Here is a 123,000-nt window from a genome sequence, read left to right as displayed (position 1 = left end):
ATGGACAGAATTGGAGTCATTTCTTGGCATTTCTAACAAAGCGAACACATCCTTAATCAACCTTTTTAATTTAGTTGCATTTTCATGCTATGGGAAAAGATAGATTACTTTATAGCACGTGAATACATGAAAATGGGCAGCTGGAATCTCTCTTACTGAACAAGTAGTAGTACTCGTATTATAAAGTACTATGGTGGGTCCCAGCTTAAATAATTAACCTTGTTTAGTTACAACTTAGCTATCAAAACAACTCATTCTAAAAAAATGAAAACAAAGTATTTAGATAAAATAAAAACACTTTGCTATCAAAATAGATGCAATTTTAATCTTATCGGTCATAATTACTTCACTTTCTCAATTTGTTCTTTCCTGCTTAAACAAATGAATGCATTTAATCAGTTGTCACCAAATGTTAGTACTGTTTCACCTCCTATTTAAAAAACAAGTGGAATCTCACTTTAAGTAGATGGTATTTCCTTAGTCTTGCTAAAAATAAATTATTTTTTGGCATAAAATTTTACAGAAAATTTTCATTTTTAATGGACAACTTAAAAAAAATATATTAATTTTTAATAGAATAAACGGAATATATTAGTATTTAATTTAGTGAATTTGAATTGAACTAAGTCATGTTTAAATTTAATAGAATTAGAGACTATCCTAATACTCCAAGAGTCCAAGTAGTTCCTATATTAAAAATCGTGCATGTGAGTTGACCAACACCAATTATGAGGTTAATGTTTGATGTCAAAGGTTTTAGGTTCGAATCCTTTGTAACTATGAATGATCTTTAAATTTAATTCCCCCATATATATTAAGCTAGTTTTTTGTCTTTTATTTTATTGTTTTGTTCGTTCCTCCTCCCGATCAATTTATTATCCATCCAATATGTGAGTCACATAAATCATAATGAATAAACTAGAAGATTTGTATTGGTGCCTCGGTCGAATGATGGTAATTGCAAGCAACACAATATCTAGAATCACAAATCAATTCATTTTTCAACTTTAAATTTGAAGGGACTATGTTCGTTTTCTTCTCTCTTCTGATTTGTGGAGCTACAGGTAAAGTTGGTAGTACAATTACTATTTGATTAAAAATGTAATTTCTGAAAAGTAGTACAAATTAAAGCCCAATCCATTTAATTATTGGAGGCCCAACAAAAGACTTATGAGTCAGAATGTGAAGGCCCAACAAACTACTTCTTCTTCTTATCTAGAGGAGTAATAATAGTATCAGCTCAAACAAAAATTGAGAAACCGGGTGAAACATAAGCTAAAAAAAATAGGCGACGGCCACTTAATCACCGCCGTTTATTCCTTGGTCAGTTAATCCGTCCAATATCAGTTTACACATTTGTTAATTTTGCAGTAAAACCCTTTAATTCACTTTGTCATTCTTTTTCCTATAAACTCATTAGTTAATTCCCAATTCAATGGTACAGGAGTAGATATTTTCCGTTGTGTAAAGTTGGAGAAAACAAGAAATGGCTGACCACTCCGACGATTTAGACGAACTTCTTGACAGTAAGAGGAAGAACCCCTTTTATTTGTTCTCTTTGATTTTGTATTTATTTTGATGAATATGGAGAGGGGCAGAACACCAGCCAGTTGATTTTGTGTTACTTTTTCAAACAATTTTCAGCCGCTTTGGATGATTTTCAGAGCCTTAATCTCGCATCTTCTGCTCAAAGGTACAAACTTTATCTATTTTATGTGATTGGATTGTAGAGAAACAATTGGATTGAGCTTTAAGTTTTTGTTCTGGCTTGTGATTGATTAAGGATTACTATTATTATTTATCTATTTTGCTTCTGGATTTCTTTCATAGAGATAGGTATACTGATATTTCTTTTGTGGGATTATAGATGTGTAGATGATGGAGGGAACAAGGTAGAGGGTTGTACATTGACTAGTGGGAATGTTCAAGGGTTAGGAATGGGGTTGCCTGATTTGAAGACCAAGAAAAAGGGTAAACAAAAGGTACCACTACCACCGACAAAGCAAGAATCACACATCACGGATGCACTTGATCAGTTGAGGGAGCAAACTAGGGAGGCGGTGAAAGGCTTGGAATCGGTGTCTGGGCCTCGGCCCCCGTTGGCTGGAGATGGCTTTGGTGCAGACCCAATGATGGAGGATTGGGTCAAGCAGTTTGAGGAGCTTGCAGGCACACAGGTTAGTGTGGCTTGCTAAATTTGATCTAGTTTATGGTTTTTTGTTGATGCACTTTGCCGTTTCATAAGTGGAGTTTTTTTTATTTTTTGGGGTTCTGTTTAGTGACCATTCTCGAGCTGAATTTTGCTGCAGCCTGCTAATGGTTTATTGTGATAGAAAGAACTTAGTCCTTCACTGGAGTTGCATTGAAACTAACATTTTTATTGTTAAAATCAGGATATGTGTAGGTATTAGTTCTTACGTAATTTCAAACTTTTCATATTTCCTACCATCAAAGCTCCCAACCTTTTTGGTAACATTTGTATCTCCTTCACTATAATTGGAAAATGCTGTAAGTTGGCACATTTATGGTTCACACCTTGCCAGGCTTTTACTTGTAATAATGTCAATAATTTGGCAAAAGCATGTTGTTAACTTAATAACTTCAACTAGGACTGATGGTGTGAACATATTTGATGAATTCAATCTTTTATGGTTTTTATCTCCCTGTTAGACATGGATATCGACTGTACAAGATGTGAATGTTTGTGAGTCACTATGACCTTGTGATCGGAACTGTTGTTCCTAAGGTCAATGACTCAATGGATGGGCTTGGGCAATATGCTTGATTGTGTAATTCTTACATCTAGTATGCATAATTAATTGGGTAAATCTAATCATGTATACTTGGTATTCTTTGGTATGTTGGGGTATACTATCTAGGGAGGATCTTTTGATGTTCCTTTTCCCATCAATTAGAGAATTCTATTGTTGACTTACATAAACATCATGGGAAAAAACCCCAACCCAACTTAAGAGTTTTGCAGGGCTGGCTAGTTGTAATCTTGTTGTGTTTTGTGTTGATACGATAACGGCACAAACACAATAAAGATGGTGTTCTCGTCAGCAGTACAACAGTTTTTTAATTAAATAATTAAAATAAACTCAAGTACATGGCAATATATTTTAACAGCCTCCAAAGTGATAAAATATACAAATATTTAATTGAAAAATAATTCAAATTTACTATCGTGGAGAACGATAGTGACACATGCACAATAAGCCTAAGCACTAACACATTAATTTTGTGCCTTTCGGAGTTGTAGTATAAGTGTATTATACTGTGTTAAGATGTGACTTCTAGAGTAGTAGAGTGACAGGGTATTGATTTTACCTGTATGGTTAAAAGCACCACACATGTCAATGGATGAATGCAATCACGCATAGCATGTAGATAAGGTATCAACTACATGTTTTAAGTAGAACATGAAGTGTGTCCCTCAGTGTCCATTGCCACAAACTTCCGATATATCTTGTTGTAACATTGACTCAATATTTATGCATATGATACGAATCGGGCGTCTTATACTGATATGGTCATTTCCTGCATAAGTTGCATTTGTTCAGTAGTTTGTTATGATTTTATTAATTATTAATTGTTAGTTTTTTATTTTGTCAATGAGTCTATTAGTTTAATAAGATAAGTACTCCTTCCGTCCCACTCAAGATGGCCACTTGTATAAATACTTGATATTTCTTTTTAAATTTTCCTTCTCATTTATGTTTTAGTTCATCTAAGAGTGATACACGTGTACTCTGGCCTCTTATTTGCAGGATATGGAGTCAATTGTAGAAACCATGATGCAACAGCTCCTATCCAAGGAAATCCTTTACGAACCTATGAAAGAAATTGGTGAACGCTACCCAACATGGTTGGAAAAGAATAAATCTGAACTGACACATGAAGAGTACACCCGATATTCGAATCAATACCAGTTTATTAAAGATCTGAATCAAGTGTATGAAGCCGAGCCTGAAAACTTCAACAAGATTGTTGAGCTTATGCAGAAAATGCAAGACTGTGGTCAACCACCCAATGATATCGTGCAAGAGCTTGCCCCAGACTTTGATCTATCGAATCTCGGACAATTGTAAGCATATATTAATTTCCTGTTTCTATTCTAAATATTTTTAGGAGGAATTCATTAGTTTAGTGTAGCACATCAAGAACATGGCATTTCCGTTTCCATACTAATAATGTTGTAGTTTGAGTTAGGATTCTAGCTTTAATTTTGGGAAAAAAATGTTGAAGCGAATGCATTGGTATGTACCAAAAAGCATATCATAGTGCTGGAGAGTAGAGATTTGAGACGACATGTTCGAGCAAATTCAACTGCTCATAATCTGCGTAGTTGTTGCAATTAATTCTTAAACAGATAAAGGAAAATTAGGTGTTCAAATCCTTGTGTACATTTTAGCTTGTGGATAACAGTAGTGAATGCACGGGATTGTTGGTCCATACGTCTGATGAACCTATTTCGTAGTTCCTGAATAATTTTAAATTTTTGCTTGTATCTAGTTTTTGGCTGTTGTAAACTTCTTTTCCTTCACTTGGCAAATGTTTCTTGATTTTACTTAGGTGATTGAGTTATTGTGTTTTGGTGTTGCAGGTCGCCAGAAATGTTCGAGTCTCAACAGAATTGCCGTATCATGTGAGAGAAGATACAAGTGTTGAGAAGTTGAAAATTATGAAATATAGGCATGTCCTCAGATTAATGTTCTTTTACATTAGTTTTCAGCTATGTTTGAATATTTTCAGCATACTGAGTTACCGGAGAGGATCACGAGCTACTCATGGTTTTTCATTGCGAGAAAGGTATATTGTCCGAGCAAGAAAATGGTGCTGCCTTAAATATATTAAAAAGCGAAAGGGTTATTGCTATTTCCTAGACCTTATTTTCTTATCTTTTCATAGGTTCACTTCATCACTCATCAAGATTTGCTCAATATTGCAACACAGTATTGCTTTTTTGGCACCCGAATGCAATCTAGAATTTGTTCATAAGAACAGACTGATTCACTTCCCCAGCAAGTTTTATTTTAATTAACGTCAATTGGAATTTTTTAGTAATTGTGCGAGTGGGATACTTGTTTTTGACCAAAAGTTGTCTCATCACACTGCAAACTTAGAGCAATCTAAATGCCTTGGACTGACAAATCACATCGAGTCACCTGAGTTTCTTGTAAAGTTAAAAATGAAAAGTTTCTTGTAACGGTTGTCGTCACTTGGGCCAAGTGGAGTTTCTGTCGAAACTCACTCAACCGAAGTGAGGTTCTCTGTATGGATAACAGGATAGGACCGAGTGGAGCTTGGATACAAACTCACTTGACTAGAATGGTGAATGTCAGCTAGAATAAGGTCGAGTGGGTCTAGAAGTCAAATACCACTAGACCAAGTGAGAATCGCTGGATCTTACCAAATGTCCGTTCTTTCGTCCTTTTTGCTCGTTTTGACCCACTATCTCTCACACAATTTCAACAAACTCGTCAAATTCATTTACTGCGTAATCGGTTGGGAACTTGGAATCTCATGTTTCGAGTTATAAAACCTTACAATGTGCACATCAAACAACATAAATTCTATAAAATTACAAATTCATTCCTACAACATTATTGACTAATAATGGCTTGCTAAATTATTAGCCGGCCCAAATAGCCCGCTAAATTTACATGGTTAGGGCTGAAAATTTCTAGCCCGTTAAAATTACAGTCCGATTAGCCCGCACCCGATTAACCCGCAACCCGTTAGGGCCAGACTCAAAAACCCAATGGGCTGGCCCGGAAATCAGATAAAATTTCTATCGTTCTATTTGTTTGACTCTAATTCGACACTTCATCAGTTATTTTATAATATAGATTACTTAAAGAATAACTTTCAATTTTATATATTAAATATATAAATTATATATTAAATTTTTATTAACATAATAATAGATATATAAATTAGAAACTTCAAATTCACTAAAAAAATATATTTAAATTTTAAAACATGCTTTAAAATTTCTTGATGTTTATGTTTTATTTTGCATAAATCTCAAATATTAGTATTTGATCATGTTTATGTTTGAGTTTAAGCATATATCTCAAATTTATCATAATTAAATATTTTACATTTTATAAACATAACTAATTTTCACCATTATTTATTGGATTGATCGCACGTTAATTTTATCGGTAGCAACCCGATTAGCCCGTTAGGCTAGCCCGAAACCTGAGCTTTTAGGGTTAGGCCGTTAGGGTTGAACTTTTATAACCCGAAAAAATCACAGCCCGATTAGCCCGCACCCGATTGACCCGCAATCCGAATAGGGTTGGCCCGAAACCCGATGGGCTGACCCAATTGACATCCCTACTACAAAGTGATTGACAAAGAATTAAATAACACGTATCAAATTTAATTTCCAAATGGCCAAATCCATTAATCCAATCGGGGTGTGTCGTTATGGTAAATCGTACCAAAAAGATCATACCATATACTATATCAAAAATTCGATATGATAAAAACCATACCTTTCCTTCATTAAAATTTTTGGTATATCGAATTTTTCAATATAGTCAAATTCAATCCTGTACCGCTTATTTTTGGTTTGTCATACTGAAATTCAGTATATTGGAATTTTATGGCTTACTGAATTTCGATACTATATATTGCACTGTCGTTACACCAAGTATAAATATATTCGTTATTCATGCTATATAGCATTTTTACGGTATATATTGATGGGGTGCACTATGGTGACACCATAGTTAAAATGACAACCTAAGCAAACTATTTGTGATATATATGCAAGCAACTCGGCATATGGTTCAAAGCAATCTGCGATATGAAATCGGAGCACTATTGTGACACCATAGTTAAAATGACAACTTAGGCAAGCAATATGCTATACATAGGCAAACAATCCGCTATACATAGACAAACAACTCGTCATATGGTTCCAAGCAATCTGTAATACGAAATAATCAAGCAATCTGCAATACATAGACAAACAAGCCTGCCACGTGACATGCTAAGGTTGAATCTGCTCATAAATCTAATGGCTTCATTGGTGGTAGGTTATCATTTTAATTTGAGTTGTCATTTTAGTATAACCCTATATTGATATCAACATATATACGGTATATCTTAAATTAAGGGGTATATACCAAAATTTCAGTATGCCGTGATATACCTTGGTATATGAAAAGTCATAAAATTACCATACCTAAATCTTTTGGTACACTATCATACCGTACCGAAAATCAAGGTATACATATTTTTCTTTACGCAAAGTTTGATATATATTAGTAGTATTTTGGTATTTTTTTGCCCTTCCCTACTCTTGCTTATACTCTATGTTTTGTACAAATCACGCCATAGGGTAGTGATAAAATGCAAACTCATATATTGTACTAACTCCAAACTTTTCAACACAATATCAACACAATATAAAATTTTAAGATTATGATGTCAACACAACATCAATCATTGGACCACTGGCGTATCCAGTGTAGTACAAAAATACGATTTTGTATTATATATTGTACCATTTGTTAAAAAGCTTCAGTGGCGCAGCGGTAGAACGCGCCTCTTTCCTTCTCTGTGACGTGATTTCGATTCCAGGCGGCCTCATTTTTATTCTTGTATTATGTCCTTTATTTTGGAGTTATATTGTACTCCTACATTTTATTATTGTATTATGTCCTTTATTTTGGAGTTGTACTGTACTCCTACATGAAACTTGAGAGTATTTTTGCTGTAATTTATTCTTTTCTTCTTCTATTTTATAGTGATTATATTTTTATTTATATGGAGACTTTCAAGTGTTTTTATCTATAGATTACTATGTTTATGTATATTTTTTCAATATAATATCAATAGTTTACTTAGAGTATTTTTTTATTTTCAAAAAGATTTACTTTTCAAAAAGATTTATATGGAGTATATAATTACTATTATATTTATATTTTTATATTCACAATTAATGAAATGAACGAAAAAGGAGCAATAATTCCTCTATATCAAAGTAAATATCGCACTCCCGAATCAAAAATCCTGCATATGCCAGACATTGTGTTGACATTGTTTGTTGCTATTATTTTATCAACTGTTGATATTTTCTAATACTCCAGATAATAGTTTGGAGTTTGTACAATATTTAGAGTTTGCATTTGATCACATTCCTCACACCATAAGGCCATGTTTGGTTGGCGGAAAAGTAAAGTTGGCAAGGAAAATGATTCCTGGGAAAATGAATCCCGGGAATATGATTCCTAGTAACTTTACTTTCCTGTGTTTGGAAAATATCAAGATTTTAAATTTATATTTAATTTAAACACCAAACTAAAATATAATTATTATTATTTATTTATAAAAAAAGAATAATATTGTAATTTTTTTTAATAAATTATAAATACAAAAAATATATTATTATATTTATTATTACGATGTATAGTTTAAACATGGATTATTCATTATAATATATAATAATGTAATTATAATTATAGTTACATGGAGTATTATAATGATTTATTATATAAATAAATATAATAATTATTATATTATAATTATAATATTTACGGATATTATAATTGAATAAATTTTATAAATTAAAATTGCACTATGACTTTATTGATTAATTTTTAATTTATAAAATATAATAATAATTATTTTTTATACAATTTTATATTATATAAATATATTTTAATTATTAATTATTAATAAATTATTAATTACTATTATGAATTATTATAAAATATAGTTATAATTATGATAATTTTAATTATAGTTATTTATTATAGTGAAATTAAGTATTATTTATAATTTTAAATTATTTTTAAAACATTGTAATTAATAATAATAACAATAACAATAACAACAACAACAACAACAACAACAACAACAACAATAATAATAATAATAATAATAATAAAACTATACTACTATATTGCTTAAATATGTAAGAATCCTAAAACTGAAAAAAAGAATACTTAAGAAAAGTTAGAATTCAGAATCATGAAAAGTTGTAGTAACTTTCCTTATTCTCGGATTCTGATTACTTTCCCAGTTTGATTAAAAATCGAAATAAACACAAGAATCTAAAATTTAAAGAATCAGTTACTTTCCCTGACAGAATCCTGACAACCAAACATGGCATAAGCGTATGTGTTCTTATGGAATTTGAGTATGCTAACACTTTTCTTATTTGTTGCTAGGCTTAATTTAATTAATTCTCTCTCCGTCCACAAAGAGTGAACTATTTCTTTTCTCGTTCGTCCCTAAAGAGTATGAACTTTCTAATTTTGAAAAATTCAAACAAACATACTACCCCTACAAATCATTTTATTTACAACTTGTACCATTACCATTAACACTTCTACCATTATAATAATATAGACCCACTCTAACATTATTTCCACTACCCTACCTCTCTCTCTTTACTTTACCCCTCATTTATTAAAATCCGTGCCGAACCCAAAGTTCATACTCTTTGGGGACGGAAGGAGTACTAATTAATTATATATAATTATATATGCTTTATATATTTGATAGAAACTAATAATTCTATTTTATATAAAACTACAATAGATTTATCTATTTTTATTCGTATATATTTTATTCAAATATAACATTTTTATGTATATGTTAAGTACACGTGTGTTTATGTTGATGAAATTGTAACCACATATTGCTCATCTATATACACCCTATTAATAAGTAGATATTCTCAAAGCATACAATATTTTACACCTTATCCTTCCTAAATAAAATAAAGTGTGCCCTTGAAGTTGAACAGCATCAAATTGCTCATACCAAATCATCTACTTTTCACTTTCCCATCTTGCCCCTCCAAATGCACAGTGAGGAAAAAGAACTTTTTAAAAAAAATTCACCCTCACCTCTGCCGCCATATATTCTGCATTGCTTATCACATCTTGTTTATCCCAGTGATGGCCGATTCATCTCAATTAGTAAACTGTGCAAGGTTTGGCGGAAATCGGGGGAATAAATGCTGCCTGCAACGAGTAGAGGTGTCATGGCCGGTTTCCAGCTCATTGTTCGTTGGTAACGCTTCCTGTTAGAGAGCTTTTATTGAAGACGAAAATGGTGAGAGGCACAGAGAGAGGTCGGAGGGATTGGAATTTGTTGGAAGATTTTGGTACACAGGGGCAATTATGTCATTTAGTGGGGTGCTTGATCTGGCTTAATCAATTATTTGCAGTTACATGAAGACGAGAGAGAAACCGATACAACATTATTTTTCTTGTTGCTTCGGGTATGTTCTTCCTCTGTTTTTTCTTTGATAACTATTCGATATTCACGATTTTTTAATCAATGCTCGGTATTTGTGTTCAATTTTGTGGTTTATTGATGTTTCTCTTCATTCAGAGGAGTGAAAATGGGAAGAGCTCCGTTTTTGACGCAGTGTGATTCTGTGTTGTTAGACAGCTCCTGTGATCTTGTATAACTAGCGGGAATTGTTGCTAGATTCATCTTTAAGTAACGGACTTAGAGTGAATTTAACTTCTGATTACTTGTTTATCGTTATTGAATTGCTGCGGAGAGTGTTTTAGTACTCGATTTTTGAGTCTCGTTAAATATGGCAGCAAAAGCCTCTCAAAAGGAAAAATGTCTGGAAAATGAAATTGGATGAATTGAATGTATGTCTATTGAAATAGAATAGTGGGATGATAGTATCTTCTTAAACGTCAGGAGTCTGCTCTCTGCAAGAGCTGCTTAAGTGGATGCTTATAGAATTGGGTGAAAAGTAGTTGAGCTATGGCATCTTATATTGGTGCTTCAGTCCATTCCAGGTAAGAATGCATGATAATGGCTCAGTTTGAAGTTAGTAGCATGTTTTCTTGCATGGGATGCTGAATACTTGTTTTTTTTATGCCAGTTACTTAAGCTACCTTTTTCTTGGGGAGCCAAATGGAACTCGAATATCTAAAGGTTCTGCTTCTCCGGCTGCTGTTATGAGAAACAGTGCCAAAAGCAAGGAATCAGGACCTGGAAATCCAAAAACAATGGCTTCCTGTCTGACACTTGCAAAAAAAAATCAAATTTTGAAACTTAGGAGCTCCTTAAGACATTTTGCTATCACATACCCGGACAATGTAAATGTTGATAGGGAATATTTTAAAATTCCTGGGACAAGGAAGTCTATGGGTGCAAGAACCAATAAAATGTTGAGTTTATGCAGGTGCATTTTCTTTTCATTCCCTGTGCTACAGTATATGCTTTTACTTCCCGATTTCTCTTTAAGTGCATTCTCCTTCATATAGTCTGAAAAGAAAGAGATGTTAAAATAGTAATAGTGATCAACATAATTGGGGTGGTGCCTGATGTATTGGGAACAATGGCACATCATGGCAGGAATATTGTGGTTGGTTGTAAGTGTTGAAAAGCATTTTAGCCCACAAGTCCTTAAGTGACGTTTACTAATAATTGGAGTATACAAGTTTATTATCATGGAACCCATAAGGACAAGACTAGAAAGTTATGTTGAACAGCATAGAAAATTATGTTGAACCGCATAGAAAATAGGTCTCATAGAAGACTGCCAAGTTTATATCTAAACTGTGAACATAAAGGAGTACCAAATATGGAAATGAACATAAAAATACTTAACTGTACTGTGAGCTCTAGTATGGAAATCTAGTTCCTCACTTTGAAATGTTAAAATTGGCCAGGCTATGCATGGTTGGTTTTCACCAGATAAAGTCTTACAAGTTTCTTTTAACAATACGATCAAGCACAATGAGTTGTTAGCAACACTTTCTTTCTTTTACTCACATCTTCTATTATGCTTAGTAAATGTTTCAAAGAACTCTTGCAAGTACTGCAAAGCCATCCAACATTTCCCCTATAAACTACTCCCTCCGTCCGCGAATAGGAGTCCCGTTTTTCCATTTTAGTCCGTCCGCGAATAAGAGTCCCGGTTCACTTTTTCCATAAATGTCAATAGGGCCCCACCTTCCACTAACTCATTCCACTCACATTTCATTTAAAACTAATATATATAAGTGGGACCCTTATTCCCCTAACTTTTTTCCACCCACTTTTCTTAACATTTCTTAAAACCCGTGCTGCCCATGAATGGGACTCCTAATGGCGGACGGAGGGAGTACATGTTTACAACAAAGGGTGGTCTTGGATTTTTTCTGGTTGGGATATTATCTCTCCTTAAACTCATTGTCTAATCATCTTCGTGGAAAGGAAACCCCTTTCCTAGAATTTGATTCATTCCTCTTAATTTCTCATCCTATGTGTACATTGTTTAAAGGGGTGTACATATGAATTTTGGATGTTGCATACTGTTATGAACAATTCTCTTTGTTGTGACAGGCAACATTACTCCTCAACTGAGAAATGCTATATGCAAACTTGTGGGCTTTGTTTTTAAAATTCTTGTTTCACTGTCAAAATCACGATCTATTGTTCTTAAAAGGTTGTTGCAACATCTTTATATGATTATATCATTTAATGCAAGACTTCGTAATAACTTTGAAGGTGCTGGAGGATTTGTAGTTTTTATTAAAAATCTGAAATCCGCCTTTCTTAGCAGCTTTCTCATTGTCACTTCCTTGCAAAGAAGCATTTTAATTTCAAGACCTTACTGTGAATTCTGAAAGTGGCTAATCTGTATAGAGTCATTTCATTAACTGTAGGTCTTACATTGATTTGTAGTGAAATTGTTTTGTCCATTGTGTTTTCATCATGTGTGGTATGGAATAAGTCACTGATTAATAAGCCTTTTGTAGTTGTAATTGGAGTATTCAGTGTCCAAGCATAAAAAATTGTCTTACAACTGCTTGCTTTTCTAGAGTTTCTTTCTTTTGCTTTCTTTTTGGTTTTGGTCGCTTGTTAACCGACCCTTCGTAATGATATCATATATGAATTATGAGTCTATAATTATGCTGCCTATTATGTAGACAGATGGTCTATCACCTCAGTTAACTACTTAACTAACCTGACTCCTAAAACTTATTTCTTTTCGTTATTAAAACTTGAGGGCTTTTGCATCCAGATATTCTATTTATCTAAAAAATAATTAGCCAAAAAATGTTTGTACATGTTCAGCTAGTTAAATATAATTGTGTTCTAAATTCTATGTTAACCTGCTTTTATCATGTAAAGGAATGTCAAAATGCTACTTCAAAGTAAGTTAGAATTTCTTTTGTCCCATGACAACAGTTTTTCTCACACGAGAAATCTGTCTTCTCTTATTTTCTGATCACTTGATGGAGTTACTAATCTACAAGTTGTAACAGCATTCTTAGCTTGTTTTTGTTTCTTTATCTTAACTCAACTATCTACGCCACTCTTACTTGTTTATAACTGCAGTAGAAACCCTACATTTTATTGCAAAGCAACCACCTCTGGAGATTTTTCCAGCAATACTCCTAGTCAAATGAGCCAATATGAGAAAATAATTGAAACATTGACGACTCTGTTTCCAGTATGGGTATGTCCACACCATTTTGTTGCAGCTAGCAGATGTGATTCTGCTGCTTGTGTTTGTAATATATCTTCAGAAGTAAATAATGTTTCTGAAAAAAATGTTCACATCTCTGAATTCATTGCAGGTTATTTTAGGTACCATTATTGGCATCTACAAGCCTTCGATGGTATGTTTTTTTGGTTAAGATGGATGCAATTGGAAAAGTAATTAACTGAGTATTCAACTTTGCAGGTTACTTGGTTGGAAACAGACCTTTTCACTATTGGATTGGGTTTTCTCATGCTTTCAATGGGGCTGACTCTGACATTTGAGGACTTCAGGCGATGCTTACGTAATCCATGGACAGTAAGTACTACTTCATTTTTGAACCTTAAGAACTGTTTATTAGAAGGAGATAACGTCTTACTACTTTTATCAACTTCTGTAGAATTAACATTCTCTTTTCAGGTAGGCATAGGATTTTTGGCTCAATACATCATCAAGCCAATGTTGGGCTTTTTAATTGCAATGGTACGTCTTGTTTTCTTACATGTTCTTATTTAACTCTATTATGTTTGTTTTTACTGGTAAGTTGTAACAGGAATTCGAGACAGAAATTTCTCTTAATAACAATATTGTAGCTATGTTTGTTACACTTATGTCTGTACTTGTCATAATTGGCCACAAGATGTGGTGTTATTGTAACCCAGTTGCAATACATTATGGGGAACTTGATTGTGAATCATGATTTTCCTTCACCAACTGATGCTTATCCAATTAATAATGTTATACAGACGCTGAAATTGTCTGCTCCTCTGGCAACTGGACTTATTTTGGTTTCTTGCTGCCCTGGAGGCCAGGCATCGAATGTTGCTACATACATATCTAAGGGCAACGTTGCACTCTCAGTTCTCATGACAACGTAAGCTCTAATTATGATTCTTCTACATTTTCCTATCACAATGCCATTAGGATGCCCTTTAGCTGCTTATCATGAAATCCATATACGACCGCATTAGTTGCTTTGTGATTAGTTATGCATCTCGAGTTCATTATGTGTTTGTGCATACATATAGGGTAATACTACCACGACCCTAGTGCATAACAAACAGCACTTAATATCCATCATATCCATCAGTGGTCAAGATTTGATCTCCTGTATGTCAATAGAAGCCATCTAGAATAGCAATATAAGTGTAATTTAGTTAACACGAAATAGTTAGTTAAAATTAACCACTTTCTCTCTCCTAAAAATATCTAAAACTTTGAACTTCACATAACTCTCTCAATTGAAATTATATTTTCACAAAACATATATTATCAAATTAAAGGTAATTTTATAAGGATTATAATGACATTCTTATTATATGTTTGGATGAATAAATTTGATATGTCATTAGTTTTCTCATAAAGTTACCTTTAATTTTATAGTACTTTGTAATTTTTAAAAAAAATAGAGAGTTATGTTAATTTAAAATCCATGAACACAAGAGATGAATAAACACATAAAATCTATGAACAACCAGATTAGTTGATTTGTGATTGTGTATGTGTTACATTTGTTCATTTATCTCGAGTTCATGCATTTTATGTGTTTGTTCGTAAATTTTGTGTATTTATGCTTGTAGTCTCATTTTCCAGTCTAATTTCATTCTAACAATTGCCATATTCCTATTTCCTATACGCCCAGACCCAGTCACAATGTTGGACATTGTCCAAGAATCAATTCTAGCTTAAAAAATAATTTTGAACACTGTTAAGCTGGGTGGCGTTTGTTGTATGATGGCATCTAAAGGTAAAAAGTGAAGCTATATCCAGATTAAACACAGTTTTGTTTTGGCATTGCAGCTGTTCAACCATTGGTGCTATTATCATGACTCCACTATTGACGAAGCTTCTGGCTGGTCAACTTGTGCCAGTCGATGCAGCTGTAAGCTTCCCTATCTTGGTGATTACATCTAGAAAATCCTACTATCCGGCTTATGAAACAACTTCTATCAGATCTGCTAGTCTATGACAAAAGTAAGATTGTTAGAGTAACCATACATATGATAAAGTAATTGGTCGTGGATTTGCAGCTTCATCCTGTTTATGATTTTATAATGTTAGTTGATGAAAAATTGTGATCCAAACGCCATATGATGCATTTGAATGAAACTTACTCTGCCTGCTTAATTTTTGTTAATCTAACCATGCAGGGCCTAGCTATCAGCACTTTTCAGGTTGTGCTAGTACCAACTGTTATTGGGGGTAATCTGCTTATGTTAAAATATTCAGCATCATTATACGGCAAAATCTGCTTGATCTCTTCACCATTCTAGATTTCCGCAAAGGTAGATGTTTTTTAAAATTGAATGAAACTTGTTCTCTGTTTTGCAGTTCTAGCAAACGAGTTTTTTCCAAAGTTCACCTCGAAAATAGTTACTGTTACACCTTTAATTGGAGTTATCTTGACCACCCTTCTCTGTGCAAGCCCGGTAAGTTCACAAGTTAAAAACCAATGATAAGACTCTCATATTACTTGATAAACAATCCTTTTGAAACCCCTTGTTACTGCACTCTTTTATTAGCTTCCCTCTTCTTTTACGTGTATCTTTCGTTTTCTTAGTGTGCAATAACTATTTCTTTTGTCAGATCGGGCAAGTTGCAGAAGTCCTGAAAAGTCAGGGAGCCCAATTATTATTGCCAGTGGCCTTCTTGCATGCTGCAGCATTTTTCCTTGGTTATTTGGTGTCAAAAATATCATTTGGTGAATCAACTTCCAGGACCATTTCTATAGAATGTGGAATGCAGGTATGCGTACATTCAATACGTACATATCTCTGTAAAGTAGTGGCAACCTTTTTTGTACGGGGGTGAACTTGAATAATATTTTGGTCTAAAAATGAAGCTAAAGATACCATATTCCTCTAACATGGTCTTGATCATACAAACAGAGTTCTGCACTTGGATTTCTATTGGCCCAGAAGCACTTTACGAACCCCCTCGTTGCCGTTCCTTCAGCCGTGAGCGTTGTTTGCATGGCGGTGGGTCTTGCATCAACCACCTACACTATTTTGGCCGTCAAGTGTGTGTTTTAACAGAGCTTGTGTTTTTTGCATATTACAGTTAGGTGGGAGTGCTCTTGCAGTGTATTGGAGGAACCAGCCAATTCCAGTTGATGACAAAGACGATTTCAAGGAATAGCCAATCATGATTTGTATCATTCAATTAGGAACTGCAAACGCGTTTTCCTTTTTTTATGATCATCATATTCATCCCACTTCATTTTTCTTAATTGGATGCTCCAATTTTGGCCTAATTGCTTCCTTGCTCTACTTTTATTGTCTTCTTAAATTTTAGTGGTATATACTATTTACTTTTGGGCTGATGCAGTTTTGACATGCTTTAGTGGTTAGTTTTGTGTCAGTTTGGTGATATTATCCTTCAACTACATAATCAAAAGTGAACTAAAAAGGCTCAAATCATGTGTTTCTAAATGTAAATAAGTAACTCAATCATAGATTTTTCTTAGTCTGTATCATTGCATTGTGATTGGTACTATCTTTTAGTAAGAACTTGACTGCCCCTCTGACTTGTCAAAGATTAATTGGGTGGCAATTCTCACGCAGAAGATGCATGCCAACATTTTCATTTCTTTAGACTTCAATCATGTATCTTTTTGATGTCTCCTTCAGTCACGTTCCTCCCCTTACCTTTAACTAGAGGGTGTAATGGTTCCATGTCGGAGTCTTCGTATTATTCAACATTTACCCCGACAACTTAAATGGATTGTTGTTGACCTTGTTTACAGATAGTAACACTTACCCCAACAACTTAAATGAATTGTCGTTGACATAAAATCATCCCAAAATTTGACACAACTCATTTTTCACTTGCCACGTCAGCATTTTAAATTTTAGCTCCAACACATACAATAGTGTCAGCCCTAAAATCGCCACAACTTATTCCACTATTTTTCATATTTTGTTATTTTATTTTTTTATTTAGAAAACAAGTAACATAGATTAATTTTACTACTCCTACAATAATACAAGAAGAATGAAGATATTTATACATAGAATAATGTATTAAAAAAAATTTGTAAAAAAAATTCCGCCCGGCAGAAACCGTCTGCAATAGCGCCTCGGAATCCGTCGATCGCTGGGTGGACCGCCGCATGCGCCCAACGCCCCCTTGTCTACCCACTTGTATACCCCTCCTCCATCCTATAAAAATAAAGAAATTTGCGACGACACAATTATAATGTATAATTGGTAAAATCGTATTTATTAGTTATGGAGGTCGAATGTTATTTCATTAAAAAAAAAAAAAAAACAAGTCGGGATCTCTCCCAGTCTAATTCTCATTCAAAGCAATCACCAACCTCTTGGCCTCCATTACTCTTCCTTTTATGAACCAATGGGAAATGTTGCGGTCCTATTGAGATAATAAAATTGTTACTTTTCCTTTTTTTAACCAATGAGATGGAGGGAATGTTCGGATTGAGATGACATTGGGAGTTATTGCAATCCTTTTTGAGATAATAAAATTGGAATAATCCTTTCGCGTGAAGCTTGGTGAGTATATTAGTACTCATTTAAAGTCACACATTTTTTTTTGACATATTTCAGCAACTTCAAGGGGAAAAAGTAAATAAAAATGGTATATAATGTTTATACCTTATCAAAAAGTGTAATATACCTTTCTAAAATTTAATCAACTCAAGGATGAAAGATATATAGAAAAGTATATCATTTAAAAAAAATAAAATAATAGTACAAAAGCATTAAAAAAACATAAAGTGTAATACCTTCTCAAATACCTTCCCCCTTAGAGAATGATTTTTTATGAAAAGAAGATAAATATGGTTGTTATATGATTTTACCTCTCCATCAATGGAGAGGTAAAAATACCTCTTCAAAATGGAAAAAGGTATAAAACCTTCTCAAATAATTTTCTCTTGGAGAATGATTTTTCATAAAGAAAAGATAAATATGATAGTTATATTAGTTTACATCTCCATTTACCTCCATTCTTGGAGATGGAGACGCTCTTACAGTCACATATTTGTAAAAGTGGAAACACCATTATCCGATTTGACTATGAAATGTGATTAATGGTTCCGAATTGATATAAAATGCGGCAAAAAAATTGAACATCATTATTTTAGCACAAAAATTAGTTATACTGTCGAAATTGAAGCCAATATAATCTCTGTGGTACCTAGGAGGGCTAACTCGGAATAGATGGAATGAACCGGTGGGTTGGCTTCAGGTGCCACTATTGTCTATTATTAGTCTTTGTTTGGGAACCGATTCAATACTTAATGATAATTTTAATAAAATGAATGACTACATAATTTGTTGTATGGATATGTTGATGGCAACTGATTGAACAGTTTTAGAGTATATGTTCCCTCCGATACATTTCAAAGTAGAGCAATTCTTATACAGCACGTAACTTTATGCAGAATTATTTTGTAAGTTGAGTAGAGAATGAATAAAGTAAATGAGTGAAAAATTAGAGAAGTGTTGTTTTTATTTAAAGAATAAGTCATTTAGATTGGGACATAAGAAAAAGGGAATTGACACCTAATATCATGGAACTTTAAAAAAGTTCAGTTTTTCCCATGAATTTTGAAATTGACAAATAATATCACGAACTTTATCCCGAGTTTGTTATTTCCCACCAAATGGAAAAATTCTAGCAAATAATATCATTTTTTTCGTAATTATTGTACAACAACTTCGAGAGTTTCAAGATTTTCAATCTTTGAGAATAGTTTTTCTTGAAGCACACCCTCCAAATTTGTTCTTCAATCTATTAATATAGCTGGAATTTTTTCATTGGTGGAAAATAACAAACTCAGGATAAAGTTCGTGATATTATTTGTCAATTTTAAAATTTATGAAAAATAAATCTAACTTTTTAAAAATTCCACGATATTAGGTGTCAATATCTAAAAAAAAAATTGTGTCTAGGTGGGATGGAGAAGTGGAGTATTTAGTTTGCTATATTCAGTTAAATTATTTTAGAAATATGTTGTGGTCCGACTTATAGTAATTCGGCCCATTAATAATGGATCGAGGCCCTACAGCTACAGCCCCCTACCATTTAGATTGATTGCTTCCTACTCTCTCCGACCGACTGGCAAGTCAGCTTCCCGCCGCTGCCGCCGTCGACTGTGCCCGCCGCCCTCTTTATCAAGTTAACTTCTCGTTCTTCTTTTACTTCTTTCCATTCTTATTTGTTTTGACATCTGCAAATTTGTTAACTTTTTTCAAATTGGAATTCAATTTAAAAATTGGGAGAGTAAGATTTGTGAGATGTTGATTTTGAATGTCAAACTGTTTGATTTTTTATACTGATTAATGGATGTTTCGTGATGTACAGAATTTGATTAGAATGAACCTATGCTTGTCTATAGCGAAAAAAGGTATATACTCCAGCTGTTTGGTAAAATGTCTCAACCAAAACTGACTTCATACTTGATATGTCTCAATCAAAGCTGTACAGTATTCATTTCTGTTCTTTGCAATTTTTTATTTTTCGTTTTAATGCCTAAATGAAAAAGATATAGTATATCACAAAATGAATTTATTTCTATGGACGGGTTATTGTCTTCCCGTAGGCCTTAGCAATGAATAATTTTTAATAAAGGCTGAGCTAAGCTAAGAATTTTTTTTTTCACATTTTTGAAGTGTCTTTTACATTATTGCTTGAATTACAACTTGCATTTCACTTATTATTTACTTATTTTTGTTTAGGGTTTAGGGTTGCAGGAATCAGATCAAAGCATCCGTGCTGCCAATCGAGATAATGTTTATTAGAGGGGTTTCATGGAATAAATTCAGATGCAGTTCTCTGCTGCTCCACCGTTCCTATCTGGTTTTTGCATCTCAGTATTCGACAGAGCAACTTGTTGTAAATACCACAAAAATTAATAGTTCTACCAGCAGTGAATGTCGTATACTGAACCAGCTTTGTGATATTTTCCCCATATCAATCCGCAGTCCTAGTGATGTAGATTCATCTTGCAATCAGTTGGATGTTAGAGCTGCCGATGATTTTTCAATCCGCAGCCCTAGTGAAGTGGATTCATCTTGCAGTCAATTGGGTATTAGGGCTGCCGATGATTTTCTGCCGCCTGAAGATAAGCTGCGGGGAGTTTTCCTGCAGAAACTCCCCAGCAAAGTTGCAATTCATAGCGCATTGAGTGGGGTTGGTGTAGAATTAAATGATGAAGTATTTTCTAAAGTAGTGAACATGGGAGACTTAAGTGGTGAGGCAATGTTAGTGTTTTTCAATTGGGCAATTGAGCAGCCAAATTTGTCAAAAGGTGTTGGTGCCTTCCATATAGTGCTTAAAGCATTGGGTAGGAGGAAATCATTTGTGCATATGATGGAAATCGTGAAAGATATGGGGAACAGAGGGGTAACCGTGAATTCTGAGACCCTTTTCATTGTTATGGATAGTTATCTTCGCGCTCACCGTGTTTCTAAAGCTACAACAATTTTTGGGGAATTGGAGAAGTATGGGTTAGAATGCAATATGGAAACTCTGCGTGTTGCATTGAGTTGCTTGTCACAGCGATCACATGTAGGAACAGCATGTTTGTTGTTTAATAGAATGAGAGAGAAGGTGCAGTGTGATGGTTCGATGTATAATATTATCATAGGAGGATGGTCAAAGCTTGGTAAAGTTACTGAAGTTGAGAAGTTTTTGAAGTTGATGGTGGATGATGGAGTTGAGCCTAACTGTGTTACTCATAGCTATGTCATTGAGGGATTTGGCAGAGCTGGTAGATTCGATGATGCGATCAGAATTTTCAACTTCTTGGAGGAGAAAGGGAGTAGACTGAGTAGTGAGGTTTACGATGCTATGATCTTCAACTGTATTGCTAATCACGACATCAGTGGGGCGTTGAAATTCCACGAGGGGATGGTGCACGATGGTTTTGAGCCAAGCGTGGATACTTATGTCAGGATAATACTGTATTTCCTCAAAAGAAGAAGAGTTTCAGATGCCATCGAATTGCTCGATGTGATGCTTGGTCGAGGCGTGATTCCTTCAACAGGGGCTTTGACCGAGATCTTGAAACCTTTGTGTAGCTACGGTCCGCCATATGCTGCATTGATGGTGTACAACAAGGCAAGGAAAGCAGGGTGTAGAGTATCGATGACGGGATATAAGCTGCTACTGATGAGGCTATCTAGGTTTGGAAAGTGTGGAATGCTGCTGAAAATGTGGGAGGAAATGCAAGAAAGTGGGTATGGTTGTGATATGCAGGTTTATGAGTATCTCATAAATGGTCTGTGTAACACAGGGAGGCTTGAATCTGCAGTGCTGGTTATGGAGGAATGTATTAGCAAGGGATTATTCCCTAGCAAAATCATTTCTAGCAAATTATATAATAGGTTGATGGATTCAAATAAAGTGGATGTGGCTTACAAGCTATTTCTCAAGTTGAGAAATGCTCGGCTAAATGAAAATGCCCAAAGGTATTGGAGAGCTAAAGGTTGGCATTTTTAATTTATTGTTGTGTAATCTTTTGGATTTGATTGTTCAAAGGTAAATAGGATGAAGTCAAAGCTTTGTAATGCCATATTTAGGAATTATTCTCAATCACATTAGTTCTATATTTCATACTAGCTCCTCTGAAGCATAATTTACACATTAGAGATGCTCTCAACTAACAATGAAGACAGCTCTCTCACAACCCATTCCATTGTTGGTCTACTTAGTGGATCATCATTGGTGCAATCCAAAGCCAATTTTGTGAGCCCAGCGCCCTCACTTTCACTATACTTCCCCTCAAGTTTCATGTCCATCAGCTCTCCCACGTTCCCGGATTCTGCTGCCGCTCTCACGGCCGTGGAGAGGACTGTCTTGCCGGAGAGCACCTGGAGGATGATGACACCGTAGGCATAGACGTCGCTCTTCTCTGTGAACCGCCCCGTGCTTATGTACTCTGGCGCCATGTACCCCAGCGCCGCACTCACTTTCAGCGCCGAGTAGACCACGTCGTCGGCCAGCAGTTTCAGAAGGCCGCAGTCCACAATCAAAGGCCTCATCTGCTCGTCCAACACCACTTTCTCCACTGATATGTTTTGGTGGATGATTCCACCCTTGTTCCACTCATTTCTATGCAAATACTCCATACCTGAAATACAAATTTTAAGGTTAAAAACAATGAGTAAAATTTTTATTATGTATGGTAGATCAAATCTTGAATATCTTTTCCTTTTAGTATGTGGACCAACATCTCATCAATGCTACATTTATAGTAACCATTATGATGGTGTGGTGCCCCTCCTCCCAAGCAAGATATGCAATAATCTAACAACTTTCTTGAGTATCAAACATTAAGATATGCGGTAACAGTATACAATTAGTTACCTTTTGCAATGCCATGGATGATTGAGACTCTTGTTGGCCAATCAAGGATGGCATGATCATCTTCCCCATCAAGATAGTGAGACAGGTTCCCTCCCGGCACGAATTCATATATCAAGAAGCATTCCCCTCTAGCCTTGGAAGAGCAATAGCCCTTCAACTTGACAACATTCTCATGGTTAAGAGAGCTGAGCAAGCTCATCCCCTTGAAGAACTCGTCCTCATCCGTCTTGCAGCTCGACTTGCTGATGCTCTTGATCGCCACAACCACTCCATCCTTGAGCGTTCCCCTGTAGACCGCGGAGAACTTGCTCCTCCCCAGCAGATTCGCCTCCGAGAAATGATGTGTAGCTGATTCCACCTCTTCAAGATTGAACTTGCTACAAGGAGATGCCTCCTCATGGCCATATTCTCGAGGCGAGGGATGGCTCATAACCTTGTGCAACTGATCTTCGGAGGTCTCTGATTTGTGGCTGACTTTCTGCTTTGCACGACGATATTTCACAGCGCAGAGCAATGCCACCACGGTTAAGGCGAGGGTCACTGCAATGGCTCCTCCAACAATGCCTATCTGTGGGAGACGCGACGAGGAGCCAGAGCAGTGCGAGCAGTTCAACGGGAGAGGCGCTGACCGCGGTATGCTCGCTGCAGGGACCGTGCTCGCCTGGTTCGCGTTGTCCCAAGCAGTGCAAGCTCGAAGAGAAGGGAAACCCGAGCCGCACAAGCCAGGATTGTTTTCGAAACGAAATTCTTCATTCAAATGTCTCAGAGCTTCATAAATTGCAAAAAGAAATTAACAAACAAGAAAAAGAAATTGGGAATTGAAACAGAGCAGCTCATTCTCACCAAGAGGGACAGCTCCAGAGAGAGTGTTGTTTCGAACATCAAGCACTTGTAACGAAACGAGATTCGCTAATGGGATCGGGACTGGGCCGGAGAGACGATTGGAGTTCAAATACAATCTCTTCAACATCCCCAAATTTCCCAAGCTGGAAGGGATCTGCCCTGTGATTCCGTTATTCTCCAGCGCAAGCACGCTTAACTTTTTCAACAGCCCCATCTCCGCGGGTATGTTTCCGGTCAGATTGTTGCAGCACAGCTGCACCACTGCAAAGTCACCAAAACCTCGTGATGAAATTAATTCGAAAAAACACAAAATTCAAAACTAAAATTTGTCCAACCTTGAAGAGAAGCCATGCTTCCGATCTGAGGCGGAATTTGGCCAGTTAAGTGATTGACGTTGAGATAGAGATCGGTGAGCTCGGTGAGGTTAGCAATCTCCGGCGGAATTTGGCCGGTGAGGGAATTGTAATGGAGGTAGAGACCGGACAAGCACTTGAGCTCCGACAGAGCCGCCGGCACCTTTCCGGCGAGGCCTTTCCCCTGAAGAGAGATGTTGGCGACCTTGCGGTGCTCGTTGCAGGCGACTCCCTCGAATGCGCCGCCGCAAGGGTCGCCGTCGGCCGTCCACGACGACAACCGCTTGTTTCCTGGATCCAATGAGGCCTTTATCTCCATCAGCGCTCTCAGCTCTGCATTTCCAGTAACGGAAAGAGAGGAGCTGCTGAGAAGAAGAAGGAGAATGAAGAGCATGTGCATTTTTTTGGGGGGGGTTGATTTTTTTGGTTTGATGAAGAAAATGATAGGCTATTTTGAGAGAGTGGGGAAAGGGAGAAAGAGAGAGATTTGGACTTTTGGAGTGTATTCACACATGCATGCACATTCTACACTACAGTTGTATTTTTGAAATACTACCATAGAGCTTTTTTCTGCATTTGTCTTTATTTCTATATTTTCTAATCTCTTTTGACATCTAAACGTATGGACCCAATTTTATCTTTTCTTTTTTTAGATGCGCTTATAGTAAGACAAATATTGATTTTGAAGGAAGACACCAAGTAAATTTAATGAGATTAGGAAATATAATATGATCTGCGACTGAATTCTTTGACCAATTTAGACCTAACTTCAACAATTTAATATGAGTATTACCTCTGTCTCATGATAGAAGTCACATTTGGTGTGGACACGAGTTTTAAAATATATAAAGAAAAATGAGTTGAATAAGTTAATGAACTATAGAGCCTACTTACCACTTATATATTTTATAATAAAATGTGAGTGTGATAAGATGGTCGAATATAAAATCTACTTATTATTTATGATAAAAGTGAAATGTGATTCTTATTGTGGGACAGACTGAAATGGTAAAATGTGACTCTTATTGTCCATTTGTCCCACGTAATTAAGACAAATTAAGACACTTCTTTTAAAAAAATGTCTTAATTATGTGGGACAAACAAAGAACCGTTTTAATTACGTGGGACAAAGGGAGGATGCGTTTAAGAAATTAAATAGTTTTTAACGTTTTTTCAACTGGAAATTCGTATATCCTCCTTAGCAAGAAATAAATTAATTTCGAAATCTTTAGCTATGAAATCCTTTTTATTAAACTAAATTTTAATCGAGTTAAATAAATACGTCCGCACTATCCTTATTATTAATTAACTAAAATTTGTGTGCATGTTTACATGTTAACATGTCCTAATTTTACACGATCATGTGTCTATGCAGCAATATTGTAAATATAAGTCACAGAGGGCAGAGTGTGTTGGGGAACAAAAGAAAGAAAAAGGAAGTCATGGAAAAAAAAGAGGAAATTTTTTTCCGCACGAAGTCTTTGCGTTAAGTCCTAGTTGGTTATCATGAAGAAAAGTAAACTTTATATTTTTTTCTTCTAAGATATAGTTCTCAAATATACTAATTACGAGAAGTAAACTTTATATTTTTTCTTCTAAGATATAGTTCTCAAATATACTAATTACGAAGGGGAGTGATCAACTGCTAACTCATCCCTTAGTTGCTAACTACAACTAATTTAATACCTTAAGATTTTAGAATCTTGTGGTCTACAATTTGCCATGCGTAATTTCATTTTTTATTTTTTAATATTAAAAAGATAATAGCAATTATCAAATTTAGGGTTTAGAAATACAATGTCAATACAGTGTATGATATACATCAACACGAAGACATAATAATGTCAACACAATTTCATATTGACATTTTACAAGCATAATATTGACATATTATGTAAGGTGTATTGACATAAATCTGTTCGTCAAAAATACGAAAAATTCAAAAAAAAAAATTCAAATTTTTTTTTCAAATTTTGGCGTCGGAACATATGCATGTAGTATATCGTTGGAATCCTTATAAAATTATCTTTAATTTGATATATGTTATATGAATTTAAAGTTTTGGGATTTTTTTAAAAGTTAGTTATAACTAACTTGACATTAATACCCCTATTGATTTTTATTGGAATTAATCCTATAGCCTTATTAACGTTTTTTGTTGATCGTATTGACATTTCGTGGTTGATGATCTAGGCCTTTAATTTGAATATCTAATGGCTATTATTGAGTTGTAGTTAGCAATTAAGCATTGAGTTAGCAATATAACACTCCCCCTAAATACGGAGTATAAGTTTTAATATAAAATTTACAAACTATCTTCTATACATGGGAGTGATCAATTGATAACTCATCATTTAATTGCTAACTACAACTAATTTAAAGTCATAAGATTTTAGAAAACATATGGTCTACAATTTGCCACGTGTAATTTTTATTTTTATTAATTAAATTGAAAAATATTAAAAAAAACTCCAAATTAGGATTTTGGATGAAAATGTCAATATAGTGTTCCGAAAATATCAACACAATGCTTTGAGAATGTTAACACAATGTTTTAAGAATGTTAACACATATTATATTGACATTCTACATGTATTATATCGACATATTTTATATAGTATGTTGACATTTCTATTGCATTTAAACAAATTAAAAATTTTCAATTTTTTTTTCAAATTTTGACGTCGGAACATATACATGTTGGATATCGTTGGAATCCTTATAAAATTATCTTTAATTTGATATATGTTATATGAATTTAAAGTTTTGGGATTTCTTTTAAAAGTTTGTTATAACTAATTTTGTAGTTAATTGACATTAATACCCCTATTGATATTTTTTGTAATTAATTCTATGGCCTTTATTGACGTTTTTTGTTGATCGTATTGACATTTCAGGGTTGATGATCTATGCCTTTAATTTGAATATCTAATGGATATTATTTAGTTGTAGTTAACAATTAAGTATTGAGTTAGCAATATAACACTCCCCCTTCTATACAGAGTCCTATTAACCATAAATCCACTCTTAAAGACTGAACTAGGGACCAAATTAGGGCCATCCATTTTCTTAATCTTGTGGTTCGGATTAATATACAATTAATTTAATATTTTATTTAATAAAAACTTTTTAATTTTAATTTTAATTTATTTTTTTATTTTTTAAATTTTTTAAATTTTTATTTTTTTTATTTTTATTAAAAAAAATAAAAAAAAATAAAAAAATAAAAAAAATATTTTTATTTAATAAAATATTAAATTAATTATAAATTAATCAGAACAATAAGATTAAGAAAAATGAGTGGCTCAAATTTAGTCACTAGTTCGGTCTTTAAGAAGGGTTCGATATTAATCACAACTCTCTATACATATTCATCTATGATAGAAGGGAATATCAATTAACCCAATTTAGTAAAATTAGCGATCGTATATTGACAAAGTTCAGAGGAGAAACTCGCTTCGATATTAATCACAATACATATTCATCTATGATCGAAGGGAATATCACAACTCTCTATACATATTCATCTATGATCGAAGGGAATATCAGAACCATAAGATTAAGAAAAATGAGTGGCTCAAATTTAGTCTCTAGTTCGGTTTTTAAGAAGGGTTCGATATTAATCACAACTCTCTATACATATTCATCTATGATAGAATGGAATATCAATTAACCCAATTTAGTAAAATTAGCGATCGTATATTGACAAAGTTCAGAGGAGAAACTCGCTTCGAATTGACTTTTTTTAAATGGCACATAGGATTTCTAAATATTTTTTAATTGCTAAAAATGAAATATTACCACATTTGGAGAGATATGGGCATCAAATTCTACGACTCCCACTTTTCCAAGTAATTAAAAAGTACTCCGTATACATTGAAGTATGATATGCTACAGTAATTACGTAGTGGGGATGTAAGCAACTAAATTAAAAAGTGCATTTTCATTCTGCAGCTTTAAATTGAACTCCCATAATGCATAAGTGGAGACCAAGAAAGGGACCTTTTGTATAAAGTCAAATAAAATAATCAATTCTTCTTCACATAGGTTTGATCATTTCAAGGGCCATCCCATGCCTTTATGTGACATCTGCTCCCTCCATCCACAAAAATAGATAAAGTTATAAATGATACAGATTTTAATGTGCAATTGTAAAATAAAAGAGACGATGAAAAAATATAATAGAAATAGTGTTAGAAGATTGTGGGATCCATATTTAGAATAATGTATAGGGTTAGTATTGATTTAAAATGTTCAACTTTTAGAATTAGTCCAATTTTAATGAACGATTCAAAATGATAAAACTACTATTTTTTTGTATTTTATATTTATATTCAATTTTCAATAATTTTTTGTGTATACGCTTCTAGAAAATGACCGTATTCAATATCCTTTACCGACGAAAATAGAGATATATATATGTGATGCATTTAGGATCAAAACATCTTCTTCGCGTGTATGCTCATAATATATTAGGATCAAACGATCTCCATTACAACCTTAAAAGGTACTTTTGTCAAATTCCAAAACCATATTTCATTTAGTTTTGGATATTATAATAATCTAGGCAACAAATCAGCCCACTATCTAGTTACTGCATTACACATACGAGGTCTCGTTAGATAGCTAACTTTCTTAAATTGATAATTGACAATTATGTCAACAACTTACGTTATAGATGTCAACACGAAGATATTTGTATGTCAACTACATTGACATCTATATTTGCATGTCAACAGAAGACTTACGTATGTCAACTACATTTAGTTGACATGCAAATGTCTTCGTGTTAACATCAAGGTTATTGACATAGTTGTCAGTTATCAATATAAGAAAGTTATCAATTGATCATATCGCATACATATGATTAATAAGTTCACAGAAAATAGTAAAGGTAAAACACAACCAAAAAAAAAAATACACATAAAACATAAAAAGAGAAACGTTAAAAAATGCATTACAATTAAAGGCCAACAATAGTAGAACTCACACCCAATTAATGTCGAGACTAGCAGCATGATTTGAACTTGGTTGTTCGATATCAAATGCCACGTCGACTCTACAACCCGTGGATTGATTGGGGCCAAAGGACGATGGAAGAGAGATTGGAGTGCAGATCGAGCATTGGGGCCAAAACTGAGAGCCAAAGGGTGTCACTCGGCCGAGTGACACTTAGGGCATTTCCCACTTGGCCAAGTGGGAACAGTGACTCATTCTAGAGGGCTCTACTCAACCGAGTCGTAAAGGGACATATTCCTACTCAGCCGAGAGGACTCCAGAGATCTCTACTGAGTCGAGTGGCAATTGGCCAAAACACCACTAGGTCGAGTGCCTTTCCGGGATTTGTGACTTTTTTATCCATTTTATTTTAAATTTTCATATGTTTTTAGAACTAAGTATAAATATCTCTCATAGCTAATTGTATAAGTACTTAGTTGAATGTTGAATTTTATAAAGACTTTTATAAGCAAACTCATCTAAGATTTTATCCAATTCCGCAAATTGCTTGTTTAATTAAGTAAATGTATATTTTCATAGTTTATTGTAACTATAATTATGGAGCCAACGTGAAAGTAGCCTAGGATTAACATCTTCTTTTAGCTTGAGGATACCCTACTTTTTACACCTTTTCCATCTCTTTTCTTTTATCTAAATCCTTTTAATCTAATTTCCGTTGGCTAGATCCTATCCCTTTTTGGTGTCAATTGAGTTGGATCATACTAGTGCAATGGGAAACAAAAAATATGAATCTACTTATGATGATTAATATCATTGAAATAAACAGAAGAATTATATAAATTAAGAAGTGACTTGGAAAAAATAAATTAAAATATAATTTGTATTAACTAAATATTAAAATAATGAGATAGGAATTGTGTGCGAGACAACGTCGCTTGTTACTTAAGAGAGTGGAGAAACACAAAAAATATTGTTTGGTAATGCTCCTACTCGAAATCGCAAAAAAATTAAATTAAATTATCAGTATTATGCAATTAATTTGCCGCATATTGTGCGAGAGAAACCCTATCGTCAGAATGACATGAGCATTAACCCAATGATTTCTCAAATCCCATAAATATAACCATTTTCATCGTGATGTATTGCTATGCCTATTATCGAAAGATTTGACTAAAATTACATTACATATCTCCATTTTAATCATTATGGGCACTTTTGAGCTATGATTATTGCTGCAAAAGTAGGCTAGAAAAAGCAACATTCAAATTGATATATGACCTTTTTCAAAGAATCACACTTACCGCACATTTGAATATTTATAATGGGATACTGCTATTTCCCTCACATTTTCGCATTCCACACCTATCTTACGCAAATTATGCACCATCTCCGACCTCCAATAGATGCCATATATTTTATTAATATTATATTTAAAAAAAATGATTTGATTAATTTATGAAAGAAAATGAATGAAAAAAATTACTTATTGTATTATTTTATAATAATTGTGAGGATAACAAGTTAGTGAAATATGTGATCCATTATTAAAATAATAACTGAATAAGATATTTATTGATATCTACTCAAATAAGGACATTTATGAATTTTTTTTTTTAATATACTATCGATTTTAGCTTAGTATTAAACAAGCAATGACACATTTCACATTCATCTACTATGATTTGTAGGTGAAAATCTGAACGTAAACATAAAATAGAATACAAGTAATGAATTTTGCATAAATAAATCATTTAATCATAAGAACTTGAACTCGTAAGTTGCGTAATATTCATAAAAAAAATCACCTCCGCTCTTGAAGCTTTAAAAAATCCATATTTCATTACCCAAAATTATCGATTAGCTACATTTTAAAACTTGATACAGCAAAAGTTAACTTTTCTCATTGTGTCAGCCAAAACCTAAATAAGTTTAAAAATGGCTTACCATTTTAGTTGTTGGCTATTGGGCTTAGCATTGCAGTTGTTGCCCAATTTATTAGGGTTAGAGTCTTTACAATTTTAAGCCCGTTGTTCCAAATCCAATCCCTACTAACCTCCTAGAATCAATTATGCAACACCACTGAATAATTAAAACTTGTTAATTAAATAATTAACAATGATATTCTGTTAACTCACTACTAAATGCTCATATATTTAACATATATTTTTCAACATTGGAAATTAAAACACTTTAAAGTTCATTTTTCATTCTTTCTTTATTTTGGACTGTTGATAATATAATAGTAATATTATTATTCTTGATTATAGTAATGTACCGGATATTTTTTAAGTTGAAAGCATTACTATTCCAATTTTAAGTGCTCCAAATAATAGTTCTTTCTCCATTTCTTACTAATATGGACGTTTTTTTTCCCACGTAGATTAAAAATTAGATATTTAGTATGTTAAATGGAGAAAATAAAGTATGAGAGATAAAATATATATTACTTTTTGATAAATTAGAAATGACTACTATGTTGACAAAAATAAATGTCCACGGGAGGAGAGAAGGGGATCGAAGTATCAGAGAGGGGAGGAGAGAAATGGAGAAAGGGAATTAGAGAGGAGACGAGAGGAGAGAGGTAGAGAATTAGTGAAAGGAGAGAGGGAATTCAATAAAAAAAGAGAAAGTTTGATGCCACCTCATGTTGTTTACCAATCGCTCAGAAACTATCCCTCAGCTTATTAATTCTCTTAGATGTTGTGAAGTATATGGACTCTAATTGTGATTGGGCTTGATTTATTTAGGCTGGGCTAATTTAATTCATAGGCCCATGTGATTATTGGTGTTAGCCCAATAACTAATAAGGGATACTCCGATGGCTGCCACGTGGATGCCTCTCTCGGATCTTGGCTGTTGGCCGTTGGATCTAGGTTAGTGTTTGTTATGAGTCTTGAGACTCATCACATTCTGATTCATTCGATACCATCTTCTCTCTCTCTTGTATGAGCCGCTCCTGCTTCTCTCTTCTCTCTCTTTAGATTCCGGCACCGTTCGCCGGTTATCTTCTCCGATCTTCTGTTTCCCTCATTGGTTCTCGGTTCTAGAGAGAATCATCGGTTTAGCTTCTGAGTGTGTGAGTGTGTGAGCATTCCTTCTCAGATCTAGGGTTTGTCCAACTTCTTCGTTGGATTCTTGAGAGATTGGAGGTTTCCTTGAGGGTTCTTGTGTTGCAGAGAAGTGCTCTGAGGTTGTTGTGAGCTCCGTGTGACTGAGGTGGTTTCTTGTGTTGTAGCAGTCGGAGTATCCTAGGGTTAGGGTTTGGTTACTTCGCCGTGCTCCCTTGAGACTTGTTGGTGAAGATTGAGGAGGTCCTTAGCCCTGTGAAGTCGTGTGTGTGCGACCTGAGCCATATCCTAAATCTTCTGAACCTTTGTTGCTATTTCAATTTAGATCCGCAAGGATCTTGCGTTTGATTACTAATACTTCTACTTAGTGTGCAGGTGCTTAATCGGATCAAGCTTGAGGAGTCCAGCCTGGTTGAAGGCTTGGCTAGTAGCTAGGGTTCCTGATTTGTAATCACTGTATTTAGTGTATTTGTAATCTTACTACCTTGTAGCTATTGTTGTATTTGGCTTGTAATTTCTGAGATTAGCCATCTCAGAGATCAATCAATAAAGGGGTCCCTGTAATTAGCGAATCCCGAGTGATCTGATCCCTACAGTGGTATCAGAGCCACGGGGGGATCACTTGGGCGCGCCGGGTCGCAAAAATAAGGAGGTGGGCTCGTCAGAGTAAGGCTCAGCCTCCGGTACAGGCTCTGAGGTAAGTCGGATTCTCCTTAACGAAGGGTTTCCGCTCAGGTAAATTGGCTTGATCTCTAAAACTTTTACAGCTTTCTAGTTTTAGGGGTGGGCAGTTGTTGCTGGTAGTTGCCACTGGCCGTGGCTTATGCTCTTTGTTCTCCTGCTTGTCTTGCATGTTCTAGTTGCTCTTTACAGCTTTCTTGCTTCCGTTGCTGTTTTCTTTTAGTGTCTCTTTAATCTCAAAGTGTGTATCCCAGAGCTTGACTCTGTGTCCTTAAGTGAATTGCCTATCCACCATGTGCCTTAACCGCCTTGAGTGACCCCCTGCGCCCCCATACATTGGGTGATTGTGAACTGGGAAATCCTTTTGCCGGGGTACACGTGACAGATAGGGAAGAACTCTCTCTGGACTTGATTCTTGAGTTTGAGATCACTTTGAGGTGACTCCTGTGCGTGTGCGCCTTTGCTGTATAAGTGCTTCTGTGTTTCTTGCATGAGAAACCCCTGCATATCTGTTTTAAGTGGTCTCTTTGACTGTTGTGTGTTTAAGACCACTCTCTGTGAAAGCAGGGTTGCTTGCTGTGCTCTCTGGGTTGCTGGTACTTTTGTGTGTGTTAAAATCTTTCTCAAAATGTCCCAGCCAGTTGGCATTGTCCCCTTTAATGGGAAAAATGATTTTGTGATTTGGAAACAGAAAATGAAGTGTGTTTTAATTCAGCATAAAGTTTTCAAATCTGTGGAGGGATTAGTCCCTGACACTGAGTCTGCAGATAAGGCTGCAGAAATGAATGAATTAGCTAGGTCTATTATTATACTCAACCTCTCTGATTCAGTGATTAGAAAGGTTAGTACCATTGAGTCTGCCTCTGAGCTTTGGGAAAAGCTAGATACTCTGTATACTGAAACCTCAATGTCATCAAGAATGTATTTGCTTGAAAAACTCTTTAAGTTTAAACTTGATCTTTCAAAGGACATTGAGGATAATATTGATATTTTTCAAAAACTTGTTCAAGACATTAAAAGGTCTGGTGACAAAACCATTGATGAGTATATTAGCATTGCCCTAATGAATGCTATCCCTGATTCTTACAATGATGTTAAAGCTGCCATTAAGTACCCCCTCTATTTTTAGATCTGCCCCTAACATTTAAAGCCTTTGACTGAGCAGTTTTAAAAGCTTGATTTTCCTTAAGCTCAATTTCCTTGGATTTTAATAAAACCTAGATTCTTGTGCCTCTGCCCCCTGGTGCCTCTGTGGTTGACTGCAGGTGGCTGTTTAAGCTGAAAGATGAGATTGAGGGGTTGAGGTACAAGGCTAGGTTGGTTGCAAAGGGTTTTACACAGCAAGAGGGGGTAGACTATACAGAAATTTTTGCTCCTGTGGTTAAGTTTACTACTGTGAGAGTGATGCTTGCCTTATGTGCTCATTTTAATTGGGAATTAAAGCAAATGGATGTCAAAACTGCTTTCCTTCATGGTGACTTGGATAAACCCATTTACATGAAACATCCAGAGGGTTTTGTGGATCCAAACTTTCCCAACCATGTGTGTTTACTTAAGAAAGCTTTGTATGGTCTTAAACAATCTCCAAGGCAGTGGAATATTAAGTTCAATACTTGCATGCAGAAGTTAGGCTTTGTTAGGAGCTCCTTTGATGCTTGTTTGTATGTGAAAGATCTTGATAAAGTGCATGTGTTCTTGCTGCTGTATGTGGATGACATGCTTATTATGGGTCCTTGCATGAAGTCTGTTAAACATGTGCAATCTGCTCTCTGTGATAATTTTGACATGAAAGACCTTGGTGATGCCAAAAAGATTTTGGGGATTAATATCCTAAGGGATAGGAAATCTTCATCTCTGATTCTTCATCAGGAGCCTTATGTGCAAAAAATTCTTGAAAAGTTTAATATGCTTGGTGCTAAAACTGCTTCTGTTCCTCTAGCTGCTCATTTCTTGCTAAGTAAGGACTTGTTTCCTAAGTCTGAGTCTGATGTGAAAGCTATGAAAAAGGTCCCTTATTCTAATGCTATAGGTTTTGTTATGTATCTCATGGTTAGTACTAGGCCTGATATTGCCTATGTTGTTTCTTGCTTAAGTAGATACATGTCTAATCCTGGACCTGTGCATTGGGAGGCTCTTAAATGGTTGCTTAGGTATATGAAACATACTTCCAAGTATGGTCTGTGTTTTTCTAAGTGTGATGATGGTGTTGAGCTATGTGGTTTTGTTGATTCTAACTATGCTAATGACAAGGACAAGAGAAAGTCCACTACTTCCTATGTGTTTACTGTGTGTAGGTCTTGTATTAGTTGGAAATTACAATTGCAGCACATAGTTTCCCTCTCCACTACTGAGTCAGAATATATAGCTATCACAGAGGCTATGAAGGAGGCTATTTGGTTAAAGGGAGTTCTCTCTGAACTCAAATTCTTGCATAATACTCCTGCTGTTTATTCTGATAGTCAGTCTGCTATTTAATTGTGCAAAAATCCTGTTTTTCATGATAGAACTAAGCATATAGATGTTAGGTTCCATTTCATTAGAGATGTTGTTGAAAAATCTGAGGTTTTATTGCATAAAGTGCATACTGATAAAAACCCTGCAGACATGGGCACTAAGTGCTTACCTGTGGAGAAACTGCTTTCTTGCATTAAAAGGCTGCATTTTGATTGTGGTTAGCATGTGCATATGCATGTCCCGGGGGAAGACCTTGATGATTCATTAAGTTTTGGCTTAGTTGAAATCACAAGGCATTAAAAGTCCTATAAGACTAATTGGCTTGCCATCGGGTGTCTTATTAGGCAACCTGGCCTTATCTCTTGACTAATGAGCTTTAAAACTCTTTGGTGTCTTGAGAGGGCCTTGTAGGCTATGATGAAAGCAACACATGACCGTGGCTCTCCTCTGTTTACCAAATTTAGTCCAAGGTGGAGTATGTGAAGTATATGGACTCTAATTGTGATTGGGCTTGATTTATTCCGGCTGGGCTGATTTAATTCATAGGCCCATGTGATTATTGGTGTTAGCCCAATAACTAATAAGGGATACTCCGATGGCTGCCACGTGGATGCCTCTCTCGGATCTTGGCTGTTGGCCGTTGGATCTAGGTTAGTGTTTGTTATGAGTCTTAAGACTCATCACATTCTGATTCGTTCGATACCATCTTCTCTCTCTCTTGTATGAGCCGCTCCTGCTTCTCTCTTCTCTCTCTTTGGATTCTGGCACCGTTCGCCGGTTATCTTCTCCGATCTTCTGTTTCCCTCGTTGGTTCTCGGTTCTAGAGAGAATCATCGGTTTAGCTTCTGAGTGTGTGAGTGTGTGAGCATTCCTTCTCAGATCTAGGGTTTGTCCAACTTCTTCGTTGGATTCTTGAGAGATTGGAGGTTTCCTTGAGGGTTCTTGTGTTGCAGAGAAGTGCTCTGAGGTTGTTGTGAGCTCCGTGTGACTGAGGTGGTTTCTTGTGTTGTAGCAGTCGGAGTATCCCTAGGGTTAGTGTTTGGTTACTTCGCAGTGCTCCCTTGAGACTTGTTGGTGAAGATTGAGGAGGTCCTTGGCCCTGTGAAGTCGTGTGTGCGCGACCTGAGCCATATCCTAAATCTTTTGAACCTTTGTTGCTATTTCAGTTTAGATCCGCAAGGATCTTGCGTTTGATTACTAATACTTCTACTTAGTGTGCAGGTGCTTAATCGGATCAAGCTTGAGGAGTCCAGCCTGGTTGAAGGCTTGGCTAGTAGCTAGGGTTCCTGATTTGTACTCACTGCACTTAGTGTATTTGTAATCTTGCTACCTTGTAGCTATTGTTGTATTTGGCTTGTAATTTCTGAGATTAGCCATCTCAGAGATCAATCAATAAAGAGGTCCCGGTAATTAGCGATCCCGAGTGATCTGATCCCTACAGATGTGATATGAATAAAATGGAAATAGAATCACCAGCATCTTAGCTTAGGGAGTACTAATTTGTTGACCGTGTTATGCATTCTCGCTCCATGTATGGAGGTGAAGTTGTAAATCCACACTACGGATCCGTCTGCGTTGGATCCGTGTAAGAACTGCGAGTCAAGCACCCTGTAACTATTCACACTCGATGCCCATTTAATGTCCCGTCAGAAGGGTTTGGTTCTACTTTTAAGCGGGCTTTCAATAATTTTAAGAAGCATGGACTATGTCCAGAAGCAATCTATCCCTTGGTGGGTACATGTAAAGCTACAGTGTGCTTGCATAGGACACCTAAGTGGGATGGAAAAGTCATTGGGGGTGGAAGAATTGCAAAAAAGGTAAGTGTAACTTTAACTTGTTGATTTCGACAAATTGATTAAACCTGTACACTCTTCATCTATGTTGACTATTTATTGGTTGTTTTTTTGTATAGGAAAAAAAAACTTGGATTGATTATTTTATGCGGCTAACAAATGACAAAGACATTGAAAGAAAATTGGATTTCCAATTGGGGTTGGGTCGGTACGGTATATTGTACCGAAAATGCTGTACCGTATCCGTGCCAAAAATATCGGTATAAAAAAATTTCACACCGCTACTGTACCGAAAGTTTCGGTATTCGGAGATTTCGGTATTAATAATATCACAACTATTACCATATCGATATTTCGGTATATCGTATCGATTTTTGGTATACCGTACTATACGATTTCGGTACACTATACCGTTATACTGCCCCGTTTCGTATACCTTTATACCAAAACATATATTTCAAAAACCAAAAAATATATTATCTATTTAATCTATTTCATTTAGTTTTATATATAAATATATTGAATATATTGTTTCGGTATATATACCGATTTTCGGCATATACCGAATATTCGGTATAACGTGGTATACCGTTTTTCCAAAAATACGGTATACCACGGTATAAGAAAATCCATACCGTTTACGTATCGAAAATTTACGGTACCGTATTGTACCGTACCAAAAATTCGGTAATTTTTGAGATTTTTCGGAACAATACGAGCGATGTATTTTTTTCGATATTTTTACCCACCACTAATCACAAATACAATTAAGTAATTTTGGACATTATATTAGTCTACTAAATCGTGATTTAGTAGAATTTGGAAATTCCCTTAATTTTATTTAAATATAATATATCATGAAACAAAATCATCATCTTATTCAAATTAAAGAAACTCCAACTGCACTGGCATTCGATTGAATTTTTTACTTTCTTGGACTTTTGTATGAGTATTTTATTTGATTAGTTAGTTTAATTATATTTTGAATTATCCGGCCAAAAATTGAGGAAAAAAATTAAAACTGGACCCGTTTTATTTTTCCGAAATATAAAGGTTCAAAATAAGATATTTTAAACCAAAACCAGAAAACATTGTATATATTATTTAAAATAACTTTTGGACTTGAGTAAATTAAAAATGTAATTATCAAATCTTTTCATTCAGCTCTCTTTACAATTTTCAATTGAATCACACTTCAAACGTTTATATTAAAACCTCAACAGTACTATAGGCACATGCAATTGCAAACCCTTGGTAACTAGTCGCAGTTATCGAGATCATAAATTATTTAATAGTAAGCGTATATATAGATCTTAACATTTTAATACCCCAAAATTCGGTTTCGACAATAATGCAGATTGATAACAAATTAACTGGAAACACGTGTCCTATTGATTAGCTCATTTTTATCGTTGAATTCTACTCTATAGCAAAGGAAGACGTGACGAGATACAATAGCTAGTATATGGTTTAATCAATTGAGGGAACATCTTTTTTAGTCTACGAACTTTGCCAAAGTATCATTTTAAGTCCGTGAACTTTGAAAATATCATTTCAGGTCCATTAACTATGGGTTAACATCATTTGAAGTACTTTTTTACTACTTCCAAGTTTTATAGGACGAAAATACCCTCGATAACTTAAAGGATATATATTTTTAATAAACTTATCATATACTCATATTTTTTATAAATATCTTTACAATATATTTTTGATGAATTTTCTAAATATATTTTGACCTTCAATATTATCATTTAATTATGTGACATGCAAGTAAAATTTCTTTTCTTCAATTTTTTATATTAAAGAATTTTAAAATAGAATAAAGAACTTTTCTTCAATAATAAAAAATTGAATAAGGATCTTTTCTTGCATGTCACAAAATTAAGTGATAATATTGAAGGTCAAATTATATTTAGAAAATTCATCAAAAATATATAGTAAAGACATTTATAAAAAAATATGAGTATAGGATAAGTTTATTAAAAATATATACCCTTTAAGGTATCAAGGATATTTTTGTCCAAAAAAACTTGGAAATAGTAAAAAAGTACTTCAAATGATATTAACTCATAGTTGATGGACCTGAAATGATATTTTCAAAGTTCACGGACCTAAAATGATACTTTGGCAAAGTTCGTGGACCAAAAAAGATGTTCCCTCTAATCAATTTAAAGAATATGGAAACCAAACTGGTCCAGTTTCGAGAAAAAAAAAAAAAGCACTAGTCTTGATTATAGACGAATCATCGTCTTCCCACATTTGCATTTGTTTCAAGTGTAAATTTTAAAGTAACTGCATTCATCACACGAAATTTTAAAAATATATTGATTTGATCTTTTAAGTACTTCACAATAACTAAAATAATTCAACTTGTCATGTCAAAATAATTTGGTAATATGGTGTGATGTCATTTTCGATTTAACCGAAAATACAATTTGAGTTAATTCTTAATTGTTCATGTATTTATGTCCTAATAATTTAGGAGAACATTTAAATATAAATATTGTTTATGGTTTTCTAATCAATTAATCATTATGTTTATTCAACATATGGGAACAAAATTCGTGGATGTATGCATGATGCTACTTTTTCATTCATCGTGCTTTTGCTAATCTTTAAATAGTTATATTGCATAAGAAGGAAAACTATGATCAGTGTATTATATTGTAGCCATAAAAAGAAATTTGAAATCCTTAAATAATGTGCCATTTAAACAAGCTGGGGAATTTTGCCATTTATGTTTGGTGTTTATTACTTATGTAGCAGAATCAAAATCAATTTCACGAAAATTATTAATGTTATTAGAAATAGAGGGAACATCTTTTTTGGTCCACGAACTTTGCCAAATTATCATTTTAGGTCCGTAAATTTTGAAAAAATCATTTGAGGTCCATCAACTATGGGTTAATATCATTTAAAGTACTTTTATACTATTTCCAAGTTTTTTTTAACGAAAATACCATCAATACCTTAAAGGGTATATATTTTTAATAAACTTATCATATACTCATATTTTTTATAAATATCTTTACAATATATTTTTTACGAATTTTCTAATTATAATTTGACCTTCAATATTATCACTTAATTTTGTGACATGCAAGTAAAATTGCTTCTTCAATTTTTTATATTAAAGAATTTTAAAATAGAATAAAGAACTTTTCTTTAATATTAAAAAATTTAATAAGGAGGTTACACACTTCTCACACATTCTTACATCTTCTTTCCCTTCCATTATCTCCCTTTTGATCCAATTTTTATGGTTGGATCAACCTATTTTTTTGTGTGTTAGAATTATTACAGAGACAAGGTCTTGGAAAAATAAAATACAGATTCAATCATAGAGAATCACATCATTCTGTCACGTCCACTGCTGGCTAAACCATAAGTGTCTTACTGATGAGAGTTTCTTCATTGTCAACGATGATATCAGAGACGGTGGAAAGCAGTGTAGCTGATTCCAAATCTAATTTTTAAAAGCTCTATAGAAGACTTCAAGGCTTATGTAGATTTGCGTGCGCACTCATCTCTCCAATTGTATAGCATCTACCGTATGTCATTGACGATGATAGTCGTAGAACCATCCAGAGAACCATCCAGATGATGGATGGTCAAATAATCTCCCCACAAAGAATAGTCGATTAGTTTCAAATAACTCCAAATAATCAAAATGTTCTTATACTTTCTCCGTCCCAAAAGAATATGCACTTTGGGTTCGGCACGAGTTTTAATGCAAAATTGGTATAGTAAGAGAGGAGAAGAGAGAAAAAGTAATTAATGTATTGTTAATGGAGAGTGGGTCCCACCTCATTACAAATAAAAGAGTTTCCAAAATTAGAAAATGCATATTCATGTGGAATGTACTAAAAATGAAAGAGTGCATATTCTTGTGGGACAGATAGAGTATATCTTAAGTCTATCCTATGAGGTTAACATCAGAGAACTAAGGGGCACGGGAAATGTGCATGAATTCAAAATTAAAGAAAGTTCGAGAATAAAAGCATCAATTGACACGTATTAAGTGTAGATTAATATGCATAGGAGACATTCATCGAATACAGAGAGCGGTAAGAAAAAGAGCTGGCGTGTTTTGGGAAGAGAGAGAAGGGATTGGTTATTCCAGCAGTGAGAAATCGTAAAGAAGAATGATAATATATTAAATTTCTCCATTCTTAATAATATATGTGGTACTAAAGATCTCTTAATTCGAAAAATAAATTTAATCCTAACAGCTTATAAAAATAAATATAACTAAAAAAGATGACTATTTTTGTGGGATGATCCAAAATGATAAAAAAAAATAAACTGTTTTTATGGGATGGATGAAGTAAAGTCCAAAAGTGATCCTAAATACATTACCCCTTTATGATTTGGTCTATAATATTATATTTTTGGACAGTATATTAGAATGTATAATAAATCGTGATTTAGTAGAAATTGGAAATTCCCTCAATTTTATTTAAATAAAAAAAATTGTGAATAATATATCATGAAGCCAAATCATCATCTTATTCAAGTTAAAGAAACTCCAACTGCATAGGCCTTCGATTGATTTTTTCTATTTTCTTGGACTTTTGTAGGAGTATTTTATTTGATTAGTTAATTTAATTATATTTTGAATTATCCGGCCAAAAATTGAGGAAAAAAGATTAAAACTGGACCCATTTTATTTTTCCGAAATATAAAGGTTCAAAATAAGATATTTTAAACCAAAACCAGAAAACATTTATATACTATTATTTAAAATAACATTTGGACTTTAGTCAAAATGTAAATATCAAATCTTTCACTTCTCTTTTCTTCTTTTTCTTTTCTTTTTTTTTTTTTTTTTTTTTTTTTTTTTACATTTATCAACTGAATCACACTACAAACGTTTATATAAAAGGTAAAAACCTCAACAGTACTACTACTATAGCATTTATTCTCTATATTTTGTGAAAAGGCACATGCAATTGCAATCCCTGGCTAACTAGTTGCACTGATCGAGATCAAAAATTAATTATGGGTGCATTGATAACAAATTAACTGGAAACACGTGTCCAATAGATTGGCTCATTTTTATCGTTGAATTCTACTATCTTGCAAATGAAGACGTGACGAGATACATTAGCTAATGTCTAAAAGAATAATACTATCTCCGTCCTTGAAAGTTTGATATAATTTATCATTTCAGTCTGTCTCTAAAAATTTGATCAGTGGTGGAGCCAGGAATTTTGCGGTGAGGGGTCCAAGAAGAAGAAAATTTTTAGCGCTCACTGTTAATAAATATAGATATCTCGATGATTTTGTTATCGAAATTAGTCGTAGGAAGACCCTTTTATGTTTTGCCTTTTTTCATCGTTTAGAATTAGAATATCTTAAATAAAGGAATGTTTTCAGATATTTAGTACACAAGAAAAATAAATGCATATCAAGAAAATTTAATCTTATTGAGAATAATTGATATAATAACTTTGTGATGATCTTAAAAAAAAATTAGAAGATTTTCATAAGTAAAACAATTGTTTAAGTGTACATATTAAATTTTTTTGATAAAACTATTAATTATATTACAATACTTATAAAAAAGTAGTTTAAAATGTATATTACAATAATGACAAGTTATTAAACAAATAATATCCTTTCAAACTATACTCTTTAAAAGTCACGAATTAAACAAATCTCTAATAAATGAATTGACAATAAAAGTTATTGAATATATATAGCACATCTCTAAAATATAATTTGACAAAAAAAAAAAATTAGAATATATCATTAGATAAAAATAACCTTTCATAATGATTAGGTTAATATTGCAATTTATTTGACAAGAAATGACTTACTAAACACATGCCAAATATTTAAAAAGGGAAGGTAGGAGTGCGTGGCTGAGAATCGAACTTTGCACCTCCACCACAACTATGATATATAGCCAGCATCACTTGCCAACTATGCTAACAAGTTATATGAGTAATGCTTCTGAATATATATAATACTCGAATGGCTGGGGGGCCCTTGGGCCCCCCATGCCCCAGCGTGGTTCCGCCCATGAGTTTGACATACTTTACTTTTTACCATTTAGGCAGTGGACCTCATATTCCACTAACTTATTCATACTCACATTTTATTATAAAACTAATGCTTTAAAAATAGGACCCACATTCCCCCAATTTTTTCAACTTATTTTCCATTACATTTCTTAAAATTCATGTCTTTGTGCTAATATTGGAGATAGTACCATGGTTTAATAGTTTAAAAATCATGGGCACCGAACTTGTCCAGTTTCGAGAAAATAAAAGAAAGCACTGGTCTTGATTATAGACGAATCATCGTCTCCCTACATTTGCATTTGTTTCAAGTGTAAATTTTAAAGTAACTGCATTCATCACACGAAATTTTAAAAATATATTGAGTTGATCTTTTAAGTACTTCACAATAACTAAAATAATTCAACTTGTCATGTCAAAATAATTTGGTCATTTGGTGTGATGTCATTTTCGATTTAACCAAAAATACAATTTGAGTTAATTCTTAATTGTTCTTGTATTTATGTCCTACTAATAATTTAGGAGAACATTAAAATATAAATATTGTTTATGGATTTCCAGTCAATTAATCATTATGTTTATTCAACATATGGGAACAAAATTCGTGGACGTATGTATGATGCTACTTAGTCTTTTTCATTCATCGTGCTTTTGCTAATCTTTAAATAGTTATATTGCATAAAAAGGATCAGTGAATTATATTGTAGCCATAAAAAGAAATTTGAAATCCTTAAATAATGTTCCATGTAAACAAGCATGGGGAATTTTGCCATTTATGTTTGATGTTAATTACTTATGTAGCAGAATCAAAATCAAGTTCACGAAAATTATTAATGTTATTAGAAATGAATGGTCTTGGTCATATATCTTCCTAAAGAATTACTCTTTTTATCAGATTAACATAATGACTAGTTATCATCAAAATGTACATTTTATTTTAACTCTTTTATATGTCATTCTTTTATTTAAATTGTTGATGGATAATTGACCCAAATATCTGTCAACTAAATTACTACAGTACTTTTATTTATCCTTCAAGATACTCAAATCTTAATTGATGTAATTCAGTGTATTTAACTTTTCAAAAATACTTGATGGCTTCCACCAGAAATCCAAGATACATTTCAAAAATCTTAACATACATTAAAAAAGTGTGGCCAATGAGTTATGGTGGAGGTGCACCAAATAAGGTGTAGATAAACTATCAAAAGAAAATATTCATATTGCTCTACAACCGGTATATATATAATTTAAATTGGAATTTTCATAAATTTGGAGCGACTTCACTAGCACTAAGTTGCTGCTAATGCATATATTAATCGATAATGCACCACTGTCAAAGTTTCAACGCCCACATGATCACAAAAATCCCAAAATATTTAAAAATGTATGGCCACTAACCACCATCAAAATGGTGTGTGCACGTGCTCTAGTGGTGGTTGTGATGAGAACTAATTTAATTATCTTTCCATTTTCTATAATTCTAATGGCGTTTTGGAGATCTGGGACCTTATGGTCAAGTGATCAGTAAAAAAGATATTAATCGCATTTTATTATCTCTCTACTTTAATTTATAAATATTAATGTTTTAAAATAATACTAATATTACTCTCATTATTCGCTATTAACTGTCACAAATTATCCGACTGCATAAAATAAAGTATGCGAAAAGAATTGATATAACGTACATCTTATTTACTCCCTCCGTCCCACATTTGGAGTGATAATTAGTTATAACACGGGTTTTAAGGAATTGGTGGAGTGTGTAATTAATGAAGTGAGAGGTGGAGTGTGTAATAAATGAAGTTAGTTGGTGGAAAGTGAGATGAGTTGACTTTTAGATTTTGATTTATGTTTTGGTTTATTTTTGTGTATATAATGACATTTGAGTGTAATTTGAGTGAATAATGGGGTAAAATGTTATGTGCAAATATGGTAAATTCTAAATGTTACTCCAAATGTGGGACGGACTTTTATGGCAAAATGTCACTCCAAATCTGGGACGGAGGGAGTATTTTATGGCATAACAATGACAGTCTTTATAACAATAGTTAGTCAAAATCCAATATTCTTGCCAAAGAATGAGACATTTTATTAGATGACGAATTATATTCATTAGCTTTTAGGAAAATAAACCTTACTAAGGTAGTATAAATCTATTTAAAGTGAACTATGTCATTAGTCTCTAACCCTTTAGGGTTTTTTCACCATAGACTCCTAATAAAAAAAAAAGTCATCAGTTAATTCTAACGTTTTATATAAATACGAATGCGGAATTTTTAGTTATTTTTCGGACGAAAATGCCCAAATCAATTGAAGGATATTTTTGGCAATCCCTAAATTAGCCGACATATGAATTTTGTCACATTTCTGTCAATAACTTCTTCTTATATGATTTTCTAATAAGTTATGATACTTCATACATGATTCTGTTGACAGAAATGTGACAAAAATCATACTATATATCAATATAATGGAGTGACAAACACTAGGGGTAACTGGAATATTTTTATTGTTACGGTCTATAGTGGAAGAAGGTTAGTGAGAAATAGCAGAATTTTCACCCATCTATTTAAAAGTGACAATCCAGGCAACATGTTACTAAAGACAGTCACAACACACCCATTCATGTAAACAAAACAAAAATGTCAAAAAGAACAGCAAAATAATAATGACAAGCTACCCTCAAATCAAACTATGAAATACCCCACTAGATTGATTGCCTTAAATACACAAAGACACAGTCATAGTCACACTTGAACATACACAAAAAAATGGAGGGCAATAGCTTCCTCCGCCGCCTCTTCGTCATCTCCGCCGTCGCCTCCGTCGTCCTTCTAACCCTCATCGCCCTCCCCACCAAAACCAAACCCAATCCCCCCAACAGCCCCACAAAAGAGGACATCCCCCGCCACCCCCTGGATCCATTGACGGTCCAGGAGATGGCCCGGGCCCACCAGGCCATCAAGTCCTTCTTCGCCGGGAAAGTCTACAGCGTCCACTCGCTGGTGCTGGAGGAGCCCGACAAGGAGGCGGTGCGGAGTTGGCGGAGGGGGCAGCCCCTGCCGCCGCGGAAGGCGTCCGTGATCGCACGCGCCGCCAGGACGAACTACATCCTGACGGTGGGCTTGGAGAGCGGAGAGGTGACGCAGCACGACGCCGCGCACATCTCCGGCTATCCGATGCTCACGCTGGAGGAGATGGGGAGTGTGATGTACGCGCCCTTCTCCAACGCCGATTTCAACCACACGATTCTCTCCAGAGGCGTCGATCTCGCCGACGTCGCTTGCCTGCCCTTCTCCCCTGGCTGGTTTGGTAAGACTTCGCCTCTCATTCTTTTCTCACCTACATCAACTTCATTCTAATTTGTTCAAAAACATTATTCAAAGTATAGTCATGACTAATTCAAGTTGATGGTCTACTCCCTCCATTCCACTCTATTTCTTTTTAGTCAGTCCCAAAAGAATATACATTTTCTAATATGATGATGTAATTTATCTCTTTTATTTTATTAATAATGCATTAAAATACATATCGACTAAAAGTATATACTCTTGTGAAATAGAAGAAGTAAGTAATTTTCTGGTAATATAAATTGGGCCCGCAAAATAGAATGGGATGTATCTTAGCCGTTTGTATTTATGTGTCGAAGATGCTACTATGTGTCGAAGATGCTACTACTTTATATGCACATGACATGATCATATGGTTTCTAATTTATACATGCCGGCAACAATAGGTTTGTTAGATGCTTACTGAGGCTGGTCGTGACTTAACGTGGTCTGGAAATAATAAATAGTACTCCGTATATGTTGCTGTCGACATTTTTATATCTTATGCCCGAACGTAGTATCCCACTTTCATTTTTTTATGGAGTAATAATTTCGATCCATTTTATTCTTTAATTTTTAGCTTCATATATATAAATGTTTACTTTTAGCTTTTGATTTTACGAGATACCATTGTTTAGCGTCAAGTAGAGAGAGAGAATAATTGGATATATTGATGTTGATAGAAAAAATAATTGAAGTAGTAATGAATAGAGTTAAACGTTGATGGGGATTTGTTTTATTTTTTCAAGAAATGGTAATGTAACATTTTTGTAAGATAAATAAAAAAGAAAAACATGACATCCTTTCAGACAGAGTAAGTTAAAGATTAAATAGTGTGCAAACACAACTGCCCACATTATCGGTACTCAATTTATTTGATGTTTCTATTTTCGTTTTTATTAATTTATTTTAATTTTAGTATTTTCCTTAGCATTTATCCAGCTTGAGAGTGTAGTTCGTTTGCATTTATAGTTGATGAAAATGTGTCGTGTTCTATCCCTTAAAAAATGACACGTCCATTAAAAAATGGTACGCACCAATTTAGAATATCAGAAGTCAAAAATATATAAATTGCACTTATAGTACTTACCAAGATGTCTTACAACTAAGAAAGAGTTTTTGTCGTCTAGTATTTTATAACTGTAATAGATACACACCTTGTATTACATACTATTACTAATAATGTTATCATTTGATAATAATAATAATAATAGGATCATATCACTAGAATCATTCTCATATCTATGTAACAAAATGGTTTAGGTGAGGCTGAGAATAAAAGGAGACTGGTAAAACTAGAATGCTTCACAATAAAGGACACTGCAAACTTCTACATGAGGCCCATTGAAGGTGTCATCGTGGTCACCGACGTGGACACAAACCAAGTGGTTGAGATCGTCGAGAAAGGAAACCACATCCCCATTCCCAAAGCCGAGGGAACCGATTACCGATTAGACGTGGCAAACGGGCCGGTCATCAAGCTCAAGAGCCCCGTCTCCATGGAGCAACCCAACGGCCCAAACTTCATCATAGAAGACGAGCATTTGGTGAAGTGGGCAAACTGGGAGTTCCACTTGAAGCCGGACCCGAGGGCCGGGGTAGTGATATCACAGGCCAAGGTCCGTGATCCGGAGACAGGAGTAATGAGGGATGTGATGTACCAAGGATTCTCATCGGAGCTGTTTGTGCCTTACATGGACCCTGAGGAGGCGTGGTACTTCAAAACTTACATGGACGCGGGAGAATACGGGTTCGGGCTTCAGGCCCTGCCTCTTGAGCCACTGAATGATTGTCCGAGAAATGCAAAGTATATGGATGCAGTTTTTGCGGCATCTGATGGAACGCCTTATGTTAGATCGAACATGATTTGCCTTTTCGAGCGATACGCAGGGGATGCTGCCTGGCGACATACAGAGAACCCCATGACTGGCGATATGGTATCATATAAATAACTCTCTTTATAGGGTCGTATTCTCTTAAGACCGCTGGTAAAATGACAACCGAGAACTATATCAGTTTGCTGATTCATTAATCTCAGTTGACATCCATCCCAAAATATCAAATTATGTCTCGATATCAGTTTGCTGATTCATAAATCAACAAACTGATATGGTTCTCTGTTCTCATTTGATTACAACTCGTTTCTCTATGTATCTATTAATTAATTGCGGTTGTAGATTCGAGAAGCGAGGCCGAGGATTTCACTAGTAGCGAGAATGGTGGCGTCCCTGGCTAACTATGACTATGTTGTGGATTGGGAGTTTCATGCTGATGGACTAATCAATGTCAAGGTAAGTGCATATACTCGTTTGATTACTACTCCCTCCGTTCCATGTTAATAGAGTAATTTTTCTATTTTTGGAAGTTCCAATATAATTGAGTCATTTTAATTTTTAGCAAAAAATAACGTACTCTTTTATTTTATTCTCTTTTCATGTCTCTTACTTTACTCCCCATCCATTTAACACGCTATTCTTAAACTCCGTAGCGAAAAGAAATACTTCTATTAACTAGGAAACGGAGGGAGTAGTTTTCTTTATTTGGTAAATCTAAATAATGTCCTGATGAGCAGGTATCATTGACTGGCATAGTGATAGTGAAAGGAACTAATTATGTGAACATGAACCAAGTAAACGAAGACGAAGACGAGCTCTACGGCACCCTCTTATCCGACAACATCGTCGGAGTCGTCCACGACCACTACATCAACTTCCACCTCGACATGGACGTGGACGGCTCCGACAACTCCTTCGTCAACGTCCATCTCCAACGGGCCTACACCAACGGCAAATCTCCGAGGAAGAGCTTCATGAAGGTCAACAAGACCATTGCCAAGACGGAGAAGGACGCGCAGATCAAGCTGAAGCTCACGGACCCCTCAGAGTTCCACATCATCAACCCGAACAAGAAGTCGAGAGTGGGCAACCCGGCCGGGTACAAGGTGGTCCCCGCAGGGACGGCCGCTAGCTTGCTCGACCCTGAGGACGCTCCTCAGATGAGAAACGCATTTACAAACAACCAGATTTGGGTGACGCCGTACAACAAGAGTGAGCGGTGGTCGGGAGGCCTGTTCGCCTACCAGAGCCACGGCGAGGACACTCTTCAAGTGTGGTCCGACAGGTAAACATTCCTTAGCCCGACCACACCTTGATTAAGTGAGACATTTCTTTCCAGTACGAGATTTAATAAAATGAGGTTTTGTTAGTTAAATGGAGGAGAATAAAGTAACGAAAAGTATGAGAGAGAAGGTGTATATATTTGACTTGTGTGTTTTTTTTTTGGTAGGGACCGGCCCATTGAGAACAAGGATATTGTGTTGTGGTACACATTGGGGTTCCATCATGTTCCTTGCCAAGAAGATTATCCTATCATGCCTACAGTGTCGTCGGGCTTTGACCTGAAGCCGGTGAATTTCTTTTCAAGGAATCCGGTGTTGAGGGTCGCCCCTTACGTTGAGAGCGAGCTGCCGGTTTGCAAGGCTCCTGCTTCAGCTTGAGAATTTGCACGCTTAGGTCAATTTTTTTCATCTTAGGGTATTTTGAGTAATATGTTGCTTTGATTACAAAGAGGTTCTGGTAAAACCTGAACCTTTAAATTCCAGATTGGAACAAGAAATTGGGGTAGCTAGGATGAGCATAAGTATAAAGCCACAATCCCGTTGTCATTGTTTAAATGAAGTCAATTTATCTACTGATTGCTTGCGTTCTCTTTAGATCATATGCGAAACACGAAACTCCATTTGAAGTAGAGCCACAAAATGCTTGGATACTCCCTTTGTCTCGTAAAGTCTTGATTTGCAATTTTGGTTCACTTTTATTATAGAAATAAGAATTACATTCAAAATAATATCTTTTTTCACTCACTTTTTTTTTATATTTTTTAAATTGGTAACGGACTCAACCGGGACTTTTAGTTAGACTCCTCTCGGTATGATATATTAATGCAATAATTTGACCCCAAATAATCTAGTTTGACTTGACATGGTGCTTTAACCTCCATTGAACTATAATTATTTCGTGCTTAAAAGTTAGTCTCGAAATTTTATAGAACCCTTATGCTGACAACTGAAATAAATATCATATGACTATATAAGTTTTACTCCCGCCGTCCACAAAAGATGTCACACTTTCCTTTTTAGTTTGTCCCACAAAAGATGTCACATTTTCATTTTAGGAAAAATTTTGTCTCTCACATGAATATAAAAATTATATTTCCTCTCTCTATTTAACAAACAAAACAAAACCTTCTAAAATCTTGTGTCGGCCCACAAGTGTGACATCTTTTGTCGGACGGGGGGAGTACTATAATGGGGGTGGTTCCAGTGAGAATTCAAAATCATTGTAGTGACACCATAAAACATATCAGTTTTTGATATTGAGTAGGAATTGATATTCATGTATCAACGAACTGAGTCATGAACTGATATTAATAAATTTGTGAACTACTCCCTGTTTTCGCATATTTAGTCCATTTTTGTGTTTGACACGAGTTTTAGGAAATGCAAATAAAAGTGAGTTGAAAAATTTAGTTATTATGAGTCTCATGTTTATATATTAGTATTTGTATAATAAAATGTGACTAGAATGAGTTAGTGGAACGTGAGTCATGCTTATTATTTATGGTAAAAAGAGAAAATGGACAATTAATATGGGACGGATGAAAATAACAAAACTGGATAAAATTTTATTTTTAATAAAATTTAAAATGAATTAAACCATTTTTTCTACTATAATACACGTAATAATTACATAAAAAGAACGAAATTTGGTAAAATATGTGCATGACAGGAAAATACTGAATGACCTTGAAAGAGCCAAACATCACGCGTGGATGGAGATGCCTAATAAAGGTTCAACATTACAATTAAAAACCTCCAAAAATTATAGGGGTAGTGTCTTTCGTTATCGTTATTGTCGATTTTTCGACTACGAAAAGACAAAAAATTAAAATATACTACATTTACGGAATTAAAATTACGATTAAAATACGGAATTAAATTTACGACACATATACGGGAAAATTCATTAATTGCATTTAAAAAAGTTACATAGATAAAAAAAAATTACATGCATAATAAAGAAAAAAAACTATCGCCGTGCAATCCTCCGTGCCCACAACTCTTCAATTATATCCTTTTGGAGTTGAATATGAGCATCCACTTGGCGCATGTTGGCAAATTCCTTGAGTCGGCCGGCTTCATCGAGAGGTACCCCCTGTCGTACACTAGGGGTGGCCGTTCCGTGGCTTGGACCGGCTTCATCGTCACTGACCCAACTAGTCAGTTGTACGCCTTCGTCTTCGACGATCATGTTGTGCAGGATAATGCAGGCGTACATTATCTCGGAAACGCATCCGACATCCCACAAACGCGTTGGGCCCTTAATTGCCGCCCATCGAGACTGGAGCACACCAAATGCGCGCTCCACGTCCTTGCGCGCCGACTCCTGTCGTTGCGCAAAGTAGGCCTTCTTTTCATCACTTGTTTGTCGGATCGTCTTCACAAAGACCGGCCACCGAGGGTATATCCCATCCGCCAAGTAGTAGCCCATATCATGCCGGTTGCCGTTGGCCACAAAAGAGACGGCTGGACCGACGCCCTGGCACTTCTCGTTGAAGAGGGGAGACGAGTTCAGGACGTTGAGGTCGTTGTTCGACCCGGCTACCCCAAAATACGCATGCCAGATCCACAGCCGGTAATCAGCTACGGCCTCGAGGATTATCGTGGGGTTCTTTGACTTGTAGCCGGTCGTGTAGGCCCCCTTCCAGGCAGTCGGACAGTTCTTCCACTCCCAATGCATACAATCTATGCTGCCTAACATCCCCGGGAACCCATGCTTCTCCCCGTGCATCTGCATCAAATTCTGACAATCTTCGGGAGTAGGGCTTCGAAGGTACTGCTCACCGAAAATGCTGATCACGCCCCCACAGAACTCCTTCAGACATTTCAGGGCTGACGACTCACCGATGTGGAGGTACTCATCCCACATGTCTGCCGCGCCTCCGTAGGCCAACTGCCTGATTGCCGCCGTGCACTTTTGGATAGGGGTGTGGCCGGGTCTGCCAGCCGCATCGTGCCTGAAGCGGAAACACAGATATTGACGCTCCAATGCCCCAACGATGCGCATAAACAACTCCCTGCGCATTCTAAAACGCCGCCGGAACATGTTGGCGGGAAACCGCGGGTACTCTGCAAAGTAGTCCTCGTACAGCCGCTGATGTGCAGCTACGTGATCCCGATCAATCACCGCTCGGTGGTGGACAACTCGTGGAGGGCGAGGTATCGCCTGCTGTTCCACCATACGCATGTACCGCTCCATCCCGCGGTTCATGTAGGCCTCCATAGCCTCGTTCATCCTCCGTTCGTACTCCTCAGGATCCACACCACTACCACTACCACTACCACTACCGCTACCACCCGCGTTACTCATCGTTCGATGATGCTCTTGTACAGAAAGTTAGAGAGAGAGAAAACTCGTTAAAACAAGTGGTGCAAATGAAAATGAAACGAAAATCGCGTTTATATATGATTTAAAAAAAAAAATTCTTTTGTATTTTTCTGATTACGGACTCAATTTCATATATAGGCTATAAGAACAATCCAGGTAGAATTGACTCTCTTTTTTAAAAGTATAGTCTTTTGGGATGAGTTCTTCCGTATAGTCTTTATCATGTAGTGCTTTTATTGAGCGCCCAAACGGCTCGGAGTGGTAGCCGGGCAAAAAACTCGTCGTGATCAACGAGTATGTTTTTAGGGCCGACTGCGAATGGTGACTCACGAATTAATGGCAGGGCAAAGAATTCGTTGTGACTAACGTGGCCGTGACCAACGAGAATTCAGAGTGGTGGCCTAACAAAGAACCAGTCGTGACCAATGAGGACGTTGGCCTTTAAGAAGGGTCAATTATTACAAACTCAATTTTTCACATCGACCAGAAGAACAACTGGTGTAGAGTTTATAAACTAAATGCATGGTTAGGACTAAAGCTCAAAGACAAAAACGCACTCCTAGATATGTATAAGACATAGCAATCACTATTCTAACAGAAACACAGTTTAGTGGAAAACAGTGGGAAAATGGATGCAAGAAGCGTCTTGTTCATCTTTTCCGCCGTCCTAGTCACACTCTTCACTCTCTCCATCCTCTCATCGCCGCCCTCCCACAAGGCCGACCTGTCCATCAATCGCAAGAGACCAGCTTTCCTCCAAACTCCCACAAAGCACTCCCCCCGCCGCCACTCTGCCGTCGTCCCCCACCACCCTCTCGACCCCCTCACCGTGACGGAGATTCACCGGGTCAAGGAAATAATCCAGAGCCACCACTTGTTCATAAACAAAGCCTACGCCCTCCACTCCGTAGTCCTCCAGGAGCCCGAGAAGCAGGCGGTGCTCCGGTGGAGGAAGGGGGATCCCCCGCCGCCGCGGAAGGCAGCTGTCGTGGCGCGCGCCGGCGGGGAGACCCTCGTGCTGACGGCGGACGTCGGCTCCGGCGAGGTGGTTCGGCACGAAACCGGCCGGGCGTCGGGTTACCCGACCATGACGGTGGAGGACATGACGTCGGCGACGTGGGCCCCCCTCGCCAGCGCTGTTTTCAATCGGACGGTGGTGGCGCGCGGCGTCGATTTGTCGGACCTTGCCTGCCTGCCTCTTTCCACTGGGTGGTTCGGTTAGTGGCTTCCGTCTCCTATTTTTCCACCTTAATATACTTCCAAAATTATTGAAAAATTATTACTCCCTCCCTCCTAAAAAAATAGGACATTTAAGATAACACGAGAATTAATTTATAGTAATTGATAAAGTAAGAAAGACGAAAAAAAATTAGTTAAAATGGTATTATGTGAATAATAAAATTATATTATTATTAATTTTTTTTATTAGTGAATAAATTGATGTATACTGATAATGAGTTTGAAAGAAATTTTTTTAAAAGGAATGAGATATTTTTATAGGACGGGTGAAAATGGAAAATTGTAGTATTATTTTTATGGAACGGAGGAAGTATTAATTTAGAAAAATGAAAAAGGTGGTTGTTATTGTTGCCACATTTAATGAGTTTTAATTTTTAGTACCAAAATTATGGAATTGACAAATTTTTGTTTTACATACTAGTGGTAGTAGTTCATACAATGATTCCACTAAATAATTTAATTAGATTGACGCTGATATGACAATATGAATGAAATATTTGAGGATACCAAAATTCAGCCAGTCATATCAAAATGAATTTTGGGGTAAATCATTCTTAATTGTAAAGTGTAACTTTTACACAGGCAATATCTTCAAAATTAGGCCAAAACTACTTTGCAAGTCACCATTAACAATGATGCTGTGTAGATGCTCACCCGAATCAAATTCATGATTTGAATTTTGGACGATTTTTTAGTTTTAGGCCATAAATTAGATTTAAAACTTTACAAAAATGACGTGACAGAGTGACTGCTTCATCAAATTCATGAAAAATAGATAACTTATTGTAATTTTTGTTCACTTTTGGTTGATGATTGTGATATATTGATCAGGCAAAAATGAGGAGAATAGAAGGTTGGTAAAAGTCCAATGCTACACCACCGAAGGCACGGCAAACTTCTACATGAGGCCAATCGAAGGCCTAACCGTCGTCGTTGATCTCGACACCCACGAAATACTGGAAATCACAGAGAAGGGCAGAGACATACCCATCCCAAATGCAGCCAACACCGATTATCGTTTCACGGCTCAAAATTCGTACCAAAGGCTCGTGAATCCCATATCGCTCGAGCAACCAAAGGGCCCGAGCTTCACGGTGGAGGACAACCATTTGGTCAAGTGGGCAAACTGGGAATTTCACCTCAAACCCGACCCCAGGGCAGGTGTCATCATCTCAAGGGCCATGGTCCGCGACCCTTGGACCGGGGAGATGAGAAATGTTATGTACAAAGGACTCACATCGGAACTCTTTGTGCCATACATGGACCCCACGGATGCTTGGTACTTCAAGACGTATATGGATGCAGGGGAATATGGTTTTGGGCTGCAGGCTATGCCCCTCGACCCGCTTAACGATTGCCCAAGAAACGCCTATTATATGGATGGCGTGTTTGCTGCGGCCGATGGGACGCCATATGTTCGGTCTAGCATGGTTTGTGTGTTCGAGAGCTATGCAGGGGACATAGCGTGGAGACACGCTGAGAGCCCCATCACCGGAATGGAGGTACAGTTTTAAAATGTCGCAATTACTTTTTCTTATCGGGACCTGATATAATCTTAAAATGTATGTTCTTATCATATTCTGCTTTATCTATCTTTTCTACTGAACGGTCCTGAAGATTCGGGAGGTCAGACCAAAGGTGACACTGGTGGTGCGTATGGCGGCATCGGTCGCCAACTACGACTACATTGTGGACTGGGAGTTCCAAACGGATGGGCTAATTAGAGTCAAGGTAAGTAGGAGTGCACTTGTTGCTATAATTGGTTTAATTTTCTCTATCAATCCTTTTCGCTAGTTGGAAAATACACTCATCATCTTGCATTATTTATATGGGGCCAAACTATTTACACCTTTTGATTATGAATGGGCCAAAATACTTTTTTTGAATATACTTTGATCTAGACTTGTCCATAAACTAGGGGCTATTTTTGAAAATGACATAAAAGAATCTTCTTACTTTGTTGTCTTTTTAACTAGGAACGCATTATCAAATTAGAGATGTTAAAAGCGTCACAACAAGGAAACCAATTTCTCCATTCAACTTCTTTATTGCACCTATAACTCATTAATCAATTTGATAATAACAAAAATTTAATACTTACTAGATATTTTAATATTCTTTACCAGAGATAAGATTAGACATGATTTTTTGTCTTTCTGTCATAAGTAAACATAACAACGGAACGACTGTATAATATTTTGATTGTACTAGGTTGGGCTAAGTGGAATACTGATGGTGAAAGGCTCTACTTATTCCAACACCAACCAAGTGAACAATGAAGAGGACCTCTACGGCACACTCTTGTCCGAGAACGTGATTGGCGTCATCCACGACCACTTCATCACCTTCTACCTTGACATGGACATAGACGGCGCCAACAACTCCTTCGTCAAAGTCAATCTCCAACGCGAGTACGCCTCACCGACAGAGTCCCCCCGGATGAGCTACTTGAAAGCCGTGAGGAAGGTGGCCAAGACAGAGAAAGATGCCCAAGTCAAGATCAATCTCCATGATCCGTCCGAGTTCCACATCGTGAACCCTACCAAGAAGACGAGGGTGGGGAACCCCGTTGGGTACAAGCTCGTCCCCAGTGGCACCGCAGCCAATCTCCTTGATCCCAACGATCCTCCGCAGCAGAGGGGCGCCTTCACCAACAACCAGATCTGGGTCACGCCTTACAACACCTCCGAGCAATGGGCTGGGGGCGCGTTCGTCAGCCAGAGCCATGGCGACGACACTCTACAAGTGTGGTCTAACAGGTACTCCCCCTGTTCTGCTGTAGTAGAGGAATTTCTTTTTAGCACCGAGATTCAGAAAGAAATATTTAATGTATCAAGTAAAGAGATAATAAAGTAGGAAAGAGAAAAAGGTAGAAAGAATAAAGTAAGAAACGGAAAACGAGTTACTTTTTTGCTAAAAAGAGAAATGACTCTGCTATAGTGTAACGTCTTAAAATGAAAAAAATGACTCAACTATTATGAAACAAAGAGAGTACATATATGATATATATGGCATTATGTAAAATGTTGTAGTTTGTGTTTGTTTGCAAGCTATTGCATACGATAAGAGCGGGTGGGTTTTGCCCAGGGCGCACTTTATGCATTTCCCTCGTCGTAACAACATGTGTTTTTAAGGGCAAGTTTCGATGATGCAGGGACAGGAGCATAGAGAAGAAGGATATTGTAGTGTGGTACACATTGGGGTTCCATCATGTTCCATGCCAAGAAGACTTCCCCATTATGCCCACCGTGTCTTCGAGCTTCGATCTTAAGCCGGTGAATTTCTTCGAGAGTAATCCAATTCTTAACATTCCTCCAAACTTTGAGAATGAACTACCTGTTTGCAAAGCTGATGCATCAGCTTAATTAGATATCCACTTGTGGATAGGAAATGAATGCTTCGAGAAATCAGAGGTCTTTGCTTTCTTGTATAAATGCTTGGATATGGAATAATAAGACTCTTTTCTCAGATGAAATTTTCATTAGACTCAGTACCAAAAGTGCCTAAATGGTCAATCGAAAACTGTGTGCAAAACAGGGTATTTTTGCCCTTAAGAGTTGTGTCTTGTGAAACATTTCTCATTGTGTGGACTATGTTGTACTTTTGTGTATGTTAGATATTTAAGCCCTTCTTAGAATGCTAAATGGAATAAGACAAGAATGGAATGATTCTATTCTTTTGCTTGGTAGCAAATAGCAATGAGAATATAAATGGAATAAAAATTGTTATTCCTTGGTTGATTTCATTTCTATATTTGTGACTACAAATAATATAGGAAAAGAATGGAATAGAATGAAACATTAATAATTAATATGTTTATTCCACTGAAAAAATTAATTTTGTTCAAAAATTATTTCGCCAAATATTTTGGATCATAATATGTGTGTGCGGGCGCATTATGTGAAAGTGTATATAGTGTTTAGAATTTTTTTATATGATTAAAATTTTTTGTTTTGTTATAAAATGTAAAAATAATACTATAATTGAGATAATATTGAATTGAAATAATACTTTCTCCGTCCATAAAAAATAATCTTATTTGTAAACGACGTGAGTTTTAAAGAAAAAATGGTGAAGTAAGAAAAAAGAAAAAACATGAGTAAAATAAGAGAAATAAAGGAAAAAACAAGCATAGTACGAGGGAGAGGAGAAAAAATGGATAAAGTATAAGAGATAAACATTCTATTTTTAGAAATGAGACTATTTTTTGTGGACGTCCCAAAATATCAAAATGAGATTATTTACTGTTGTGTACATGAGAAATATACAATATAATAGTATATAGTTTAATTTATTAAAAACTAAAATAAGGAGAATGAAATGGAATGACCATTCTTTAGCTAAATGGAAGGAATAGTTATTTTCATGGAAACGGAATAGTGATTTCTAAGAAAAAAATTTACCAAACAAAAAATTTGAATAGAAATAGGAATATCATTACATTCTATCATACCAAAAATGGTCTTATATACTCCCTCCGTCCTACAGAAATTGGTCATATTTCCATTTTCGGCAGTCCCGTAGAAATAGTCCATATCCATTTATGGAAACCTTTTTCTTCTTCTTTTTCCTTTATCAATTATACGTTAAAACTTGTGCCGATCTTAAATGACCTACATCTATGGGACGGAGGGAGTAGTATATTCAATTATTGTTGTGTTATATTATGGCATCTGCTTTGCAAATTAGAACTCTCTATTTTTCCCTTTTGTATAAATGTAAACAATTTCTTTTCAAATTTCCAGAATTTCTCGTCCTTCCTAATTTAAATAAACTTTGTAAATATTCACAATTCGAAAAATTTGTGGATTTTGAAACAATGTAACTGCTGGTTTAGAGGTTTCCACACAATAAATTTCATTGAATACAAGTAGTTGCAGTGGCCCGAATAATAAATACGCTATGTTAATTTAAGTTTTAATAAGAGCCCACACATTATGATTTGGTGATCCGAAATAACTTCATTGGGCCCCATGTATATTCATAGTCAAAGCCCAAATCTCTTTATTCACGTTCTATTCCACATGTTTGACTTACCATATTTACGGTTCAAATGAAGATTGGTTTATAATGAATGTCATATTAGCATAATTTCGGTTCAAATAAAGATTGGTTTTTATATGCATGTGATACTAACCATAATTTCGGTTCAAATAAAGATTGGTTTATATGTATTTGTAATAAAAGATATAGTACTCCGTAGGAGTTCTTGTTTGACTCGAAATGGTTTTAAGAAATGGAGTATAAAAGAAAGTAAATTGAAAAGTTAGTGGAGTATAAATTTTAATTTATATATTTTCTTGTAGTAATATTTTCTCTGTCACATAGAAATAGACTGAATTTCTTTTTTCCGTTCGTTTTATAGAAACTTTTTCTCCTTTTTTTACATAACCATTTATGGCTCCACTAACCAATACTCCCTCCGTCCCATTGAAGATGACCCACTTTTTTTTTTAGTTTGTCCCAACAAAGATGACCCATTACTTAAAATGGAAACACATTTATCTCTATTTTATTCCCTCTCTCTTACTTTACTCTCTCCTCTTAACACACAAAAATTAACTGCATAAAATCTCGTGCCGCCCAAGGAAGGGGTCATCTTCCTTGGGACGGAGGGAGTACATTATTTAAGTATTTTTTTTTTTGTTTTCTACTCACTCCGTCACCGATCAAGAGTCACATTTTTCCATTTCAGTTCATCCCCAATTAAGAGTCACACTTCATTTTTACCATAAATAGTAAGTAGATCTCACATTCCACTAACTCAATTCATCCACATTTTATTATAATATAAAATAATGGGTCTCATATTCCACTAACTTTTTCAACCAACTTTTTTTTACATCTCTTAAAACCCGTGCCCGGTCAAAATGTGACTCTTAATCGGGAACGGAGGGAGTATTACTTTACCATTGCGTATTAAAATTTATGTCATTCAATTTGCTTGTTTTTATGAGCCGAATGGAGTATTAATTTTATACTCCCTCCGTCCCACCTCAAGTGATCAACTTTCTATTTTGGGTTGTTCCACCTCAAGTGATTGATTTTCTTTTTTAGCTAAAAACAAAACTTTAACCATATCTTACTTTATTCTCTCTCTTACTTTATTATCTCTTTCTTACTTTATTCTCTTTTTATCTCTTTTACTTTTTTCTCTTTTATACTTTACTCTTTCCACTTAACTCAATACATATAATTTTCTTAATTTTCATGTCGGAAAGAAATCCATCACATGAGATGGGACGAAGGAAGTATTAAATGTGAGTAAAAATGAATCAATGGAAATATAGACAGTATGATATAACATCCTAAAATAACAAAATAAAAAAATCCTTATTGTGAAATGTAGAGAGTAATTCATATTCAAAACATAATTCTATTTTTACTATTATAGCATTCAAAGTCAAATCATTATCCATCTCAAGATCAAATAGAAATGCGTAATAAACTAATAATGTAACGAAATTTCATCATAAGTACTCCAGATAGAGCAACTCTTTTTACAAAAGACTATGGTCAACAAACTTTGATGTTTCCAGATGGAGATCCATATTGTTTGTTGTTTCAACGAGAAAGCTTAGACCATACTTTTATAATCCGTCACATTTCTTTGTTCATGCTTTTTTTTTAATTACATATTATCTTGAAATTGACACATGGGAAAAAAAAATCCAATTTAACATAATCTATTCTAATCTAAAGTGCAAGTTTGCTAAAAAGATCTTAATGTCCTTTTTGAAGGAAAAATGGAAAGATGATTATCTAATTCTATCCAAAAATAATTTTTTAAGGTAAAAATAATTGAACAAATAATAGCCCAATAAAATGCTAACTTCTTGAAAAAGTTTTAAAACACATTTAAATAATGCACTACCATTATTTTTTTATAATTAAGTTATTAAATTTATATAGTAATTAGCCTTATATTTGAGTTAAATTGGAATTGTGCTAGAAAGTTTAGTTTGTCTTCCATTTATTTAGGTTAAAATTGAGATTTAATCATTTATTGCAATATTTTTTCTCTAAATTAATTCACAAGCTAAACGACAACACATATATGCAATGCATACAATTTTCATCCTATATTTTACTCAATTAAGGTTTTTAATTCTTTTATTTTAATTCGCCTCTAATTAAACAATACTACTAAGTTTATAGATTAAACTAAGAAATAGGATGAAATTATATGTATTTAAAATTAAATCTAACTTATAAAGTTTGTATAACTTCTTAATATATAGAGTAGTGTAAATTGTCACATTTTCAAAACAAACAAGATGCATAAAATATGATCGTTATTTTAAGTGATAATAGTAATTTACTTTTTATACATATATGTGGCGGGAAGTAAGAAATTTATTCGTTCCAATATAAAAAATTCATTTAGTCTTTGGCAATGTATATCAAGTTATGCTATGGTCTGAAATTAAAAGAAAGAAATAAATAGTCAACTAAAATGTGATTAAACTTGACTTCTCAAAGAAGTTTTAAATTTTTATGATTTAAATTATTCATATATTTAATGTGGATATGTTTAATATTCTATATATTTTTTTCAAATTAAATTTTTATAAATTAAGATATTAAATTTGTATATTAATTTACCTTTTATTTGGATTAATGACTTGCATAACACTTTCAATAAACATCTTTACTCACTTATATTTTCTTTATTTGTAATATATTTTATTCTAATTAATTTCTACTCTTTGATCATTAGTCACACATTTTATTTTTGTCATTAATTTTATTGTCTTCACTCCACTTAGAATATAAAATAAAATTGCATAAATGTTTCATCAAGTAAATTCTTCATTTTGAGTGAGACAAGATAAGTACATTTCTATTTTTTTAAATCTCTATATTTTTTTCAATTTTTATTTTCTATATATTTATTATATTTTATATTTATTATTTGAAATGCTTATGTATTGTGTATAGCTCTTGTGTTAATACTAGTTTGATAAAAATGATGTTTAAATTAATGTTACAAACGCTTTTAACTAACAATTTGTGATACTATTAATTGTTTTATCCTCTCCATTTGTTCCATTTCCAATTATGAAATTGATTACTGCAAGTCGTACACGCTATTCTAAATTGAGAATCTGCAAAATCAATGCGACGCATTTAATGCTAGTCAACGGTATCATATTTTAATTTAAGAAATATTGTTGGCCGATATTTCAATACGAGTCACATTTCGTGTGACTACGGGTTTTACGAAATGTCCAGAATAGTGAGTTTAAAAAATTAGTGGAATATGAAATTCATTTTTTTATATATATTGGTTTATACGTTATAATATATGTGGGTGAAGTGAGTTGGTGTAATGTGGAACTTACCATTTATGGTAAATTGAAATGTGGTTCTTATTGTGGAACGGACCGAATAACAATTATTTTGTACCTAAGGGCGACATATTTTAGAGCACTCACAGTGGGTGACTCATTCTCATCATGGGCATACAATTATGATTTTGTTGGTATTTTGTGTAAAATGAAATACTAAAACCCCTATAAAAATAACAAAATATAGAAAAATATTATCTCGTACAAATTTTAGAATATATAGCCCTTTATACTACAATAATTTATGCGTCCGCTCTAGTTCTCAGAGCACTCCCAATGGTGCCGGCTAAAAGTCGGCGATTTTTCGCCGTCTATCGCCGACCAATGGGAGAGGTCGGCGATAATTCGGCGATTTTTCCTCCCGTTTTATCGCCAACCGGCGAAAAATCGCCGGATTATCGCCGAATTATCGCCGACCACTGTGGGCGATAATTCGGCGATAAAAATATTTTTTTATTTTTTCTCTTCATTCTCTCCCCATTCTCATCCCTTTTCTCTCTTCATTTTTTGTTTTTACTTTGAATTTTTTTTCCATTCCTGTACTATTTTTTTTTATTAATTTTCGTCGTTGTAATGTTTACCCGTGTTTAATACAACGAACTTTATTACTATTATTTGTTTTGTCTTATAAATTAAATTAGCTAGCTTTATTATATACAAAAATAAAACAATTAAATTAGTGATGATGTAAAAATGAAATGTTGAGTTAGGGATAAATAAGGGAGAAACCATTGGAGCAGATTGACTAAAAGTTGGCTAAAAACTGGGGATAAATTATGGTGCTGATGTGGCGCTGATGTGGCAGGAGTTAGGGAGAAATAAGGGAGGTTTTAGGGAAACTGTTGGGAATGCTCTTACGATGCATTGGAGGGAGACGTTACTTGGCGGTTTTTAATTTTTTAATTTTTTTGTTCTTTTTTTTTCCTTTTTATAATCATTTGTTCTTATTTTTTATTTTTCTTTTTTGGGCTTGGGTCATGTTTTGAAACGATATATTTGGATTTTATTTATGAGTTAGGGGTCTGCCTAAACCTCCCACCTACACTGGTGTTCTTTATTAAAAAAAATAATACTTAGCAGTTTTTTTAAATTTGATGTTTTTTTAAAAAAAAAATTCTTCTTTTTTCCCTTTTTATAATCATTAGTTCTTGTTTTTTTTATTTTTCATTAATTCAATTAATTTTATTTTGTTTATTCTATAGTCAATAAGATTGAATTCCATTTACCCTTAATTAATCCAATTAGTCCTGATGACTATCGAGAATTATATCTAAGTTCAAATATTTAACTAAGCATTATTCATTGTTTAATAATTTATCTTTAGTTATAATATATATTGTATTATATAATCTTAATAATGGAGTAGTTTATATAATTCTGTTATACAATATGTGTAGCATAGAGCCAATAAGATAATCTCTTTGTCCCACAATAAGAGTCATGTTTTGCTATTTTGGTTCGTCCAACAATAAGAGTCATATTTCACTTGTGACATAAATGATAAATAGGCAACATTCCACCAACTTATTACATTCACATTATATTATAAAACGAATACGAGTACTCTCAATTGGACTAGGACAATTACCTATTACCGCCCAATTGGACCGATTTTTGATCCACACCAAAACAATATGAGTACTCTCTTTGTCCCACTTTTAAGAATCTCAATTGAATTTAACATAAATTTTAAGAAATATAAAAGAAAATTGATACAAAAAGATAATGAAATATGTGTCATATTTTTTATATAGCTTTATAATAAAATGCGAGTGAAATGGTGTTAATGAAATATGAAGCTAATACTATTTATGAAATATTTTATTTGGGATGGAAATTGAAACTCCTAAAGTGGGAAATATGGAGTACATGCTACTCAATATATATAAGTTGAAGTTCGGCCGCCTTGGAGTTCTAGTATTTAATTTGTTTTGACTTTTTTGGCAATAATGTATGAATATATATGCTGTTTATGATCTCGACTGAAATAAACAATAATAAGATGCGAATCTTTCTTTTGAGTAAGAACTAAGTATGGTTTTTGTCTTCATCGATACCATGTGAATTGCATTTCATCATTCGTTGATTAATATATTGTTTATGATAAGATTCTTGCTCTTAACAAAGCAAAGGTGTATATCTCTAGGAGATTTTGTCCAAAATCAAATAACCATGTGTATTGTGTAGGATAGTAGGAGATCCTGTGCTGCTACAATTACAAACTTTTACTATTTTTCCACTGTATTCCTTCGTTTCCATCATAGTTGAGTTATTTTTTTATTTTAAAAAGTTTCCTTATAGTTGAGTTATTCCATATATTTCCTCAATCTCAAAAGAATATGCATTTTGAGTTCGACACGAGTTTTAATGCAAAATTGACAAATTAAGAGAGTTAGTCGAGTTTCCAAAATTAAAAAAATGCATATTCTTGTGAGAGAAAAAAGTTTTCAAAATAAAAAAAAATGCATATAAGAGTGAGACGAACTAAAAAGTCAATAATGCATATTCCTGTCACATCAGCAGCCACTTCAAAGCTTATTTCTCTGCAATGAGAGCCCATCAGGAGAGCCTATGCCTATCTCATTTCTGATTTCTCACTTTTTCTAACTCTTATTTTATTTTCTCTTATATTATTCTCTCTATTTTATTCACTTTCTATTCTACTCTCTACTTTTTTTCTCTATTACTTTTTTATTTATCTAGTACTTAACGCACTAAACATCCATTTTTTTAATTCTGTGGCGAAAGCTCTGCCTCAACTACGAGGGAACGAATAAAGTATTTTTTTCAGGCCCTAATAGGCCAAAACAGAACATGGCATAAACAAGTAATCTTGATTGATGCATCATTAATTTTCAAGAAGGGAATGTGGCATTACATGCTTTTGCAAATGACAACAAATTTTGCTATGCAAAACAACAAGACAGAAACATGGCCCCAAATCCCCTTATAATCTATCATCAATCATACAAGCTAGGATCAGACAATCTTGGAGTGGGGATAGCAATAAGAGGGTGTTTCTTCTTCAAAACAATCCCAAACTTCTCTTCCAAGTCCAACTTGTGGCCATCAGGCACACTCCAATCGAAAGAATGAAGCAACGAAGCAAGTGAATACATGAACATCCTCTCAGCCATGGCTACGCCAGCGCATATTCTTCGCCCCGATCCAAAGGGGAAGTACTTGAAGTCATTGCCACTGTAGTCCCATTTCCCATCAGAAAACCTCTCGGGGCGAAACTCAAGAGGGTCTTCCCATACAGAAGGATCCCTGTGGATCGCCCACACGTTCACAAATATGCGGGCGCCCTTAGGGATGGTGTAGCCGGCCACCACACTTGTCGCGCTGGGGCAGTGAGGGACGAGCAGAGGCAGAACCGGGTGCAGGCGCAGAGTCTCCTTCATCACTAGATATAAGTAGGGCAGTTTGTTGATGTCGGATTCTTCAACAATCTTGTCCTTTCCAATTACACTATCAATCTCTTGCTGCACTTTCTTCAGGATATGTGGCTTGTTCATCATCTCAGCCAATGCAAACTCCACCGAGTTCGATGTTGTGTCCGTCCCTCCCACTACCATATCCTGCAATACGCAAACCATATTCCAGTTTAACTATACTCGCATTCCTGTTTGGTCTGTCTCAATCAAAATGACTCATTATTAAAATTAGAAACACTTTTACACTAAATAACATTGCATAAATCTCATGCCACAAAAAATGTATCAGCTTCCTTGGAACTGAGAGAATACAAGTCAAAAGACAAGACCACCATCCCAAATCAGACACTAATATGTGCATAAGTAAGAATGACAACTCTTACAAACAAGGAGTCAGGATCATTATTTTGTCAATATGAGATATTATGTGGTAATCAATTGCAAATCCTATATATTTTGCAAACTTCAAACTATAATATGGATTGTTAGATTTCAAGATTTGATATCATCATATGGCAAATAGCTTCAACATTTTCAACTGATTGACGTTGCGTTGGCATTTTTAAATCTTGAAATTAACAATGTAGATCATAGTTTAAAATTTACAAGAAAGATGCAGTTTGCATATGATCACTAAGGAGTTACCATGAGGAGAGCTTTAACATGACGAATGGTAAAGGGAGTGGAATCCCCATCTCCACTAGCATCCTTCATCTGCAGCAAAATCTGCAAAAAATCCTTACTTCCACCGCCGCCACCCATCTTCAACCTCCGATCAATCATAGTCTCAAAAATCCCATCAAATCTCTTCGCCAAACCTCTCATCCTCTTCTGAATCCCCTGCAAATCCAGCCTCTCCAGCACCGGAAAAAAATCCGAGAAATTCGGAGCTCCGAGGAGCTCCGTCATCTGCCCGACAACCTGCTTGAACTCCGCCCCAAGCCCCTCCCGCTCCTCCCCCTCGACCGTGCCGCCCCACAGCATACTAGTAATCACATTCATCACCGTCAGAAACATCTGCTCCCCAACATCCACCGCCGCCGCAGCCTCAGCCTTCCGGTGGAGGTGGGCGATCGTGTGGCGGAGCTCGCGGCGGCGCAGCGCGTAGACGGAGTCGAGCGTTGCGCCGCTGAGCATCTCGCGGACGCAGACCTTGCGCAGCATCCGCCACTCGGGGCCGTAGGGGGTCCAGACGATGTCGGAGCCGCCGTAGGAGGCCTCCTTTCCGGCGACCGGGACGTCGCGGTTGGCGAAGGTGGTGTCCTGGATTTTAAGGACCTGTTTGGCGAGGTCCGGCGAGGTGACGACGACGCCGAGCTTCTGCCCGAGGTGGAGCTTGTAGATGGGGCCGTGGGAGCGGGCGAGGGCGGCGAAGTAGGAGTGGAGGTCCGGGTCGAGGGAGAGGAGGTTGCCGATCAGGGGCAGGCCGCCGGGGCCAGGTGGCAGATCCCGATTGGTTGACCTTTTTATGATAAGGAACGTCGCAATCGTTATAACGGCTATTGCTATTGATGCCATAACCGAAATGGAGATGGGGCCGTTGCCGTCGGTGGCCAACCAATAATTCGATAAGGGATTCATGGTTAGTGAAGGGGGATGTCTGCTATTACATATTGTAAGCTACTCCTATATATTTATAGTAGCGTTGGAGTGATTCATAAATGTAACAAAATACTAGTACAATATCAAATTTCCAAGACGGTGCAGCTCTATCGTTTCAAATAAATAAAATGTCAAATTCCAATGACGTACCCCATGGGGTTGAATTCGGTACACGAATCTTCATTAAAGAGGACAACATTTTTTGTTTTTACATCGAATCAGATATCATTTGTAGTTTTTATTCTTCAAGAATATTATACTATATCTATGTGGACATTGATACTCCTCTCGCCTTTTGTCTCATAAAAATACTTACACTTTTTATTTCTGTTCATTCCATAAAAATATGGACACGTTCATTTATAAAAAATTAGCCCACAACTCAAGACTCATATACAGCAATTTAGTTATTCGTCACAATTCATATTTGAAGGAAATAAAAAAATTAAAGGGACTGTTTTTCTTTCACATGAAAAAGACATATATACTCCCTCCGTCACACAAAAAATGTCACACTTGTGGGATGACACGAGATTTTATGAGGTTTTATTTTGTGTGTTAAATGGAGACAGAAAATACTATTTTTATATTCATGTGAGAGAGAACTTTTTCCAAAAATAGAAATGTGATATCTTTGGTGGGACAAACTAAAAGGAAAATGTGACATCTTTTGTGCGACGAAGGGAGTACTTACTTATAAATCCGGAGGGTATTTTGGTCCAAAAATGCAAAAGTCCCTTTTAATGATATTATTATATCAATATCCAAGGATGTGAGCTGATGCTTTTAAAAAATATATACTGTAGATGATATTACTTGCAATGTCGATGGACTAAAAATGCGATTTTCTCATTTTTTTTTCTAAACATGATTTAGTGACAAATACGGAATTTGCATATTTTTAAGGGCTAGATTTGACTCGTTTTAAATGTCAATCGTGCAAATTATGTTCTTAAATTGCATATATTATACATTTGGTATTTTTGATGTGTTTGTTGATAAATGATAGAAAAAGATAGAAAAAAGATGCAAAAAGGCCAAGGTGCAGCAGTCTCTGTTTGAGCCCATTCTGCCAGCGTGTTTTAAGTCCAATCAGTGCTTACTACATATCATTCTCTTCGTCTTCGAAAGAGCTTCGCTTAGATATCTTGCACGTCTCAATCGGAGTTCTGTGGAGAAAGTTATGACTATTCTACGAACGTTGCGCAGTGCAGTCAAAGCTGGCGGGAATTTAGGCGGAAATTCACGGAAGAAAAGAAATTACTCCCTCCGTCCCCCATTAAGAGTCACATTATTCCATTTCGGTCCGTCCCCAATTAAGAGTCACGCTTCATTTTTACCATAAATGGTAAGTAGGTCTCACATTCCACTAACTCACTTCACACACATTTTATTATAAAACCAATATAAAAAGGTGGGTCCCACATTCCACTAACTTTTTCAACCAACTTTTCTTTACATTTCTTAAAACCCGTGCTCGGTCAAACTGTGACTCCTAATCGGGGACGGAGGGAGTATTATATTGGGAAGCATGAAGCCAAATCTCTCCTATTTCTTGTAGGCCACGAAAATTATAAAAAATAAACCTTTTTTTCATCCTATAAATACCTCTAACCTAATTCATAATCTTCATTTCAGAGCCTTCAATCATTCCCCCTATACACATTCCTCCATTCCATCTCCTACACATAATTCATCCATCTTCCATTGGAGCGGAGCTCTGCAGATCCAGGCAAGAGAAGACTGAAGATTGAAGATTTAACCTTGGGTTTTATCAATTTCTTTCATGTCTAGTACTTTTATTTTTGTTTTTACTACTTGTCTATAAGTAGTTAAACATCATTTGTAGATTTTTTTGTGAACACTTTTATGAACATGTTTTGATTTATTGAATTGAACCTTTTCCTAGCTCTTGTGATTGTTTTGCTTGTTCTTGTGCTTTTATTGTTCTTTTGTCTGACCAACTTTAATACTATGTCCGTTTAACTAGATTAATCGAGAGATAGCTAGTTTTACGTGGTAAAAGGAACGAGTACAACACATAGGTTTATCTGCACTCGAGAGAGGGGACCCTTTGTGAGGGCTTGAGTCTTAGGAACTTAAGGAGTTAGAATCTAATCTATTGGAAGGAAACTTTGATAGTTAGAGCCTAATCTGCTATAGCTATTGGAACATCTCCTTATGCTTGCCTATGGATCATGTTTTATGCTTTCTCTCTTGGTTGAACACACCCTTTCGCAATTTTGATAAAAAGATTTGGACCTCGCTTTTTTATGTTGTCTCTTGGTCCATATGGTGGCTGAGGAACAAGGTGATATTGAAAAGGCGGAGCCAAATTGGGATGTTGAGAAGAAGCTTATCTTATGGAGATTGGGATCATGGACTAAAGCTTGGTGTCCGGGATTTCCATTTCTACCAAGTCAAATGAGCGAGGAGCTGCCCAAAGTTAGACGATGGACAGGAAAAAGTTAGGCAAGAAGGTGATGGTCGTTGCTAAGGTGACCTCTCTTTGTTTTATGTGTAAGCTTTTGTTGGATCCTTTTGTCTGTTCTTGTTAGTCTAGGTGTTTTGGCCCTATAGCCTTTTTTGGTTTTTTGTTTTAGACTTGTTTGTCTTTGACTTGCTCACCCATTCTAAGTGCGGTTTGAGCCTTTATTTTATCGGAAAAAAAGGTGCACTCGAGAGAGGGCTTATCTTAGAATCGCGACTTTCCTAATAATCCTAGAGACACATAAAGGTAAAGGTTATGTGAGATTAATCATCACTAGGTCGTAGTAGTTGGATCTAAAACTCTACATTCTTTAGCCTGTTTTTTTGCTTTCTTTTATTTTTTATTTTATTTTTGCCTAGTTTATAAATCCAAAACCCCAAAACTCCGTGTCTCTAGATAGTATATGACGCTTAGTATATGATATCCAGTTGCGATCTTATTTCCTGTGTTCGATGTCCTGATTTTGACCTTTAGCTATACTAGATCTACCCTGTAAATTTGCTGGTATTTTTAGCACTAATAAATAGTGCACCAAGTTTTTGCGTCATTTTTTTTATCAATTGAAGACCTATGAAAAGCTTAAATATTTTAAGTTAAATTAAGATAGAATAAACTAAATAATGGAATGAATTAGATGAGGAAACAAAGAATAAAAATATATAAAATATAAATAAGATAGTAAATTGATTGATATTATCTAAGAAATGTTGTTCATAATTATAGATACCTATAGGTTTTTTTTGAAAAAAAATTTAATAAGTGATTCAACTTTCTAAGTGCTCCAAATAGTAGTTGTATTCAATTTCAAATTGTAAATCAAGTAATAATCACTGTCTTTTTGAAAAACATTGTATGATGCCAACAAAAGGAGTTTTTAATTTAAATAGTTTGACAGGGTATGGCTAGAGTACAATATTGATAAAGATGATTCGTGAATACATGCAGTAAAAATTGGAAAACAATTGGATGAATGAATCTAAGTTGTATATAGTGCAAGATAGATTTTCAAAACAATTAAAATGAAAACTATTCTTCACGGTTTCAAGACATAACAATTCGTCAAAAAAGTTATCATCTATCGTCTCGTTAAGATTGTATAGACATCGTACATAAAATTGAATATTTTTTTATTATTATTAAGAGTGAAACTACAAAAATATTCATGGACTTTGCCGTTCATACATATGTGATCTCTTGACTTTAAAAATATTATTTGCAGTCTTTGGACTTAGATGTTTGCACATTTTTATTCTTTTGCACTTTTTTTTTTCACACTGAAAATGCCCCATAAGCCAACTATTTTTCTTTGTCAAACTCAATTATGCTGGCACACTATATGATAATATTTTTTAACCTTCACTTATCTATATTGATGGTTATTACTTATTACCAAGTTTTATGGTTCATCTTATTTTAGTTTGTTCACTTAAACAGTGTGTAAACTTAGAAACTTGAAAACTAGATGAAATTAATTCTTGGATAATCTAACATATCAAGGTAATAAAAGTTTCTTCATGCATAATACCATAGTCTTGCATCTGAAAATGGTTCAAGAACTTCGATATATATTTATATCTTGATATTACATAGAAGAAATTGTTGGCAATTAAAAACTAAAAGTATAACATATAACTATCCCACATCGATGTCAATAGAAAACTGAAACTAGTATATAAGTCTCATGGGCCCTCCTTCTATCACCAATTGGTTTTAGGATGGAACCCATGGATTTGTAACATGGTATCAGAGCGGGTCGCCGACTGTGGGTCAAATTTAACTGACCCAGCAGTATATCTGGGCCGAAACCGAAAAAATGACTGACCCAGCAATATATCTAGACTTAAAATTTGGGCCAAGTGGTCCAACCGACTGAAAAAAATTGGGCCAAGTGATCCAATCGATCAGAAAAAAGTCCAACCCCAACAAGGTTCACCTTGAAGGGTTTGAGGGAGGGTGTTGGCAATTAAAAACTAAAAATATAACATATAACTATCCCACATCGGTGTCAGTAGAAAACTGAAACTAGTATATAAGTCTCATGGGCCCTCCTTCTATCATCAATTGGTTTAAGATGGAACCCATGAATTTGTAACAGAAATCATCAACAAAATAGACTTTATCTTTATTTGTATGTTAATTGATCAAAATCAAATAATGTTAATTCTAACTTCAAGATTTCTCTTATTTTTTATATTAAAATAATCTAGCAATTAATCATTAAAGTTTAATTATTATATATTAGTTGAAGATGTACGTTTGGAGTGATGAAGGCATACAATGAGCCAAACAGGATCTGGGGTCTGATTCAAACTGTTCATTTCCTATCAAGACAATGTCCAAATTCTTTTATCTTGTCACCGTTATCTTCGTCTTTGAAATATCTTCACGTGGGTACCTTGTACGCCTCAATCGAAACTCAGATGAAGAAGTTATGACCATTTGATGAAGGCTACGCGGAGCAGTGCCGACCCGAGAGTTTTTTGACCAACCAAAACGCCCGGGTTGGCACCATTTCGCCTGGGTCGGGCGTTTTTCTCGGAAATTGCCAAATTTTAGTTTTCAAATTGGTTTCTAGAGCAGTGTTGGGGGGATATTTGGACATTCTAGGACGAAAAGAGAGAGGGGAAAGGAGAGAAAGAGAGGAGGAAGAAGAGAAGGAAGAAATGCCGGCCAACATTCCGACGAATCATCTCCAAATTTCAATTGCACTCAATGAGAGCATGCTTCCTATAATTTTAATTGTGATTTTTACCATGTGTTTAGGCTAAACTATCAATGTTGCTCCTAGTTGTGATTTAGGCTTGTTCGAATGTATCTACACCTTTGAATTCATGCTTTGACATCGTTGATGAGTTTAATAATAAATTCTATCACTTTAGATGCATCTATCGTTATATATATTTAATCCTTGTTTATCGTCTTTTTAATATAGACTTGGATGGACTAATCAATTGATGTGTTGTTGAATTTGAATTGTTCAGAGGATAATTTGACAACGGGTTAAGTAAGTTTATATAGTAGATGATCTTTTATTCTCGCGCTTCAGCAGAATTTAATATCTTTGAAAATTAGTTCTATTAAACAAGTGTTAACTGACTGTGAACTATAGGTCGCAAACATGTTCAATGCAAGCGATTAGCTAGGTTGATTAATTAATCCCAAAATATGTGTTTTTGATGTAGGTGTAGAATGATTCAAGTCTAATGAGCAACTTGGAGTGACATGTCTTTCCGTTTGTGAAATCCTTCTGTTTTTATGTTTGTTTCAATTTTGTCAACATCTTTTAAAACCAAAAATCAAACTTTTGTTATGTTTTTATGTTTTTTTTAAGTTTAAACAATCTTTCACCTCCCTGTGGTTCGACACATGAAATACTACTTACGACGTTGTATTCTTGCAGCATTGTAGTATTATAGAGTTAATTAATTAAACTTGATATATTGTGTAAACTGGATAAGATACTCTAAAATACGCATCATTACTCCCTCCGGTTCTCATTAAATGCCACATATTTCTTTATTTGGACGATCCTAATAAATATCTCATTTCATTTTTACTACTCCCTCCGTCCCACTTTAGTAGTCCCGATTTACCATTTTTGGGTATCCCACCCACTTTAGGAGTCCCGGTTAGAATATTTCATTAATGGTAATAGACCCTACATTTCACTAACCTTTTTCCACTCATATTTTATTATAAAACTAATAATCCCTCTATCCCGGCTAAGATAACACATTTCTTGGTCGGCACGAGATTTTAGGAATTATTGGTTAAAGTGTTTAATTGAAGAGATAAAATGTTGGTATAAGTATTAAAATAGAGAGAGAAAGAAAGATGAATATTATAATAAGAGTGAGAAAAAATAGTTGGGTGTATTAATTGGAGAGAGATAGTTTCCTAAAAATGAAATATGTATCTTAGTTGGGACAAACTAAAAAGGAAAACATGTCATCTTAAACGGGACGAATGGAGTATATAAAAGTAGAATCCACATTCCATTATCTTTTTTACTCCCTCCGTCCCGGCTAGGGGTGAGCAAAAAACCCGAAAACCGAATATCCGAACCGATCCAAACCGAAAATTTTAAATTCGGTTCGGTTTGTTCGGTTTTTCGGTTCGGTTCAATTTTAGAATTTTGAAAATTTCGATTTTTCGGTTCGGTTCGGTTCGGACGAAAAAAAAAACCGAAAAACCGAATTTTATTAATATACTATATATTTAAACTAAACCCTAAAAAATAAACTCCCCACCCACTTCCGCCTCCACTCCTTACTCTTCTTCCTCCACTCCCATCTTTCTCCAATCTGCCTCCATCCCCAGAAAATTCTCCAATCTGCCTCCATCTCCAAAAATCTCAACAAAAATCTCCAGAAAGCTCTCCAATCTGCCTCCATCTCCAGAAATCTCTCCACCTCCAAGCCTCCAGCCGTGAGCTGTCCACCCACGCTATTGCACTCGCCTTCAGCTTCACACCGTTGCCGGTAACCTCCGCCATCCAGCCTACACGCAGGCGACTCCAGATCTGGCATCTCCCTAAATGCAAATCTCTCCAGCTCCAGCTTGAAATTATGGAAATTTAAGATTTTTGTTGATTAGTTTACTGTTTAGTGTGTACTCATTTTGTGGAAATTGTGGAAAATTATTGTTGATGAGTTCATGCGTACCCATTTTGATTAGATTAGTTAATAATGAAATTTAAATTTTTTTTATTTCGGTTTTTGGTTGTTCTTGATGATGGATGAAAATCAATTTTTCTATTTTTTTGGTTTTAGCTTTTTTAGTTTTTTAAAAATCTTATAGAATTTCGGTCTTTTTCGGTTTATTCGGTTTTTGTAATTCGGTTTTCGGTTTTTCGGATTTCGGTTTTTCGGTTATTCGGTTTCGGTTCGGTTTTAGTTTTCAATAAAATTCGATTTTTCGGTTCGGTTCGGTTTTGGCAAAAAACCGAACCGAAACCCGAATGCTCACCCCTAGTCCCGGCTAAGATGACACATTGCTTAGCCGGCACGGGATTTTAGGAGTTATTGGTTAAAGTGTTTAATTGAAGAGAAAAGGTGGGTGTAAGTATTAAAGTAGAGAGATAAAGAAAGATGGATATGACGAACTTTAAAATTAGTCTAAAATATAACAAATTTTACATTTTGTTTGTTATTTCTCAATCCAACATCTTTGGCGAAAAACTTATTCTACGTGGACAACTGTGAAATATTAATGATATTTAAGACCAATTTTTAAGTTCGTGATAAATAGGATAAAAAGTCACGTAGAAAACCACATGGATTTAGTTGTGCCAATTAAGATTTAAAAAATGCACATAAGTTTGTTGGATATGTTGATTGACCTGTCATGTAAAATAAGAAATAAAATGTAAAGTTTGTGATATTTAATATCAATTTTAAAATTTGTGGGAAATACCAAATTTTTGGCAAAAGTTTATGATTTTAGGGACCAATATCCCTATTAGTAACGATAAAAAAGAGTGAACTACATAAATAGTACCAGATCTTTCACTTTGGCACAAAAATTGTATTTGATCTTTATTTTTCTTTTTCATTTTTGGTACCTCGTGACAAAAATAACTATAGATACCAAACATGTGATTTTTGAGTCATAAAGGATATCTTTGGAAATTTTAGTTACATAGTACCAAACATGTGATTACTTGTCTTTCCTTTCTTCTTTTTTTTTCTTCTTAGTTTCTATTTCCTCTTCTTTCTTTTTCTCTTCATCTTCTTCTTTTCTTTTCTTTTTTTATTTTATACATACAACTAATTAACATTCATAATACAAATTAAGGATAAAACACCTAATGAAATCAATTGTCTAAAATAATAAAATTAATTGAAATATTTTTAATTTAATTATTTTACATCATTTCGGGACTAAAACACCTAAATAAAAATATTCAATCATTTTGTACATTATAAATATAATTTATTATATATTATTTATTAATAAGATAAAATAATAAGTAATATTTATTATTATTTAATATTATATGATTCATATTTTAAATAAATATCTTATAGTTATTTATTAATTACAAATTAGTAGTATATAATAATATAATAATATTAAATATAATTAAAATTTATATCTATAATTAAATATGACATCATTTGAATTATACGTAGTATTAAAAAATAAATTAAATATTAATTTATAACATAATAATAATAATAATAATAATAATTAATAATAATTATTAATAATACTAGTATATAAGAGAAAGATAGAGAAGATATATATATCATTTTAGGTTCTCTTTTCGTGTATGCTCAAAAATGTCCTCCATAGCAAAAATGTGAAAATGTGAATTTTAGGGGGCATTTTGGGTGAAAATTAACCTTAGGTACTCAAAATGTGATTTTTGAGTTAAAAAACGATATAAAATAAAAATCAGGTACCATTTTTATGCGGAAGTGAAAGATCAGGTACTATGTTAGTTCACCCATAAAAAAAAGTTTATGAAAGTATAGAAAATAAAATTATTCAAATGCATTAGTTCAGTGCTCGTATAACTACTTCAATTTCATTCTGGCAAGAGTGATAGAGGTATAAATTGTGAGTCTGGCAAGTAGATTGATAGAGTTATAAATTGTGAGTCAATAATGAAAGTGTAGAAAAGAAAACTATTCAAATGCAAAATAAAGATAGAAATTAAAGTGTGTCAATATCATTGAGTTGATAAAAAAAAAAGTTAAAAATACCCTTCATGGCTTGGGGGTATTTTAAATTGAAAAAAATGAATAAAATGCAAAAGGACTAAAAATGTGCAAAGAAAAAAATCCAGGGATCGTTAATGATATTTGTAAAGTTCGGACACTGCAAACAACACCGATTTTATTGTTTACTCTAGGGGTGGCAAAATGGGTAGCGGGTAATGGATAATTCTCATCTCGACCCGCTATCCGCCGGGTATCGGGTACCCGATATCCAACGATAACGGGAAATGGGGCGGGATCAGGTAGTGTGTTTTAGAGTTTTGCGGGTAGCGGGTATACCCACTACCCATACGGGTATACCCGTTAGTCCCGTTAATATCCGTTATTATTAGTATCAGAGTCATATATCATTTTTAATACTCCATCCATTCCATATTAATAGAGGCGTTTCAAATAGTTAAATTAGAGAAAAAAATAAATAGTTAAATAATAATAGCCATATACACATTCATTTTGAAAAATTAAAAATAAATAGTTAGAATGGTGAAAAAATAAAGTAAGAGAGATAATAATGTAGAGAATAGTATATATATTATTATTTTTCCAAAATGAGTGAAGAAAATGAAATGTTTCTAAGAGTTCTTTTGAAACATTTTATATTTCGACGAACATACAATTGAAAACTCATCGGAACTAGCTATAGAGTCCCCTCACTTTTATTCTTAATCTATTCAAAGTTTACCATCAATATTAATTAAGTAAATTAGGGAACATAGACGATTATTATGGTTTTCAATTTTTTTATTCGAATTTCGGGTCGGGTACGGGTACCCGCAATGCCGGGTACGGAATACCCGACACGGGTATCGGGTAATCCCGGTATATCACGGGGTTGGTATTGGGACAATCAATTTAGCTAAAATCGGGTACGGGTACCCGACTTGTCGGGTGCGGGTACCGCGGGTAACCCGTTTCGCCACCCCTAGTTTACTCTACTACTATTAAATTTCAGCACCAACTTATTAAATTTTTTATGCCAACAAAGATTGTAGAACTAATTATGTTACATTTAAGTGGACAAAAAAATAATCAAAGGGAATTTAATTTCAAGTGAAATTATTGATAAGATGATGAACAGAGAAAGTAGTAGAATTTGAGTTGCTATTTGATATTAATCTTGAAAATTAGACGAATCCTTGAATTTTTAGTTCTAAAATGGCATCAACGTAATGACTATTCTCTCTTCAGTTTTCAAATTTCCAAATAAAGCAGTGAAACATTTCGCACCACAATTGGTGAACTACCAAGAGTAGTTAATACCACAAGCCTAAAAGCCCCTCTGACCTGGCCACAGAATTTGTTCAAAAAATTGAAATAAAAGAACTTGGAAAAAACTAAAGAATCCTTGATGGAGTGAAGGAAAACATGGTGATGAATTTATTCGAATTTTTTTGGTAATTCCAGTAAATGGATGAGTCAGTCTTCCAAGATTACCTAACAAGATCACACAGTTATGAATCATTAGAAAATAACAACCATGGAAACATAGGAGTCATCCATAATTTAAAACATGGCTCCTGGGTATGAATTTCCACCAGTCACAACTCATCGAAACCTTGCATTCTCCACTCACGAACGAGTACTCAACTGTTTCAAGGCATATCCAAGGAAACATGGACCATAAAATATTTTATGGTTGCCGAATATTTGGTGCTGAGAAGCTAGTTGCTGTGACTGGCTTGCTGCCTAGCTGTGCGAGCACAATCTGCAAAATCTTTGACCAATTGGGCACATTTTAGAGGGTCCTTGATATGTTCCTTGTAGCAATTCAAACATGCATCCTTCTCATCAAGACAAGGCATGGGCTTGCTATTTGGAAGCTTGAACTCTTTGTCATGAAGATCTTTCGCTCTTTCAGTGACTTCCTGTAACATGTTCTCCTCCTGCTTATGCAACCTCTCCACGACTTTCTCACTCTCCTCAAGGACAGACCGAATGGCCTCTAACTCTGGAATTGGAGTTTTGTGTGAAGGAGGTGGTGGTGGCACGTAAAGAGGAGGCTGAATTGGCCATGCGGTTGAAGAAGGGCCTCTGAGTGCCTCGGAATCATCAGGAAGCTGTTTCGTTTGTGGTTCTTTGGGAATTTTTGGTGTGGGCCTCCTGGTTTTCTTCTTTACCACCTCATCGTTATTGAGAAGTTTTTTAACTAAGTTGCTGCTGATTTGAACTGTGAATGATTCATCCATGACGCCAGATGCTTCTTTATCTCCTGAAATATACACAAGACTTATTCCAACAAGCAAAAAAAATATTTGGAAATTAAATTTTCATTCATGGTTCCACCTCACTGTCCTAACTTGGGAATGGTTTAGTAGATTCCAGAATCCGAGGATATCAATTAGGATTCTATCATCAATCAAAATGACTAATCACAAGCACATGATAGATTTCATGGCCATAATCACGTCCGAGAAGCAAAAAATTCCAACTTTCTCGTGTCACCTACTTTGTTAGCACTCTTTCTGCATATAATATTCACATCTTTACTGCAATTAATTTTCAGCAACTTCTGCTGATGCAGTTCTCTAATACTCTATTTCCATTCTATCATTCCACTTTGTTTCAATCTCCTAATATTTAAAAGCAGCCCTATGAACAAATCATAAAGAACTTAACAGAAGATTTTGCTTTAAAGCATAGGGCGCAGGTGGATAGTCATTTGAATTGAATTTGCCTATTTTTAGTACAAAGTGGAGATCTACCCAACAAACAGGGGCATCTGACAATAATAAAGATTAATGTGAGTTTCCCTAGCATTGATGAATTTAATTTATCAAGCAAATGCAGTAGAAGTCCTCACCCAATTACACAGTAATGTTCAGAAACGTAAACACGGTCCAATAGTTTAAGTGTGTGCAAGTCTAGCCCCAAATATGGGTAAAAAGAAAGGGAAGGTACATAATCAAACAATATTGCATTGCCGATTATCCATTCCGAATTACAATTGAAAATTTTGCAGATATCCTATATAAGGCCACAGCTATCATAGATTCATAGTATAGTAATTACTTCAGTCCCAATAAAGCACGCCCAATTTTTTTAGACACTGACAGCTGAAGACATGAGAAACTTAAATAATTGTATAAGGTAGTGGATATAATCTAGGACATTAGGATTAAGGAATTTAACTTTGCCTGTATGATTTTTTTGCTGCGTGACTTCCAGTAATCCCTTGGTTGATGAGAAATTCCAAAATCAAGTGAAGATGCATACCTTTAGTAACAATTCAAGAAGCATGCCTTGTGATGACTGGCACTAAACCAATTATCTATATATCCTATGATCTCAAAGACCTATATAGATCACCATATCCATTTATTGACCTAATCATAAGAATAGTTATTCAATTGTTTATTAGTACGCATTTTACGTATAAGAATTCTAAAAAAATAAGAAATTAACAGTTTCTCAAAGTTTTCAATAAGAAAATCTGAGGAAGTATGAGATTATGTTACAGGTTACAAGAGGTAACATTTGTAAATACTTTAGGCCTAAACGAGAAATGTTTGCAATAGAAAGATACTTACAAAAGAAAAATATCTATGGGTTATTCTCGATCATCGAATATGCATCTTTCTGGAGAACAGCTTTTTATTATGTGGGTAAAACTCAGAGATCTTATGTACAGCGAGATTACGAAGGCAGTTGGTTTCTCACATAGGTCACAAGAACCAATAGGTATACCCTAGGAGGAAAAATAGTAGTACTAGTATTACCAGAAACATCTATTTAGCTCAACATTTCTGTCATCTTTAGATAACTGAGATTGCCTGCAAGGCTGAGAATCTATTGCTTGCTGAAATATCTAGTGAGCGTATTTAAATGCCTTTATGATTAAAAGATATACCTAACTAACTAGCAATCAGATTCAATCTCTTAGAATACCCTATATTTGGACATCCTTACAGAATGTGGAAAAAAGCATTATGAAACAACAAAGACACATAAAAATGATACTCCCTCCATCCACGAAAAATAGGCCCATGTATGGATGGCACGGGTTTTAATGAGAAATTGGTAAAGTAAGAGAGAAGGAGAAAATGTGGGTAAAGTATGAGAGAGAGAGGTGGCTAAGTTCGAGAGAAACTTTCTATTTTTGGAATGAGACTGTTTTCGTCGCCACCCCAAAATGGAAAAATGGGACTATTTTTCGTAGACGGGGGGTGGGAGTATTATACTTCAAATTCTAAAGAATATCAGCCTTACTACTGTGCATGATTAAGTCTCCAAAAACACCCGTAATTTAGTATTTCTCTTGAATCTTTATTTTCCAGTTCAGCAGATGAGAATCGGTGGTTTCTCCATATTCATAGAAGAAAAGTTTTCAATTTTTACTTAAGTTTTAGATGTATAGGTTCCTTAATTCATTGCAAAAAACTAAAGACTGGAAAATCTTGGGGACTTTCCTAACACCCATGATCTATCAATTGCAGATAATAGACCACTTATGTTTGTGTAGCTGCCCATATCACATTTCCTTATGAACCTTAAATGTTAAATGAACTGAACTTGATAAACTGTAACACCATATTACCGATTTCCCATGAATAATTCCACTGCCTTAGTTGATCTTTTTTAACCTTAAAATACATTTCTCACATAGTTGAAGATAACTATTCCAAATTTGAATTTTCTAGTTGGAATAAGGTATAAACAAAATGTTTTGAGCCAACTATTCCTCTATATGCCAATATGGATATGCAAAGTGAAAGTTTCACCCATAATTAAGCTCTCATGAATTAGATACGGATAACATAAGACATGAGTATGAAATATACAACTATACTTTCATATATTAGCCAATCTAAAGAGAAATTCAGGATTTTCTGTTCTTTCATATGATTCAAGGAAACTTAAGACAACATTAACAATATGATTAAAAAATAATGCAATCTATTCCAGGTCCAAACCATATACTAGGTTTTTGAAAGCAAAGTTTATATATTCTGATGATGTTCCTCCCTTTCAGTGTTCTTATGAAATACTCCCAACTTAAGTTAGTAGTTACTCTACATCTCGTAAACCTTCATTAAATTTACTTTTAAACATGAATGGGAACTGCAACCATCAATCAGATAAGAATCAGGAAACAATTATATCAATCATTAATGTATTGCCAATATATTATAAGGCACGGCTACTATGATATGGCCGAACCTCTGCTTAATCAAGCATTATAACTTTCTAACCTCTCCTACCTTATCAGTCGTCAATCCCTAGGGTTCACACCCCATTTTTCAGTTACAACATGCAACACTGAAGGAAAATATTTCAGTCTCGATAAAAATAGATACCCCTAGAAACATGTAATCAGTCAAATCTTACTTCAACTTTTGTTTTTGTTTGATTATCTCTGATTCTCTATTTAGGATTTCAACAAAACCACTGTGGGTAAAGAAGCTATTCTTCTAATTAGACATTCCAAATCTCTATTTACCAGTGTATGCTCTGGAATATTATCATAATCAATACTTGGAATTAACACCTGCACATTCTCAATATCTCACAACCCTTCACGAAGAAGTCCAAAACAATAATATCTCACAACTCTTCACGAAGAAGTCCAACCCTTCACAGTTTTACCATTTTGGGCCGTCCACCAAAATCAGACCAATTTCTCAATCGGAAAGTTTTAAACATTTAAATACTACTAATAATGTGGATCCCACAATCCACTAACACTACTTCCCTTACTTTTTTCCCCTCTCTCTTATTTTAACAATTGCACATTAAAACCCGTGCCATACACAACTATGTCTACTTTTGGTGGACGGAGGTAGTACTACTTAGTCAAGCTATATAAACTTCATCCCTGGTTGAAGAAAATATGTCTAGCGTGGTTGTGTTGTTTTGTGAAAATAAAATGCATCATTGCCCAAGGCTACATTGTATTTGTATATGACGAATTCTAACTCAATCTAGCAGTTTTCCACTTTGTTCAAGGAAAAGCTGAAACTAATCCAGAAAAATGCAACAAAACTAACTTTAGAAGATAAATACATAAGCTGCCACAAATCAACGGTCAAACTTCTCCCAACACTAAATTGTTAAATATCATTATACTTCAACTGACATAAAATTAGCAAACAATTCCACAGAAATTAATTTTTGGAAAAGAGAATGATTTGAAGGGCATAGCATAACTGCAGAGTTAAGCCAATCTTGATCATATTCAATAAACCAATGGAATGTCTTCCAATACTTCTGCAAATGATCTCCATAGAAATTTAGAAACATGCAGTGTGACTGTATGTTGTGTATATGATTTTGTGTGCACTAGTATTTGTGATTGAATCCCACTAAAAACTTTTAGATCAAGCTTGTTTCACCTAATATTTCAAATGTGGTTTACCTCATTTCTCTCTTATGGTTTACGAGCTATTGCAGGTTACCCATCTCATCAAAAATTTACAACTAAAACTTGCTAACCACGCCTAATCATGCCCCCACTTACCAGATTAAACATGAAAATATCCAAACGCCAAAATATAAGCAAAACGTTAGATTAATTGTGCTAAAAAAACATTAATGTAATCACTGCACTATATTTATATACTCAGATGAGAGACACAGCATAATGCGATCTAAAACAGTATTGGAATCATCACATCGCCAGAAATTATCCTAATTTAGTTTATCAGATTAGTATTCGTTCGACGCTAATGCTCGAGGGTTTGACGCCCCATTTCTAGATTACAATATGTAATAGTCATCAAAATTATGAATTCCTCTCTGCAGAGAGCCCTCGAATTTTGGTATAAGTCGAATCTTATTTCGTCGAGTTCGTTTCAAGGAATTTTCCTCTTTCGTTTGATTATCTATATTCAATAATTCAGCAGAATTATCAGGGAAGAGACGAATACCTTCAAGGCCGCGGGAGCAATTGCTTTGACCTTCTTCCTTAGTCGACCCGCGAAGGCGTGCCGGCGTGGTCTGCTGCAAGTTTGGTTGGGCGGCCGACTTTATTCAGACTTCTGAAAAACTCTGCACTCTGCACTCATCTGTATTTGGTTTAATTTGCTAATTTACCAATAAATTTTTCAATTGTTAATTTCATTATTTAATTAGAGCTGCTGCTTTCTCTATTTCCGATTAGAAATGAAATAATTTTTTTTTATTATTTTATTAAAAATAAATTATTTTTTAATATAGAAATAACTTTATTTTTACTTTTTCGTACTCCTGCTATATTAAATTGCATGATGGAAAGCACACAAAATTAGTGAGATTTACAAAAGTACACAAATGCCTTTCATTAAGTATATTTAAATGATATTAATATAAATAAATTATTAATTTATAGCATCAAAATAATAATATTTATATTGATTAATAATAATAGTATAATGAGTTAGGAGAACGAGAGAAGATATTATAATATCACTTTTGGTAATAGTTTTATCAATGCCCAAAATACCCTTTATGACACAAATAGAAAAATGAATTTGTTTAAAGGGTATTTTAGGATGAAAATTGCATCAGATACCAAAAATGTGATTTATAGGTATCAAAAATGTTATTTATATGCGAAAGTGAAAGATCGGAAATAATTTACGTAGTTCACTCTATTTTTAAAATCCAGCCCACAAAGATACAAATAGCAAAATTTATAGATCATTTTTATAATTCACTCCTCTTATATTTAATTCACAGTTTAAATTAGTATTAAAAACAATAAAATGGATCATGCATCATCACACAATCTAAAATACTAGATATATAGTGATTACTACATAGCCCCACACTTCCTACAAATGCATATGAATATCTGAATTCCCCATATTGACAAATTAGAAAAGAAGATTACTTATTGTAACATTCTTTTAGAGCATCCAACACTCTATCAGCTACTTCTTGCCCAAACAGCCTTGGAAGACTTGAGCCAAGATCCACCTCAATAGTTTTGTTCTTAATCACTCGATCCCTTTCGGCTAGATACGCCCTCTCAGATGCATCCACCTCCCTCGCTGAACAAGCACACGACTCAGCCCAAAAATGCAGCAAGTCCTTGGAAATTGGACTAATGTCATCTTCAATTATCTGTTCTATGCTTTTGGATTCACTAGCCCCGGCGTCTATGGTGACTAGAATAGCCGTTGGAGAAATAACAGCTCGTATGTAAAGAGATGGAGAGTAGTAAGGTGTAACCTCTGGCAGCGCTTGAAGGCGTTGCCTATGTCTGTCCAACTGTGTATCTTCGTAGTAGTATTTGAGGTATTCGGGATAGAGGATAAGATCTTTTCGTGGCATCAGATCAAGGATGAGCACAAGGGACGTTGGACTGCTCTGGATGAGGTCCAGCAGAAAGTGTGGCGCGTCAGTCGAAGATGTCAAGTAGGCCGAGAGGGTCGTTATGTTGAGAGCTCCACCTGATGGCAATTTGCAGTGTATCCAACCTCCCAATATCAAATCAATCTGATACATGTTTAAATTTAGAATGTGTAATTGAAGCTCAGCTTATATATGATCAGGTTAGAATGTGTAACTAAAACGCAGCTTAAATATATCTCTAATATTTTCGCTACTAAGCCACATATGCAATAGAGTGAATGGCTCAATCACAGTAAGCAGAAGATACATACTCCCGTCCCACACTAAATGAATCATTTTCCTTCTTAGGATGTCCCACTCTAAATAACACATTTCGAAGAATAGAAACATCATTCTCTCTATTTTCTCATGCCGAAATATAAATGCTCGATTTATAATATGACAGAGATCGTTGTAAAATACTAAACCTATGACCCTAAGAGGTCATAGGAATAAGATTTGTTTAAATATTTCTCTCTTTACATTGATACTAACCCTTTATTTCGCCAACATCACACCACAAACTCTTTAAATTGCCTAGGTTTCTATCAAACTGTCCTAAATTTGAAGTCCATATATATAAATAGATCAGTTGAATTTAGCTCATGTTCCACCCTCAAACTAATTTAGTACTACTAGTTTCAATTCTTTTTTTAGTACTAGTATGTGATACTCCCTCTGTCCACAGTAGGAATACTCCCTATGTCCCATACTAGGAGTCCTATTTGATTATGACACAGATTTTCAGAAATGTAAAGAAAAATGAGTTGAATAAATTAGTAGAATATGAGTCTAGCTTATATATACTCCCTCCGTCCCATAGTAGATGGCACATTTGAAGAATATTACGAGATTTTAGAAGATGTTATTTTGTGTGTTAGATGGAGAGATAAAATAGTATATTTATATTAATGTGAGAGACTTTTTCCATAAAAGGAAATGTGACATCTTTTATGAGACAAACTAAAGAGGAAAGTGTGACATCTATTATAGGACGAAGAGAATATTAGTTTTATAATAAAATATGAGGAGAATAAGTTGGTGGACTGTGGGGGCTATAAACCATTTATGGTAAAAGTGAAATATGACTCTTATTATGGGACGGACAAAAATAGCGAAATAGGACTCTATAGTGGAACGGATGTAGTATTATTAGTACCCCTTGTCTCATTCAAGATATCCATCTTTCCTTTTTAATTTGTCCCGCTCAATAAGTCAACTTTCTATAGTTAGAAATAAATCACTCTCTCCTCTCTGTTCATTACAACATTCGACTACCTTTTGCTAAATCCACCTAACAACTCCTCCTAAAATATCGTGTCACTTAAGAATATGAATATCTTGAGTGGGAGCGATAACATTTACTCCATTCGTCTCTCTAAAATAGACCACATTTGAAATGATATTTTAATTCAAAGTTGATAGAGTAGAAAGATGAATGGAATATTATTAGTGAGAAAGTGACCCATGCTTTTTTTTCATAATGAAAAATGTGGTTTATTTTTAAGGGATTCAATTAAAAAAATCTTGATTTTGTATGTAGAAGTAAAAAATAAAAATTAAAAAAAAGGAAAAGAAAAAGGAAAGGACACCTGAGAAGAAGGGAGGCCGGATCTGAGGTGGAGTGAAGCTTGGGCGGTGCCGGCGGAATTCCCGAAATGTTGAGCGTGAGAGGGTAGTGTAGAAGTGGGGTGCAGCGAGGATCCAAGTTTGTCATCCACAGTGGAAAGCAATTCCACCATCAGCTTCTTGATGGGAGCAGATGCATAAGGGAATTCCATCATTTTTGCTTTGCCGGAATCCATGGAATTTGAGCATCGGACTTTACTTCTTGAACCTGAAAACCGGACTTTTGGAGTAGTAATCACCGGAAAATGTTCCAACCACTTGTTAAAATTTGGTGAGATGACAGCCATAGAAAATGTTCATCCAAATAATCAGCTATCAATATTTATTTTATTCAAAAAATAATCCATCTTTAAATAATTTCATTCCTGCACCCATAATTAGAAATCGAGCTTCGGCCTTTTGTATAATTGGTAATTGGTAATAGGCCTTGGTAGATAATCTAAAATTTTATGTTGGGCCATGAAAAACGATAGAGTGTTGGGCTTTTTGAGAATATAAATTAGCCTAAGTTTGTAGATATACTTATGAAGATAATTATGAAGTATTTTATTTAAGTGTTTGGTATAACAAGTTACGACTAAGGATAAAATTATGATGGTCAAAATTAACCTCACTAATTTAAGTTAATAATTAAGGTACCATTGAAGAATAATTGCTACTCCATCTCTCTTCTACGACTATCTCTCTACAGTACATAACCAAATTCCTAAGAGCATCTCCAATAGCGGCTAGCCGATTCGCGGCGCTAGCCGGTCGGCTAGCCGAACTACTGCAACCGGGGAGCGCCGAATCGGCTAGCCATTAGCGAGCGCACGCCGATTTGAAGGCGCTGGCCGATGCGCTCGCCGATGCACTGGCCGCCATTGCAGGCTGGTGATCGGCCAACGCAATTTTTATTTATTTATTTTTTTAAATTTTTGAAACACTATATATTCGCGATTTTCACGTCATTTTCATTTGCATCACTTGTTTTAACGAGTTTTCTCTCTATCTAAATTTCTGTACAAGAGCAACATCGAGAGATGGACAACAACAACTAGTTTACTCCGGCGACGAGCGGGTCTCAGACACCCACGGTACCCGTGGGGTCTGGATGGGGGCAGATGGACGGGTAGTACAACATGTACCATTTGAAGGGGTTGGCAGCGGAAGCGCTCACATAAATCAATTACATAATAATTCAGATCTATTTAGCGGATTATTTAGACAAATTCTATTCGCGTAATTATCACATGTATCATACTCATAACTCAAATAATGACATGCTTTAAATTAATTGAAACCTAAAACATGCTTTTCTAAGGTTTAGCCATTATACCTTGATGATTCTCCAAAGAATCGAAGATAGCTAGCGCCTTCTCCACGTGAAGATCTTTAGTACAAAACCACGGATCTTCTGTCTGGTTCCCGGACTGTGGACTGATATCAGGGTGGGCTGATCTCACCAGCGCACTAGGACTTAAATAGAGAAGACAAAAATCCTTTCCCACCGAGGAGAAAAATTCGACCACTCCTAGGAATAGGGGGGGCCGAAAATTATGAATAAAATCAAGTGTATTTTCTGTCTCCTTTATTCTCCTATTTATAATAAGTCACATATTGGGCCCAGACAGGGATCTATGGAAGGCTTTGGATATGGGCTCCTCCAATTAGCTTTTTACTAATTAAATTAAACCCAATTTAATATAAGCTTAAAATTGGAATATTACGAGCAGCCACTACAGAAGTAATATTGCACTCCCCATCCAAATCCGAAATTATAAGTACTTCGGGTTTCCATTACTTTATATTTATTTCCCGCGCTTAAGATAGAAACATCCATTAATTAATTATTGTCTGCTATGGACTTAATTAATTAATATCTTATTTATTCCAAGAGAGGACTCAACAAGAAAATCTTATTTATTATTCATAGAGTAATTAAACTCCAACTAGCTAGGTTCCGAATAATAAAACCTTATTTCAAGCTTCTCTTGAGGATGTTATCAAACGAGACTCACCTCGCGCACGATTCAACATAATAGCAATCCTAGCACCGCTAGATATTAATCACCACTACCCAATATACCAGGCTTATTGGGTTGCGAAAAACCCGCACCATTTGGTAAGTCAAAGTAGTGCATAATCAATACCGTATGCTCAATGCTAACGTACATTGATTGAGAAATAATTTACGAGACCTCGTCTTTCAGTAGATAGCATAAAGACTGTCTCGTTGTTAGATCCATTCAGTGCTATACCACACCAACGTCATCTTATTTCGGTAAGGCTTAGAAATAATCGGATTGACATTGCAACCTTTCACGATAGGTAGTCTAAGCCTATCTAGGTTGTGAAATTATTCTTTTTCTTTGTTTAGAACTGACCGTGTTACCTTAAAGTGAACGACGCCCACAACCGGTCTACTAAAACAAAGACTTAGACTTTGTTAAGTTACTTATACATTTAAATATGCAATAAACATCCATTAAATGTAAAACATAACAACATTATGACAAAAATAATCTGTTTATTCCTTTGGAAAATAAAATAAGAGTTTTAACAGTATTCAATCACTCGAAAGGTGATTTCTAGTATACAAACTCTAACAATCTCCCACTTATACTCAAAACAGCTTTCGAGTATACAAAAAAAATGTGCACTACGTCTAATTCTCCCACTTATACTGAAAGCGAGTTGAGGTCTCGAGCGAGTCGAACTCCCATTCCTTCTACATGGCGTTCGAACGGTTTGACCGCCAATGCCTTAGTGAAAGGATCTGCCAGGTTGTTCTCTGACGCAATCTTGACCACTTGTATGTCTCCTCTCTGCACTATATCTCTGATGATATGATACTTCCTCTCAATGTGTTTGCTCGCTTTGTGAGCTCTTGGTTCCTTCGAATTTGCCACAACACCAGAATTGTCACAATAAATGGTGATGCTCTTGGGCAGATTCGTAACCACACCTAAGTCCATAAGAAAGTTCTTGAGCCATACAACCTCCTTTGCAGCCTCCGAAGCGGCCACATATTCGGCTTCCATGGTAGAGTCTGCAATGCATTTCTGCTTTACACTCTTCCAAATTACGGCTCCACCTCCTAAGGTAAACACATAACCAGAAGTAGATTTCCTCGAGTCCTGATCAGCTTGAAAGTCTGAATCAGTATATCCCAAAGGACATAGCTCGCCTGCTTTGTAAACTAGAACATAGTCCTTAGTCCGTTTAAGGTACTTGAGTATGTTCTTTACTGCAGTCCAATGTCCTTGGCCCGGATTTGATTGATATCTTGCTACCATGCCAACAGCAAAGCAAATATCAGGCCTTGTACAAAGCATAGCATACATGAGACTACCAACTGCCGAAGCGTATGGTATCCTTCTCATCTCTGCTATCTCAGATGCTGTCTTAGGACACATCTCTTGAGATAAATGGATGTCATGTCTAAAAGGTAAGAAACCTTTCTTGGCATCTTGCATGCTAAAGCGACTAAGTACAATGTCGATGTAGGGTTCTTGAGATAAGCACAACATCCTTTTCTCACGATCCCTAAGGACCTTGATACCTAGAATGTGTCCCGCGTCTCCCATATCCTTCATCTCGAACTGGTTTGACAACCAAGTTCGTACTGATGACAACATCTTTTTATTGTTTCCAATTAGAAGAATGTCATCTACATATAAAACTAAGAACACCACATTCCCTTTTTCTACCTTCTTGTACACGCAGCTCTCGTTAGGGCATTTTTCGAATCCAAACTTATGAACAGTTTGATCGAAGCACTGATTCCATGATCTAGATGCTTGCTTGAGGCCATAAATGGCCTTCTTAAGCTTCCAAACCATGTGCTCTTTGCCCTTCACGGCATAACCCTCGGGTTGTTCCATGTAGATGGTCTCCTCAAGACTACCGTTCAAGAACGCAGTCTTAACGTCCATCTGCCACACATCCCAATCCATGTAAGCTGCAATAGACAACAGTATCCGGATCGATTTGATTATGGCCACCGGGGAGAAGGTCTCGTCGTAGTCGACACCTTCCTTTTGGGTATACCCCTTAGCCACTAGTCTTGCCTCAAAGACTTTAACTCGTCCATCAGGTCCACGTTTACGTTTGTATATCCACTTGCTCCCAATGGCAAAGTACAACCTTCAAGTAGGACGGACAAATCGTAGACGTCTTTGTCTATCATAGATTGTAGTTCCGAATCCATTGCTTTCACCCATTCGCAATGATCGACATCACGCCTGCGCCTCTGCAAAATTCCGGGGATCCCAGGTACATTGCTTTGTCCGAGGAGTGATCCATAGATTCTCCCAAACCAATGTACCTTTCGGGCTCATGAGAGACCCTCCCACTGCGGCGCGACACTACAACATTAGGTGTAGAAGTTGAAGGTTCGGGAATAGGTTGTAAGATTGGTACTTGTTCTTGGTTAATGGAACTTGTGACTGAAGTGAGCTCTTCTAGAGCTACCTCACTGCTGGGTTTATGATTCATAACAAAATCTTCCTCTAAGAATGTCGCATGAGTACTCACAATGACTTTCTTGTCCTGGAGACTATAGAATTCATAAGCTTTCGAACCTTTTGGGTACCCTATAAACAAGCATACCTCTGTCCTTGAGCCCAGCTTAGTTGGATCCTTTTCCAAAACATGAGCTGGACACCCCCATATCTTGAGATGTTCTAGATTGGGCTTACGCCCAGTCCACAACTCATATGGGGTAGTAGGAACAGATTTTGACGGTAAATTGTCTAAAATATGACTCGCGGAAAGCAAGGCATGTCCCCAAAACGAAATAGGCAGTCGTGCATAACTCATCATCGATCGGACCATGTTTAACAAGGTCCTATTCCTTCTTTCAGCTACGTCATTCTGCTGGGGTGTGCCCGGCGCAGTCGTTTGTGATTCAATTCCTCTACTAATAAGTAGTCCAAAACTCGGCACTGAGGTATTCGCCTCCGCGATCAGATCGCAGACTTTTGATACGTTTTCCATGATGCGTCTCGGCATAAGCCTTAAACTCCTTGAATTTGTCAAAAGCTTCAGACTTAAAGCGCATCAAATAAACATATCCAACTTTCGAGTAATCATCAATAAAAGTGATGAAATAGCGAAAGCCGCCTCTTGCCTCGGTTGACATTGGTCCACACACATCAGTATGAACGAGTTCTAGTACTTCCTTGGCCCTATTACCTTTCACCCTAAAAGGTCTCTTAGTCATCTTGCCTTCCAAGCAGGATTCACACGTGGAAAATGATTCAGTATCTAGCCCTTTAAGAAGGTCTTGATCCACGAGAGTTTGAAGCCTCTTTTGGTTGGCATGACCAAGTCTAAGGTGTCATAAGTACGTTTCGTTCATTGAACTTGAAGGTTCTTTTCTTTTCTTCGAAATTTTCGATGCATTATTGAGTTCTAATTTGCGTTTATTAAATTGTGTAGATACGATTGTGTACAGATTGTTTTCCATGATACCACGACAGATATAAGAACCATCTTTCTTAATAACATAACTGTCATTAAAAGAAATCGAATATCCATCAAAAACTAATTTAGAAACTGACGGTCTATCGTCCCACTGTTGACTTTTTGACGGCTTCGTCTCACACATCGACCCCGGTGGAGACGCAGTTCACTGGGGATGACCGTTTCTCATTACAGGAGTTGGGGATCGATGTCGAGGAGGCGGACACTCCCATTCCAACGGGGGGAGTAGAGCGGGGTCGGGCCGCGCCGAAGAAGAAGAAGAAGAAGAAGAACAAGGGGAAGAGCAAGGTGGTCGGCGAGTCGTCGCAGCCGACTGTTGACGACACCACCGTACGGAGGAAGTGGACGGACGATGAGAACGTCGCCCTGTCCAAGGCGTGGGTGTCGGTTTGCGACGATCCCCTGGTTGCGAACAACCAGAGGATCATCAACATGTGGGCTAAGATTAGAGCAGCCTACAAGAGGAACTGCCCGCATGGAAAGGACTACACCGGTGAGGAGTGCCGGAAGGCGTGAGAACGCATCAGGGCCGCGGTTGGCTGATTTTTGGGCTTGTACGCCAACGCCCTCCGCATGCAGACTAGTGGGCGACCGAGGAGGACTGCCGGAGGATAGCAGAGAGTTTGTTCCCCGTGTCGGGGACTTATAAGGAATTCACCTACCGGAACTGCTATCTGGTGCTAAAGGACTCCGAGAAGTTCTGGGCGGGGGTCGAAGCTGGGTGGCGGAAGAAGCGAAGCTGAACTATTCCGACGATTATAAATGGGCAGCAGCGGCGGTTCCCACGACCTCCCCCCGGATGCCGAGGAGTTTCCGTCCCCTCCATCATTTGCTCGCCGCAGGAGGTCCAGTCGGCAACCCCCCACCCGCGCTCACCTTCTTCTTGCATCAAAAAACGCGGGATCAGATGTACACGGTCTCTTCCAAGATTGGAAGGCCGCAACTGACCCCATGGAGAAGAGGTTTCTTCACTCGGTGCTTGGGAGCATGCGGGTCGATTTGGATGCCGCGAGGGCACAGTTGGGGGGCTCAGACGCGGGCTCAGATGTGAAGGTCCCGGGTGGCGACGGCGACGAGGAGTAGAGAGAGGCGGGGCTCGTGTGTGGAAGCCCGATTTTTTTTAATTATGTAATTTTTTTTATTTAATGTAATTTTTTTAAATCAATGTAACTTTTTTTATTTAAATGAAATTAATGATTTATTCTATATATGTCTCGTAAATTTATTTCCGTAATTTTTCATAAATTTAATTCCGTAAATTGAATTATTGTTACTGCGGCTAGCCTGTCGATATCCTTAGGCTAGCCTATTTGCTTAAAATGATGACGTGGCAGGTGGAATTTTAGTGCTGATAACGTGGCAGAGAGAGAGAGTGGCTATCCTGTGGCTGGCCTAAAGCCATTGGAGATGCTCTAATATTCCACGGTCACCATCTTCCTCAACTCTCTCTACTATACTTCTCCACATTTCCAATATAGTAATAAAATCACCATCTTCCTCAATCTCCTCTTCACGGACCGGCGATTCTCCATGGCGCCACCACCGCCGCCTTCCCTCTCTCTGAATCGCTCTCTCTCTCTCTCCCAATATCCCTCTTTTTTCCGGCGATCTGTGCTACTGCCGGAACACATCGCCATAACACCTCGGTTTGCACCACCTACCATCTCGCTCAGAACCCATCGCCTCTGGCCGTTGTCTCCGTCACAGTGCGGTCCCGTCGCTTCGCCGCACGCGTCGGAAGTCCGTCTCTCTCTATTTTGGCATCGATCTACTTCTCCCCCAATTCCAAAGTTTAGATTTTTACTCCTGCTCAGATAAATTTTGAAGAATAATTGCAAAAATTTTAATCTTTGATTCAGAAATAGAGTCGCCGGAAAAGATACATAAACCGAATCGTCGAATTTCGTTGTCCGGAGATTGGAAGATTGAGAGAATGAAAGAAGAGAGGCAATAGCGATTTTGAGAAGAGGAAAAATATGGAGGCACGTTTATATTTTGTTTAAGTTAGAAAAATGATGGGTAAAAATGCATTTTGCTAAAATTATTGCTAAAATTAACTAGGTATATGGTTGAAACATGTTGGCTTTGTGCGAACCGGATACCAGACACGAGCTATTTAGATAGGTAACATAACTACCAAACGCACAAATAAATTCAGATTACTCTCTTATCTAGTCGTAACATAGCTACCAAACGGCCCTTTAATAGGAATGCGTAGAAATTGGAGGATGCTAAAATGGTTGTATCAAATTCAAGTACTAGTTTACTAGTTAAATAAATTTAATTGGCACAATAGTCGAAAACTGCATTAAGGCCGAATTTGGTCTTTACTAAGAAGTTTAAATATGGTAAAGAAAATGCTACATTAAAGCCAATTTTAGTTTTTACCATGTAACTAATTTGAGAATTTGGGTTTGATTTTGTCAGTTTGATTTGGGAGAATTAGGGTTTAGTTTAATTTATAAGATTCACTATTAACAAAATTTAATTAATGATCCAAAAAATGCTAATGAAATCCTATCAAGTTTGCTCCTTTAATATGATTACATTTTATTATTCACTTTAAGATTTTGAGTGTGTATATTATATAAATATTATAATAACATGTGTTTGCAAATAAATTTGGCATATTCCATGATTTATTTTGATGCTTCTGTTTTGAAAAAATTAAATATGTTTCCATAATTTATGTATCAAGTTAGAATTAGAATTCTACTTATTTCTACATGTTAAAAATATATTGATAGAATATATTAATGTAAATATGACTACTGAATAACCACTGAATATTTTCTCATATGTATATAACTTGGGGAAGTCATATACAACTTGGTATGCCTTTTTTACAACTTGGGGAAGTTATAGGCATTTCAACTCATATTGACATTTGGTATGCCTTTTTTTTTCTTCCCTTTAATAGCTAATACTTTCAAATTTTGTTACACTTATTTTTACGCATATAGCCTTAATACAATTTGCATCATGACTACATTAATTTTGCATTAAGAATTGTAACTTTGCACTGTGAATATATTTTCAAGGGAGTGATCAATTGCTAACTCATCATTTAATTGCTAACTACAATTAATTTAAGGCCATAGGATTTTAAAAAACGTGTGGTCTACAATTTGCCACGTGTAATTTTCGTTTTTATTAATTAAATCGAAAAAGATAAAAAAAAAACTCCAAATTAGGGTTTTGGATGAAAATGTCAATATAGTGTTCCGAAAATATCAACACAATGCTTTGAGAATGTCAACACAATGCTTTAAGAATGTTAACTCATTGTTTATATTGACATTGTACATGTATTATATTGACATATTTTATATAGTATGTTGACATTTCTGCTTGCACGAAAAAATTAAAAAATTTCGATTTTTTTTTCAAATTTTGACATCGGAACATATGCATACATGATATCGTTGGAATCCTTATGAAATTATCTTTAATTTGATATATGTTATATGAATTTTAAGTTTTGGGATTTCTTTTAAAAGTTACTTATAACTAAACATGTAGTTAATTTACATTAATACCCCTATTGATATTTTTTGGAATTAATCATATGGTCTTATTGACGTTTTTTGTTAATCGTATTGACATTTAGAGATTATTAATCTAAGCCCTTAATTTGAATATCTAATGCCTATTATTTAGTTGTAGTTAGCAATTAAGTTATGAGTTAGCAATATAACACTCCCCTATATTTTCAAAGGGTCATCTTCAAATGTTTATAACACCATAATAAAAAAAATTTAGACTAAATCTACACTCTTGGATTTTAAAATGAGTGGATAAGATTATAGCTCGCAAACTTCAATGAATAGTTGACAAAATATCAACAAAATGGTAATATCGTCATTATATTATCATATGATAATTTTCGTGGGTGTTTTTTTATATCAACATAGTGTATTACAAATATCAACAATATGGCATGAAAATATCATCACAAGGACAAGAAAATATCAACACATTTTTATTGATATTTTACCTACACTATATTGAGATTTTGCATACACTATATTGAGTTTTTTTTGCATTTATTGATAAAATCTGTTTATCTACATGTACGAAAATTGAAATATAATTTATCAAATCTTATCACCCAAACATCGTCGGAACATATGCAATTGAGATCTCGTTGGAATCCTCATAAAATTATCTTTAATTTATTATATTTTTTGTAGAAAAATAATTTAAATCGAAAGAGTTATGTTAATTTAAAGTTTTGAGATGGTTTTGATAAGAGAGAATTGACATTAATACCCTTTAGTTTAATTAATAATTTTTAAATTTAAAATCTAATTTATGTGGCATTATTTCAACCCCTAGATCCCCTAATTTAATGACTAAGATTTAATCTTAATTTAATTATTAATTAATTAGCAATTAATCACTCCCCTTATTTTCAAATATTCCTAAATCCTAGTTAGGGCTGGGTAAAAATACCGAAATACCAAAATGTCGCCCTTATCGTATCGAAAAAATATCGAAATTTTGGTATACCGCAATTTTCGGTAAGGTATCATATCTTACCGATTTATTTCGGTACGGTAATGATATGAATTTTCATATACCGAGGTATACCGGGGTATACCGAAAATACGGTATATACCGTAATTTTAGGTATATATCGAAAATATGGTATATACCGTAATTTTTGGTATATACCGATATCAACATATGCCAAATTATATCAAGTAAATTCATACTTTTACCAAACAAATAAATATTTACATGTAGAAATCAAATCTTGCCTAATTATAGTTGTCGGCAAATTATGTAAATATAAAATCAAATAAACTCAATTAGGAAAACTTAATATCTTTGAATCAATTAGTTCTAATCAAATTATAATATTTCAGTTAAATTAGTTTCTAACAAATATCGTTGAACGTTATGTGATTGTGTGGATAGAGGTGTCAAGTGGGCCGTACCGACCCAGCCCGGCCCGGGCCCGCTGAGGCCCACTGACATTTAGGCCCAGCCCGGCCCAGACTCATATCTGAAGTGGGCCGGGCCGGGCCTGGGTTTTGGTATTTTTAATGAGCCCAGCCCGGGCCCGGGCCCATTTGGCAAGTGGGTCGGGCTGGGCCGAGCCGGGCCTAGTTTGCTAAATGATTAAATGGCTAAATAAAATTATACTTACATACATTGCATGCATAATAAATTATAGAACTATGAAAAAAAAAATTATTGAACTATGATATGGCGTGGAGTAATATAATTATAGGTTAATCAATCAACTAATTACACGCATATAAATTAATTTTGCTCCTATAATCCCACTATTGCCACAAAATTAGGAGTTACATATGATATGCTACTATTATGGAACTATTTTAAATATTACTAGTAATAAATCAAATATAACTACTGTCTGTAATTATGCAAATCAACTACAATTATGTGAATCAAATGTAATTGGAAATCAAATTTAAATAAGTGTTGACTTAAGTTAGTAATTAAATTAATTGATTTTTTTGCATAATATTATTAATAAAATTTATGATTATCTTTAAAATATATAAATATAAAATAACATGCAATCTAGTAATAATTAATAGAAAAGATATGAATATCTAGAGATAATATCTAAATTTTTTACCCATAAGAATACACGTAAGATAAAAAAGCATAATAGATAATACATATTTATACATATCACATAAATATAAATGACTAATCAATCACTTTATATATGGAACTAATCTCTTCAATTATATAAATCAAGTAATAAATTCTAAGATACACTATTTTTAAAAGGAAAAGTAGTTAACAATTAATCTATATAACCATGGAAATAAAATTTGAAAATATAAGTTTTGATTTAGATTGATTAGATAATTTATTTAATACTAAATAGAATAAAGAATAAGTATAATATGATATGAAAAAAACAAATATATTCATATAATTAAGAATATATACTATAAAATTGAGATTATGCCGGGCTGGGCCGGGCTTGGGTTGATCCTGCGCCTGGGCCCGGGCCGGGCCTGGGTTTGAAGAAAGGCCCAATTGGAGCCCGTTTAACCTACTAGGCCCAGCCCAAGCCCGCTTCATTTCATTGGTGGGCCGGGCCTGGGCCGGCCCATACCAGGCCAGGGCTGGGCTGGGTCGGCCTGGCCCGTCTGACACCTCTATGTGTGGAGTTTAATTGTTGCAGTTTTTTTAAGATTATTTGAATATGTTTGAGTTTGATTAAATTTCATGTTTTCTAAGTATTTTGAAAAATACCATTATTTTCATTATTTTTGTATTTAGAATTATTTACAAAATAATAAGATTTTGGTATGTCGTATCGTAGTCCGATATACCGTAAAACTCTGGTATACCGCAAAAGTACGATATACTGAATTTAGGTATGACATATTGAAAATAAGGTATGGTATCGGTATTGGAATTTATAATACCGAAATAAGGTATACCGAAGTTCGGTATTACCAAAAATTTTGGGAAGATAAAGGTATGATTTTTCTCATACCGAATTTTCGGTAAGGTATACGGTATGATGGTTTCGGTAAGGTATACCGTACCTACCCACCCTTAATCCTTGTATTGTTTTGGCAAGTAATTGCATCATCACATCTTCACAAGGCACATGTCAATTTTTCCAATTTTCTAATTAATATATATATTACTCCATATTTCTTAATTAATTATTACAACAATATCTTGTTTCATTCACAATCATATATAATTCGTACTATGCATAAGTTTTTCATTTTGCATTAAATTTTTTTCAAATTTGCATTATAAATAAGTTCCATATTGCATTAAATTTTATCCACTAATTTATGAAGCTTCGGACATGCAAACTATTTTCAATTATTTCTAACTCCTTATTTTCCATTATTTAGTAGTCCCTCCGTCCCGCTTTAGCAGTCCCATTGACTTTTCTGCCGTCTTTTTGTAAAAATGATAAAATATAATTAAAGTGGAGAATTGTAAAGTAAGATAGACAATAATATAGAAGAGTCTTATCTACATTATTGTCTCTTTTACTTTACCATTTCTCGACTTTAACTATTTTTTATCATTTTTATAAAAAGATGGCAGAAAAGTCAATGGGACTGCTAAAGCGGGACAAAGGGAGTTTATTGTAGTAGTAGTACAATTAAAGTAAATTTTAAAATTATTTTCTTAATTCTTAATTCCAACCACAAGAGCCTCCCTTACGGGCACGAGTGTAAGCTTGCTTGGGTGAAACATGACAAATCACTGCTACGCTAAAACAACAAACAATTATGTGCCAACACAAACAGGTCAGATGATTAAATTGCCAAATCTAACTCATGTTTTATCCAAATAATGACCTGATGTTAATGTAAACTCACTTCCCAGCAAGGTTGACAAAGTTCTATAGACAAATCGCAAGCTTAAAACCTACCAAAAGTATGACATAACAAACAAGGCTTATGTCTATTTGACTTGTACAATTCCTGCACTCACAAGTTTCTGTATTTTGTTCATCACCAGAGGGTTCTTCATGTGGTCCTGAGCCGCCTTCGGGTTCTCCTGGAAGTCCGTCAGTACCTATCCCCACACCAATCCAAAGTAAGTCCAACCATGATAATAACCCTCAAATCTCAAAACCATCAACAATGCAACAACTCTCGTTTACCTGTCTCATCACCGGATCTGTCAGGATGTTTTGGATCTCCGGATCTTGCATTGCCTTGGCCTAAAACAGATATCGAGTGGATTTTAAAATCGGTATCAACCTAAACAATCACAACACTGCAGTTTGTAAAAGATGACCAACCTGTCTCTCTTTCAATTCATCTGGGCTGAAATCTCCACGGCTAGCCTTGTTTATCTGCTGTACGCATCTGCAGAGAAATGGGAAATATGTCAAGGTATTGGCTCCTTCGTGATTCAGAGACAAATAAGAGAGATCAATTGGCCAATGAACAAACCTCTTGATTCCATCTAGCAGTTCCTGGTTGTTAGGATCATGCTTTAATCCCTCCTGGTACGTCTCCAATGCTTTATCATACTCCTTCATGAAGAATTGAATAGCGCCCTTCCTAGTATATCCTTTCGAAAAGGTTGGATCAAGCTCAATGCATTTTTCAGCATCCTTGAGTCCCTCAGGCATAGCCCCAAGTTTAGTGTAGGAAGCCGCTCTATTGCTATATGCCTGCACATTCAGCGACACCACAATCAACAACAAAAAACAAGAACCTCATTGTGTTGGGTGCATACATATACGGTCTCAACTACCTTCGGATCATTTGGATTCCTCTTCAAAGCTTCAGTGTAGTGCTTGACAGCTTCCGGGTACTTCTGTTCCTTAAAGTATTGGTTGCCTGTAAAATAATACCAAGTTGAAGTTTATAGTATCGATTTAAGATGCCTTGAACTATGAAGGTGAACCAATACAGCATGCTGGTAAAGAGCTACAATACCTTTCTCACGCTCCTCGTCAGCTAATTTAGGATCATAGTATTCTTGTTGCTCTAGATCTTTCTTTGCTTTCTCTGCATCATTGAGCTTTTTCAGTGTGTCTGGGTTGCGATGCTCTGTGAGGGCTTTGTGGAAAGTCTCAATTGCAGGTTCGTAGTCCTTTGAACACTTGGCCATCTTCACCAAGGCAGTTCCCTTTCGTGTCAATGCCCGAGCTATCATCTTGAAATCTGACCTTAGTTCTCTGCCCCTCTCAACAGCTTTGTCGCAATCTTTAATGCAGTCCTCATACTGCCAAGGTATAGAAATGAGGATCATGCAGAATAGAAGAAACAAGTAACACCCAATAAAGAAATATAATAGCATCTGTGTATCGCAATACCATTCAAAGATAGAGTATCAAGAAGAGATAACAGAATTAAAAATAACAGAACTTTTACAGAGAGCCTAATCGTATTAATCTGAATCAGAAAGTAACTGCTCATAAAGAAAATAAAGGTCCGGACATAGCTGATCCTAATAACACAAGGTACACAATTACGGGAAGCAAAGAAACACAAATCATGGAGAAAACAAACGGTTTATTTGGAATCGATGTGACAAAATTCCATGAAGCTAATAGTCAAATGTCACCAAAAAAACCACTTCCCTGATGCACTACGAAACTGACAGAAGAACCAGTAGAGACTGAGAGAGCTGCTAACCATCCTTAAGTTTTTATTATAGTTTCTTGGGTGGCGGCAGAGAGAAAAGCAGGGATATGACAACCAACTACCGCAAGAAGGTTAAACAATCTCCAAAGTCCTATCTGAAACTTCTTACTTTAACATCCATCAAGAGCAGGGTCAGAAAATTGGCACATCCCAAATGATAAGAGTTAGGGCAGAATGAGTGATACAAACCAAGCTCATAAGCCTCAGCCTTAGTTTAGTTTGGTGAATAAGAAATGTACACTAGCAGATCATACACTATCAATCCCACTCTATCCAAAATATATCTCTTGATCACTAAACTGCATATCAACAAATCAATCCCACTATATCCAAAATATATCCCTTCATCACTAAACTACCACACCAAACAAATAGGCATCAAAGTCAGAGCAATTAAAAACAGATTGACACCAAAGTTAACAAGCCACGATGACCATATTCTTCTTATTCAAAATCAAAGATTTATTGAAATAACAATGAATTACCTTGCCCATCTCCAAGTAGACAGCAGCACGATTTGTAAGGAAGGAGATGTCCTCATCATCTAGCTCCACGGCCTTGGAATAGCAGTGAATGGCAGTCTCAAAATCCTTCTTCTTATAAGCAGCATTCCCAGCTTCCTTCTCTTTCTGAGCCGCCGCCTTTCTCTCCCTCTTCTCCCTATCCTCCTCCGAAATCTCCATCGGCTCAGGCTCAGGCTCAGGCTCAGGCTCAGGCTGCATCTTCTTCTCCACTTTGACAGGATCATCACCCTCAGCAGGCCTTTTCCTCTCCGGCGATTCCTCCCTCCCCTGAAACTTCAAATTCAGCAAAACCCCGAGCGCCTGCATAACCCTCTGATCCTTCAAATACAAATTCAGATTATTGGGGCTTTTTTGAACATCCTGCATCATCTTCACGAAATCGGGCTGCTGGAGATACTCTCTCGTGCTGGGATCACTCGCCAGCCTCACCCACATCTCCGGCCCGAACGCCTCCCCGAAGGGACTCGTCGCGGCCTCGGCGTCGGCGAGGCCTGATTTGAGGGCGTCGTTGGCGGGGTCGATCTGGAGGCCCTTTCTGTAGGCGGAGGCGGCGTCGGCGTAGCGGCGGAGGCCCATGTGCGCGGCGCCGAGGCGGGAGTAGCCCTTGGCCCAATCGGGCTTGAGCTCGACGGTCTTCTCCGCGTCGGAAAGAGCTTCGGAGAACTGGTTGAGGGACGCGTAGGCGGCGGAGCGGTTGGAGTAGAGGACGTGGTTGGTGGGGGAGAGGTTGATCGCGTCGGTGAAGTGGCGGACGGCGTCGGAGAAGTTGCCGGCGGAGAAGGCGGCATTGCCTTTGGCTTTGGCTTCGTCGGCCATAATTTGATGATGATGGAGAGTGAATCACTGAATCTGATTGTAGGAGAATGGAATAATTGATCGAGGCAAGGGAGATAAAAGGGGAAACAGAGAGACCAGAGATTTCTACGAGTTTTTTAAGCTTTCTGGAACCTTCGAGCTCATTCATGCATTGCATATTTTCATTCGGCTTAAATTAATTTAATACTACTGCTACGATTACATTTTTCTCATTCTTGTCCAAATTACTCTATTTAGTCCATTATAATGTTATTAATAATAATACAACCCTAAATTATTAGTGTGTTCGCTACGTGAGTAGTTTCTAAAGTACTATGTGATCAACCACTACGATAAAAAAATTATTAATGACATTTAATATTAAACTATGAAATCAACAAATGTAGAAAGTAACAATATGTCGTAGTAATTTTACTTTCATGATTCACTAAATTTGATCACTCAAAACACTTAAAGATAGTACTATTCACTAAATTTGCTAATCCCTTCGTCTAGGTCTGGAGAAACGGTTCTTGATTTCTCGGTTAAACGAGAATCGAACCTTATCTTTTCGGTTCTCGATTAACCTTGAACTGAAAAAATAAGGTTATGGTTCGGTTTTGGTTAGTAGGTTTAAGCTAATCTCGGTTCTCGATTAGAACCGAGAACCGAGAGGTTAGACCCCAATAACCAATATTTTTTTATATTTAATTTTTAATTTTTATATATTGATTTTAGTTTTGCTATTTCAGTTTTGAAAAGTAAAAAAAGAAATGAAAAAGTAAAAATCCTGTAGAAATAGAATTGTTCGCCGCCCGCTTAGGCAATTAGCATATTTTGCTAATATGAATATTTTAGTATTTAAATTTTGTAGCGTATGTTTGTGATGATATTATTATTTAACTATTATTAAAACCATCAGTATTCTACCAATATAAATATATATGATTACGATTTATGAATTTTGAGTATTCCACCAATATGAATATATGATTATGATTTATGAATTTTGTATTTAATGTTTAACAATTTGAAGTCTAGAATTTGAAGATGAAACATTAATTAAGGATCAAATCCCAGCGCGCAAACAAATTTTTGTCTGTCACAAAATTTCGGTTCCTTCGATAGAACCAAATAACATGTCGGTCAGGACCGATCGGTTCCTTCGATTCTTGAATTTAGAAAAAAAATGGATTCGGTTAACCGACTTATCGGTTCGGTTCCCAACCGAATCCCCACCCCTACCTCCGTCCCACAAGAATATGCACTCTTCCCTTTTTTTCCATCCCACAAGAATATGCACTTTTTTATTATAGAAATTATTTTCTTTTAATGTAGTGAGACTCATTCTCTACTAACAATACTTTAATTACTTTTTCTTTCTACTTCTCTTATTTTACCAATTGTGCATTAAAATTCGTGTCCAACTCAAAGTTGAGGGAGGGAGGGAGTATTACCTAATGCCGCAAAATCATTTTAAAATTGTCAATTTGAAGATAAATGGATCTCAATTGAAATTCTTAATAATTCATAAAATTAAGATGTGATACTATTATAATTTATAATAAAAAAATTATTGAAATCCTCGTGTTAATTAATGAAATCAAATATCAATCCAATCGACTCAAAACTCAGTTCAAATGTCCAACTACTTGATTTTATTAAAATTTGACTAAACTCTTCAAGTGAAATAATCTCAGTTCAAGTTCAACTGATATATTCAATTTTAGTGAAATAAAAATATAACAATGCCCTGGACTACGGGTTTATTTCGCTCATAATCCCTGAACTTTAAAAATATCGTCAGTAGTCCCTGGACTGAGGGTTTATCTCGAAATTGGTCATTTTGGCTTCTTTTTTTTGTGCGAAAATGTCCTTTTGGAGGGGTTTTGACAATTTGGTCTTTTTACACTTTTAACATTTTAAATATGATATTATTTCAGTTATGTACTAAATCTGATATATTTCAAATTTATCATTCTTCTTCCCTTTTGTCATCCTTCACTTTGTTTCTTTATTTCAATATTAGATTCAATTTTACAAAATTTTAAATTACAATTTTTAAATATCAATAAAAAATTTTAATTATAAAAATTACTATTAAATAACAAAAATTAATAGTCATAATCAATATTTGATAGTGTATAATATTTAATCAATAAGGTATGACAACGCCTTAATTTTAATCAATATTTAATAGCTTTAATTATAAATAGATCATATAACACGATTTATTCTGAAATAAATATGCATTTAATGTAAGACTAATATAATTTTCGTTTATTAATTTGAAAACAATCAAAATTTACTAGAAAATTTCAACAAAAATACTCCTATATAAAATTTTTAGTAGGATCAAATTTTTAGTCAACTTCATAATATTCAATCACAAGCAATTATAACAACCGAACGAAGGCTAAATATAATAGCTCTTATTTTTCCATCATGATTAATATTATTTTTCTGTACTTCTTCAATTCAACTGAATATTATATTAAATAACAAAAATTAATAGTTTTAATCAATATTTATAGTGTCCATGAATTAATAGTTTTAATTAAAAAAATTTATTGATATTTAAAAATCGAAATTTAAAATTTAATTTTATAAAATTAAATCTAATATTGAAATATAAAAACAAAGTGAAGTATGACAAAATGGAAAAAGAATGATAATTTTGAAATAATATCAAATTTAGTACATAACTGAAATAATATCAGATTTAAAATGTTAAAAGTGTAAAAAGACCAAATTGCCTAAACTCCCAAAAGGGCATTTTCGTACCAAAAAAGCTAAAAGCACCAATTTTGAGATAAATCCTTAGTCTAGGGACTACTGACGATATTTTTATAATCCAAGGACTATGGGCGAGATAAACCCATAATCCAGGTATCATTTTTGAAGTTCACTCATAAAAATAATTAGAATCCCAGTAGAAAATAAAGGATATTATGATCAATGACAAGAAAATAAGAACACTCAAATAAAAATAAATAAACATATTTCGTTTACTATATAACTTAAAAAAAATCTGACTACTACTCAACCCACAAGGCACCACCCCCAACCCTGCATCATTTATTGTTCTCTCGTCGTCGTCACTAATCACATCGCTAAAATACACCCTAATTTGGTTCCTTGCGTTTTGTGATTACCACCCTCTTTTCTCAAGTCTCCCTGAATTTGTATAGTCATATTTGCCGAGAAACTAAATAAATAATCAAACCAAACATATAAAAGATGCTTATTTAGAATATCTCATCTGTAATCACAAATAAGTTACTGATACTTACGCCATGAGTAAATGAGAATATTTATTTAGAAAATGGCTACATGGGATGTAGGAAATCTAATGCTTTGCCTAACTAGTAGTAGTTGCATTCAATCTGCAGATGTAATATATAGCTCATCCATCCATGTTCCAATGCATTAAAACATATCATACATTACCCACCAAAATATAAATTGTCCAAGCAATCCTTCATCATCTAGCCAGCGGAACCAAAGATCATAAGATCAAAACAGCACATGATATCACATATCGAAATACTATCTCATCCCAATTGTTTACAGTTAAGTAGCAACAGAATAACAGATACCAACAACCTTACCAACACAGTGAATCCTATAAGCAAAAAATGGAATCAGATTGACAAAAGAGGACTTTAGTCGCGAGACACAGTCAAGAAATGATGGTTCAAATGGTTTTGTAGGCAGAGAATGAATTTAGCACCAGAGTACAACCAAAGAAGCAATGCTCTTGAGAGCCAGAGAGAACATTTCATCATCACCATAACATGAGAATGCCAAAATGATACTAATCCAATCAGCAATTCATTTCTTTCCATAAAAGATCTGTAAATGCTCGTCTTTTGGCGCTTGGTTTATTTTACTTGAACAATTCCTGCATTGACAAGTTTCTGTATTTTGTCCATCACACCAGGGTTTTTCATGTGTTTTTGTGCTGCAACTGGGTTCTCCTGGAAGTCCGTCAGGACCTATTGGAACAAAATCACGCATGAGAAACATCATATCAACATAAAATCAATAATAGAAGTGGTCGACTTTTTTATCATACCTGTCTCATTACTGGATCAGTTAGGATGTTTTGGATTTCCGGGTCCTGCATTCCCTTAGCCTAAAAGGGATGGCAGTAATTAATACCCTTGTGTAATACCAGCTTAACAGCCAAATTACAACTGAGGAAGATGAAGAACAAACCTGTCTCTCTTTCAATTCATCAGGGGTTAAATCTCCACGGCTAGCCTTGTTTGCCTGCTCCACGCATCTGCACAAACATGGTAGGAACTCAATGTAATCATATAAAACGCAGTAAAGTTATATACACCAAAAATCTAAGAAAAATGGAAATACATATTTTATTCCTTTTACCTCCTTATGCCATCCATCAATTCCGGGTTCTGAGGATCATGCTTCAAACCCTCCTGGTATGTTTCCAGTGCTTTCTCGTACTCTTTCATAAAAAATTGGACTGCACCCTTCCTGGTATAACCTTTCGAGAATGTCGGATCAAGTTCAATGCATTTTTCAGCATCTTTGAGCCCCTCGGGCATTGCACCAAGTTTTGTGTAACAAGCAGCTCTGTTGCTGAATGCCTGGAAGTTCAATCTTTTCTTTAGTACTCCTAGAGAAAGAACCAAGTTTGTAGGTCTTACATAAAAAGGTTGTGATAATAAATAAATACCTTTGGGTCATTTGGGTTTCTCCTTATTGCTTCAGAATAGTGCTTGATAGCTTCTGGGTACTTCTGCTCTTTAAAGAACTGGTTACCTACAGATTTCATGCCAATAACACTTAGCACAACACAATTTCTAGACGAGTAACCGACAAGGAACAAAAAGCTGCAGTACCTTTCTCACGCTCCTCGTCGGCTATTTTAGGATCGAAGTACTCCTGCTGCTCAAGCTCTTTCTTTGCTCTCTCAGCATCATTGAGCTTCTTCAGTGTGTCTGGGTTACGATGCTCAGTTAAGGCTTTCTGGAATGTCTCAATGGCAGGCTCATAATCCTTAGAACACTTGGCCATCTTTGCCAAGGCAGTACCCTTTCTTGTCAAGGCCTTAGCTAACATCTTGTAATCTGATCTCAGTTCCCTACCCCTTTCAAAAGCTTTCTCGCAATCCTTAATGCAGTCCTCATACTGAATACAAAATTGATTACGGAAAATGGTATCAGACCAAAATTATGACTATGCTTTAAGTAAGTAGCAGAGTAAAAGACAGTGATCTCAAAACATCCCTCAAAAGAAGACCATATACCACCAAAGTAAGAAGATCATATACTATATTGTTTCATGACTCTTATCACTTAAAGATGCTAGTTCCTAGCACCAAGTCTGATGTAGACAGTAGACCTGTCTAGGTCTCACTAAAAATAAAAGATACTAACTTATAACTAGTTAACTACTACTACAGTACTACTACTAACTAAAAATTTTGAAGTAAGGGATTTCCCAGCCCTAATTAATGGAATAGAGATAAAGAATGACCAAAGCAGATTCAGCAATGAAAAATGAAAAACCAAACCTAAAACGATAAATAAGTAGATCTCTGAATAAGAACATCTAGCAAGAAAAAATTGATAACGCAATATCAGCGTTACTAGGGGTGACTTAACAAACCAATAATAGCAGGTAGGTATCTGTATCCTAACTTCCAATGCATCATACAGGTCATAGAAAGCCACCCATCAACTGTTCATATCGGTACCCATTAAGAGAAAAAGAAAACCCAATATATCATCTCTTGCTATTGTGCCATACTCATTATGAACTGAGGTTCACACTAGTTCATCAGCAGTGCATGCTTAGACAAGCATAATCAACCCAGTACAAAGAATTCTACATTGCTATTATTAAACTACAAAAAGTAGCTATCTGCAATTGAAACAGGAGTGAAGAAAAGGTATTCAGACTCTAAAATTCAAACAAAACTTCATGGAACAGCCGGACAGCAAAACAATAAGTTAAGTTGCATTTTTCCATAATAAGTTTAATTACATTTCATGCGATAACAAAGAATAAGTTAAGGTTCATATTATCCTAACTATGAAACCATTGAAGAGCAAAATGTGAACTACAATCTTAGAAAATCTTATATTCATAAAAGATTATAGACAAAGTGAAATATATTATGCTAAAACAAATAAATAATAGGATAACAACAATAACAGGATGTTTTCAAAAGGAATATAAAGGTAAATCACAAGTTTCCAGCTAGCAAGATGTTGATTAATGAATTCGTACATACTAGCATTCACTTTTTCCCTTTATGCTAAATAAGGATAGCGTTAATACTTACTCCTTTGCACAAATCAGTATTAACTGAAAGAGTGAAGGGCATAATGAAATCCAACAACAGAGAGATAAGGGCCAAAATGTGGGTATGGTTGAGCAAAATGCTATGTGTCCTACACCAGTTGTAATTGCCCTTAAGATGTCAAACTGACTCTGCTAAGACTATCCTAACCTAGAAAAAAGAACACTGGATGCAAATGCCACAGTTTTAAGCATCCAAATAGAAAACAGGTATACAGAAGACAATGCAAACATCTTTTGCAACTTCACCAAATTAGAACTCAACCAATAGCAAAACTATACACAGGCCTCATAATGTTGACTGGCAGAACATGAAATAGAAAGACAGTTTACTGTCCACAACGTTCAGTAATAAATGAATATTCATAAACGATTAACCAGAAGCCTTAAAAAGACAATAAACAGATACTGGATGAAAAGAGAAATTGTACCTTGCCCATTTCCAAGTAAACCGCAGCACGATTGGTGAGGAATGATATGTCGGCATCGTCAAGTTCAATGGCCTTAGTGTAATGCTGAATCGCCGTCTCAAAATCCTTTTTCTTATACGCAGCATTTCCAGCTTCCTTCTCTTTCAGAGCCTGCTCTTTCACTAACTTCTTCTCCTTCTCTTCATCCGATATCGTCACTGTCTCGGCTTCCCTTTCCTGCCTTGTATCCTCCTTCACAGGCTCAGCTTCCGAATTCGATTTCCTCTCCAGTGATCCATCACCCGAGGCCGATGGCGCCTCCGCACCATCCTCCTCTGGCCCCGTCTGGAACTTCAAGTTCAACAAAGCCCCCAACGACTTCATAACCCTCTGATCCTGCAAATACATGTTCAAATTGTTGGGATTCTTCTGGATATCCTGCATCATCTTCACGAAATCGGGCTGCTGAAGAAATCCCCTGGTGGTAGGATCACTAGATAGCTTCACCCACATCTCGGGCCCAAAAGCATCTCCAAAAGGGCTCATTCCCGGGCTGGAGCGAGGCCTGTTGTTCCTGGCTAGGGCGGATTCGGCATCTGCGAGGCCAGACTTGAGAGCCTCATTGTTGGGGTCGATCTCGAGGCCCTTTCTGTAGGCGGAAACGGCGTCGTTGTAGCTTTGGAGGCCAATATGCGCCGCGCCCAGCCGCGAGTAGCCCTTGCCCCAATCGGGCTTGAGCTCCACGGTCTTCTCCGCGTCTGAGAGAGCCTCGGAGAATTGGTTGAGGGAAGCGTAGGCGGCGGATCGGTTGGAGTAGAGGACGTGGTTGGTTGGGGCAAGGTTGATGGCGTCGGTGAAGTGGCGGATGGCGTCGGTGAAGTGGCCGGATGAGAAGGCGGCGTTGCCTTTTGCCTTGGCTTCGTCGGCCATGGATGATTAATTAGGGTTTTAGAGGAATCTAGTGTTTTAATTGGGGGAGAAGAAATCGGAGAATGAAGCAGTGAAAAGAGGGAGTTGGATTGGAGAGACGACGAAATTAGACTTGAGAGGCTGAAATGGCTTCTAGAATGTTCCACTAATTTTGATCTTTCCTCCAATCAATAATAAGGCCCTCTTTGGTAGGCCTGCTGAAGCCCAGATAGAGGAGTTATGTGGGCTTAACTAGTGTTTGGTAGCATTATTTATATAACTCGCATTATGTCATCGGCCGACTAAGCCCGCTGGAACTCCGCAGATATCAAAATCAAATCAGTGGTCAAGATATGCTACTCAATAATATCAAATCGAACTAATTTGGTGCGATATGGAGGACCTGTTCAACTGTGTTAATATGGGAAGCATAGAAATGAATCAGGATCAGATTTAAGAGTGTGTGATTCCCATAGATTTATTTCAGAAATCTGACGTTCAGTGTGCTACAAATAAGTCAACATTGTAGGTTTTACATTTATTATTTTATTAATTGGCACTAATTTTGGTGGGTTGATGGAAACGCCCTCATATCTTTTGACAAATTCTAGCATGCTCTGCGAATTTTTTTGGGGGGTTGGTTTGAATACAGTTTCATAAATCACCTCTGGTGGAAGAATTGAAATTTCGCTCATTTCAACACACTACAGTGCGGGCTTCATAAAATTCTTGGACTGGTGAGAATTATGTCATGCATACATAACACTATTTATTGCCTAGAAACAACCCAATTCCGACCATTTCTAAGAAACTGAACAAGCCTTTATGTCCTCTATGTATAATGGTAGGATAAAATACAATGTACAAAGCCAGGTTGTTTAGTTGTGCCAAGTAGGATAAAAAGGCTACGTACGCCAGTCAAATACGGTGATTGACCCATCATGAATAATACCGCAGGAATGGACCTTGTATGTTAAATTCTTCTATGTTATATTTCGAGATCTAATAGTTACTTGTCCATAAATTATGGTGTGTGTGTTTATCCTAAGATCAACCAATAATGTTAGAACTAAGAACCAATTTAGATAGTTAGAATAGAAAATAGATAGTGTAGATCTATAATTTAGATTAGAAAATAGATTTGAGCAGTGATCTAGGGAAACCACTACTTAAATGCATAATTAGAGAATACGAATTTAGTTCACTATAAGAATGATTTAGTTCACTACACGAAGGAGTGAACCAAAATGCCATTACAGTAAACTAAATCCTTGACGGGGTAAATACTTCACTATAAAGGTATTTTGTTCACTCCTTGTTTTTAAATTCATATTGTGAACTAAAACGCTCATATAGTGAACTAAATTGTTTTGATCTAATGACTGAGATTTGCTCTCTGGTTATGCACTTAATATTAGTTATACTTTGATCATCTCTCTATTGTATCATGTTCATATAATTTCGAAAAGTACCATATTGCTCGCTTCGTCCTATAATAAGAGTCACATTTGATATGAACACGAGTTTTAAGAAATACCCCCTCTAATATGTTGTGCATTGTCACCTAATATGTTTTGTATTGTAAACTGACATCTCCAATAAGGTCGTGTAATAAAATGAGAAAAATGTTACAAACGTGTAAAAAATGTATTAGTTGATATTAAAGAGACTGATATGATTGCATTATAAAATTACATGTTTTGCATTGTAAACTAATACTCCCTTCGTCACACAAAAATAAACCATGTTTCAATTTTCATTTGTCTCATAAAAATAATTTATATACATTAATGGCAATTTTTTTTCTCTTTTATTTTATCAGTTATGGGTCCTGTCATTTACTACATAATTTCTATAACTTTTTATTTTATTTTATTAATTATATATTAAAATATGTGCCAATTCTAAATGACTTGTATATATGGAAGTGTATGTAAGTTTTGTGTCTCACATATGTGACATGTGATAGAATCCTAAATAGAATTGGATTTTAGTATAATACATTATTTGGTATAAGACACATTTTACCCTAATTAATTGACTATCAATTAATTATTGTCACGTATCAATTAATTAAATAATCATATTATATTTCTCCAAAGAGAATATATGTTCATATATATATGTGCCGATTGATTGCCAATGATTGGAAAAGATTGATTACATAATTTTTTTATGGAATGAATATTCATTCCCTTGGCCATCAAGTAAAGAATCGTGCGTATATATCATTAAGATTTGATTAGAATTGATTGTGATCAATTAGTAATATTAATAGACGGAAGATTATATTCTTGTTCAATAAGAAACGTATTTACTAATTATTTTGGGCCTCTTTGATGGAAAGGGCTTTTAAGGTTTTATAATTAGGGTTTGTCCTCTCTCTGCCTATAAATACAAGTGTGGGATCCCATCAAATCACACACATTAAGAGAACACATAAACGAGGGAAAGAGAGAAACAAATCCTTGGAGTTGCGCCACAACGCCGGAAAGGTTCAAGGAAATCGTCTCCTCCTTCCTCAATCGCTTCCGCTATGGATCGCCAAGGTATGTTTCGATCCTATTATGTTTATGGTTGTACGTGAAATACATGTTGTTCGAAGATCTTGCTTTATTTATATTCAATTATGTAATCTTGAATATATGGTGATAAATAATGTCCAACAGTGTATGTATTATCTTATTGAATAATATAGGTTTCATTTTTAGGTGTACAAAAGTGCCGACATTTTGATAATAATATTCTTCTCAAATAAAATAAAAATAAAAATGCTCTAGCGACACATAATATAAGAGTGATATCCGAAGGATGAGATTGATAGTTATTTCTCACGTTCAATCACACTCCTATGTTGATTTGAGATTAATTACTACAGATATGTTAGATTTACAGAGAATTACTGCGGATGATTACGAAGAAACTATCAAATGGTATATAAAACTTATTAGGCCCTTTATCTTTGTCATTTTATAAACTTTTGTTAATAAGTCACACACGCATCCTCGGTCATGATGTTCATAAACCTTACTTTTCAACCATAGAAAATTTCCTTAAAAAAATTGTATACCCTCTCGCTTTAGCAGTTCTATCGACTTTTCTGCACTCATTTTATAAAAAGAGTCGAGGCAAAAATTGGTCCCGAACATATGGTCATTTTACGTTTTTGGTCCTAAAACATTATCTTTTGGATTTTTTAGTCCTGCACATATGAAAATTTGATCATTTTGGTCATCCGTCAATTTTTCCGTTAAAAACTAACGGTCAACAGATTTAATCTCAATTTTGACCAACTTAAACTTGTAATTATGATTTTTTATTCCCTAACTAATTCTCTAATTATTTTTATAAATATTCCCTAAGGGCTTACCCAATTAAACTTTGAGAGCTTCTGCTAATCTGGTGCCTCTTCTTCTCTTCCCCTTCTCGCTAAGTATCTGAGATTTCCAGAGCTCTCCAATCCGTTTGGCCGATTTTCGCGCTTTGGCTCCTTCGAGGATACGAAAGAGGATCTCGAGCAAATCCTAGAAATAGCCGAAATCGGCGATGGCAGCCGCGTTTCCGGGTAGGGTTTGGGGGTAGTGGCGGTGCAGCCACAGCGCGGTGGTGTAGAAACCCTCTCTATCAGATTTGCCGGTGCCTTTCACTCCGTGGAGATTGCAAACGAGTTTGAGAGCCTTGAGCGGATCATGATCCACGCGAGCTTCAGGCGATTGGTGACGGATTTTGGCGGCGTGTCAGGGACGATGTGGAAGAAGAAATCCAAACAAGGGATTTCCCGACGACAGAAGCGTCGGATGGTTGTTTTCCGTCAGGCCTTTGAACGTGGATGTGGACGTTGCTGAGTTTTTAATGGATCTCCGCTCGGATCTGGTGGAAGGGGCGGCGGAGGCAGAGGCGAATTTGGGTGGTTGTTGATAGCAGTAAACCCAAATTATTTTTGTAATTGGGTGGTTGCTCGGATCCAGTTATTTTTATAATTGGGTAAACCCAAATTAAACCCTTATAATTATTTTAATCAAAATAATTAGAGAATTAATTAGGGAGTAAAAAATCATAATTAAAAGTTTAATTTGGTCAAAATTGAGATTAAACTCGTTGACTGTTAGTTTTTAACGGAAAAGTTGACGGAGGACCAAAATGATCAAATTTCCATATGTGCAGGACCAAAAATTCCAAAAGATAATGTTTAGGACTAAAAACTTAAAATGACCATATGTTCAGGACCAAATTTGACCTTTACTCTTATAAAAATGATAGTAAATAGTTAAGTGGAGAAATGATAAAGTGAAAGAGAGAATAATGTAGACAAGAGCCTCGTTGACTTTTCTGTACTCATTTTAAATAAATGATACTCCCTCCGTCCCACTTTAGAGTCCCGGTTTACCATTTTTGGGTGTCCCACTTTAGGAGTCCCGATTAGAATTTTCCATAAATGGTATTAGGCCTCACATTCCACTAACTTTTTTCCACTCACATTTTATTATAAAACTAATATAGAAAAGTAGGAGCCACATTCTACCATATTTTTTCACCAACTTTCATTTACATTTCTTAAAACCCGTGCCGAACTCAACCGGGACTCCTAAAGTAGGACGGAGGGAGTAGTAAATAGATAAATGGTAAACTAAAAGAGAGAATAATGTAGAGAAGAGTCTTGTCTGTATTCTCTCTCTTACTTTACCATTTATCCACTTTAACTATTTACTCTCATTTTTATAAAACGAGTGCAGAAAAGTTAATGGGACTGCTAAAGCGGGACGAAAGGAGTATAAATTAATGAGAATTCCTAGTAGATTGTATGTAGATACATGCCAACGAAGACACAATAATTGTACAAAGCATGAGAATTCCTAGTAAATCATACTCCCTCCATCCCACATAATTCGTCCCACTTTCATCGGGTACGGGTTTTAAGAAATGTAATGAAAAGTGAGTTGAAAAAGTTAGTGGAATGTGGGTCCTACTTTTATATATTAGTTTTATAATAAAATGTGAGTATGAATGAGTTAGTGAAATATGAGGTCTATATGGTAAAAATGAAATAGGATATTATGTGGGACGCAGAGAGTATATGATACACATGTAAAAGCATCAAACATAAATACTATTCCCATTAAAAAATAGTTTTAAAACCTAGAGGATACGATTTTTAATAAAAACTTGATAAAACGAGAAAAATACAGAGATATAAAGCAGTTGAAGTATATATATTGTTAGTAAAAATGAAATACATTTCAGTAAAAAAAATAAATTACTATAAATAAATAAATAAAATTAATTTTAATGGACGATCTAAAATAAAGAAACAAGACTATATATTATTCATAATCGGAGATAATATATAGATATAGAGTTGTGATCAATGTCGAATCCTTCTTAAAGACCGAACTAGAGACCAAATTTTGGCCACTCATTTTTCTTAATCTTATGGTTCTGATTAATTTACAATTAATTTAATATTTTATTAAATAAAAACATTTTTTATAATTTTTTTTATAATTTTTTATAATTTTAAATTTTTTTTAAATTTTTAAAAATTTTTTTATTCGATAAAAACTTGCTGGAGTAAATAATGAACTATATTCACTACATAACGAACTAAACGAATGTATGTTATGAAGTAATTTTTCACATTCATTATATACTGAATTTACTTCAACTGAAAGATAATTATGTCATAACATATTATGAAGTAATAAACTAATGAAATGAAGTAATAACATAACTCGAATGAAGTAATAAACTAATGGAATGAAGTAATAGCATGACTGAATGAAGTAATAAACTAACAGAATGGAACACTAAACTAATAGAATGAAGTAATAACATGACTGAATGAAGTAATAAACTAACGGAATGAAGTAATAACATGACTGAATGAAGTAATAAACTAACGGAATGAAGTAATAGCACGACTGAATGAAGTAATAAGTTCATAACATACTTCATTTAGTTCATTATTTACCCCAACAAGTTTTTATCGAATAAAAAAAATTTAAAAAATTTAAAATTTTTTTTAACTTAAAAAAAAAAAAATTTAAAATAAATTAAATTAAAATTAATTGTATATTAATCCTAACTAGAAGATTAAGAAAATGGATGACCCTAATTTGGTCTCTAGTTCGGTCTTTAAGAGTTGATTTGTGGTTAATAGGACTCGATAGATATATAGATAGATATTATCAGAACTTTAAAGTATTTTAGATAGGATTATTATCTTACACCAATATAAAAAAAATGATCTTTATATAAAGTGCTAAACTATCTTTAAAACTTTAAAACTTTATGGGAGTAGTACTTATTTGTACGAGAAATGAGAGATAAGATAGAGCTTTTAAATCTTATCTTTTTTTCCATCTAATCTATCATTTTCACACGAAGAAGAGATAATATTAATACCAACGCATGATACATTATACTATATATATCATATTGAAATAAAAAGTAAGAACCATAAAAGATTGAACTGATAAAAGATGAAAAACAAAGAGTTAATTTAAAGGGTGAGAGACTTTCATCCCTCATCTGTTCTTACATTCGAAACACTAAATATATATAAAATCATAGATATAATCTAAATATAGATGAAAATACACACTATAATTACAATAATAAGTCTAATAGGTAAATATAAGTATTAGTCGTACTATAATTTTATGTAATACTCCCTCCGTCGACGAATAAGAGTCCCATTTTTCCATTTTGGTCCGTCCACGAATAAGAGTCCCGGTTCATAATCACCATAAATGGTAAAGAGACCCCACATTCAACTAACTCATTCCACTCACATATCATTTAAAACTAATATATACAAGTGGGACCCCTATTTCACTAACTTTCTTCCACCCACTTTTCTTAATATTTCTTAAAACCCGCATTATTTAGAAATGAGACTCTTAATCGTGGACGGAGAGAGTATATAGTATAGATCAAACAGATTATCAGTTTATACTGTAGGCCTTTTTGAATAATAGGTATGCAAATGAAATATTTCAAAATTAAAATTGCAGAGAGACAGACTAGGAACAATGAATTGAACAAATGGTCAAGATTATATTAATATGCGGACAAAAGTTTGGCTGCATAATTTTGATTATAACATACACATAATAGTTCAAATAAATATTTTATCGGGACAAAGTATGAGTTTGCATCTAATGAATTTAACAATCCAAAAACCATTTATGCAGATTAGAGAGATACGACAAAATGTGATATTATTAATAATAATAATATTAATAAAAGACTCAGTCAAAATGGAATGATTTGTTGATGAGTATTCAGTGGTGATATATTATAAATTATAATAGTAGCGCCAAAATTAGCCGCAACATGAAGTAAGGACAATACCAAAATACTAGTCCTTTTCTTTTATTTTGATCAGACTCTTATTGACTCAATTTTCAAATGATCTGATCCCAACAATGTGATGATAGGCAATCACATTCAAGTTGTCATTTTTCTTTATCCTATTCATATTATATGTATGTACTCCATTTACAAAATACTCCGTACGTAAGCATTTAATTTTCTGTATTCGATGAATTCAAGTTGTCAATTTTCTTTATCCTATTCATATACACATGTATGTATTTACAAAATACTCTATAATCATTTAATTTTCTGTATTAGATGAGTAATCAGCTATTCGAATGTCCTCAGTAAATTAACACTATAATAATTAAAAATTGAATTACAATAGTACTTATATTTCTAAAAAAGACTAAAGAAATGTAACAAGTTTAGAAGAAAAAGTGAGGGTGGTGGAACAATCTCCGCTTGCTCCGGCAGATGTTCATTTGAACTCTCTCCAACTCGGATACGGGGCAGGGTATCTGGATCCCACCCGGATAATCGTACCCGTAAACCTTCTCGGACTGGCGCAGCAGGGATACGAACAACGGGTGATTGAAGTGCAAAACAGGCACAACCACCCGGGAATAGCTACCCTCCTTCTCGCCCACATACACCACCAGATGCCCCTTCTTCGGCGGGTTTGGGTCCCCGCCCAGTTTTATATAACCCGGATCCGTTTTGCCGGTGAATAGGCTTTTTATGTTTAAAGACTTACCCATTTAGAGAGCTTGGAGATGGGTCGATGGTAGGGTCGCGTGCGCCATTTGAAGAGTCTCACCACCTTGTGCCGTAGCCTCATTCCTCTGCTTCTTCTTTCCATGGCTTGGGAGGAATTAAGCTTATTAATTGGTCACTAATATGTTGAGAGAGAGAGAGAGAGAGAGAGATTGAAATGAAGGTGGCTGGCTATTGCCTATTTGGAGGCCATTTTATAGGAGTGGGAATATTTATTTATCCTCTATTGGACCCCTAAAATAATACTCCTGCAAATAAGAATTTGAGTAGACCAATAGCAAGAAGTGGAAACAAATTTCTTAGTCCATTCATCCTATTCTAAATGACACACTTCTCTTTCTGGATTGCCTCACTCTAATTAGCACATTCCTAAATAAAGAAACACCGTTCTTTTTATGTTTCCGCTCTCTTATTTTGTTCTCCAATTTATTTACAAAACAACACCACATAAAATTTCGTACCAAATTAGAAATGCTACACTTAAAGTGGGACGGATGAAGTATTTGCAAAGACCAAAAGAGATAAGTGGAAGCAACTTGTTTTCATTTCTTGTGAGGTGAAAGAGAAAAGATAACATTGCTGACAAAAAATTATTAGTGTACTCACACGTTCTCATCAATCGTTAAATTTTTTACCGATGTAGATTTTAAGAAATTATTCGACTTTGTAAAAAAAATTAAGAGGAAAAAGTTAGTGACTATACATCTTTTTATATATATATAATTAGAGGTTTGTGTTAAAATGACAACCCCTCTTAAAGTGACACTGTGTCACCACTTATACAGTAATATTATAAACGCTACACATCAATATCCAACACGCTATACAACAATCAATATTCAATACGCTAGACAACAATCTATGGATTGCTGTATAGCGTGTTGGATATTGCTGGACAAGAAAAATTGCTGTATAAAGAGCAACAAATTGCTGGCCGAGTTTTTCAACTTTTTTTTTGCCATGCGACAGCTTATTATTCGTCCACGTGTACAAATGATTGGTAGTAATAGTTGTATGGTGTTATTTTAAGGGATGATGGCACCCTAACACTCCCCTATAATTAGATTTATAATGATTGTGAGTAAAATGAATTAGTAGAATATAAAATTCACTTACTCAATATAATAAAAAAATGAAATAAGAAAATTGACTTAAATAAGTGTTACAAGTCAAACGCATCAAATTAAAACGATATTTGTTCTAATGAGTAATTAATTCAATTTTTTATACATATTCTCAAACACTATGTATTTGTTGATAAATTGATAATTGTTTTACTGTATAGCTAATATTTCAACATGCCACGTCAGAATATAATGATGAGTCTAATCTTAGACATTTTACACGTACACACCACACACCTGTTGTTTATGTAATTTCATTAGAAAGCTTTTTTATAAAATTAATGTCAATTAGATAACGACAAACAAGATAATGAGTGTCTAATCTTAATTAAGTCATAACCACACATTTCATTCATGGCAAACAATGTGGCACAACGAATTAACAAATCAAAAGAACAAAAGTTTTTGTCTAGTTAGTGTAAAGAAAACACAGACACGAAGTTAGATTTTGCGTTTTTTCATGAAAATTTTGTCATCCCTCCGCCACACTAGGATCTAAAGCCATTAAACCAACCAAACATATTTGGATAAGAATTTAATAAAATGAGAGACAAATAAAGTTTTGTTCAGTATTATAAATTTATAATGTACTGTATCTTAGGAATTATTTAAATTTATGATGAAAAGAGCATACCAGTATGCGGACGTGTACAAGCATAACTAGATACATGTCTTCATAAATATAAACAATTTTCAAATGCAGGATGTCTCACATAATGAATTTCATAGGTATTTAACAATAATCTGATAAATAAACTAATCATATTTTATAACATGAGGTAATTTTGTCATCTATGTCTTATCCAAAGTCCTTTAGAACTATATAGGGACTGGAGGGGGCAATCACCTCCTCTGTGCGACTAATTTCCTCTTATTCGAATGTAAAATTGTCATGTCTGCTTTCATCATTTACCTCTGATGTTGCTCCAAAGAACGAAAAATAGCTATATCCGCCCTAAACCAAGCTAGTAAGTAATATATATTTCTTCTACGTTTCCGAATCATGAATCCGCCACTTCGTCCAATTATGCTCTAATTGGTCTAATTAACAATTAACTACTAGTTTATTATGTTATTACAGGTTCAAAAAAGATTAATACAATCGTATCAAAACTCAAAATCAATGTTCCAGGTGCTCTTACAATTGCTCTACTAAAGATTTAATTTTATGCACATTTATCATAATATTATACGTAACGTATTTCACAGTTTTCAAACAAATTAGCTAAAACAAATAAGTAGATTGGCAGATCAATTTCCCATTTCATTTCTATTTATATTTTATTTATGACCTTCGATCAAATTTTTTTTTATGAATTCTTGAAAGTAAATAGTAATTTCGAATCGGGCAAATGAACATGACATCGTCAATGTTGTCTGTTTGTCTTCTCCACAGCGGCAACATCAGTAATGAGGTTTTGGGATTCATCACTTGCCAGTTGCCACAGATATTTTAAACCAATAATTGGTACAAACTTTAGAAAATAGTAAAAATTTCAATTAAAGTTGCATTCGTGTACATTGAGTTGTACGTCACTAGATTCTCGGTGCTAAGTTGTTGACATCACTCGTTGTGTCGGGCAATTGTTGAGTCCATCCACACGGTTTGCCTTGTGTATAATATTCCTATCCTTAGAAGGTCGTCTTATTTTGCTAATCCCTCCGTTCCATATAATTTATCTTATTTTTCATTTCAGTCCGTCTCATGTAATTTGTACATAAAAGTAGGACCTCATATTCCACTAATTTTTTTAACTCATTTTTTATTATATTTCTTAAAATCCGTGCCGATTAAAGTGAGACAAATTATCCAGGACGAAGGGAGTAGTATTTAGTTCGTCCAATGAAAATTAATCTACTTTTATTTTTAGAAATATTTTTACCACACGTTACATTATTATGGATATAAGACTTTTTATTTTGTTTTTTTTATCTCTCATGTTTTCTTAATTTTTATTAATACTCGTGATAAAAAAAACTCTATTTTAGGCGGGATGGAGGGATTATTATGCATAGCTAAGTTTTGTAAATTAAGGCTCCAAGATAATCGAATTTAAAGTTTTAGCATTTCTTAAATGAGTTAATATATTTATTATGGAATACTCCCTTTGCCCTATTATAAATGATGGATTTTTTTGGACAAAAGATTTTAAAAATGATATTTGTTGAATTTAGTTGAGATAGAATAAAATAAAAAAATTAAAAGAGAATAAAGTAGGAGAGACTAGAATATATTAATAACTTGTTGTGAGATATATAAAATATAAAAACTAAACATTTAGTTATTCATACATATTCGTATATGAAAATATGGATAATGTGTATGATGGCTCAGCAAAGTCCCTGTTTTCTCGCTCACAAGTCCATTTGATAATGGGCCAAATTGAGCCTAGTCCACAATCCTCATCACTCTTATCATATAGTACTATCTTTTATAAACAATTTGATTCTCCACCAAATTGTAACTATACAAACATTAATATCCATGTAAATCTACATTGCTCGTGTGAAGAGCATTAAATTATGCAGATATCCATAGCAATTTGCTTGGTGATGAAGGCCATGAAACTTCTTAAATCTTTCATTCAACTAGCCAAAAACACACATGCTGGGTGAATCTTATTCGGCCAATACATGTGTGAGTAGTCAAATCGATTACTAACAGTGTCCACAATAATGTTGACACTTTGGTGGACAAGCCACTTTTTTTGTCCACGGCCACTTTTTTTTGTCCCCGGCAATAGTGGACACGCTCAAGCCACAACTCACATTATTTTATCAATTGTTCGCATATTTTAATTTAGTTATAATAAAAATTATCGGACTATAATAATTATAAAAAAAACACATAATTTAATTTTAAAAAAAAAAGTAAAACACATAATTTATTCCCACACAATTTTATTTCCACAATTTATTGTACAACTATTTCTCTCTTTTCACTTCATCTTGCCCAAATTTTATTTCCAAATTTATTCTACAATTCATTGAACTACGCAATTTATTCTACAACTATTTCTCTCATCTCACTTCATCTTCCCCAAATTTATTATATCCTCTTCTGATCTACATGCCCTCTCATCTGCTCACATAAATTTTATAAATCAACAAAAAATTAAACCTCCACATTTATAGAATAAATGAAGAAAAAAAAATTGATTTTCCGACAGGCCGCGGCTCACCGGGTGATGCACTTTTTATTTGCACTATAAATACCTGCAAGTATACATAGTAGGTATAGTATAGCAAAAGTTTAGTACCGGATATCGAACACGGGGAAGACGTACACAAAGTGTCTATCTTCTACTAGAACTCAATTACTATCTGGAGAAACAAGAATTTTTTTTTTGAAAATTTTTGAAAACAGAAAATATTAAAAGCAGTAACCAACTAAATGCAAGCAAATCACGGAGAGAAAAGTATAGAGATAAGAGAATTCCAGGGATGTGCTTTCACTTTTATGGTTATACAAATTCCAAACTACAATACCCTAGCACAGTTAATACTTTGAAAGGACGAGTCACCTAGCTTATGCTCATGCGATACAAACGTTGATTACTAACATTAGGGTTGTCAATCCTAATACGTAACTCCAAAAAGCTCCTAAGACCCTTGAAAAGTCCTCACTCTCAATTAACAGTGCCGTTTTAAAGGAAGCTAACTGT

The 123,000-nt window shown here is 35.1% G+C and overlaps 11 protein-coding genes and 1 pseudogene across 16 annotated transcripts; 5 read left to right on the top strand and 7 right to left on the bottom strand.

The window, feature by feature from the left end:
- The first annotated feature begins 1,245 nt into the window (after window positions 1-1,245).
- On the top strand, window positions 1,246-4,878 carry LOC125186815 (peroxisome biogenesis protein 19-2-like). Its single transcript, XM_048083266.1, has 6 exons — window positions 1,246-1,323; window positions 1,445-1,526; window positions 1,645-1,693; window positions 1,868-2,177; window positions 3,771-4,087; window positions 4,607-4,878. Exons 2-6 carry the CDS (start codon window positions 1,487-1,489, stop codon window positions 4,650-4,652), a joined length of 762 nt encoding a protein of 253 aa, XP_047939223.1. The 5' UTR covers window positions 1,246-1,323; window positions 1,445-1,486; the 3' UTR covers window positions 4,653-4,878.
- Window positions 4,879-9,778: 4,900 nt separating this feature from the next.
- LOC125190147 (sodium/pyruvate cotransporter BASS2, chloroplastic) lies at window positions 9,779-16,721 on the top strand. Of its 5 annotated transcripts, XM_048087355.1 has the most exons (15): window positions 9,780-10,083; window positions 10,199-10,252; window positions 10,690-10,790; window positions 10,877-11,179; window positions 13,324-13,444; window positions 13,566-13,607; window positions 13,673-13,786; window positions 13,889-13,951; window positions 14,215-14,342; window positions 15,269-15,350; window positions 15,619-15,670; window positions 15,800-15,897; window positions 16,055-16,213; window positions 16,357-16,446; window positions 16,529-16,721. In XM_048087355.1, the coding sequence occupies exons 3-15, from the start codon at window positions 10,756-10,758 to the stop codon at window positions 16,604-16,606; spliced, it is 1,365 nt and encodes a 454-aa protein (XP_047943312.1). In that variant the 5' UTR covers window positions 9,780-10,083; window positions 10,199-10,252; window positions 10,690-10,755; the 3' UTR covers window positions 16,607-16,721. The 5 variants fall into 5 exon arrangements, with proteins under 5 accessions (XP_047943313.1, XP_047943312.1, XP_047943310.1 ...); XM_048087356.1 differs by having other exon boundaries at window positions 9,779-10,252; window positions 13,327-13,444; XM_048087353.1 differs by having other exon boundaries at window positions 9,780-10,252.
- A 2,755-nt stretch (window positions 16,722-19,476) lies between these two features.
- On the top strand, window positions 19,477-22,053 carry LOC125188299 (putative pentatricopeptide repeat-containing protein At5g43820). Of its 2 annotated transcripts, XM_048085073.1 has the most exons (3): window positions 19,487-19,609; window positions 19,796-19,838; window positions 20,170-22,053. In XM_048085073.1, exon 3 carries the CDS (start codon window positions 20,222-20,224, stop codon window positions 21,932-21,934), a length of 1,713 nt encoding a protein of 570 aa, XP_047941030.1. In that variant the 5' UTR covers window positions 19,487-19,609; window positions 19,796-19,838; window positions 20,170-20,221; the 3' UTR covers window positions 21,935-22,053. The 2 variants fall into 2 exon arrangements, with proteins under 2 accessions (XP_047941031.1, XP_047941030.1); XM_048085074.1 differs by lacking the exon at window positions 19,796-19,838 and having other exon boundaries at window positions 19,477-19,609.
- On the bottom strand, window positions 21,984-24,505 carry LOC125188298 (probable LRR receptor-like serine/threonine-protein kinase At5g37450). The gene is made up of 4 exons (XM_048085072.1): window positions 23,980-24,505; window positions 23,645-23,905; window positions 22,802-23,569; window positions 21,984-22,565 (listed from the first exon to the last, which is right to left on the bottom strand). The coding sequence occupies exons 1-4, from the start codon at window positions 24,395-24,397 to the stop codon at window positions 22,072-22,074; spliced, it is 1,941 nt and encodes a 646-aa protein (XP_047941029.1). The 5' UTR covers window positions 24,398-24,505; the 3' UTR covers window positions 21,984-22,071.
- Window positions 24,506-45,633: 21,128 nt separating this feature from the next.
- Window positions 45,634-50,005, top strand: LOC125189149 (primary amine oxidase-like). Its single transcript, XM_048086393.1, has 5 exons — window positions 45,634-46,296; window positions 47,577-48,250; window positions 48,491-48,604; window positions 48,886-49,433; window positions 49,599-50,005. Exons 1-5 carry the CDS (start codon window positions 45,756-45,758, stop codon window positions 49,807-49,809), a joined length of 2,088 nt encoding a protein of 695 aa, XP_047942350.1. The 5' UTR covers window positions 45,634-45,755; the 3' UTR covers window positions 49,810-50,005.
- A 3,289-nt stretch (window positions 50,006-53,294) lies between these two features.
- Window positions 53,295-57,591, top strand: LOC125188034 (primary amine oxidase). The gene is made up of 5 exons (XM_048084768.1): window positions 53,295-53,976; window positions 54,830-55,500; window positions 55,616-55,729; window positions 56,210-56,757; window positions 57,153-57,591. The coding sequence occupies exons 1-5, from the start codon at window positions 53,388-53,390 to the stop codon at window positions 57,361-57,363; spliced, it is 2,133 nt and encodes a 710-aa protein (XP_047940725.1). The 5' UTR covers window positions 53,295-53,387; the 3' UTR covers window positions 57,364-57,591.
- Window positions 57,592-65,164: 7,573 nt separating this feature from the next.
- LOC125188984 (geraniol 8-hydroxylase-like) lies at window positions 65,165-67,428 on the bottom strand. Its single transcript, XM_048086122.1, has 2 exons — window positions 66,432-67,428; window positions 65,165-65,930 (listed from the first exon to the last, which is right to left on the bottom strand). Exons 1-2 carry the CDS (start codon window positions 67,365-67,367, stop codon window positions 65,310-65,312), a joined length of 1,557 nt encoding a protein of 518 aa, XP_047942079.1. The 5' UTR covers window positions 67,368-67,428; the 3' UTR covers window positions 65,165-65,309.
- Window positions 67,429-77,958: 10,530 nt separating this feature from the next.
- On the bottom strand, window positions 77,959-83,622 carry LOC125191252. The gene is made up of 2 exons (XM_048088767.1): window positions 83,468-83,622; window positions 77,959-78,813 (listed from the first exon to the last, which is right to left on the bottom strand). The coding sequence occupies exon 2, from the start codon at window positions 78,788-78,790 to the stop codon at window positions 78,266-78,268; it is 525 nt and encodes a 174-aa protein (XP_047944724.1). The 5' UTR covers window positions 78,791-78,813; window positions 83,468-83,622; the 3' UTR covers window positions 77,959-78,265.
- A 676-nt stretch (window positions 83,623-84,298) lies between these two features.
- On the bottom strand, window positions 84,299-86,866 carry LOC125187385 (red chlorophyll catabolite reductase). The gene is made up of 2 exons (XM_048083969.1): window positions 86,507-86,866; window positions 84,299-85,019 (listed from the first exon to the last, which is right to left on the bottom strand). The coding sequence occupies exons 1-2, from the start codon at window positions 86,828-86,830 to the stop codon at window positions 84,408-84,410; spliced, it is 936 nt and encodes a 311-aa protein (XP_047939926.1). The 5' UTR covers window positions 86,831-86,866; the 3' UTR covers window positions 84,299-84,407.
- A 12,405-nt stretch (window positions 86,867-99,271) lies between these two features.
- On the bottom strand, window positions 99,272-102,582 carry LOC125188782 (hsp70-Hsp90 organizing protein 3-like). The gene is made up of 7 exons (XM_048085834.1): window positions 101,629-102,582; window positions 100,433-100,721; window positions 100,248-100,333; window positions 99,941-100,164; window positions 99,787-99,853; window positions 99,646-99,705; window positions 99,272-99,557 (listed from the first exon to the last, which is right to left on the bottom strand). The coding sequence occupies exons 1-7, from the start codon at window positions 102,481-102,483 to the stop codon at window positions 99,444-99,446; spliced, it is 1,695 nt and encodes a 564-aa protein (XP_047941791.1). The 5' UTR covers window positions 102,484-102,582; the 3' UTR covers window positions 99,272-99,443.
- Window positions 102,583-105,973: 3,391 nt separating this feature from the next.
- On the bottom strand, window positions 105,974-110,248 carry LOC125188213 (hsp70-Hsp90 organizing protein 1-like). The gene is made up of 7 exons (XM_048084977.1): window positions 109,230-110,248; window positions 107,334-107,622; window positions 107,168-107,253; window positions 106,855-107,078; window positions 106,684-106,750; window positions 106,541-106,600; window positions 105,974-106,460 (listed from the first exon to the last, which is right to left on the bottom strand). The coding sequence occupies exons 1-7, from the start codon at window positions 110,136-110,138 to the stop codon at window positions 106,347-106,349; spliced, it is 1,749 nt and encodes a 582-aa protein (XP_047940934.1). The 5' UTR covers window positions 110,139-110,248; the 3' UTR covers window positions 105,974-106,346.
- A 7,525-nt stretch (window positions 110,249-117,773) lies between these two features.
- Window positions 117,774-118,379, bottom strand: LOC125191392 (annotated as a pseudogene).
- Between the last annotated feature and the right edge of the window lie 4,621 nt (window positions 118,380-123,000).

Source organism: Salvia hispanica, chromosome 5 (assembly GCF_023119035.1).
Source record: "Salvia hispanica cultivar TCC Black 2014 chromosome 5, UniMelb_Shisp_WGS_1.0, whole genome shotgun sequence".
NCBI classification, from domain to species: domain Eukaryota; kingdom Viridiplantae; phylum Streptophyta; class Magnoliopsida; order Lamiales; family Lamiaceae; genus Salvia; species Salvia hispanica.
Note: the sequence above shows the minus strand (reverse complement) of the source record. Positions and strands in the feature narration are given on the sequence as shown.

Excerpts from the sequence above, each read along its gene's own strand:
- LOC125186815 (XM_048083266.1), top strand. The coding sequence starts at position 1,487 with ATGGCTGACCACTCCGACGATTTAGACGAACTTCTTGACA. Across the intron at positions 1,694-1,867 it reads CTCGCATCTTCTGCTCAAAG|ATGTGTAGATGATGGAGGGA; the intron begins GTACAAACTTTA and ends GTGGGATTATAG. Across the intron at positions 2,178-3,770 it reads AGGAGCTTGCAGGCACACAG|GATATGGAGTCAATTGTAGA; the intron begins GTTAGTGTGGCT and ends TCTTATTTGCAG.
- LOC125190147 (XM_048087355.1), top strand. The coding sequence starts at position 10,756 with ATGGCATCTTATATTGGTGCTTCAGTCCATTCCAG. Across the intron at positions 13,787-13,888 it reads GCTTACGTAATCCATGGACA|GTAGGCATAGGATTTTTGGC; the intron begins GTAAGTACTACT and ends TTCTCTTTTCAG. Across the intron at positions 15,898-16,054 it reads CCCTTCTCTGTGCAAGCCCG|ATCGGGCAAGTTGCAGAAGT; the intron begins GTAAGTTCACAA and ends TTCTTTTGTCAG.
- LOC125188299 (XM_048085074.1), top strand. The coding sequence starts at position 20,222 with ATGTTTATTAGAGGGGTTTCATGGAATAAATTCAGATGCAGTTCTCTG.
- LOC125188298 (XM_048085072.1), bottom strand. The coding sequence starts at position 24,397 with ATGCACATGCTCTTCATTCTCCTTCTTCTTCTCAGCAGCTCCTCTCTT. Across the intron at positions 23,570-23,644 it reads CTCTGGAGCTGTCCCTCTTG|CTCTGAGACATTTGAATGAA; the intron begins GTGAGAATGAGC and ends CAATTTATGAAG. Across the intron at positions 22,566-22,801 it reads CATCCATGGCATTGCAAAAG|GTATGGAGTATTTGCATAGA; the intron begins GTAACTAATTGT and ends TTTGTATTTCAG.
- LOC125189149 (XM_048086393.1), top strand. The coding sequence starts at position 45,756 with ATGGAGGGCAATAGCTTCCTCCGCCGCCTCTTCGTCATCTCCGCCGTC. Across the intron at positions 48,251-48,490 it reads ACCCCATGACTGGCGATATG|ATTCGAGAAGCGAGGCCGAG; the intron begins GTATCATATAAA and ends TTGCGGTTGTAG. Across the intron at positions 48,605-48,885 it reads ATGGACTAATCAATGTCAAG|GTATCATTGACTGGCATAGT; the intron begins GTAAGTGCATAT and ends CCTGATGAGCAG.
- LOC125188034 (XM_048084768.1), top strand. The coding sequence starts at position 53,388 with ATGGATGCAAGAAGCGTCTTGTTCATCTTTTCCGCCGTCCTAGTCACA. Across the intron at positions 53,977-54,829 it reads TCTTTCCACTGGGTGGTTCG|GCAAAAATGAGGAGAATAGA; the intron begins GTTAGTGGCTTC and ends TATATTGATCAG. Across the intron at positions 56,758-57,152 it reads CTACAAGTGTGGTCTAACAG|GGACAGGAGCATAGAGAAGA; the intron begins GTACTCCCCCTG and ends TCGATGATGCAG.
- LOC125188984 (XM_048086122.1), bottom strand. The coding sequence starts at position 67,367 with ATGAATCCCTTATCGAATTATTGGTTGGCCACCGACGGCAACGGCCCC. Across the intron at positions 65,931-66,431 it reads ATGTTAAAGCTCTCCTCATG|GATATGGTAGTGGGAGGGAC; the intron begins GTAACTCCTTAG and ends TGCGTATTGCAG.
- LOC125191252 (XM_048088767.1), bottom strand. The coding sequence starts at position 78,790 with ATGGATGAATCATTCACAGTTCAAATCAGCAGCAACTTAGTTAAAAAA.
- LOC125187385 (XM_048083969.1), bottom strand. The coding sequence starts at position 86,830 with ATGGCTGTCATCTCACCAAATTTTAACAAGTGGTTGGAACATTTTCCG. Across the intron at positions 85,020-86,506 it reads CCGGCCTCCCTTCTTCTCAG|ATTGATTTGATATTGGGAGG; the intron begins GTGTCCTTTCCT and ends AACATGTATCAG.
- LOC125188782 (XM_048085834.1), bottom strand. The coding sequence starts at position 102,483 with ATGGCCGACGAAGCCAAAGCCAAAGGCAATGCCGCCTTCTCCGCCGGC. Across the intron at positions 99,854-99,940 it reads CTGCTAGATGGAATCAAGAG|ATGCGTACAGCAGATAAACA; the intron begins GTTTGTTCATTG and ends ATTTCTCTGCAG. Across the intron at positions 99,558-99,645 it reads CAGATCCGGTGATGAGACAG|GTACTGACGGACTTCCAGGA; the intron begins GTAAACGAGAGT and ends GTGTGGGGATAG.
- LOC125188213 (XM_048084977.1), bottom strand. The coding sequence starts at position 110,138 with ATGGCCGACGAAGCCAAGGCAAAAGGCAACGCCGCCTTCTCATCCGGC. Across the intron at positions 107,254-107,333 it reads CGACGAGGAGCGTGAGAAAG|GTAACCAGTTCTTTAAAGAG; the intron begins GTACTGCAGCTT and ends TGAAATCTGTAG. Across the intron at positions 106,601-106,683 it reads ATGAATTGAAAGAGAGACAG|GCTAAGGGAATGCAGGACCC; the intron begins GTTTGTTCTTCA and ends CATCCCTTTTAG.